A 144179-nucleotide genomic window follows, 5' to 3' on the forward strand; every position below is an offset into this window, starting at 1 on the left:
TGATTTTTGGGACACAACCTATTTACGTTGTTCCCAAACAGATGAACGGTTTGGATCATAAAAAACAGTGGGCCGTACCTACTTTTTTTAGACTTCACGTGTTTTCACGGCCACCCATCATATAAATTCTCAAACAAAACATTGCAGTGCCAATATCAGTAGCCTAAATTTATACAGAGTAATATATAGCCCCTTTTTCTTCCTTGGCCACAGGGGGGGCCAATATATAGTTTCCCTTAATAAAATGCATTAAATAATATAATTGAGAAAATTTCGGTTATCTTTGAGTTTCCTTCCATCCATACAACCTCCATGTTCCAACAAAGACATGGCATGTGCAATGACTGAAATACCCTTTTGTTTGCCCTTCATTAAGATAAAATTGCACGCTTGGTTTATAGAGAGCAGGGACAATGGAAATTTGCCCCCCCCCCCCCCCCCCCTGGGAAGATTAATCGTCTAAATCTTCTCTTTACTCTTTTTATCACCTTCTTTATAATCAGCTATTAATGGCTTTGCAAGAACCGTCAATGAATAAAACACATGTAAAATCACAAGAGTGCAAATATCAAAGATATCTTTCAGTCAATTTTGCTGTAATTGCTGCATCTGTTAATACTTATTAATAAATAAAGGGAAATGATTTATGCGCTCCAGTATTTTGATAAACATGTGCTCCACTTGTTTGTCGTGTAGTATTTAAAGGGATGTCAGAGGATATTACGGTTCTCAAAAAGCTCTTAAAACCCGTTAAAGACTACACGACAAACAAGTGAGCGCATGTTTATCAAAACATTGGAGCGCTGAAATCATTTCCTAAATAAATACTGTTTATGAATAAATAAATAAAATAAGGGGGGTTGATATTTGCACTACCATATTTTGATTATGGCGGTACTCACACTTATATGGGACTCTCACCTACAACCGGCCATCTGCGAAATGCCTTCTGAGATGGATGCTAGCAAATCCCTACTTTATTTAATTAGTTTTTCATAGTTTTTAGGATAACTACAATACTATCAACATCCATTAGAAAGGTCTAAAACATAGTGATTAGTGCCATTATCAAAATACGGTGTTGTAGATATCACTCTCCTAAATATCTCTGTGTTCAAGGACAGGTGACAGATTTATGCTATTATTTGAAAATTTAACTCTTTATGAAGGATAATTTTTGTGAGTTAAAATTATAGTTTTAAATTTTAGAATTTTAAGTGGTTGCTTTTTCATAATGGCACTACTCATTTTATTTTACACTTATTTAATTACTAATTAGCTTTTTCTGTCAGGCAAAAGTAAGCCATGAAATGACTTCACACATAATTGCCTAGCAAAATCCCCATGATGACACCTGCACAAGAAGACAATGAAGAGAGCTTGCTTCCCAACGATTGTCAAAAGGGAAATGATATCAGCACAACCACGTTTTAATAATTGCAGAGACAGCTTGCCTTGTCTTTTCTTTTTCAAAAGCTTTTTGAGAGCTTTATAGGAACTTAATAACCTTTCGAAAGCTCTTATAGAGTTTTTATACGGTGCCCGGCCAGCAGTCATTTTCAGTGTCGTCCTTTTGTGAGTTCTGTTTTGGAAGTCTACCGAAAGAGAGAAAACAGAATGAGTAGTGTGGTATTAAGGTAATGGTTTTAAATTTCGGTTTCGGTACCGGTTTCGGACCTCATAGAAACTGAAATTTCAACCGAAATTTTGAAATATTGGCCGAAATCAGATGAAATGTTAAAAATAATATTTTATCTCGAGTATGTGTCATTTCGGTTTCGGTCCGGAAATTTCAAATTTCGGTCGAAATTTAAAACGATAATTTTGGCTAGATCCATGGTTTCAAATTTTGATTTCGGAATGCGTTTCGGCCCTCAGCTCAACCGAAATTTCAAAATTTCGGCGAAATCAGAAACGATAAAAATCAATATTATATTTCATACCAAATTCCGATTGAAATTAATGAAATTTCGGCCATCAAAATTTCAGGAAAATATTAAAAAAATAAAATAATCGAGATTTTTGGTTGAACTCCAGACTAAATTTTGACCAGATTTTGGTTGAAATAGCTCCTTTGGATGCCGAGAAGAATTTGATTTGAATTTTTGACATCTGCAACCCATTTTGTGTTGTGATTTGGATCCGGATCAAATGTACTCCTCAAAGTCTCCCCTCCAAGTAGGAAGTGCCCCCTTCCCTCTTGTCTCCCTCAACATGAACTGGCAAATTTATTCATTTTATATTCAAAACTCAATTCCAAAAATCCAAATACAAAATATGAGGTATCGAAATGGGAGCTAACGTTTCGGGTATTACTAATTTGGATTTCGGGGTTGACTTAAATCTGAAATTTCGGTCCAAATTTAAAACCAAGGCTACTTACGTGGCGTCCCTGTTAGGGAAGGACGGGAGTAGTTAATGCCACGTGGTAGAAAGATGACTGGGTTATTTGCGTGGAAGCGTGTTTTCTGCCTCTCTCTCTCTCTGTTTTTTCTGTCCTTTCTTAGATGGGATTTGCCGGGATCAATGAATTAAATTAAGAAGACAAAATCTAAGCATCTGTGGCTGCTCTCACATGCAACAACTCAAAGCGTGAAATGCATTCTACGATGGTCCCTAGCAAATCCCAAAATCAGCCTTTCACGTGAATGGCTGAGATTAAAGAAAACGATCATAGTGGGATTATTCTCAGCCTTTCACAAAAAAGTAGAGGGACTCCCCCTTCTCTTTTTGGTATTTGACCATTTAAGACTGGCCGGGATGATATTACCAGCTCTCCTCGTCTTTGCCCAATTCGGGTTGAGGTGCAACTTGGGTCGGGTTGAGGACGCCAACCCTAACCCAACCCGAGATAGTATTCCCTCAACCCTAACCCTAACCCAATTGGAGCCTCAGGTTGAGGATGATCAACCCTAACCCAACCCGCCTCTAAATCCCTACCCATCTAACCCGAAATCGGGTCGGTTGAGTCGGGTTGGTTTGGGTTCACGCCAAACATAAAAATACAAAAACCAAGATAAAATTAGAGGAATGAGGCCGGGTCAAGGTTCAGGTTGGGTTGCGGGCCTCAACCCTAATCCGACCCGAAATCAAATCTTGTTAGCTTTTCCCAACTCTAACACAAGTTACCCAACCCAGCCCGAGGAAATGCCAACCAAAACATAGCCAAAATCAGGTTGAGCCCGACCCAAGTTGCACCCCTAATTTCAGTTCAGACCTCTCTCTCTCTCAAAAACAAAAGAGTGGTTCGTCAACCAGAAACCAGTGGGGCCATGTTGTTCGGGTGATACAAACCATTCATTTGATGGGCCATGACATAGATAGGGTGTGCCCAAAATATCATCTCCATTGGATCATCCTAACACTTTATTTGTGGATGTTTAAAATGGAGGGTTTTAAACATCCATTGAGATGATTTTTTAGGCACGCCCTATCTATGTCAGGGCCACAAAATGAATGTTTGGATCACTTAAGTAATGTCGTCCGACGGAAGAGAAAATTTGGACCCATATAGGGGTTCTATGTTAGAGAGAGGAGTAGGAACTTGCTCTCGGAATCAATCTTAATCTAGGGATCATCTCATCATCCTAGTTAGTGTGTGTGTGTGCGTGAGAGAGAGAGAGAGAGAGAGAGAGAGAGAGAGGGGGGGGGGGGGGGGGGGATGGCCTTATAGTCCGTACAAACCAAGCCAGAACGCACAAACTGTCCCCCTAAATTTCTATGCACATGATTTCCTCTGCCCTTGTCTTCTCTGCCTATGTTATCTGATGTTATCCGCGTGACTATGGCTTCAAGTTGGCGTACTTTGGCTCAATCTTGGGTAGACTACGTAGTGGTTGATTCAACTCATGGCTTAACTAATCCTATGCCTCCCTTAAATAAATTAAAAGAAAAAACCTAATGCTATGCCTAACCTTTGGTCAAGCCATGGTTAAGTTAAGGGTGAAAAGACACTTATACCCTACTTTTAGCCATTCAACTACATGACACCTAATCAAGTCCCACCTTCAACAATAAATAGACCCTCCCCCCTTTGTTTTGAAGAGATTCTAAAATCCCTTGAAAACTTCTTAGAAATAACTTAGAAAAATCCCAAACCCAACTTAAACTTAATCCATGATAATTAGTAACTTTGTAACATTTATTAGCAAGTTCTAAACATAATCAGCCTAATCTTTACTCTAAACAAACCTCCCAGCCTTTGTCAAGGTGAAGCACAGACAAGTTGGTATCGAGCTGAGACCGTCATTCTCCTCTCATTCCTCCCCTTGTTTCATTTTACCTTTCATTGATTCTAAGGCCGTGATTGGCCACCGTGAAAAATATTCCATGGAATATCTGTCGCGCCAGTTGTGAGAGGAGGGGTGAGGGATGGAGCGACATTAGGGATTGAGAGTGAGGGAAGCATGAAAAGCTCGAAAAAACCAGGAAAAAAAATCAAATTCTAAATAAGTATTTCCTTTTCACTAGATTTTGGTGATTTTTAATGTCATCTCTACTCTTGCCCAGTCTATTCTTCATTCTCACCCCCTCACACACGGTTGGACGCACAAATATTCCATGGAATAATTTTTCACGGTTGCTAAACAGGGCCTAAGCTACTCTATATGATAGCATCTCTCACTGGTTTTATAGTAGATTTGTGACAGTGGCCGTCATCAGATGCAAATGAAGAGCGCGAAGGTGGCTAACAAATCAATTAGGGGCCGTTTGGATACCGCGTATATTGTATTTGGATTTGGAATTGAGTTTTGGATACAAAATGAATAGATCCATAAGCTCATGTTGAGGGAGACAGAGAGGGAAAGGGGTACTTCCTAGTTGAGGGGAGAGGTTGAGGAGCAAAGAAGGTTAAGGAAACTGCCAGATCTTTGGATTTCCAATTACTTATTTCCACAGCATACATGGAAATCTGATTTTTTTTACTGTAAGTTGCTGATTTGGAAATCCAAGGATTTAATCCGGATCCAAATCACAACACAAAAAACGGCTGAAAATGTGAGAAATCCAAATCAAAATCTACTCTGCATCCAACGGGCTCTTAGAGTTGGATGTAGGTGTTCTATATTTTGCAAATTGTTATTTGCAATTGCAACTAGTTTACATCATGGGATTTGCTAGCCACCTTTGCCGAAATCCATTTCACGCCTCTACTTTAAATGTGATGACAGCCACCTATGTTGACTTTTTGGCAGATTTTGTCTTATTCATTGGCTGTCATCACATGCAAAGGAGGGGCGTGAAATGGCTTTCTGCTAATGTCACTTGCAAATCCTTACATCATATATGTAGGGAGTTACTTTTTTAAATTTTATTTGTTAGGAAATATGTCTTGTTTCATGGAAGCCAAAATAGGCAACCGACTTTCCTTAGGTTTTAGAGAAACCTAGGTAGGCACTGAGGCAAGTGCTCTGCTGCAACTGTAGCTGCCATAGAGAGATTTTTCTTGGGTTTTTTCTCATGGAGTTTTCTTTTGGGGTTTTCTCTCGAGTTACTTTCAATTAGAGTCTTGGTTGACAGAAACAGGGAAAGGGTTGCATTGTAATCCTTGTATATTGTTTTTTTCTCATAGTGGAAGATCATATTTCTCGCCTGTGGATGAGTAGATTCTAGATTCACGGTACTTTGTTCATGTATGCTCTATGAGAGAATATTTTGATACATTCCAAAAGACAAGGGTAGGTATTGTGTCCTTGGATAACAGGTCTACAGGCGACGTCACTAGAGTTGGAACGATGAAGATTAAGATATTCAACAGAGTAGTCCGTACTTTTGGTGGTATGGCATATGTCCCAAGGATACAGAAGAATCTAATGTCGCTTGGCCAGTTGGACTCCAAGGGTTGCAAGTAATCAACTGCAGGTAGAGCCAAGAAAATCACATGCAGCTGTATGGTTCCGATCAGATGAGAGAGTGGGGAATTATATCATTTAGTCGAAGATGCAATGACTATTGTATATAATATCTCGATGGCTAGTGGGAAAGAGGGTAATGGCATGCGCACGCTTAGGGTCTCTTTCGTAGTTTGTGTAGAGACACAAGTTGCAGACGTTGATGAGAAGGTGACAGTACCTACGTTGGGGAGGAATGATCGATATCCCTCTCTAGGGTTGACTAGGTGAGTCAACAAATTAGTAGCTACATATGTGCATTGGTTGTGTTGATCAAATAAAGAGGAATCGGAACTAGAATTATTCGATGGTGTATACCCGTTACTTCGGAAGGCATTGGTGGTTTGTGACAATACCAGACCGATGATAACATCAACAGATAATCTTCTAGTGGTTGGGAAACAAGTCAAGGTGGAGATTGTTAGGAAATATGTTTTGTTACCTTTTTTATGGAAGTCAAAATGGCGACCAACTATCCTTAGGCTTTAGAGAAACCTAGGTATAAAACCTATTCTCTTCAATGAGAAAGGTGTTGTGACATGTGGTCGGCTGCATGTGTAGCAGTTAGAGAGAGAGAGAGAGAGAGAGAGAGAGAGAATGGACTTTTCTCTTGGGGTTATCACTCGTGTTACTCTCAGGTACGGTAACCCGTCTTGGGTGAGAGAAGCAAGGAAAGGACTAGGAGTTTATGGGCTTGGGTTAATCAATTATAATCCTTGTATACTATTTTTCTCAAAGTGAAAGATCATTTTTCTTGCCCGTGGATGTAGACATTTACCTTTCATTGATTCTAAGGCCGTGATTGGCCACCGTGAAAAATATTCCATCATTTTTCTTGCCCGTGGATGTAGACATTTACCTTTCATTGATTCTAAGGCCGTGATTGGCCACCGTGAAAAATATTCCATGGAATATCTGTCGCGCCAGTTGTGAGAGGAGGGGTGAGAGATGGAGCGACATTAGGGATTGAGAGTGAGGGAAGCATGAAAAGCTCGAAAAAACTAGGAAAAAAAATCAAATTCTAAATAAGTATTTCCTTTTCACTAGATTTTGGAGATTTTTAATGTCATCTCTACTCTTGCCCAGTCTGTTCTTTCAATCTTCTTCATTCTCAGCCCCTCACACACGGTTGGACGCACAAATATTCCATGGAATAATTTTTCACGGTTGCTAAACAGGGCCTAAGCTACGCTACATGATAGCATCTCTCACTGGTTTTATAGTAGATTTGTGACAGTGGCTGTCGTCAGATGCAAATGAAGACCGCGAAGGTGGCTAACAAATCAATTAGGGGCCGTTTGGATACCTCGTATATTGTATTTGGATTTGGAATTGAATTTTGAATACAAAATGAATAGATCCAGAAGCTCATGTTGAGGGAGACAGAGAGGGAAAGGGGTACTTCCTAGTTGAGGGGAGAGGTTGAGGAGCAAAGAAGGTTAAGGAAACTGCCAGATCTTTGGATTTCCAATTACTTATTTCCACAGCATACATGGAAATCTGATTTTTTTTACTGTAAGTTGCTGATTTGGAAATCCAAGGATTTAATCCGGATCCAAATCACAACACAAAAAACGGCTGAAAATGTGAGAAATCCAAATCAAAATCTACTCTGCATCCAAACGGGCTCTTAGAGTTGGATGTAGGTGTTCTATATTTTGCAATTGCAACTAGTTTACATCATGGGATTTGCTAGCCACCTTTGCCGAAATCCATTTCACGCCTCTACTTTAAATGTGATGACAGCCACCTATGTTGACTTTTTGGCAGATTTTGTCTTATTCATTGCCTGTCATCACATGCAAAGGAGGGGCGTGAAATGGCTTTCTGCTAATGTCACTAGCAAATCCTTACATCATATATGTAGGGAGTTACTTTTTTAAATTTTATTTGTTAGGTCTTCTTCAAAAAAAAAAATTTATTTGTTAGGAAATATGTCTTGTTTCATGGAAGCCAAAATAGGCAACCGACTTTCCTTAGGTTTTAGAGAAACCTAGGTAGGCACTGAGGCAAGTGCTCTGCTGCAACTGTAGCTGCCATAGAGAGATTTTTCTTGGGTTTTTTCTCATGGAGTTTTCTCTTGGGGTTTTCTCTCGAGTTACTATCAATTAGAGTCTTGGTTGACAGAAACAAGGAAAGGGTTGCATTTTAATCCTTGTATATTGTTTTTTTTCTCATAGTGGAAGATGATCGTGTTTCTCGCCCGTGGATGGATAGATTCTAGATTCACGGTACTTTGTTCATGTATGCTCTATGAGATAATATTTTGATATATTCCAAGAGACAAGGGTAGGTGTTGTGTCCTTGGATAATAGGTCTACAGGTGACGTCACTGGAGTTGGAACGGTGAAGATTAAGATATTCAACAGAGTGGTCCGTACTTTGGGTGGTATGGCATATGTCCCAAGGATACGGAAGAATCTAATTTCGCTTGGCCAGTTGGACTCCAAGGGTTGCAAGTAATCAACTGCAGGTGGAGCCGAGAAAATCACATGCAGCTGTATAGTTTCCGATCAGATGAGAGAGTAGGGAATTATATCATTTAGTTGAAGATACAATGACTATTGTATATAATATCTCGATGGCTAGTGGGAAAGAGGGTAATGGCGTGCGCACGCTCAGGGTCTCTTTCGCAGTTTGTGTAGAGACAAAAGTTGCAGATGTTGGTGATAATGTGACAGTACCTACGTTGGGGAGGAAGGATCGATATCCCTCTCTAGGATTGACTAGGTGAGTCAACAAATTAGCAGCTACATATGTGCATTGGTTGTGTTGATCAAATAAAGAGGAATCGGAACTAGAATGATTCGATGGTGTATAGCCGTTACTTCGGAACATTGGTGGTTTGCGACAATAGCAGACCGATGATAACATCAATAGATTATCTTCTAGTGGTTGGGAAACAAGCCAAGGTGGAGATTGTTAGAAAATGTGTTTTGTTACATTTTTTATGGAAGTCAAAATAGCAACCAACTATCATTAGGCTTCTATTGGGGTTATCACTCGTGTTACTCTCAGGTACAGTGTCCGGTCTTGGGTGAGAGAAGTAAGGAAAGGACTACGAGTTTATGGGCTTGGGTTAATCCATTATAATCCTTGTATATTATTTTTCTCAAAGTGAAAGATCATTTTTTCTTGCCCGCGGATGTAGACATTTCCTAACCACGTAAAATCTCGATATTCATCTCACGGCTTGTGTTTGTTCCTACTTTTCAATTTACTTGTGCACGATTGGATTGGGTTTGCCCAGCGGACTTTTTCAACCATACTTTCTCAACCATTACTGGTTATTTTACTTTTTATGCCAAATTTGGCAACCATGGAAATTTTTTCCCATGGAATATTATTAGTTTAGCAGGTGGTGAGAGAGGGACTCTCCCACCGTCCTTGCCACTTCCTCACCACCGATTAAACTAATATTCCTTCAAAAAAAAAGTCGCCAAATAAGGCCTTAGGAATTGAAAATTAGGATTTAGAGTTTTTTATCTACTTAATGTTGTTAGCTTGCTCCGTTTGGTTGCCAGTAAATTTTTTATCCTAGGAGCTTTTTAATCCCAACAGTGAAGTCAACGGGATTTGTTAGGTTTTTTTTTTTTCCTACAATTCCTAAAATTCCCACAAAAATTTAGGGGTGTCATTACCAAATATGGGAAGGGAGGAGAGAGAGGGAAGAGAAAGAGAGAGGACATCATTCCCTAAGAAAGAAAAAAAGGGGGACAAGGAGACCATGTCATACTCATAAGCAATCATTACAAGAGTGGGATTAAAAAAATTCTAGTGCTAAAAGGCAACCAAACATGGGATGGGACGAAAATTTTACTAAAAACTTCCTAGGTTTTAAATTTTACTGGCAACCAAACAGACCTGACGCTAATAATATTCTTAGAATTTTGGTGTAACAGTTACATGCACGGAGATACACAGGCATACATAAATGCAATCATACCAGTTTTTTAATTTGTTTTTTAAACCAAAGGGTATTTATTAAACCCATTTTATTCACGAAACACATTTTTTAGTTTTCAGTTTTCTCGACTTTTTTCACCTTTTCATTAACCAGTATCATACAAAACTCGTATTTTTCCACTACGTTTTTTTACCCAGTTTTTTTTAACCTGTAGTCATTTTATCTTTCGTAAGGGATGTTTGTTTGTCACATGTAGGTCACCTCCTAACGTTCTACAAGCCAAAGGTTTTGATCCCTCGCTCATATGATCCCTCGTTCACACTTATCCCAACAGTGAATGTCTGCCTAGTGATTTTTCTTTTTCTTTATATTGGCATTTATTATTCCGAGGAGTGCCAAATAAGGGACAAGTTGTCCCCTAATAGACTAGGATAGTACCACCCCTTACATACAGTAGAATTAGCTTACAAATCAGCTATATGCTATCCATCCCCATTCCCCATTACATTACGCAATACCCTATACCCTAACTTGTATCCAATCCAAACAAAAAAGTGCCAAATAAGGGATTCGCAGCCACATTATGGCTCGCCCATAACTCTATTTTCAAAAGTAATTTCCCAATTTGAGTCTATAATTCTATTCTCTAGATTAAAAACATAGAGAAGAGTCTTCATCTTTTAAGGTGTCAGTGTATTAGCATTAAAAAAAAACATGAAAAGGTTCATGAGGGTATCGCACAACCTGAGCAGCCCTCTACATACACCATCTCCCATAGTTGTTTGAGTCATCCAACCCATTCATTCTATAGGTTATAGTTAGGATTATGGTTATGGTTATGGTTAGAATTATAGGTTATGGTTAGGGTTATGATTTGTGGAGGTTTAAAATGAATGGCTAGAAATTAGGCTCCTATAGACAGAATGGTTTGGATTATGGATGGAGATGGTTTGTTAGGAACACCCTATAGAATGAATGGGTAGGATGAGTCAAACAACATGGAGATGGTGTATTTATAGCGGCTTGCTCAGGCTGAGCTATAGCTCAAAAACTTCGCCCCCTTAAAAAAAATCAAAATATCAACTGCTTAATTAAATATGGAAAATAATAAGACAAGAAAGGCTGTTAGTAACATGGCTGACACATGCATTTCTTCCCTGGCATCTCGTTAAATTTTGAAGTTTCTTTAAAGACCATGCAATTCATTTTGAAGCCATTCAATCAAAATCAAAGCAAAAATCTTGTCACTTAAGTCTTATGAAACTGAAGTGCTTGTAAAATTTGAACAGCCTAAAAGGTTTTTGTCCAACCTTATAACAGCCGCAACTAAGCAACTTAATGACTTTAAGACAAAATTGTCATGGGAAGAGGGGGTCTTAGATCAGATTTACTCACTAGAATAATAGTAAAGCATGGAGAGCGAAAATTCTCACTTGAGAGGAATGAACCTGGATGAATGGGTGGCACCAATTCCAGGCCTCCCATGCTTAACGGGCTTGTAGGAGATGGAGAATTCAGCAAGATAATGGCCGATCATTTCGGGCTTGATCTCAACCGTGTTGAAGGTCTTGCCGTTGTAAACCCCAATGATGCTTCCGATCATTTCGGGGACTATGATCATGTTGCGAAGGTGAGTCCTTACTGGTTCGGGCTTTTCCCCAGGAGGAGCCTCTCGTTTCTGTTTCAAGCCAACCAAACAGTAAAATGCTGAGTAAATTTAATTCCATTTATCATCATTAATAAATGGATCGTTTGAAGGCTGTAAATAACGAAGCTCCTCTTTCAGAAGCAATATACCAAAATTCTATCGTGCAATATAGGAAGTGCTATTGTGTTACCAGAGCTATAGGGAATCTAATAAAAAAAGGAGTACAATCTGAAGTCAAACATCACTTTGTATGGGTATATAGTTCTAGTAATACAATTGAGAACAGACTCGGCATTATAATGTGAAGTTGATTTGAAAAATGTCATCACCCAGATAAAAGAAACATAATCCAGCTGAACCAAGCTACTGCCAGTAGCCCTATAATATTTAGTATTCTAAAAATTATGAAGCTCTAATATTAAATAAAACTTCCAGGAAGAGAGTTAGAACATAGTTTTCACTCGAGGAGAGGATATTTCCACCTTCATTTTTTCATATTTAAAGTAAACTTAACATAAAAAACCAGCATGCCAATCAAGGGTTGGGTTACACGAGCCTAGAGAAGAGGAGATAACGAGGACCTTGCATCCATGCCTACACTGCAACTGTTGAATGGTCTCCATCACCCACAGCCCTCAGTCTCAGCAAACAGCCTCACAACAAGACCCCGGTAATTTTGTATCTTAACCACCCAATACACCATCCACCCATGCCACAATGCACTCACGCAGAAAAGCACCAGGTGGCTGCTCATGGAATCCATAACCGCACCGCCATCTGAAAGAGGATGACCACAAAGAAGAATACGGCAACTATGTGAATCCAATGAAGAAAGTACTTTCACAAAAAAGTAGAAACCGAGCCAATCTCGATCTGCATTTGCATGAAAACAACTGTCGCAGATACAACGAAGAAAAGAGTCATGGATCTCTTTACTGGAACACACCCCACCCCCCCCCCCCCCCCCCCCTCTCTCCAAAGAACCTATTTCTACAAATCCAAGAATTACCCGCCTCCACAGAACCTATTTCCACAGATCCAGGACTTTACCCGTCTTTTCAAAGAACCTATTTCTACAAATCCACAGATTTACCGCATCTTAGAGGGAGAGGATGAACAAAATGAGGATAAGCAGCAGTTGCTGCTCTCTAAAATGTATGTATGGATTTCTCTTCCCACCTCTATAATAACCATCTGCTGCTCTCTAAAATTAATGAATAGATTTCTCTTCCCAACTCTATAAGAACCATCCAAAAAATCCATAGATTTACAGTGAAATCAGAAAAATGAGGCAAACAAATCAATAGGTGTGCGCACGTGTGTGTGTGTGTGTGTGTTTTAGAGAGAGATGTAGGCACATGTCCGTGATTCAAACGTGTAAAGATGTGGGTTGTACAATGGCGAATGAATGTGATTTGCGAAAAAGAAAAAAAGAACAATCAGAACTACCTTACTCTCCCTTCCCCTTCTTCAAAAATAAGCTAATTCATTACATAACGATCCACAAAAAGACAATTGGAAAGAAATTTCTTGCAAGAAAAAATCAAGTATGATGAGTGGCTTAGACAGCTATTTGACCAAAAGATGGTATTACTGGACTAGACCCAAGGATGTTGAAGTATCTTGGCCATTCAGATGAGAGTAACAGCATGGGTGTCCGCAGGAGGAGTCGTCATCTAAAGATCTCCATTTCCAGCATTGGAACCAGTTAGTGAGGATGTAGATAATCATTTCGTTGCAGCATATCAGGCTCAGAAGAAAGCACACTACATCAGCAACTAAACAGGACACGCACAGCCATGCGTTGTTTGCACAATGGATTCCCCTTATTCCTCTAAAACAACTGATGGTAGAAGAAGCATATAATGAAAATGATGAAAAGCTCATAATCTATTACAGGGGTTTCACCTCTGGAAAAGAACCCACTATTCTCAAAAAAAGGTCCAGTGATCATTTTCATTTGTCCAAAGAGGGAAGCAATATGATTCAATCCTAGTCAGTGAGACATAAATTCGCATTGTTGTAGAAGAGCCACAGAAATACAGGATACCCATCTCGCATGGATGGTGATGAAGAAGAGGGCGACAATGAAGAAGCTATGAGAAAGATGGCAAAGAAGAAGAATTGATCAAATCGCGGATGATGACCTTAGAAGCAGGAATCTTCCCTCGGGGTGCCACTTCAGACTCAGAACCTCGATTCAGGGCTTCTTAGGAAGGAGCTTCCAGGGAGCGCGGTCCCGAAGAGAGGGAAACGGTGCCCAACCCGCTCCTATTACTCCATCAGTAACCCCTTCACCAACTCACTTGCATTAAACTCCTCCAACTGGTCAAAGTACTTCATTGGAGCGAGGAAGGAGGCAAATCTTCAGAAGGAATGAGGAAAGGTCATGAAAATGAAGACGTTTAGAAATTACTACTTTTAATGTACTTAAATTTTAAAAGATTATATAAGAGTTAAAAATTACTATTTTTATGTACTTGAATTTTGAAAGACATATGATGAAAATATTACATTAATGCTCCCATGACGCTCCCAACCTTATACTCTTCTAGACCCCTGCGCTTCCCTTCCCCACCCCTGCACCCGCTTCGTGCTTCTATGGTTGTTATTATCAAAAGTTATTATCAAAGTCTGGTACGTGAAGAAGATGAATGGAAAACCGCATTCAAAATAAAAGATGAACTTTATGCACGGATTCAAGTGTCGGTTTGGTATGCCTTTCGATATTCATGGGTGCGGAAACATTTTGGTTTCGGTTTCAATGGAAATCCTCTGAATCTCAGAAACATATGGAAACCTATGCAAGTAATGGAAATTTAAGGAAAACTTAAGGAAGTGCTAGAATAATAGCAAATGCGCACTTAGAAATCATCATGTAAGCAAGACAACCATCCATAATGGTTTAACAGCAGTGAACACCTAGTGACGTGGCGTCACCATGTTTGGAACAATATAGTAAAGGCCGGCCCAGTGCACGAGGCTCCCGCCATTGCGAGGTCTGTTTCCGTGACTCGAACCTGTGACCACCAGGTCACAATGGAACAACCTTACTGTTCTGCACCAAGGCTTGCCCTCTTGGAACAATATAGTGCAATATGAAAATATGGTAGCATTGAAAAATAAAAGACGGCTATAATTTATAAAAACTGATAGATATTGGGCGATGATAAATATGCACCCGTGTAGGATAATTCGCACCCCTTTAAAAAAGGGTATGTGGCAGACTTCAACGCTTTTCAAAGTTTAAAAGGGGTGCTTATTATCCTACAGCGAGTGCAAATTTATAATTGCCCTAGCTATTTTGGTATCCATATTTGTATTACAGACAGTCCCCTATCTGATAGACATTCCCACCTGCAATATTTGTTTTGAGTAAAATGAAGAGGGTGTCATCATTATCAAAATATGGCAGTGATATTAATCCCCCTTATGGGTTAGGTTTTCTTTCCTCTCCCCAATGGTGTGAGGTGTGAAATGACGACACTTGCGATGGTGGGAAATCCAACCAAACGCAAAAAATGCAAAAATGTGAAGATAGGGACATACAAGAACAATTTATTAATACAAGGCAATGACCTTACAAGCATCAGTTGTCTTTGTTCTTTGAGGTATTTAATTTGATTTTTTTATTTTCAGTTGTCTTTGTTCTTTTAAAAAAAAAAGTGATGATCCCAGGCGCTGTGTAAAGCAAAGTTTTTTTGTTGTGTTTCGGTAGAAACGTGTACATGTTTGAGGAAACGTGAATGTTTCGAGCGACAGAGTACTCAAACGATTACATTAGAGTTTAGTGTCGGTGGAAGTGGAAACCATCACGTTTCGATGGAAACTTGAATCCATAGTTTTATGAATGAATTGGTTGTCATTTGACTTGTCTAACACATGTACTTTATGTGTTTGATGGGTCAAGTGCTCAAGCCATTCATTGGAAGGATAATGATGGTGCATTTCAATGACATACTAGTGTATAGTTGCTAACAAAGGGGCTCCTATGTTGCATGTACATGAAGCATTGAAAACATTACTAAAGAGATGTCCATGCCAATCTAAAGAAGTGTTGTATGCAGTTAGTCCAGAAGGCATCAAGGTTAACAAGGCACAAGCTATCCAGAACTGGCCTACACCTTCATGCATTGGTGATGCTAGCAACTTCCATCGTTTGGCAACATTCTATAGGTCGTTTAACCAACATTTCAGCACCATCATCACGACAATCACTAATTGTATGAAAAATGACAAATTTGAGCGGAGAAAAGAGGGCAAAGCTTTCCAAATAATCAAGAAAAATGTGCAAGGCCCTAGAGTATAGATTTCATGCTTTGATTAATTATTCGAAATGGAGTGTGATGCATCTGAAGTGTGTGTAGGGGTTGTACTAAGCTAAAAGGGGCAATGCGTATCATTTTTTAATGAGAATTTGAATGATTGAGGGAAGAACTATAACATCTATAATAAAGAATTTGTATGCCCTTGTCCTCATTATAAATAGGGCGTGCAAAATGAAGTGCACTTCGTAGAAAGACCACATTGATAGGCACTATGTCCATCAAAATTTTAGGATAAACCATCCCAAAGAATTGTGGGGAAGATAATTATTTCAAGAAGTGGCAAGGTGTGTGTCTTATAAATGATGGATTTCTTTTCAAGGGAAACCAATTGTCCATTCCCAATTGGTCAGTAAGGGAAGGGAACACTATGGAGGCAGATGGGAGCTTGGGAGGTCACTTTGGAAGTCACGGTATGATTTAGGACAACAAGGGAAAGAAAGGGAAACCCAAGAAAACTATAGAAAAATGCAGGAAATTTTCAAAATTTGCAAGAATTACATATCTGAAATTTTCTAACTACAATGGATTACTGAAAATTTATTGTGGAACTTGAAAATGAGGGGAAATAGGTAAATCTAAGAGAAACGAAGAAATTAATAGAAAGGAATAGATCGTAGTGTCTCACCACATCTAAATGCTATCGTGAATCGTGTCTCACTGTTTCAGATAAAAGGATAAATGAAAGATAGTATATAATAGACAGAAACACAAAACTAACATGGAGACAATATACCATTTCAAAAAAAAAAAATATTGACTATGATAACACAAAAGTGAAATGGGTAGAGGGATATAAAGATAACGTCTCATTAACCGTCTCGCCCAAGACACAAAGTTTTTCTCGTTCTTTTGGAGGAACTTGTGGAAGCAATTTGAAGCCCAACTTTAATATAGTAATTTTTTTAAGACATGAAGTGCCAAAACTACTACCTCATGGCACAAAGTTTTTCTCATTTCTTTTGGAAGAAATTGAGGAAGCAATTTGGAGCCTAACTTTAATATAGTAATGCTTACCATCGACAAACAGAGGGGGTGAACCAGAATTTTGGCAATCTTTTAAGAACCCATGTTGATGAGAAGCAAAAGCAATGTGACATAATTGTTCCACAAGCTGATTTTGTTTGCAGTTATTCAAAGAGTCTCACTGCCAAGAAGAGCCCATTTGAGATGTGCATGGAAGGACGAGCTGCACAAGCACTTGGATGTTGAAAACATCTTAAAGTTAAAAGACTTCTTTCCTTATTGAAGCACCATGAGGGAAGAAGATATATTGGTGGCATCCATGTATGGTTGAGGATATTGGTGACGAGGCTGAATTTTTTAAGTAAACTCAACTCAACTAAGCCTTTGTCCCAAACTAGTTGGAATCGGCTAATGAATCCTTTAGAAAAATTTCATGAAGAAGGTGAAAGGATCTACCTGGCTCAAATTGACTAAGTCTAATCTCAACACTAGTTGGGTTAGTCTACATGAATCATTTTCTTCCACTCTCTCCTATCCAAGGTCATGTTCTCTGTTATGTTCCTAGCCATCAAGTCTTTCCTCACTGTTTCTACTCAAGTTGTTTTCGGTCTGCCCCAACCTCTTTTTACTCCATCAACTTGTCATGAGTCACTTCTTCTCACTGGAGCATCCAAAGGCCTACGTCGGATATGCCCAAACCATCTTAAGCGGTGCTCTCATCTTCTACTCAATTGGTGCCACCCCCACATTTTTACAGATGTCATCATTTTTAATTCTATCTAACCTTGTATGGCCGCACATCCATCTAAGCACTCGCATCTCCGCTATACTCATCTTATGCACATGCTGCTTCTTTGCTGGCCCAACATTTTGAGCTATAAAGCATGGCTGGCCTCACAACTGCCTTATAAAACTTTCCCTTCAACTTATTAGGTATTTTACGATCAGACAGAACTCCTAAAGCATTCTTCCACTTCAACCAACCTGCTCTTATTCTGTGGTTAACATCATCTTCAATCTCTCCTTCCTTATGTAGGATTGAACCAAGATAGCGAAAGATATCCCTCTTAGGTACCTCCTATCCAGTCATATTTACTACATCCTCGCCCTGCTTCCTTACATAACTAAAGTTCCACTCCATATACTCTACCTTAGTCCTACTCAGTCTAAAACCTTTGGATTCCGAAGTAGTTCTTCATAACTCTAACTTAGCATTAACTCCTGCTTTGGTTTCGACAATTAATATTATGTCACACAACAGCACCTCATCCCGTAAGTTCATCCATAACTAGCGTAAAAAGATAAGGGCTTAGAGCTGATCCTTGGTGCAGCCCTATTGTAATTGGAAACTCACTAGACATGCCATCCGTAGTTCTGACCCTAGTTACTGCTCCATCGTACATATCCTTAATCACATCAACATATTTAGTAGGCACTTTTTTCATTTCAAGGACCCACCACATAACCTCCTGGGAACCCTATCATACGCTTTCTCCAAATCAATGAAAACCATATGGTCCTTTTTATTTTCTCTAAATATCTCCATTAACTGCCTAATCAAGAAGATAGCTTCCATAGTCGATCACCCAGGCATGAAACCAAACTGATTCTTTAACACCTTAGTCTCTTTTCATAGTCTATGCTCAATTACCCTCTCTCAAAGCTTCATGATGTGACTCATTAGCTTTTCTAAGTATAATGAGTGAGTGGAAACAAATTCGGCCAAGGCATGGCTTTCAATGGAAGAGATTTATATGGTTGACAAGCACATTAACTATGTCATCTTCGTGCAAATTACAGGCATTCCTTGCTCATTTTGAAGGGACAAATCATCAATATGGGAGCAAGATTGGCTTGAAGAAAGCTTATGATCATCAACTGAGATGCATTGACATGGGCTTTGATGATTAGTGGAGAGCGTAGGCCAGCTAGTGTGTTTAAACAGCATCGTTCTTTGTGCTGGTCAATGGGTAGCCAAAGGGCTTCTTTGGCAGTTTGTGCGCGCTTCACCAAGGGACCCTCCTACCCCTTCCTTTCCACTTTGAAGGCTAAGGCTCGTAGCCACCTAATAGCTAAGGCTTGAAGGGGAGGTTTATTAGAGTGTTTTAAGGTGAATTTTTCTAACCTTCAGCTCTCTCATCTGTCATATATGAATGATACACTTATTTTCAACAGGAGAAACTATATGGTGGCCGACTGTGCACCAACAAGGGCAGGAAGCCCAGCCTTGATATTTGATCCAACAGTGACATCCTAAAAAGTCAAAAAAAAAAAAGAGAGAGGGGGGGGGGGGGCTGTTGGATCAAATATCTAGGATGGGCTTCCTGCCCGTGTTGTTACACGGGCGGCCAACATGTAAAAGCTCTTTCAACAGAGCTTCAGAGATCTAAGCTCGCAATCTGATGGCGGTAATTTGTCATAGCAGCGAATGAATTTCAATAAATTCATGGTAATATGTGTGGGTTGAGCAGCAATCCATTGGCATATTTGCAACTGTCATTGTGTCTAGGGTGGATTATCTTCCTTCATCTTAGTCTTACCTCGACCACATTTCCTTGTGCTAAACAAATTAGCAAATCCCAAGACTTATTACTATTAGATGGGTTTTTTGTCTCCAAAACAATATCAACACATGTGATAGCGGATGCATCAAAGTATCTCATCTTCGTGCAAATTATAAGCATTCTTTGATGATTCTAAGGGGCAAATCATCAATAAGGGAATCAAGGCATCTTGTACAAGATTGACTTGGAGGAAGCTCATGATCAAGTCAATTGAGACTTCCCTGACCACTTGATGCATTGAATGAGCTTTGATGATTAGTAGACAGCATGGAGCCGCTAATGGGTTTTCCCAACACAGTTTTACGCTTGTCGATGGGTAACCGAAGGGCTTCTTTGGCAGTTCTCGTGGGTTTCAACAGGCCTCTATCCCCTTTACTTTTTACTTTGGCGGCAAAGGCTTTTGGCCACCTGATTGCTAAGGCTTGGAGGGGAGGTTTATTAGCGGTCATGAAGGTAGACTTTTCTAACTAACCTTCACATATCTCATCTGTCATATACTAATGATACCCTTATTTTCAACAGAGCTTCAAAGGTCCAACATGATTAAATTCATGGTTGTATGCGAGGGTCGAGCAGCAATCCATTGGCATATTTGCAACTATAATTGAGTGTAGGGTGGATGATCTTCCTTGAGTTCCTTCGTCTTAACTCAACCTCCGTCTTACCACAACCCTTGTCTGTGTCGTGGACGCCCTCGCAAGGCTTTGTAGGACCAGCCACATCAGAAAGAGAGAGAGAGTTCATGGGCTATATATGTGAATCCTCCTCCTCCCTATGTAGACGTGTTTTCAGCATCTCCAAGGCGTGGGCCTCGTGGAGTGGGTCGGGCACGGTTAGTGCTGCAGGAAAACAAAACCGGGGAGGTGGTAAAACCCAGAACTGGACAATATTTCCACAGTGGGTCGAGGCGTGACAAAATGGTATCAGAGCCGTACCTCCCGCAATATGGTGTGCCAGCGAGGATGTTGGGCCTTAAGGGGGTGGATTGTGAGATCCAACAATGGAAAGGGCGAAAAAGTTTCTAGGCTATATATGTGGATTACCCCTCCATGTGTAGACGCATTTTCAGCATCTCCAAGGGGCTGGGGGCCTGCGGAGTAGGTCGAGCACGATTAGTGTCACTGGAAAACAAATCTAGGGAGGGTGGGAAAACCCAGAACCGGACAATATTCACACAGTGGGGTCGGGGCGTGACAACCCGGTTGTCCAAGGATTTGAGAGGAAGTTGTTCGGGTTGGAAGAAGTGCATCCCTGCTTTGATCGGGAAGATCGCTTAAGTGAAGTCTACCTTGGCCAAATTTCTGATCCACTTCCTCTTGCATGTTCATTACCCCGCTAACATTATCCATAGGCTTGGTTCTCTTTAAAAGAATTTCCTTTGGAATGATGGGGAAGAGGCTTAAAAGTGCCCTAGTGGATTGGGACATGGTTTGAAGATATAAGAATGGGAGGTTTTGGGCATTTGAAACCTCATAGCCATGATCAACGCCTTGATGTGCAAGTGGCTTTAAATGTTTGGTGTTGAGTTTGAGCATATTTGGAGACTTGTCATTACAAGGAAGAACGGAATGGAGTGGTGTGGCTGGAAAATGTGTGACAAGATGAGCTCTTGGGTTTTGGAGCTTAGAGAGATATCTATAGGTGTTAGACTAAGCAGTGCTTCAAAATGTGGATGCAAGTCAAAATACAGCTAAAGCAAATCCTAATTGACTCGGCACGACGTGGTTGAGTACTTGATTGACACAGCTGAGTACTCTCAGCTGATTCATTCAGTCAAAGGAGTTTTGATTGACTTTATAGGGCAAAACGCGGGCTCAGATAAGAACGCCGCCGAGGTAAAAGGGAATCGACTCGAGGGAGTCCACGATGATGCAAAGGAGTTTTAAAACTATGGGACTAAGTTTGAAAAATGTAGCCAATTTAGGGGTAAGATCGATGACCCTGCTAGGTTTTTATTGGACCCTTGGTGCCACGATCGTCCCCTTAGAATTATCTACCCTTGACTCTTTTGAATGGTTGTGCCTAGAAATCAGTGGGCAGAGTTCTTATGTGTTTTGATCGATTTATAGGCAAAACATGGGCTCGGATAAGAACGCCGCCGAGGTAAAAGGGAATCGACTCGAGGGAGTCCACGATGATGCAAAAGAGTTTTAAACTATGGGACTAAGTTTGAAAAATGTAGCCAATTTAGGGGTAAGATCGGTGACCCTGCTAGGTTTTTATTGTACCCTTGGTGCAATGATCGTCCCATAAAAATTATCTGCCCTTCACTCTTCTGAATGGTTGTGCCTAGAAATCAATGGGCAGGGTTCTTATCTGGCCACATTAGGGGTGCAACTTGGGTCGGGCTCAACCCAAACCCAACGGGTTAAACCCGATTTTGGCTCGGGTTGGTTTGGCATGTCCTCGAGTTGGGTTGGGTTCCACCCGATTTAATTTCAGGTTGGGTTAGGGTTGCGGCCTTGGCAACCCGACCTCTGTCCTCTAATTTTAACATGATTTTCTTTGGGTTATTGTATTTTTCCGTTTGGCCCAAGGTGAACCAGAACTAACCCGGCTCAACCCAACCCAATTTCAAGTTAGATGGGTCGGGTTAGTGTTGAGGGATTTAGAGGAGGGTTGGGTTAGGGTTGACCATCCACAAACCAAGGTTCGGGTTATTAGCATTGAGGGAATGCTAGCACGGGTTGGCGGTTAGCGTTGGCCTCAACCTGATCCAACCCGGCTAGAGTTACACCTCTAGTGGCCATAGAGGATAGCGTCTCATGGATCATCAATTTTCGAATAAACTACTTCTGAACAAGAAATGGGCTTGGTGCCTGAGCCAATGGCAAGGTTGGATTCAACGAACATCTGGAGAGTCCGTTCGAATGGTTAGGTAAGGAAGCAGACTACATCAGGCTCCTTCTCATGAAGTTCTACTGCTGATTAGCCGCTAGAGCCAAAATACGGTCCCTTCATATAGGTTGTGATCCATCTTTAGGCAACCTTGGATGTCATGTTTTGTTGGGTTGAATGTTTTAGATAAAATCCTAACGTTGGATCATCTCATCCATTGGCAGAGGGTGATTGTGAACCATTGTTGGATATGCTATACGATGAGTCTATGGACCAACTGCTTGTTCATTGTTCAAATGCTAGGGCTATTTGGAGCTTCCATGTGTCCCTTTTTGGAGTTGGTTGGATTATAACAAGGTCGATGCTAATGTGATTATGTCTTGAAAACTTGCATCGTGGCCAGCTCGGATCAAGTTACCTTGGAACTTATGCCTTTCTGCTTCTTTATGGTTGAATTGGAAGGAAAGAAGAAGAAGGGTGCTCAAAGGCAAGGCCAAGACCCTAAGTGTAGTAACTCGCACTATTTTTAGCCTCATTGTCAGTGGGTTCATCTTCTACGTTCCTTTGAGGGTGTTACTATCAAAAAGCTTAAATGAGGGATTTTTTGAGATTGAATCACATCAGAGTCAGTTCCCCATGCAAGCACCTCCCACGATGTGAGTCGTTAAGTTGAACTTTGACGAGTCTACCCTCAAAAACCACAAGCTGATAGGTGTTGATAGTTTCTTTTGCGATCATGATGGGTTGCTTAAGCTTGCCTTCTCTAGGTCGATGGTACTTGAGTACTCCAATGAGGTGGATGTTTTGGCACTCATTTGGAGCATTAGATTCAAGTCAGTGTGCGCTTGAGACACTTAGATCCAGTGTTTAAAAACACAGATGTGACGCGGAACGCGGCTAAGAAAAATCCTTGTCGACTCGGCGCAGATGCGGCAAAGAATGCGGTTGACGTGGTCATAACTCGGGAGAGTCAAAGGGGTTTTTATTGACTCTTTAGGGCAAAACACGAAATGCGGATGTGGTGCAACGCGGAATGTGGCCAAGAAAAATCCTTGTCAACTCGGGTAGGTTCCTTGTCGTGTCAACGAATTTTTAAAACACTGCTTACATCATCGAAGGGATTATAGCAATGTGATCATGTCAATCCAAGCTATAAGGACGGATAATCACGACAAATCTCTGACTATCTCAAAAAAAACCTTTCATTGTATCGCTGGGGCAGTCATGTCATGCCTATCCTGCATGTTAGTAGATCAACAAATAGGGATGTTGAGTTACCAGCAAAAGATGGCGTCAATCATAGCTCTATTGTATCCTTTCTTGTATTATCTTTAGACACGGATGTGTAGTTTCGTTCCATGCTTTTGTCGAGTCCTCTTGACCATCTAGGTCTATGAACTGGTGCTTCTTTTTATGGGACCAAGCTTAAAATGACAAGCTCATCTATAGTGTTCACCAATAATGTTGAAAACGACGAGCAAATGGAAACATTAACTAACTCTAAACAGGCCCTAAACAAAAAAAGTTGTAAAAGATGCCCAAAAACTTCAAAGGAATAATTGTTAATATTGAGAAGCTGGATATTCATCAAAAGGGACAAAAAGATTAAAATTCCAAGTTCATTGTCCAAACAAACAAAGCTCAATCACATCAACTAATAAAAAGCAATATATTTATGAACAACCGGATGATAGTTCACGATGCTGCTCATTAAAGAAACCAAGACACGTGGACACCAAAAATGATAGGTTGCGAAGTAGTGTGTATGGAGGGGTAGCCTCCTACCATTTTTCTAGATTTATAATACTTGGTTTCATTTACCACCGCCCATTGTAGATTATATATAATACATGAATGATCAAAAAAGCCCATATTTTATAACAAATACAAATATTCCAACATCAAAAGAAATGGGCCTCTATTAGCTACAGCCACCTATGCAAATGAGATATCTTGGCCACTAGGCATAAGATATATCAAAACGATAACAAACCTTGTTAATTTTTTTATTTTAAAAGTAAACCTGCTTGGTAGCAATTAATACTTCCATTTGCTTCTATTTTTTGTCATGTTTGACGTTTACATCGAATTGGTTTCTTTGCTCGTAAAACTGGACAAAATTCTCATGGTCCTCGGCATAAATAATCCATTTCTAGCAAACAATATGAACTATTTGCTGTTTCATAAAAGCAAAAAAGTATATATACATGACAGGAAGACATTCAACAACCAACGCGAGTTTTATTTAAGATTGTCTTCATAGAGTAGCACTGCAAATATTAGTATAATCTAAACTTCTTAATTTCCTTTTGATCTTCATTCACGAGTTTCTTAAAAACCAAATGTCTCTGCTATTAGAGTATGGAAGCATCTTGCATAAATCCTTCACTTTATTAACCAATGAATTCACTAATGAGCTAAGGGGGTCGCATATGAAGCCTTGAAATCAAAGATATGCTTAGGAGAACCACATGGCCTATTATTCCCTTGACATCAAAGATATGTTTATCGAGATATTTTTCAAAATCACAAGATTATTTTGAGCTGTGTCATTTTATCAAAATGCCATGGTAAAATTGCAATACTATGAAAAAACAGATATTTGTGACTATGTTCTCAAATAGCCACCATAGTAGAACTCCTTAAATCGGTCAATCTTTTTTTATCCATTCCCAACATACCCAGTAGAAAGCCCAAGCAGAAGCCATCTGGCTCGGTGCTTTATTTATTACGAACCATGGTTTAAACCAAATCCCCTTTGTATTAAGTTGTTTATTGTGGCAATTTTGATAGGATAAATTAAGTGTTTGGCAGTTGCCTCTTGAGAAGAGATTGTCAAATCAGGTTCGGTGAATGTTTAATGTGGCTGAAATTTTGTGTTCTTGGAAACTACTTGTTGAAGTTTCTAACGAGATGGATGAAAAAATGGGAGGGAGAGAGAGACACACACACACACACAGAGAAAGAGATGGATAGCTTATGAGATAAAATAGGGAAGGGGCAATGAAAACCGGTGCATTGATAAGAAGATGTAATGAAAGATAAGAAGTGACAGCTAAAATATGGGGTGGGGGTTGAATAGTATAACGACGCGGATTTGGGGCAAATTTTTAGACATAAATTTTTATTTTTTTTTTGCCAAATCCCCAAACCCGAATCGCTACACTAAAAAGGGAAACAAGCTAACACACTACAAGAGGAACAAGATAAAACTCACCATATTAATTCCATGAGACTGAAAAATTCCAATCCAAAAATACTATTCTTGAAAATAAAATCACCTAGACACCTACCACTACGGGATGTGACGAATCGTCTTTCCCAACACTAATTCAAACTCTACGACTACACTTCCCAATCCCGTGGTGTTATTCTAGGTTTGTACATCTGTAAAGGCTCCTTCCTCATTTTCCTCAAAACCTCTAGAGGTATTGGGGTCAGCAAATGCTGAGCAAAATCATTTAGTGTGGCTTGCATAGTAAGAGTCCACGAAAAATACAAGTTGCATTATAACATCCCTTCAAAATCTTTGAAAAATAACATTTTAAAGTTACTGATTTTTCAAAAAATACATCAATTAAATTCCTTAAAATCGCTCACATAGCCCTAAATTCCTAAAATAGACTCCCTAATCTATTATTCTAAACCAAATTCTTAACAAAAATCATGAAAATCTTTCGTTAAAGACAATTAAAACCATCTTTCTTTTGTAAACATACCTACAAACCCTAGAAAATATTAAAAGATGACATTTAAGCACTTATTTGAGGCGAAGACTCAATTCGAAGAAAGCCCTATCTTTCTTTTCTTCTTTTCTTCTCTTTCCTTTCTTTCCTTCTCTCTCTCAGTTTGCGATAGCGTGCACAAGTAGGAAAGGAACCCACGAATTGGGTTTTTATAAAACCCTATGGTTTGTGTTTCCTATTCAAATTATAAAAAAATAGTAAGTTTCAAATTCTATTAGGTCTCTCTAATCTTATCTTATTAAATCTCATCTTATTAAATAAATTAAGTAGCCCCACTAACTATTTATAGTAAAAACGGACTTACTATTTATAGTAAGTGTCGACTTACTATTTGTAGTAAAATCACTTCCTATTTATAGTAAGTTCGGACTTACGATTTATAGTAAAAACGGACTTACCATTTCTAGTTAAAACCCCTTTCGGCCCCACCAAGGATCGGAAAAGTTAAGGATTGTATCTGAATCTTCGTTGTAGAACCTCCAGTTGAAAATCAACGGTTTAGATCTTTGATTGGAGGCTTTCGAACCATCAGATTCGCACTTGCTATAAATAGTAAGTCTATTTTTACTATAAATAGTACGCCAGAACTTACTATAAATGATAAGTCTGTTTTTATTATAAATAATAAGTTCAAACTTACTATACATAGTAAATCTGTTTTTACTATAAATAGTAAGTCTGAACTTATTATAAATAGTAAGTCCATTTTTACTATAAATAGTAAGTGTGACCACTTAATTTATTTAATTAGATAAGATTTAATAAAATAAGATTAGAGAAACCTAATAAAATTTGACACTTACCATTCCTTTTAGAATTAGAATAGGAAACACAAACCATAGGGTTTTATAAAAATCCAATTCATGGGTTCCCTTCACACTTGCGCACACTATCCCAAACCGAGAGAGAGAAAGACAGAAGGAAAGAAAGGAAAGAGAAGAAAATAAAGACAGGGACTTCTTCGAATTGAATCTTCGCCTCAAGTTAGTGCCTAAATTTCATCTTTTAATGTTTTTTAGGGTTTGTAGGTATGTTTACAAAAGAAATATGATTTTACTCGTCTTAAATGAACGATTTTCATAATTTTTGTTAGGATTTTGCTTTAGAACCCTAATCTATCGGATTATGGAGTCTATTTTAGGAATTTAGGGCTATGTGAGCGATTTTAAAGAATTTAATTGATGTATTTTGCGAAAAATCAGCACCCTTAAAAGGTTATTTTTCAAAGATTTTGAAGGGATTTGAACCAAAGATGATGTAATTGATTTTCCGTGATAAAGATAATAGATTAGCGTGTTGCAAGCGATTTTGGAAGGTTATTTCTCCAAAATCAGCATACAACAAGGTAATTTTTAATGAAACATATGTTAGGAGGTTTGTTTAGGTTAATTTTTGTGATCTAGGTTATATATGCAAACTAAGAGGGAGGTTTTTAAAGGACTTTTTGATAAAAATCAGCATGAATAAACGAATTTTATTGGTTGTTTTTATAAGAGGGCATCATGCGTATGTCCTATAGGTAGTAGAGGCTCGTTTTGTCGAAAAAGATTGTAGGTGAGTATTTGTTATAAGCCTAGAAGGGCTAAAAAAATATAAAAAATTGATTTCTTTAAAAGATTTAGAATATGGAATGATACTATGAATTTAGGTTAACCATGTCATGGTACAATCGTGTTTATGGTTTGAAGAAAATAATAGATAACCTAGATAACCTAGAAGATTCAATTGACACTTTGACATGTAATCCTTACAGATTCCTTTCCGATTAATACATATAGCCTCACGTCACATTCTACACTCAAACTATAAGGCAAGTGATAGCGACTTTCATACTAATGGCTTCCAAGAGTAGAGTTGTGATTATGATTGTATTTCATAAGATTTATCTTTTGCTTTTACGTTTTCTATTGACTGTTAGAAAATCGTTAGTAATCTCACTTTTAATAAATGGTTGAAGAAAATAATAGAGATTGTTAAAGACTAATCATGAAGGCAAATGAGATAAAAAAAAATTCACCAAAAAGAAAGAGAAGGTACATATAAAAAACATGATTGCATGCATGGTAATATTGAGAGGTCCAAAAAGAGACCCCCTTGAAGCCAACCTTGGGCATAGCGCCAAAAGCCACCCCAACTAAGAGCGTACGACCTTGGGCTGATGATGCATTCGGGCGGACCCGTATAGGGTGACCCAAAGAAAATCCTAGAAATGAGCACACCCATATGTGTGTGGAGGGTCCTTGATGGTCGGGAACCAACGGGTTGTATAAAGTACCAAGAAAAACCGATAGAAAAAAATAGGGTTGTGGAATGTCGTATGGTCCCGGGTAATTGAGCATATGAGGTTGCATCCTTCATTCTCATGCACATGCATCTTTTTTTACCATATTACTTCATGAAAGAAATAACTGTTTAGCATGTTTCTTATTTATTTTCACTTTTTATATTATTGTTGTTGCAATGACTAATCATAAGAAAACTGTTATAATGCGACTTGTATTTTTCGTGGACTCTTACTATGCGAGCCACTAAATTATTTTGCTTAGCGTTTGCTGACCCCAATACCTCTACACCTCCACAGGTTTCGAGGAAAACGGGGAAGGAGCCTTTGCAGATGAACAAACCTAGAACAACATCACGGGATTGGACAACTTAGTCGTAGAGTTTGAGTTAGTATTGGGAAAGACGATCCCGTCACATCCCGTAGTAGTAGGTGATTCTTTTATCTTCAAGAATTGTAGTTTTGGAATTTTTTTAGTCTCATGGAATTAATATGGTGAGTTTTATCTTGTTCCTCTTGTAGTGTGTCGGCTTTTTTCCCTTTTTAGTGTAGCGAATCGGGTTTCAGGATTTGGCAAAAAAATTTGTAGGTCCGTAGGATTAGTGACTAGCAAAGTAGAGAGATGTATAAAACTAGGCAAGGAGCACATATGATCGACGCTATAATTTGTGTATACCATGGGCACATGAATCAATTGTGTTGTAAGAACCACAAAATGAACTCACTTGCATCGGGGACGCCTGGTTCGACATGTGAGAGAGTTAGGTCGACAAATGTTAAGAAAGTTTGATGTGGGTTCCAAAGTGTAATTTAGTCCTCTTATGTAGAGTTGGATTTGTCAGATGTCATATCCAGTAGCTGGATATTGGTTTCTTTTTCAAACTTTGAGTGGTTAGTAGAGATAGGTTACTTGGTTGTCTCAACAGGGTTATTCTGTGAAGATTTTCTGAATAGACAGCAAACATTACACCTTTATTCTGTTGAGTATGGTGATTTAGAGTGGACGGTAGTGAGGGAAATGAATTGGATCTTTCTATTAGGGACTGGGAGTCATCCATCTCCTAGGTCCTCATACGTTGTAATTTCATGAGGGACTCCTGGTCCCTACTCTATGTAATTCTCGTATGATCTATCAATATACTTTGTCATCTTTCAAAAAAAAAAAGTAGAGACAGGTTACAGTCTTATTCTATTCATGGACATGTTATGAGATTAGAATTGAATCATGTAGTGGTTTTAATTCAATGGAATAAGATTGCTTAGTTTCTTATGGCTGAGTCCTCTCATATGAAAAAAAATAAAAAATCCTTGTGGTTTTCAATTGTTTTTATTTGTCATTTTCTCGTCGGACCCGATGCGGAATTTGGGTCGTTACAAAAAGAAATGTGTACATAAGAAGAAAAAGAAATCGGTGATCAAGAGCAAGGAAGGCATGATGAGATAAAGAACCGAGTGCGAGGTGAGGAGAACAAAAGGAGAGGGACCTAGGGCAAGCAGGCAAGAAAGAGAAAGATAAAAAGGAAGGAGAGAGAGAAAGGGAGAGAGAGAGAGAGAGAAGGAAGACAAAATAATCATCAATGGATTGAATTTTTTTGGCATCTTTTAGCAAATGGGTTATCAGTTTGAGAGAAGGAAGACAAAATAACAATCAATAAATTGATTTTTTTTTCATCTTTTAGCAAATGGGTTATCAGTTTGAGAATCTTGAGATCAATGATCTCAACTAGATAGTCAAAGAGGCCAAATGAAATGGGATGCAAAAAAATGAATATAGATAGTGGAAATGCCACCACCACATATATATATATATATATATATATATATATATATATATATATATATATATATAGAGAGAGAGAGAGAGAGAGAAAAGGGTTCCTAAGGGTGCCCTCATATAGCTTATATGAGGTGGCTCTTTAAAAACATAGGGGCCCCACATTGTTAGGATGATCCGAAGCATTCATTTGAAAGGCCACATCATAGATATGGTGTGTACAAAAAATCAGCTCCATTGGATCATCCTAACACCTCCAAAAGTAGGGGCAAAAATGGATAGACACATTTTGTCCACAAATCTGCCCATTTTTGCCCCCACTTTTGGAGGGGTTAGGATGATCCAATGGAGCTGATTTTTTGTACACACCCTATCTATGATGTGGCCTTTCAAATGAATGCTTCAGATCATCCTAACAATGTGGGGCCCCTATGTTTTTAAAGAGCCACCGCAGCTAAGCTTAGCTGAGGGCACCAGCAGGAACTGCAAGCTCATATATATATATATATATATATATATAGAGAGAGAGAGAGAGAGAGGAAACTGTTGGTGAGCTTAAGCTCACCAAACTTATGGTGAGCTAGCTTGCCCAATCACATGGGTCCCACATTTTGGGGAGTGATCCAAACCATTCATTTGCAAGGCCTTATCATAGATAGGGGGTGTACCAAAAATCAGCTTCATAGGATCATCCTACCCCTCCATAGGATCATCCTAACCCCTCTATATAGAGGAAACTGTTGGTGAGCTTAAGCTCACCAAACTTATGGTGAGCTAGCTTGCCCAATCACATGGGTCCCACATTTTGGGGAGTGATCCAAACCATTCATTTGCAAGGCCTTATCATAGATAGGGGGTGTACCAAAAATCAGCTCCATAGGATCATCCTAACCCCTCCATTTGTGGAGGACAAAAAATGGGGCAGATTTGTGTCTGTCCATTTTTGTCCTCCACAAATGGAGGGGTTAGGATGATCCTATGGAGGTGATTTTTGGTACACCCCCCATCTATGTAAGGGACTTTCAAATGAATGGTTTGGATCATCCTAACAAAGTGGGCCCCCATGTGATTGGGCAAGCTAGCTCACCAACAGTTTCCTCATATATATATATATATATGTGTGTGTGTGTGTGTGTGTGTGAGGAAATGAAGTATGTGCAGCTGCACAGATAAGATATTTGTGCATGGCTGCACAAACCATAGTGGGGGCCACATTTTTTGGGGGATCCAAAGCATTCATTTGGAAGGCCTTTCCCTGGTTAGGGTGTGTACCAAAAATCAGCCCAATAGGATCATCCTAACCCAATCAAAGTTGGAGGGGGAAATGGATAGACATTGTTTCTGCCCATTTTTTCCCTCCACAAATGGCAGGGTTAGGATGATACTAAAGGGCTGATTTTTGGTACACACCCTATCCATGGAAGAGCCTTCCAAATGAATGCTTTGGATCCCCCCAAAAATGTAGCCCCCGCTATGGTTTGTGCAGCCATGCACAGATAGCTTATCTGTGCAGCTGCACATACTTCATTTCCTATATATATATATATATGAGAGAACATTTCCTACACACTTGTGTAGGTAAGTTACCTACACACTACCTTAAAATACAGTGGGGCCCACATTGTTTGGGTGATCCAAACAATTCATTTGAATGATCCTCACATAGATAGGGTGTCCACAAAAAATCAGATCCATAGGATCATCCCAACCCTACGATTTGTGGAGCTAAAATGGACGTGTATAAACCTTCACAAATTAGTCCATTTTTTGCCTCCATAGTTTGAATGGTTAGGATGATCCTATGGATCTGATTTTTTGTGGACACCCTATCTATGTGAGGACCATTCAAATGAATTGTTTGGATCACCCAAACAATGTGGGCCCCACTGTATTTTAAGGTAGTGTGTAGGTAACTTACCTACACAAGTGTGTAGGAAATGTTCTCTCTCTCTCTCTCTCTCTCTCTCTCTCTCTCTCTCTATATATATATATATATATATATATATATATATATATATATATAGAGAGAGAGAGAGAATGGTTTCTACACACTAGTGTAGATAAGTTATCTACACACTAGCTTAAAATACAGTGGAGGGCATATTGTTTGAGTGATCCAAACCATTCATTTGATTGGCCATCACATAGATAGGGTGTCTGCAAAAAATCAGCTCCATAGAATCATCCCAACCCTACGATTTGTGGAGGTAAAATGGACGTGTATAAACACCTTCACAAATCTATCCATTTTTTGCCTCCACGGTTCGAAGGGTTAGGATGATCCTATGAAGCTGTTTTTTGGGGCACACCCTATCTATGTGAGGGCCCATCAAATGAATGTTTTGGATCAACCAAACAATGTGTGGGCCCCCACTTTATTTTAAGCTAGTGTGTAGCTAACTTATCTACACTAGTGTGTAGAAACTGTTCTCTCATATATATATATATATATATATATATATATATATATATATATATATATATATATCTGAAAAGTGTTCCTGCGCTCGAGCGAAGATAGCTTATATGTGCTCGAGTGCAAAAAAAAATCATGTGGGCCCACATTTTTGGGGTCATACAAAGCATTAATTTGGAAGGCCCTTTCATAGATAGGGTGTGTAACAAAATCAGATCCATAGGATCATCCTAGCCCATCCAAGTGGAGGTAAAATATGGACACTGTTTTCCACAAATCTGCCCATTTTTTCCCTCCACTTTTGGACGGGTTAGGATGATCTTATGGATCTGATTTTTTGTGGACACCCTATCTAGGTAAGGGCCCTCGCCGCTTTCCAAATCAATGCTTTGGATCATCCCAAATATGTGGGCCCACCCTATTTTTGCACTCGAGTGCAGATAAGCTAGCTTTGGATCATCCCAAATATGTGGGCCCACCCTATTTATTGCACTCAAGCACAAATAACCTTATCTGCACTCGAGCACAAGAACAGTAAGCCCTATATATAATAAAAATAAAAAAGAAAGACGCATCCAACACAGGGCCCAGAGAAAAAGTTAATTCACATTCCGTGAATAGAAATAATTGAATGTCTTGCTTAATTTCCGCAGAAATAAGAAATTAAGTCAACTTTTTTTATTACACGTGCCTTCAAAAGGTCAAACAAACATAGAAAATAAATAAAAAGGTAATATTATTGGTTGTGTTACATGGATTCGGATTCATGTTAGCCTGTTAGGGTTTTTATTAAGAGATGACAAGCTATGCTTTTATAAAAGAAAAGAAGAAAACGTGTCTAAAGGGAAAATATAAAGGATTCGAATTCTAAACGAGACAAGAGTGTGTCGGATTCAGTTGAAAAAACAGGATTCGTGTGGGACACAGCTACGGCAAGAATCCAATTGTGTCCCACACGAATCCATGTCCGAAACTCATGTCGAACCATGCAAACACATATTCGGCACAGGGGAGCAAAGAATCCATGCAGCACAGATTATAGGCCATTTTAAATAAAAAAATATTCAAAAAAATAATGAGTATGGAAGCTTCTACTGTGAGAACTACATGAGAAACTTGGACTAGATCCACCCAAATGACATCAACTTGATTGAGACCCTTCATGTAAGACCATCATACCTTACGTAGCACTTACCCTTCAAACTCATCTAGCTCCACTTAAATATCCCTATATAATTATCCCAAGGAAAAAATGAGCGAAGGCAGAATAAATGCAACAGTTTGTTAATCGAGGCACTTAGTCATCAAACTCCTCTAGTTATCTACACACTAATACACTTACAGTTACAATTTTGATGTGTGTTTTGATTTCAGTATGCATTTCGATATAGATTTAAACAGAAACATGGTGGTCGATTTGTGTTAGTTTCAATGAAAATTTAAAACTCGCGCATTAGGTGGAATAGTGGATTGTCCATTTCGTCTCCTTCTACGTTCCCTTGAGGCCCTGACAAGGTTCTTATAATAGTATTAGTAAATAGCTTTTTCATAAGAAAATAACAAAACAAGGAAAAATAAAAAAAAGTTTGACCAGTGGATCAATTTACAGCATTAACATATTAGTGTGCACATTGACCAAGACAAAAGAAAACTTCAGCCCTGATTATATAATGAGACTACAAGCCCAGTTCTGTAGGTCTTGCTAAAGTTATTAAACTTCAGTTCTATATATAACCTCAGAGTACACGTGACAATCTATCCTGCATAGAAATCTTACCCACCTCAGCACACAGTGGGTAACAAACAAGACACCTCCAGAAAACCTTAATCACATGCCTTTGAAAAGTAAACAGATAGAACGAAAAGGATATTCTTATAGCCTCTTGTAAATCTCAAAACCAGTGAAGAGGAGTCAGCATCCACCCTTTGGTAGCATAGAGATTCAAAATGAATGCAAATAAAAAAACACAAAATACAAACAAAAAAAAAACATTTTTAGCAATGAAAACATCCAACAGTTAACGCACTCACTGGGGCGCACGTACACACACACAGAAAACTAGAGGCGCACATACACACGCACACATTCACACAAACAATCACACAAATTCACATCCACACTCACGCAAACATTCACACAAACATGGAGACACAGAAAGACACACCCACAAGCACAAACACCACACACACTCATGCACGTGTGCACACAATCTGCCACACACTCGCACGCACGCACACACTCATCCAGTTTATTTTTGGGGTGTGTCGACTGTGTGTACGTGGGGTGTAGCTTACTAATGTCATTTTTTTCTGAATGATACATCTTATAAACCGATCCACCGAAACATGTAACAGATGAGTAATAAGGAAAATCAGCAGCAAGAAACCAATTTGGAAATCTAACTAAACAACAGTAACGAAAAAAATGAACAAAAATAAGACGAAGATGATGATAACAACGATAAAAAAAAATATGATCTCATTTACCGCTTTTCGCAGTTTCTTGATCAAAGCCATTGGCTTCCGCTTCAAACCTCGTTGAAACCTACAAAATTCAGGACCAAAGGTTAAATGAAAATGAAAAAAAGAAATCGAAACAAAATCCTAAAAGACAGAGAGCAAGAGAGAGAGAGAGAGAGAGAAACAGAGAGACAGAGAGGGAGAGAGAGAGAGGGAGACTGAGGATTAGGGTTTCTTACCTTCTGCGAGCACGAGCGGGAAAAAGTTTGACGAGCTCATCGGTAGACATGTCGAGGAGCGCATCGAGATCAACACCTCTGAAACTGAACTTCTTGAATGTTCTCCTCTTAGGTTGCCCGGTCGCAATGTCTGCATCGATCTCTGCCTGATAAGAGAAATTAAGAGCCTTAGAAAGAGATTAGATCGCATTAAAATGAGATGCAACGGGTTTTAGATCTGAATCGAACTCACCATGACTGCTAATTAAGAAACAGAAACCCTAATCCTTCCTTTTGAGATCTCGTTTCGGTGCCGGATGGGTGAAGGAATGGCAGGGAACTAGGGTTTGCGAAGTCGTGGAAACTATATATACTGTGAGAGGGATATTTATTCTACCCCTTTTTCTTCCTGGGCTACCCCAATCTGGTCTGTTTATAAGTTTATAACTCCTCTTGCACTACAGGAGTACAGGGTGTGGTCCAAGAAAGAAAATGATACGAATTTATCATTTAGGACTTTATATGGTGGACGGCCGTGCATGCACGTGTAGCCAAAAACAGTGGGGCCCATAATGTTTGGATGATCTAAACGGTTCGTTGGGCCCTTGTGTCGATAGTGTAAGGTGTGCCCATAGGATGATCCTAACCCTCCGATCAGTAGCCGTTTTCATACTGTGCCGTCCATTTTAAACCTCCACATACTGAAGGTTTAGAAACATCCTATGGAGAAGATTTTCTATCTACGTTAAGGCCCAACAAAATGAATGGTTTGGATCACCCAAACAATGTAAGCCATGTTGGTGGCCCTATTGTACGATCGTACACCATATAATCACCCTCAGAAATTATACAGTGCCCGGTCAGGCATGCTCGTGTAAAAGAGTGCCGCCCTCAAAATCCAACAGCAAACCTCCTAAAAAGATGAAAAGAGGGGCGGTTGTTGGCAAGCTATACTTTCGGTTTTCAATTTAAAAATTGAGTGCATCAAGGCTCTGTTCACTTCTTTTCCCTGTAAAGGAAAGAAAAGGATTTTGTTTTCCTTTCCTTTCCAGGTGACGTGGTAGAAGGAAAAAGAATCCAAGGAAACTGTCAAGGAAAATGTTTTGTTTTCCTTGGAAAGTCTCTTTCCGATATAATTAATCGGAAACCAAATCTCGAGTAACAGGGAAAAAGTCAATTTCCACATCATTTTCAGCTTTTAAATAAGAAATTCCACATTTGATAATATTTTTCCCTGGAAAAGAAGTGAAAACAGAAATTATGTCTTGTTAAGGTCTTGTCTGGGAAAAAAAAGGCTGTTTTCCAGGGAAAACAGCACCAGGGAAAAGAAAGTGAACAGAGCCTAAAGGTGATTTCAACTCTATTCCAAACTTCCTAACAAGGGAATTCCTTGATAAGTGACATTGCCTCCCAAAAAGTCTGCCCCTTATAAACAAAAGGGAAAGATGTTATTTTAAACATTAACTTAATGATCCCTTCGGATCTTGGGCAATGAAAACAAAGAAAAATTCGAGTTTAAACGAGATTGGTTTGATGTACCTTTCACCATGGCTTGTGCTTGAACGTGTATAATATGACAATCCCCGTAGCTTTTCCGAGCACGGCGAAAGGGAGAAACACCCCTTTGATCTTCTCTTACCTTGCACCCCAATAGGTCTATGGGAAACCTCTCAAAAGTGAACTCTCTCTCTCTCTCTCTCTCTCTCTCTCTCTCTCTCTCTCTCTCAATGAGTTCTAGTGTTGTGGTGTGTGGCAAGAGGGACCAAGGGTCTCTTTTATAGGCAAAAGCTCTCATAAAGCTTTTCCGAAAGTGCCCAAATTCGTTTGGCTGGCAATTAAACCCTAATTAGAAAGTGTAATTAGAGTCATCTTTCCCTTCCCAAAGGTTTCCAAATTCAAGGGATTTCCCTTTGACCATGAAATGTTTCTAAATATGCAAGGCCATACAACTTTAGTAACTCTAAACATGGCAATCCATGTTTTAGAGATTCCAAATCAAAGGAAACTTTTAAGTTTAGAAACCCTAAACTTTTAGTAACTTCCAACAAAAGAAGCCCCCTCAAGCATCCAAGCTCCTCCATCTTCCAAGCTCCAACCCCTTGTATGACATCTCCCTTGAAGATGATACTGAACATACCCTAGCACTATCAAACCCCTCTCTCGGTCTTTTGCCCAAATGGTTGCAACACCAACAACATCCAACCAAATAGTATTGTCCCAAAATCCTTTCAAAAAAGGCCAAATCATCATACAAAACAAAGCCGTCGGAGAAACTAATACTTCCCATTGAGGATGAATTCAATGTTGCTACCAACCTCCGGATTGACGAAAAATGCTTCATACCTTTTTGAATATTTGAAAGCTGTGATCAGGTCTCTCGTATTGGGGGTTTATTCTTTAGTTTATGAACTACTGCCTTGGGATAGTTCTCTGGGTTCTGAATCCTCAAGGTTTTTTATTAGGATGTAGCTTCACAGATGCATGAATGTAATTTTTGCAAAGGTTGCTTGGGCTTAGGGCGTACGAGGTCTCTTCATTTTCTTGAGGGGTTTTAAAACTACTTTATCAGAGTTTGAAGGGACATAGGTCTCTTCCTCGTATGTTTCTTCAAAATAAAAAGGTCTGTTTGATTGTCATCTTCTTGGAAATTTAAATCATCCTCTTCTTGAAAATCTATTTCATTTGGAAATTTGTTCTATCAATTTGATCTTCGAAATCATCATACTGATCTTGGAAATCTATTTCATAGTATTCATTTTCCATTATGTTGAAATATATTTATAATGCAAATTAATTTAGTATTCAGAGGATACCACAGTTGTAGAAGATGGCTGTTGTTGGATCAAATATCAAGGGTGTTGCCTGATCGGACACCATATTAAATCTCCTATTGGATCAAATATCAAGAGTGTTGCCAGATCGGATGCCATATTAAATCTCTAATTACCCTACTGTATGGTTATATGCCGGCTAGTGATATTCCCACTACTATGTTTTGATAGAGAGACAAACTCATGTTGTTTTTCATTATTTAACCTGCCATAAGAAAATATTACAATTCCCAAAAAGTTGTCGGTAACCAGTTAAAATGGAAATACAAGGTGAGTTTGTCTTGTTATAAAAAATGGAGTGCGGATATCAATAGCTTATATATAAGAGCCTATGTAAAATGTATGACTGTCAAAACATGGAGGGGAGAGAGAACAAAGGGAAGAAAATACAAAGAAACCAAACAACCCTCCCGATAAGGGAGAGAGAGAGAAAACACTAAAGAAATGTATCTCAAAGAGGAAGAAAATCAAAAGGCTCCAAACCTTCCTTGGAAATCCCAACCCTGGCTAGCCTACTGGCATCTCCATTGGCAGACCTCCTAACATATTAGAATCAAACAGAAGAGTCTCCCACCTGATCTTGAATCTCATTAGAGAATGGGGTAACATCTCCACGGAAAAAACATGGAACCCCTAAGCCAGCAAATAACATTCAAAGAGTCCCCTTCCACGACCACTTTGTCAATGATCCCTCTCTCCAATAGCTCGATGCCCAGATGTACTGCCCGCACCTCCTCCTTAGAGGAATTTGTGATTCCTATGGGTCACAAGAACGTCCATCTCACCAACCCTCTCGTCTCTTAGGACGCAACCAATTCTTATTGATCTTTGGTTTTCCAAGAAAGACCTGTAAAAGTTGAGATTTAAGAGGTACGTGGAAGGAGGCACCCATTCCTGCGAGATGATGGACCCCTGCTATATAAGCTTAAGCAAATATCCTCCCACCCATTTCATAGGTCGAAAGAATATACAAACTTAAAGCATGGTACAATCTTCACCCCATGAAATTGTTAAAGAGATTACTTTGAATAGAGGGAAAAAGGAGCTCTTGGCATGCCCTTCAAATATTCGAATGTTTCGCTCTTTCCAGAGAACCCAGATTGTTGCAAGCAAACATACGTTCCAAAGGATCTTTCCTTTTTTTATTTCCGTGGAACCGATGACCACTATTACAAGAGAACTATAAGCTATTGCATGAACACCCAAGACGTGTCAAATCTGCCCAATACACTACTCAACACCTCCCTAGCCAATTTGCAGTGCATAAACATATGATCAATTGTCCAATTTGAAGTGCATACACATATGATCAATTGTTTCCTCGTCCTTAGTATAGAGTGCGCAATGGTCAGTGATCAGCATATGTTGATTCCACAGGTGATCTACCATTTGAATTATGTCGAGGAATGCAGACCAGCCAAAAGCACAAACCTTGGGGGTGACTGGACGGTTCACACTCTAGCTACTCTAGATGGCTCAGTGTAGGACACAAGCTATTGATAGAATGATTTGACAGTGAATTCCCTGTAAGAGTTCCTGATCCAAACCATTTTATCCTTGCCAACCCGCTTAATGTAGCACCCTTCTAGCAGCTCCATGAATCCAACAATTGATGGTTGCTCTCTGTCAAAGAAGTTCCTTCTAAAGGCCGGCTTCCAATCCACTACTTTCCCTCTTCATTCGAAGTAGTCCTTCACTTAAGCCTTCTGATTTGTTGCCACTAAAAATGATCCGGAAAGAATTCCTTCAAGGGCAGCTGCACACACCACTTATTAATTCAGTCTCCTAAATATACTCTGGATCTAGCTCCTTCTTGAAACTTATTCCTAGGCCACAAAATATCTCTCCATACTATCACTCCAGTCTGTCTAAATCTATCCTCGGACTCCCAAGGATCAAGAGCAAAGTCATACTCACTTTCGATCACTTTGAACCAGAGATGCGAGTCCTCCTCCTCAAACCTCCATAGTCATTTACCTAGAAGGGCTTGGTTCAGTTCCTTCCCTTTATGGGTTTATAGACCTCCTCCCAACAAACCAAAAGAAATTTCCGCTTCTCATCGGACCCCGACACACACACATAAAAAGAAATAAGGGTGATGACTTTAGCATAAACATGTCTTGATACATGCACGCACCTGGCTTGTCTTTTAGTATTTAAAGAACTGTAAAAAGGTTATTATGAATCCCAAAAAGCACTTACAAGCCAATTAAATACTATATGACAAGCTAGGAGCATTTGTTATATTTGTTCCAACCTCTTGACTATGCTCACGGGACATTGGAAAAGCGGCAGGTTGATACATTTGCCACCATGACCTTTTATAAGGGCTATTCTTCCACCCCGAGAAACAAGGTCTCGCTTCCATATATCCAACCTCTCCTCTACTCTCTCAACTTTTGGGTCAAAATCCACCTTCTTAGGTCTTCCCACCCCACAAGTGCAGCCCTAGATAGGTTGAAGGTCTCACCCTAAGCCCGGACATGAACGGGTTTTTTATCCCAAGCAATGGTCTCTTAAAGGGGTCGTTCAGCAGAGAGAGATATATCCATGGAATGATAATGTTTGCCAATTTCTAGGTCGCACAAGGAGGGCAGAACCTTCTCTTACCTTCCTTATTTCTGGTGATCATTGGTTTCCTGGCCGCGCAAGGAGGAGGAAATAGAGAATAAACATTTTTATGGACAACAAGCTAGGACAAAAATTTTATGTGCAAGACCAATGAAAACGAATCATACAAATGCTCAATTTTTGAAACTATTGTTAAAAAAATCAATAATATTAAAACAAATACATAATGATATAAATACAATGAAATATATATATATATATATATATATATATATATATATATATATATATATAGAGAGAGAGAGAGAGAGAGAGAGAGAGAGGAAACTGTTGGTGAGCTAGCTTGCCCAATCACATGGGTCCCACATTTTGGGGAGTGATCCAAACCATTCATTTGCAAGGCCTTATCATAGATAGGGGGTGTACCATAAATCAGCTCCATAGGATCATCCTAACCCCTCCATTTGTGGAGGAAAAAATGGGGCAGATTTGTGTCTGTCCATTTTTGTCCTCCACAAATGGAGGGGTTAGGATGATCCTATGGAGGTGATTTTTGGTACACCCCCCATCTATGTAAGGGACTTTCAAATGAATGGTTTGGATCATCCTGACATAGTGGGCCCCCATGTGATTGGGCAAGCTAGCTCACCATAAGTTTGGTTAAGCTCACCAACAGTTTCCTCATATATATATATATATATATATATATATATATATATATAGAGAGAGAGAGAGAGAGAGAGAGAGAGAGAGAGAAAAGAGAAAAGAGAAGGTACTCCTTGGAGTAGATAACTTATCTACTCAACAGTTGGGGCCATATTGTTTGGGTGATCCAAAGCATTCATTTGATGGGCCCTCACATAGATAGGGTGTGCCCAAAAAATCAGCTCGATAGGATCATCCTAACCCTATCAACTGTGGAGGCAAAAATGGACGTGTATAAGCCTCCATAGTTCATAGGGTTAGGATGATCCTATCGAGCTGATTTTTTGGGCACACCCTATCTATGTGAGGGCCCATCAAATGAATGCTTTGGATCACCCAAACAATGTGGCCCCAACTGTTATTTTAAGGTAGGGAGTAGATAAGTTATCTACTCCAAGGAGTACCTTCTCTTTTCTTATATATATATATATGAGGAAAGTGAAGCTACACCGCCGGTGTAGCTAACTTAGCTACACCGCCGGCTTAAAATACAATGGGCCCACATTGTTTTGGTGATCCAAAGAATTCATTTGATTGGCCCTCACATAGATAGGGTGTCCACCAAAAATCAGCTCCATAGGATCATCCCAACCCTACGATTTGTGGAGGCAAAAATGAACGTGTAAAAACCTTCACAAATTTGTCCATTTTTGCCTCCACAGTTTGAAGGGTTGAGATGATCCTATGGAGCTGATTTTTGGTGGACACCCTATCTATGTGAGGGCCAATCAAATGAATGGTTTGGATCACCAAAACAATGTGGGCCCATTGTATTTTAAGCCGGCGGTGTAGCTAAGTTAGCTACACCGGCGGTGTAGCTTCACTTTCCTCTATATATATATATATATATATATATATATATATATAGAGAGAGAGAGAGAGAGAGAGAGAGAGAGTCTAAACTGAAGGGAGCCTTTGCAGAAAAGAGGTGAAAGGGCTCCCCCATTGGCTGCACATCACCATCATGTTTGACTTTTCAGTTGTTTTTAATGCATGATGGTGATGTGTAGCCAATAGGAGAGCCCTTTCACCTCTTTTTTGCAAGGGCTCCCTTCAGTCTAGAATTCCTCATATATATATATATATATATTTTTTTTTTTTAAATCAAATTGATACTAATCACATTTATATTTATTTACGATGAATCTCCAGCTCTTGTCGGCCTTTGAACTTTATTGAAGTAAATGGATGGAAGAATCCATGGACCGTGGCAGAGATAGAGGGCAAATCACTCATCATTCTATGATCCAACAAATATGCTGCTGTGGGGGAGGGGAACAACATAATTTTCAAGGGCATAAAACAGGATTACTGTTGCCTCGTGAAAAAACTTGCTCAATATGGCAGTGAATGGGCATTACCATTGAAGGCATTTAAAGGAGTGAGGGTCACAGATTTACACATATATGGCACTCAAGTTAAGCATTGATGTATATTTTAAGTAGGAGGCATTATTAGGATAAGGAAGGTGTGGTGCCATTAGGATTTTTTTGGTCAAATGAGTATGATGGGTCAAATGAATCGAGAGCATGGGGAATGAGACAGAAGATGAAGGTGCTTTCTCAGTTTATCACAGGGCTTATTGTTATAGAAGGTGACTCTTTCAATGCGATTAGATGGATGTGATATTGGTAAGGCTTTCCACCACAATTGGTAAGCATATATGGCAAGGCTTTCCACCACAATTGGTAAACATCTACGATGAAGCATTGGATGTTAGAAACCCGAATCGGTGATTGATCTTCTTAGAGGGAGTATAATTCTCTTGACCCACTTCGAGGGAAGGGCCGGTCCTTCTTTGTGCGAAAAAACACGCTTTATGGGATAAAATTCTTCTTCATTCCATTATGGAGAAACTAATAAGTGTTTATCTAAAACACTCGACATAAACATAGAAAGATCACTGATAAGAATATAAATAGCTAATTAAAGAGTAACCTAATATTGACTAGTATCCGAATCAATCATAGTTGCTTAATCTACCCTACTTGCCTAATCAAGTAATCCAATGATCATATATTAATTTATCCTAGAAGATCTGATATTCTAAATTCAATTTACTCCACACTAATGGGACCCATCTAGGCACGTAACATGGATCTAATAGTAGAGCACCAAGTGTGTTTTAGGTATGTCGGGGGAGATGCAAACTTGGAGGTGGACATCTTTGGCCATGTTCGTTTAGATTATGACAGATGATTGTGAGTCAAAAACCAATCACTGGACTCAAAATTACATTTAATTTCGAGTCCAATAATCAGTTTGGGACTAACAATTGGTTGTCACAAGCTATAACGAACTGAGCCTTAGTGTGGAGTGGTACTAATAGACCTCCTTGATTATTAGTGATTAATTCATAGTCGAGGATTAATCACGCTTATTTTGATATCATCTTTCGTGCTTATGAACATCTTACACAAGTTGTTTCATTCTTATCTTTTAATAAATTAACATGTTAATTAAAACAGACAATCAACTACATGCTCCAATGTGGGGTTGATTTCCCAAATATCATATTGACAGAGTAACAATAGTCTTACTCAATATAAAGATGCTCCATACTAGGATTATAAGCAAGAATTAGTCCAAATCATAGATCAACAAATCAAGTCATAGTACTATGTCATATTTTCAAGTAGGGACTCAACAATTGAGGTAATTGGATTTCCCTTTGATTCCCCTCTGATGCCTGCCAAATTTGAACTTGAACAAACTCTCTTATGATGGATCCTCTCTTATGAAGTGTGAAACAACCAGTTACTCCGGAAGCTTAGGCTGTTGGAGAAGGCATTAGGCGTTATTTAATATTTTATACTCTGACACGTGTGGCCCCACTTCACCATTGCATGTGGATTTCTTGACATTAAGGAGGTTTGAACTTGGGACCTTTGCTCTGATACCATGTGAAACAACCAGTTACTCCAAAAGCTTAAGCTGTTGGAGAAGGCGTCAGGCGTTATTTAATCTTTTATACTTTAACATGAAGGATCCTCTTCATTTATTAGAAATGGCAAAGCATGTTTAGAAAACTAGTTTGCAGGATGCCAACCTTCGTGTCCTCCATTTGGGCACATGGAAAACCATCTTCAATGGGCCACAAACCAAAACAAAAAAAATGATTGGACATTTCTATTTTCTAACATTTAAGGAGTAAGTGTCGATTGCTGGTTATAATCAATTTAAAAAACATTTGCAACCCACTAAATGGACTGTGCATCCGATGGAGCTCAACTCATTGGTTCCAAACATGTTGATCATATTATTATTATCTCCACCACCATAATCATCACCTGGGACAACCATGTTTTGATAATAGGTGCGAAGTAAACTTGTCCCATATGCTTTACTCTGCTGTCAAAGGTTACTAACAACTTTTTGGGAATTGTAACAGCTGGTTAGGCATATAGGACAAAGTGCGTTCGCACATTTTTATCAAAAACGTTTTGTGCCCATATCATTTCCCAATTATTTTTGTTGTTGTTAGTACTATTATTATTTTACGTCTCATGATCTAAGAAACCAATACGACTCTATACAATAGAAGGACTTTTTGGACGGTCGAATGAGTGATGTCCCTGCTTAGACCAAAAAAAAGTAGGCATCCCTACTAGTAATAAATAAATTGTTCACTTACAAGTGATGGTTCCAAGCTATTTCATTTTCGTAGAGATTGATTTCATAACATGCTACTTCCCACCACATAATCCATTTAATACAATGATTTTTATGGCGTGTTACGTTAGATGTTTCCTAAGTTTGGAGTTTCCTAAATTAGAGTTTCCTCTTTTTTGGGAATTCTAGAACAAGGGTTTCTAAGTTTTAGAGTTGCTAAATTGAGAGTGGCTTTGCATTCTAAGCAACCTTTTCTATTCTATGGGTTGAATCCTTAACTTTAGAAATGTTTGGTGAAGGAAAGTCACCTCAAATTTGTCTTTCTAATTTTAGTGTTCTATGGTAGCTTTTGCCTATATAAGGAGACCCTTGGTCCCTCTTTTCACCATCAAAAAAGTGAGAGCTCTTTCCTTGAGAGAATTCACATTGAAAGAGGCTTCCCATTAAGCCTAGTGGTGTGCGAGAAAAGAGAAGAGTCAAGGGGTGTCTCTAGGCCTTCATTGTGCTTAGAAAAGATTGAAAACTCGTTGGATTTCAAGCTTTAAAGTGGCGGTCATGGTGAAAGGTACATCACACCCATCTCGTTAAATTCAAGTTTTTCTTTGATTTTCACTGCCCAAGATCCAAAGGGATCATTAATTTAATGTTTAGAATAACAGGTTAAGCTAGAGCATGTAGTTAACACTTAACACTGCATACTTGACATGTGTGCATCCATCAAGACCAACTTGTGGACTTCGTCGTGGATGGGATTTGTGCTAAAAATCATGTTGATCTAACCATTACAAGTAGTAGTAATGAAATTTCGCCCACTGCGTTTTAGTTTTTTCCCACTTTCCCGTTTGCTCGAGCAAAGCATATTTGTTCGTAGCCCATTCACGTTCACAAAAGGAAAAACTATGCAGAATAATCTATCTTTTTGAAAAATATCTTTTTAAATCATAGTTATATTAGACTTACAGTACATCTGTATATATAAAAACAACCATGGTTAGTTATACCACAATATCAGAAAAATGATCTCTCTGCTCGATCTACTCTTTTTTTAGCTTCGAATCTTTTGAAGATGGAAACCCACAAACCCGAAGTAGTGGCTTCCTTCGAATGCTAGAAGGATATGGAGGATGGGAATGGATGTTTGCTCTCTAGTCACTAAGCCAAAATCGAATTCTAACAGTGTGATGCAAGGTAAATGCCCCTGGAAGCGTTGCTCGATGTGACAAGATCAAAACTTCAAGAATTATTGCTATGGTGCTGAGGCTATCATAGGTGAATTCGAAAATTCCAATTTTCAAGTGGTTGAGACTGTTTGGGTTGTGACAACACTGACTAGCACATACTAGAATCCAGCCAGACTAAAGGCAACTCTCAGTTTGGATTTTTAAAGGACAACATCAGTTGCTGTTCCTCAAGTATGAGGATTGAGCTACCAGTGGTTGAGATGGAGAATTTAAAAAACTAAACATTCTAGATGTCTTCAAAGTTCCATTAACAGACAATAGCTGAAATAGTTTTTAACTAGAAAATGTCTTCGAAATCTCAGAATATGTTCATACCTAAATGGAATGAGATCCAAAAGAATTCCTGGAGTTTGTTGATCCGATGGACAAATTCTGAATGTTTAAAAATGATAATAGAAGTAATTAGTCCCGTTCGTACTGATTTCCAGCAGTCTAAAACAGTTCTGGATATCTTGGTTGGGACAAAAGCTCACGCTCAGAAGGTCCTCTGAACTGAACCATTGCATTCTAGTTTATTCTCGTTTTCTCGATGCCAATACCATGTAATGTTCAATCATGAACGAACCAACTGAGGATGTGAAAGGCAGCAGATCTAAAATGATCAATATTCTAGTAAAAGGCGATGAACACAGTAGAATTTGTGTGGTTCGATGCAGAAATTTTCCATTGAATTACTATAGTCACATTCTACTCAAGTGATTGGTTTAGGATCGATAACAACATGTTGATTTGTTCTAATTCATACACATTTCAACAGACACTCAATATCAAGTCTGGTTTTAAAACACATGGAGATGAGATTGGAACTCTACGATTCAATGATGATTGTGCTCCATTTACCGTCCAGGAATGTAGAAAATACACGTAATTGGCTCGGAAATGGAGGTTTCTTAGAAAAGTCTAACCTCGGCTAAGGAGTCCAATCCAGAAACCCATAGTCAATCCCTGTTGATCCAAATCTTCCATCAATTACAACAATGATCTCTTCAGAACATCAGATCCGAACTTAGAATTCAACAGTTGACTTGCTAGTTCCATGTCCGAGTTGCATGAGTTTTTTTCCTTACCATATTATAGAGGATACGGTGAACTATTCAAGAGAATTCACGAAATCACTTACAACGTTGTTGGTGATAAAAAATTCAGGGCCAAACTTCATGAAATTCAATAAGGATAGTCACAAAATTGTCCAAATTCCTGAGACCACTCCAACATGAAACAGTCTTAGATCAACATCCACATGCCCAATGATGCTCAAATTTGAGCTTCTTGCTTGAATTTTCCAATATGAACGATAAGATCTTTGGCGAGGGGATGCCAAATCAGAGATACAAGAAAAATCCTAGCTACAAGGATTGACGGCTTGAAGTATGGAAGAAAGCTTGATCTACAAGCTCAAATCCACCACCTTGCACGAATTTCATGAGATGATCTTCTTCCCAGGGAATAGTTTCTCTCAAAAACTCCTCTAGATCTGAGATTTAGCTTTAAAATTCCTAGGGGAGTTCTCCTCTCTCTCTCTCTCTCTCTCTCTCTCTCTTACATGTGAAGAGTGAAATAGAGGTGGAAACTGTTGGGTATATGATATAAATCATGTATGTTCTAATATAAGCCCAATAAGATAATGGACCGATGTAGTGGGCCTACATGGGCTAGAGTCCATTAACCAGTCATTAACCCTATTGTATCTCTATATATATAAGGGCTGGAAGCAACAAACTTGGTATTCCAAATTAGATACCTTGGGTGTAATGCTTCAAGCAACCTCTTGCTTGACCTAATTACTCTAACAGAAACCAGAATCAAGAACACTGCATCTTTGATGGGTATCAAAATCCACCCAATATTTTGAGTATAAATCCGCTCCTCCAATATGAGTAAGTAGCGCGATCCAAATGACATAATTAGCAGAAACGAAATAGAATACTGATTCTAACTCACGATTCTGATGATCCAAAGACACCCTCTGTGGTTTATGAACTAGTGGAGAAGATCCCACGAGCAAGGACTGCAACAACAACTTTCCACATTAAAAATCAAGGTATTTTTAGAGATTTTTGGGTTAAATAGTTCTTAAATTTTGTTCTCAATTCAATGTGTTGGGCACTATTCATCTAGATCCTGTATTCTTGTTGTTTTCTTAGCTATCTTAGTCCAAATCTAGATCTTAAAAGTAAGTTCTAGATCAATAAAATTCAGATCTAAAAATTGGAGAAATCATTTGATCATATGCATCTATGTAGTTTTTTTCACAAATCAAATGATGAAATAAAATATCTCCCTTTTGTAGCATTATTTACATTTTTATTGAAATAAATCTAGATTTCCGTAGTGATTGTTATAGAATTTCTACTCGATGCATTTATCTTTAGAACCTGTCTATAAAAAAAAAAATCTACAACTAATAATTATGGGGGGGGGGGGGGGGGGGGGGACATTTAAAATGCGCATCATTTTGATATCGCGGCACAATTTAAGTGCTTAAAAGCAATAGTAATGAGATTTCATAGGCGGATCAAAATTCATCAGAGAATCTACTAAACCCAGTCCTCTTTGATTGATCCTAATCAGGACAACACATTTATTAATAACAATGACATGATCCATCAAATCATCTACTGCGAGAAATTCGCACATCGATTTATTGTATCACAAACAATCACAGCTATAAATGGCATGTGCAACTTCGATCGGCTTCCGACCATCCGTTACGTACTCATTTCTCCTCCGTTTTCGGCGATTCCAAAACCGACATCTTCACATACTAAAGTAGAATCAACCCAGATAAAATAAACTCATCAAACTCCAAAGCATTCTCTTACAGAACCTCAAAACTTCATTAAACTCACAATAAACCCTAATCCTGACCAATGTACCTTCAAAACAAAAGTTCTCCTAATATACAAAACCCCAAAGGGCGTGTAAATACTCATTCCAAAGCTAAACTCCTAAGCTTCAAAATAAAAAAAACCCCACTCAAATCCATTGACTATATCTCCAGTTATGCTCAAAGAAAGTGAGGTGAGAAGCACACCCAAAACCTCAAAAGAAGCTCCTCTCATTAGCTACCCATCCATTCCTTATTTAACCAAGACATTTTCACCGTTGATAACGACTGATCTAAAGGCCGAAATTCAAACTCAAACTGAGAGTAATCCGAGACAAAACCAAACTGACCAATCAGCGCTTAGCTTCTCCTTTCACCCCCCTCGTCCAGTGCGTATTTAAACAGACCCTCTTCTCTCTTATTTCCCAGCCCAAAATCTCTCCTCAAACCCTAATTTTCATTCTCTCTCTCCCTCTCCCTCTCCTTCCATGGCGGCCATCGAAGAAGCTCTGATTTCCGTCCATACTGTTTCCGATCCGGCACCGGCCGAGATCGCCGAAGAGAAGCCGGCGGCTAAAATGCCGAAATCGAGATCCAAAAAGCCTAAGACATCTCCTTCTCATCCTCCATACCTAGAGGTAAACAAATAGATCTGACTTTCTCTATGTGATTTGATTTTCTCATCCTGGTTTGATTTTTTTTTTTTTTTTTTTCATTTTGAAACCCTAAGATGATTACAGAGGCGATTGTGTTTCTGAAAGAGAGGACTGGATCGAGCCAATACGCCATTACTAAGTTCATTGAAGAAAAACACAAGGAAAAAGTCCCTTCCAATTTAAAGAAGCTTTTGCTCTCTCATCTGAAAAAGTCCGTTGCATCTGGAAAACTTGTAAAGATTAAAAGCTCCTTCAAGCTACCTGCTACAGCTCCACCAAAACCTGCCGCTAAGAGGCCGAAGCCTGTAGCCGCTAAGCCAAAGCCAGCTGCCAAGCCGAAGCCAGTTGCCAAGCCTAAAACTGTTGCTAAGCCGAAGCCGAAAGCTGCTGCGAAGCCGAAGGCAGTGGCTAAGCCGAAAGTTGTAGCCAAGCCGAAGGCTGTTGTGAAGCCGAAAGCTGTAGCCAAGCCGAAGCCAAAGGCTAGTAGTCCGGCTAAGGCTCCGAAGACTTCGACTCGGACTTCGCCGGGAAAGAGAGCTGCGGCTCCTAAGCCGGTGGTGGTTAAGAAGAGTGCTCCGGCGAAGAGTGTTAAGAAGCCGAAGAGTGTGAAGTCTCCGGCGAAGAAAGCTCCGGCAAAGAAAGCTCCGGCCAGGAAGGCTAAAGGTGGGAAGTGAGAATGTGGGGGTGTTGATGGAATGGTTGTTTCTGTAAATTTCTCAAATTTTAGGGGTATGGTTAGAAAAGATTTGTATCTTTTTTTTATTATTTTCTTTTTTTTTAGTGATATGAAACTTTTAGTTTTGTCCCTCCGGTTGTAACTCTTAAGAAGGTTTAGAAATATATCTTTCTTTTTTAGGTGCTGCCATTATCAAGTATTTGCGTATGTTAGCGTTTATAAATTGTTTGCAACTATCGTACGCTCTGTAAATATTGTATGGTGTGCGGGCGTAAATAAAGTTCAGTATTTTCCAAAAACATGTGTTTTAGAGTTTATTTGTTGCCATGTTGGTGATTTTATATGGAAAGCTCTACAAATGGGAGGGTTGGTCTTATCTGGAAATGATTTTTGGGGCAACCTATTTATGTTGTTGGCTAAGGAAAGAACTATGGTGTGGGGCCAAATCATTTACATAAGATTATCCTAACTCTTCTATTTACCCTGAAAAGCATTGCCATAAGATGATCCTAACCCTTTAATCTGTTGGCATTGTTCCAAACAACTACTCAATTGATGCCAGATGCATCAAAAGGATAGAGGGTATAGATGTCATTTTATAGAAGGTTTTTATTTGTTGGCATTTTTTGGAATAGAGTATTGTGTAATGTGATATTGTTCCCAACAGCCACTTAATTGTGTAGTCACATGGAGGGAAGAAGAGAGGTATTGATGTCATTTATACAGAAATAGAAGGTTTTCTTTTTAGGCATGTTTTTTCAAAAGACTACTTTTTCCTTTTTACTGGTTTTTATTTGTTTCCTGCTATTGTTCTTTTTTTTAAAATCCTCCCAGCAAAATCAGCCTTAAATCAGAAAATGGGCAAAAGTCAAGTTGAATCAGAGCAAAATATTAGATTAAAAATCTGAACAAGGTTGGTTTGATGGATCAAAATTAGTTTTTATTCTCTAATTTAATTTTTATGAATTTAACCTCATTTTTTGCCCGATTCAATTAAAATTTTGTTGATTCAAAGCATTTTGCATAAAGCAATTTGTGGGATCCATGGGGGCGTATGTATGTGAAACATAGATCGTTAATCTTAAAGGAGCCTTAGTGGATCAATGTAATGCAATCGGATACAGCGGAAGTGCGAAAATAAACCATAAGAAAAGGAAATCGTAGTCCTACAATAGCAAAATAGAGAGAAAAAGAAGAAAACTCCAATGCCTTTTCTCTTAATTCATTAATTTTATAATCAAAACAGAAGTGCCATTACATCTCATTAGGAGGGATTCTAAAAATAGAATCTCATACAAGCAAAAAGAAACATCTAAAGTTGGCACCTTCTTATTAAAGGCAATATAAATATAAAAAGTAAACTCAATCCTAAATGACCTTATTTAGCTATCCATGGAATGAACATATCCCTTATTTGGCCATACACAAAATAGAAATAAATCTATCCTAATTAGCATGCAGGAAAGTAGAAAGAAATTTGTCCTAATTGATATGCAGGATAATAGAAATAAATATGTCTCTCTATTGGCAGGCATGGTAATGGAAAGTCTCAAGGTTGTCTGCGGCCTAAGCTTCCTCCTTAGCGCTTTGGGGTGGGCCCACATCCTGTCCATGTCATCGATGATGGCATGGGCCTCATCATCCTCCCCAGGTTGGAAAAAATCCGACCTCGGATTTGCATCATCCGATGAGCTATCGCTGACGTACGGTACCAAGTGCTTCACATTGAATACGTCATGAGTCCGAATGTGACCGGGTAGTCGCAACCTGTAAGCATTGTCATTGATCCTTTCAATCACTTTGAGGGGCCCGATTTTTCTTGGACTCAGCCTGCCATGCTCTCCTGGTGGGAGCCGATCCTTGGTCAAGACCGCCCATACATAGTCACTAGGCTCGTAGATGACCATGTGCTTGTGTTGGTTGGTCTGTGCTTTATACTTCTGGCTCATCTCCTCTAGCTTGTCCCGCACCCGTTCATGCAACTCCTGTATTACCATGTCCTCGGCCTTATGATTTGGTCGACGCACCTGTGGTAGAGGTGCAAGATCCAATGTGCATCGTGGGTTGTAGCCGTAAAGCACCTCAAAAGGGCTCAATCCTGTGAACCGGTTCCTTGACCTGTTCAATGCAAACTCTGCTTGTGCTAGCACTTGAACCCACTTCCTGGGTGTGGATCCCGCAAGGCTCCTTAGCAGGTTTCCCAAACTCCTATGCACCACTTCCGCTTGCCCATTGGTTTGTGGATGATATGCACTACTAAAGTTGAGCTTTGTCCCCATCAATCTCCACAGACTCCTCCAAAAGTGACCCACAAACTTAGAATACCTGTCGGAAGTAATGGTCACCGGCACTCCGTGTAGCTTCACAATTTCTCTGACGAATAGACCGGCAATATTGGAAGGGTCCATCGTCTTTCTGCAGGAAATGAAACAGGCCATTTTGGTGAACATGTCGACGACGTCATAGATTTAATCACACGCCCTTTGGGTCCGTGGCAATCCCAATACTAAATCCATGGTAACGTCCGTCCAGGGGCCCTTAGGAACAGTGTAGAGGCCCGCATTAGTAGACACCCCTTTCGCCACCTGGAAAATGTGGCATCTGTCAATGAACTTCCAAATATCTTTCTTCATCTTCGGCCAATAATAAACCCCTGCAATCAATACAAATGTCTTGTCCAATCAATACAAATGTCTTGTCATGCCCAAAGTGGCCTTCATTATGCAGCTCTTGGACAATCTTCAGCCTCCAACTACAATCACGAACACAAGTCTTATTCTCCTTGAAGAGAAACCCGTCATGTAAGACAAAATCGGATAGCTGGCCTGTTTGCACCTCTTCCAAAATTCCACCAAAGAATGAATCTGTGACTAGCATGTCTTTGAAGGAATCAAAACCCACTACCTCGCCACGTAGTGTGACCAATAGAGATGCCTTCCTACTGGGGGCGTCTGCAACTTAGTTTTGCACCCCTGGTTTATGTCGTAACACAAATGTGAACTCCTGAAGATAACTGGCCCACTTGGCATGCCGAGAATTCAACTTCTGCTGATTGTTGAGATGTTTAAGGGCTTCATGATCCGAAAATAAGATGAATTCCCTGTGCACCAATGTCTCCAGTGCCTCAAAGTCTGTACCACGGCGTAGAACTCAATGTCATACGTAGAATAGTTGAGTTTCGCATCATTGACCTTCTCAGTGAAGTATTCCACGGGCCATCCGCCCTGCCTCAACACTGCTCCAACGCCAAGCTTTGATGCATCACAGTCCACCTCAAATGGCCTCTCAAAGTCGGGTAAGGCTAGTACAGGGGCAGCAGAGAGTCTAGCCTTAATCTCCATAAAGCTCCTTTCCGCCTCAGGGGTGAAGGTGACGTGGTTCTTAGCCTTCTTCATGCAGTCAGTGAATGGGGCCATGATTGCACTGAAGTTATGGATGAACCGCCTGTAGAAGGATGCAAGCCCATGGAAGCTACGGGCCTCGTGTAGGGTCCTTGGAATTGGCCAGTCAATCGCGGCTTGCACCTTAGACTGGTCAACAGAAACCCCATCGCCTGAAATAACATAGCCCAAGAATAACACCTGATGGCCATGAGTATGCACTTCTTCATGGTCGCAAATAACTTTTCCCTGCGAAGAGTAGACAGCACATCTCGCAAATGAAGCAAGTGAGTGTCAACGTTAGCACTGTATATAAGTATATCATCAAAATAAACTACCACACATTTTCTAATAAAAGGACGGAGAACTTGGTTCATGACTCTCATAAACGTGCTTGGAGCATTTAAGAGTCCAAACGGCATCACAAGCCACTTGTACAAGCCATCACGTGTTTTGAATGCCGTCATTCACTCATCCCCTGGTTGAATGCGGATATGATGGTAGCCCGACTTTAATTCAAGCTTGGAGAAGACTCGCTCACCTGCTAACAGGTCCAACATGTCATCCAACCGCGGTATAGGAAAGTGATATGTAACCGTGATCTTGTTGATGGCCCTACTATCGACGCACATCCTCCAGCTTCCGTCCTTCTTAGGAGTTAGTAAAGCTGGGACTGCGCAAGGACTCATGCTGTCTCTGATAAAACCGCTCTCTAGTAGCTCGTCCACTTGTCGTTGCAGCTCCTCATACTCCGTGGGGCTCATCCTGTAATGTGCTCGATTTGATAGGCTAGCGCCGGGTATCAAATCGATGCAATGCTGAATGTCTCTCATGGGTGGCAACTCGCGTGGCAGATCATCTGGGAAGACATCGGAAAACTCCTCAATCAAGGGTCTCACCAACTCCGGGATATCTCTGTTTTCCTCTCCCATCTTGTTCACCTATGCATATACAATGCCAGACTCCTCTACTGCACTAGTAAAAGCGAAGGACATGAGAAGATTGATACCCTCCCTGGGTTTTGGCTTGGGCTCAATGCTCCTGGATGGCAAGAGTATGGTCTTTACCCCATTGAAGATGAAGGAATAGGTATTCTTCTTCCCATCATGCACTATTGCACGGTCATACTGCCAAGGCTTTCCCAACAATAGGTGACAAGTGTCCATGTGGATAACATCGTTCCACGCTCGGTCCTTGTATCTGTTGCCTATGAAGAATTGCACTAGGCATCGTTGTGTGATAGCCACCTTGTTCCCTTTCTTTAGCCACGCCAACTTGTACTTGCTAGGGTGTTTCTGAGTCTTCAAACTTAGTTTGGTAACGGCCTCTTCAAATACCACATTCTCACATGAGCCACTATCAAGCACCATCTGACAAACCTTTCCTCCAATCGTGCAAGTGATGTGGAAGTTGTTCTTGCGGAGCCAGTCATCTCCAGACTCATCTCTTGGTGTCAAAAACAACTTTCTGGTAACAAGTGCCTCCCCAACATCGCCGTGTAATACATCCTCATCATTGTCATCACCACAAGAATCAAACACTGGTGGCACCAAGCAGTCAACAAGGTCCCAATATCATTAGCATATTCGGCTTCCTCAATGAGCAATTGTTTCCCATCTCGGTCACCTTTTCTGCATTCATTGGCCCGATGCCCTGTCTCACCACATTTGAAACAACGAGGCTCTGTCGCTCCTCCTTGGGTGGGATTTGCGGTTCGGAATGGTGGGACCGCCTGGGTTGGTTGTGGTGGAGTCGGTTTGTACGTCGGAACGCCCACTTATGGAATTCGGGTAGGAGGTCGAGTGGTGGTGGTTGGAATGATCCCTCCATACCGCCTGTTGTGTCCTGCATGTTTCTCCAAGATTACAGCCATTTGGTGTGCTTCTGAAACACTTCAACAATCGAACAGGTCTAGCGGATCATGCAAATCCTGCCTCAATTCTCCAATATATCTGGAAGCCAATTGCTCGTCCGATTCCGCCAAATCGTTATGGGCAATGAGTTGATGGAATTTCTCCGTATACTCATCTACCGAATCAGCCCCTTGTTCCAATTTCTGCAACTGTTTAAAAAGTAGACGAGTATAATTATAAGAAAGAAACTCTGACATCATCTTCTTCTTCAATTTCTCCCAGGCAACGATCTTCTCCTTACCCTGCCTACGCCTGGTCACTTTCACTTGCTGCCACCATGCAGCGGCTCTCCCACGAAGTCAGGTAATGATAAAAGGAATCACTTGATCCTTTGGAACCTCCTTGAACTCAAGTATCTCTTCAATGGTGAAAACCCACTCCATGAAATCTTCGGGTGTTAACCCTCCATGGAACTCGGGGATCTCAATCTTGAGACATGATTCCTAACGCCTGGAATCACCTCCAGTAGCCTCAGCCTTCGCTGGTTGCCGTGGAGGAAAACCTTGACGCTGGCTCACGGCGTTTACGTCAGATCCGTCATCTTTTGCTTGATAAGAAGCATGCATCGATCTCAACTGCTCCGTAAGTCCCTCCACTTGCCTCCTCAGCGCTAGGATCTTTTCTTGGGATTCTTCCATCGCATCATGGGTCGCCGCTCGAGCCATCCGCCTCCTTCTTGGTGCCATCGATGAATGTCTCGATCGTGGAACGCAAGCTCTGATACCAGATAATGCAATCCGATACAGCAGAAGTGTGAAAATAAACCACAAGAATAGGAAATCGTAGTCCTATGATAGCAAAATAGAGAGAAAAAGAAGAAACTCCAACAATGGATGTCTTCTCTCTTAATTCATTAATTTCATAATCAAAACAGAAGTGCCATTACATGTCTCATCCACCATTTTTTATAAATTAGGAGGGATTCTAAAAATGGAATCTCATCCAAGCAAAAAGAAACATCTAAAGTTGACACCTTCTAATTAAAGGCAACATAAATATAAAAAGTAAACTCAATCAGAAATGACCTTATTTAGCTATGCATGGAATTGACATATCCCTTATTTGGCCATACACAAAATAGAAATAAATCTATCCTGATTAGTATGCAGGAAAGTAGAAAGAAATCTGTCCTAATTGATATGCGGGAGAATGGAAATAAATCTGTCTCCATTGGCAGGTATGGAAATGAAAAGTCTCAAGGTTATCTGCCTTTGGATGAAAAGTCTCATTTATCCCATTAATGAGGCTTGATGAATCAGTGGCCTAGGATCATCCGATCAAGGAAATGGTTTTAAATTTCGACTATAATCCGAAATTTCAGATTTTGGTCAATACCAAAGTCGAAATCGGTAAGACCTGAAACCTTTATTTCATCTAGAAATAGTAGAGGCTCCTCTGTGTTTGATCGATCAGGGCCATAGTTGTATAACGGCTATAGCGGTAATAGTTTTCTTTCTACGTGAGCTGTTTGGTCGAGCTCATCTAATTCTCACCACCGCGTATCTAAGCTCTAATTCTCACCACCCCCTATCTAAGCTTATGACCTGCTACTAAAGGTGCTTATCCGATTGTGAGTAAAAAAATATATTTCGAAATTGTTCATAAAAATGACAAAATCTGATGAAAAGTCAGCCTGTGTGGCATTTTTCTTGTGCTTTTCTTTCCACGAAATTGCCTAGCAAATGGAGCATCTCAAAAGGGATTTCACAGACCGGCTGTTGCATGAGAGAGCAGCCAGCTCAGATGAATAATGAATAAGACAAAATTTGAAGACAAATTTGAGCCCATGTGGCTGCTCTCTTATGCAACATCAGGTCCGGAAATTCCCTCTATGATGGTCCCTAGGAAATCCCCAGTTTTAAATATTCCTAAGAAGACAATTACCAGAATGCTTCTCAGCAACCGATTGAAGTGCTGTCCCATTATCAAATCCAGGGCGTGAAGATATCAATCCCTAAATTTAGACCCAAAAAAGGGAAATGATATCAGCACTACCATGTTTTGATATTTCCGCTAAAGCATATTTTCTTTTAGTATTTAAAGAGCTGCCAAAATGTTATTATAGCTCCTAGAAAGCTCCCAGAAACAGATTAAAATAAGAAAATATGAGCTGAGACCGTGCAACTATTAACACAAGGTAGTGCTGATATCATTTCCCACCAAAAAAATCACAGTTCAGAGTCCCTGAAAGGAATTTGCTAGGGAATATCGCATAAGGCATTTTGGGGACCGGCTGTTGCATAAAAGAGCAGCCACATGGGCTTAAATTTTGTCTTATTCACAATTCATCTGATGTGGCAGCTCTCTCATGCAACAGCCGGTCCACGGAATGGTCCCTAGGCCCTAGCTAATCCCAAAAAACAGGGCCTTTATGCTCTGTTTGGTTGCTGGGTTTTTTTTGTTCCCAGGATTTATGTTGGTAAAGGTTTAGTGATCACATCAGCTTTTTTTTCCTGACATCAGCAAAATCTTGTCTTGAAAATTGTGTTCTCTCTTTCTCTCTCTACCCTCTCTCCACTCATCATAATATCTTTCTCTGATTAATGCTTGTCCCCTCTTTTGTCTCCTACCTTTACCCACATAAATCCCAGGAAAAAAAAACCCGGCATCCAAACAGAGCATTAGGGTTTACTACTATGTAAATATTTACCTTCGTCTTCACAGTTCAAATTGCTGTGGAGAGAAATAGCATGATAATGTATTGTGCAAGGAGAAGTTTTGCTTCTCAGATTCATCAAAAGGGTACGTTTTCTCCACCCTTATTTTCTCTTTCTACACTATCTGATTCTCAGATTATGCACGATGAGAAATCACATTCGGAAATCTGGAGCCCGACCCAGTTCGAAACTTTCGTGAAGAAGCAGTGTAAATCAACGGCTGGTATTAGTTTGAAAGATGCATTGGGTTTCTTCGATCGTTTGGTTTCAATCAAACCCTTCCCATCCATTTCGACTTTTAATCACCTGTTGGGGGCTCTTGCCAGAATGAAACATTATTCCACTGTTGTTTCTCTGTGTGGAAAGTTGAATTCGCTAGGAATGAATCCCGATAATTTTACACTCAGCATTTTAGTTAATTCTTATTGCTGTTTGAGTAGAGTAGACTTGGGTTTTGCTACTCTCGGTAGCATCCTGAAATGCGGTCATGAACCAGATGTTTTTACATTCACCACTCTGGTGGGCGGGCTTTGCAAGATGGGAGATACTGGTTCGGCAATTGGGTTGCTCAGAGAAATGGAGAACGGAAGATGTAAGCCTGACAAATTTGTGTATAGCTCGATAATTGCCGGTCTCTGCAAAGAGAGACTGATTAAAGAGGCCCTGAATTACTTTTCAGAAATGCATAGTAAGGGCGTTTCGCCGGATGTTTTCACATATAGTTCCTTGATTCATGGCCTTTGCAAGTCGGGCCGGTGGAGAGAAGCCATAGGGTTGTTCAATCAAATGGTGGGTCGAGATATTTCTCCGAATGTAGTAACCTTCAGTATACTAGTGAATGCACTTTGCAAACAAGGAATGGTCACACAAGCATATGGACTATTGAAAGTGATGATTCAGAGAGGCGAGAAGCCCGATATTATCACATACAATACATTGATCGATGGATGTTGCTTGCTGGGCCAAATGGATGATGCAATGAGCCTCTTTTCAGAGATGATTACTAAGGGCATTTCGCCGAATGTTATCTCTTATGGTTCTTTGATTCATGGCCTCTGCAATTCGGACATGTGGGAAGAAGCCATAGGGTTGTTCAATGAAATGGTGGGTCGAGATATTTCTCTGGATTTGAAAACCTTCACTATGCTAGTGAATGCACTTTGCAAGCTAGGCATGGCCACAGAAGCACATGGACTATTGGAAGTGATGATTCAGAGAGGCGAGAACCCCGACATTATCACATACAATACATTGATGGATGGATACTGCTTGGTGGGCCAAATGGACAAGGCAATGAGCCTCTTTTCAGAGATGATTACTAAGTAAACTCAATCCTAAATGACCTTATTTAGCTATCCATGGAATGAACATATCCCTTATTTTAGGGCTGCAACTCGAGCCGGGTTTTACCCGACCCGCATCGACCCGACCCGAAAATAGCCTGGGTCGGGTTCAGGTTTCATGGGTTTCGGGTCGAGCCGGGTTCAGCATTCAAAAGCCCGCATGAATCTCGGGTCGAGCCGGGTTTGAAGGGGCCCAACCCGACCCGAGTTACATAAGTTATAGTATGTACATTTTTTTCTATTGTTAGTTAAAAGTTAAAGGGATAATTACATTTACACCCCCTCTAGTTTCTGACACGTCTACTTCCACCCCTATAGTTTAAAACGTGACAAATACACCCTTGTAGTTTCAATTTGTTTAAGGTAGGCCCCCTCAACTGAAGGTTCATCCATAGATTGAAGGGTTAGGATGATCCGATGAAGCTGGTTTTTTGGGCACACCCTAACTATGTCAGGACCCGTCAAATGAACGCTTTGGATCATCCAAACAATGTGGGCCCACATTATTTGGATGATTTTTTGGTAGTGTTTGGATTCGGGTAGGGGCCCACATTATTTGGATGATCCAAAGCGTTCATTTGATGGGTCCTGACATAGATATGGTGTGCCCAAAAAATCAGCTCCATCGGATCATCCTAACCCTTCAATCTATGGACGAACCTTCAGCTGAGGGGGCAAACCTTAAACAAATTGAAACTGCAGGGGTGTATTTGTCACGTTTTAAACTATAGGGGTGGAAGTGGATGTGTCAGAAACTAGAGGGGGTGTAAATGTAATTATCCCAAAGTTAAAAGTGAAAACCCACGCACCCACTGTTACTGTATGTGAGTGAAATTTCTGCTTTTATGAGTTGTGTTGATTCAAGTGTTTGATTCAGCATTGTTTGATTGTAATTACAACATTGTTTGATTACAGCATTGTTTGATTCAAGTGTGATGTGAGTGTAATTACATCATTGTTTGATTCAAGTGTCATGTGAGTGTAATTTCTGCTTCTATGAGTTGAGTTGCCTTGACAAACAAGAATTTTCCTTAAAAATTTGCGTCAACGTGAAAAAACCCGACCCGACCCGAGATTTATCATGGGTAGGGCCGGGTTTGGGAATCGTGGGTTTTCTGAAAAAAAACCCGACCCGAGATATTTCTCGAGTAGGGTTGGGTTCTCCAAAACTCGACCCGCCCGACCCGAGTTGCAGCCCTACCTTATTTGGCCATACACGAAATAGAAATAAATCTATCCTAATTAGCATGCAGGAAAGTAGAAAAAATCTGTCCTAATTGATATGCAGGATAATAGAAATAAATATGTCTCTATTGGCAGGCATGGTAATGGAAAGTCTCAAGGTTGTCTGCGGCCTAAGCTTCCTCCTTAGCGCTTTGGGGTGGGCCCACATCCTGTCCATGTCATCGATGATGGCATGGGCCTCATCATCCTCCCCAGGTTGGAAAAAATCCGACCTCGGATTTGCATCATCCGATGAGCTATCGCTGACGTACGGTACCAAGTGCTTCACATTGAATACGTCATGAGTCCGAATGTGACCGGGTAGTCGCAACCTGTAAGCATTGTCATTGATCCTTTCAATCACTTTGAGGGGCCCAATTTTTCTTGGACTCAGCCTGCCATGCTCTCCTGGTGGGAGCCGATCCTTGGTCAAGACCGCCCATACATAGTCACTAGGCTCGTAGATGACCATGCGCTTGTGTTGGTTGGTCTGTGCTTTATACTTCTGGCTCATCTCCTCTAGCTTGTCCCGCACCCGTTCATGCAACTCCTGTAAGTTGGTTACCATGTCCTCGGCCTTATGATTTGGTCGACGCACCTGTGGTAGAGGTGTAAGATCCAATGCGCATCGTGGGTTGTAGCCGTAAAGCACCTCAAAAGGGCTCAATCCTGTGAACCGGTTCCTTGACCTGTTCAATGCAAACTCCGCTTGTGCTAGCACTTGAACCCACTTCCTGGGTGTGGATCCCGCAAGGCTCCTTAGCAGGTTTCCCAAACTCCTATGCACCACTTCCGCTTGCCCATCGGTTTTTGGATGATATGCACTACTAAAGTTGAGCTTTGTCCCCATCAATCTCCACAGACTCCTCCAAAAGTGACCCACAAACTTAGAATCCCTGTCGGAAGTAATGGTCACCGGCACTCCGTGTAGCTTCACAATTTCTCTGACGAATAGACCGGCAATATTGGAAGGGTCCATCGTCTTTTTGCAGGAAATGAAACGGGCCATTTTGGTGAACATGTCGACGACGTCATAGATTGAATCACACGCCCTTTGGGTCCGTGGCAATCCCAATACAAAATCCATGGTAACGTCCGTCCAGGGGCCCTTAGGAACAGTGTAGAGGCCCGCATTAGTAGACACCCCTTTCGCCACCTGGAAAATGTGGCATCTGTCAACGAACTTCCAAATATCTTTCTTCATCTTCGGCCAATAATAAGCCCCTGCAATCAATACAAATGTCTTGTCCAATCAATACAAGTGTCTTGTCACGCCCAAAGTGGCCTTCATTATGCAGCTCTTGGACAATCTTCAGCCTCCAACTACAATCATGAACACAAGTCTTATTCTCCTTGAAGAGAAACCCGTCATGTAAGACAAAATCGGACAGCTGGCCTGTTTGCACCTCTTCCAAAATTCCACCAAAGAATGAATCTGTGACTAGCATGTCTTTGAAGGAATCAAAACCCACTACCTCGCCACGTAGTGTGACCAATAGAGATGCCTTCCTACTGGGGGCGTCTGCAACTTAGTTTTGCACCCCTGGTTTATGTCGTAAAACAAATGTGAACTCCTGAAGATAACTGGCCCACTTGGCATGCCGAGAATTCAACTTCTACTGATTGTTGAGATGTTTAAGGGCTTCATGATCCGAAAATAAGATGAATTCCCTGTGCACCAATGTCTCCAGTGCCTCAAAGTCTGTACCACGGCGTAGAACTCAATGTCATACGTAGAATAGTTGAGTTTCGCATCATTGATCTTCTCAGTGAAGTATTCCACGGGCCGTCCTCCCTGCCTCAACACTGCTCCAACGCCAAGCTTGGATGCATCACAGTCCACCTCAAATGGCCTCTCAAAGTCGGGTAAGGCTAGTACAGGGGCAGCAGAGAGTCTAGCCTTAATCTCCATAAAGCTCCTTTCCGCCTTAGGGGTGAAGGTAAAGTGGTTCTTAGCCTTCTTCATGCAGTCAGTGAATGGGGCCATGATTGCACTGAAGTTATGGATGAACCGCCTGTAGAAGGATGCAAGCCCATGGAAGCTACGGGCCTTGTGTAGGGTCCTTGAAATTGGTCAGTCAATCACGGCTTGCACCTTAGACTGGTCAACAGAAACCCCATCACCTGAAATAACAGAGCCCAAGAATAACACCTGATCGGCCATGAGTATGCACTTCTTCATGGTCGCAAATAACTTTTCCCTGCGAAGAGTAGACAACACATCTCGCAAATGAAGCAAGTGAGTGTCAACATTAGCACTGTATATAAGTATATCATCAAAATGTTTACCACACATTTTCTAATAAAAGGACGGAGAACTTGATTCATGACTCTCATAAACATGCTTGGAGCATTTAAGAGTCCAAATGGCATCACAAGCCACTTGTACAAGCCATCACGTGTTTTGAATGCTGTGTTTCACTCGTCCCCTGGTCGAATGCGGATATGATGGTAGCCCGACTTTAATTCAAGCTTGGAGAAGACTTGCGCACCTGCTAACAGGTCCAACATGTCATCCAACCGCGGTATAGGAAAGTGATATTTAACCGTGATCTTGTTGATGGCCCTACTATCGACGCACATCCTCCAGCTTCCGTCCTTCTTAGGAGTTAGTAAAGCTGGAACTGCGCAAGGACTCATGCTGTCTCTGATAAAACTCCTCTCTAGTAGCTCGTCCACTTGTCGTTGCAGCTCCTCATACTCCGTGGGGCTCATCCTGTAATGTGCTCGATTTGATAGGCTAGCGCCGGGTATCAAATCGATGCAATGCTGAATGTCTCTCATGGGTGGCAACTCGCGTGGCAGATCATCTGGGAAGACATCGGAAAACTCCTCAATCAAGGGTCTCACCAACTCCGGGATATCTCTGTTTTCCTCTCCCATCTTGTTCACCAATGCATATACAATGCCAGACTCCTCTACTGCACTAGTAAAAGCGAAGGACATGAGAAGATTGATACCCTCCCTGGGTTTTGGCTTGGGCTCAATGCTCCTGGATGGCAAGAGTAATGTCTTTACCCCATTGAAGATGAAGGAATAGGTATTCTTTTTCCCATCATGCACTATTGGACGGTCATATTGCCAAGGCCTTCCCAACAATAGGTGACAAGTGTCCATGTGGATAACATCGTTCCACGCTCGGTCCTTGTATCTGTTGCCTATGAAGAATTGCACTAGGCATCGTTGTGTGATAGCCACCTTGTTCCCTTTCTTTAGCCACGCCAACTTGTACTTGCTAGGGTGTTTCTGAGTCTTCAAACTTAGTTTGGTAACGGCCTCTTCAAATACCACATTCTCACATGAGCCACTATCAAGCACCATATGACAAACCTTTCCTCCAATCGTGCAAGTGATGTGGAAGTTGTTCTTGCGGAGCCAGTCATCTCCAGACTCATCTCTTGGTGTCAAAAACAACTTTCTGGTAACAAGTGCCTCCCCAACATCGCCGTGTAATACATCCTCATCACTGTCATCACCACAAGAATCAAACACTGGTGGCACCGAGCAATCAAAACAGAAGTGCCATTACATGTCTCATCCACCATCTTTTATAAGTTAGGAGGGATTCTAAAAATGGAATCTCATCCAAGCAAAAAGAAACATCTAAAGTTGACACCTTCTAATTAAAGGCAACATAAATATAAAAATTAAACTCAATCAGAAATGACCTTATTTAGCTATGCATGGAATAGACATATCCCTTATTTGGCCATACACAAAATAGAAATAAATCTATCCTGATTAGTATGCAGGAAAGTAGAAAGAAATCTGTCCTAATTGATATGCGGGAGAATGGAAATAAATCTGTCTCCATTGGCAGGTATGGAAATGAAAAGTCTCAAGGTTATCTGCCTTTGCGCCTAAGCTTGCTCCTTAGTGCTTTGAGATGGGCCCACATCCTGTCAATGTCATCGATGAGGGCATGGGCCCCATCACAATGCCCTAGGATTTATCCCATTAATGAGGCTTGATGAATCAGTGGCCTAGGATCATCCGATCAAGGAAATGGTTTTAAATTTCGACTATAATCCGAAATTTCGGATTTTGGTCAATACCAAAGTCGAAATCGGTAAGACCTGAAACCTTTATTTCATCTAGAAATAGTAGAGGCTCCTCTGTGTTTGATCGATCAGGGCCATAGTTGTATAACAGCTATAGCGGTAATAGTTTTCTTTCTACGTGAGCTGTTTGGTCGAGCTCATCTAATTCTCACCACCGCGTATCTAAGCTCTAATTCTCACCACCTCCTATCTAAGCTTATGACCTGCTACTAAAGGTGCTTATCCGATTGTGAGTAAAAAAAAATATTTCGAAATTGTTCATAAAAATGACAATAACATTTCGTAGACGTAAGGCTCTTTAAGCGACAGAATTTGCTAGGCAATTTCACTTTAAGCTACAGGATTTGCGAGGCAATTTAGCGGAAAGCCATTTTGTAGCTAATTTTTGCATGAGAGAATTGCCACATCAGATGAATTAATGAACATGACAAAATCTGATGAAATGTCAGCCTGTGTGGCATTTTTCTTGTGCAAAAGTCAGCCGTGAAGTGGCTTTCCACGAAACTGCCTAGCAAATGGAGCATCTCAAAAGGGATTTCACAGACCGGCTGTTGCATGAGAGAGCAGCCAGCTCAGATGAATAATGAATAAGACAAAATTTGAGCCCATGTGGCTGCTCTCTTATTATGCAACATCAGGTCCGCAAATTGCCTCTCTGATGGTCCCCAGGAAATCCCCAGTTTTAAATATTCCTAAGAAGACAATTACCAGAATGCTTCTCAGCAACCGATTGAAGTGCTGTCCCATTATCAAATCCAGGGCGTGAAGATATCAATCCCTAAATTTAGACCAAAAAAAGGGAAATGATATCAGCACTACCATGTTTTGATATTTCCACTAAAGCATATTTTCTTTTAGTATTTAAAGAGCTGCCAAAATGTTATTATAGCTCCCAGAAAGCTCCCACAAACAGATTAAAATAAGAAAATATGAGCAGAGAGCGTGCAACTATTAACACAAGGTCGTGCTGATATCATTTCCCACCAAAAAAATCACAGTTCAGAGTCCCTGAAAGGAATTTGCTAGGGAATATCGCATAAGGCATTTTGGGGACCGGCTGTTGCATAAAAGAGCAGCCACATGGGCTTAAATTTTGTCTTATTCACAATTCATCTGAGGTGGCTGCTCTCTCATGCAACAGCCGGTCCACGGAATGGTCCCTAGGCCCTAGCTAATCCCTAAAAACAGGGCCTTTAGGGTTTACTACTATGTAAATATTTACCTTCGTCTTCACAGTTCAAATTGCTGTGGAGAGAAATAGCATGATAATGTATTGTGCAAGGAGAAGTTTTGCTTCTCAGATTCATCAAAAGGGTACGTTTTCTCCACCCTTATTTTCTCTTTCTACACTATCTGATTCTCAGATTATGCACGATGAGAAATCACATTCGGAAATCTGGAGCCCAACCCAGTTCGAAACTTTCGTGAAGAAGCAGTGTAAATCAACGGCTGGTATTAGTTTGAAGGATGCATTGGGTTTCTTTGATCGTTTGGTGGCCATCAAACCCTTCCCATCAATTTCAATTTTTAATCACCTGTTGGGGGCTCTTGCCAGAATGAAACATTATTCCACTGTTTTTTCTCTGTGTGGAAAGTTGAATTCGCTAGGAATGAATCCCGATATTTATACACTCAACATTTTAGTTAATTCTTATTGCTGTTTGAGTAGAGTAGACTTGGGTTTTGCTACTCTCGGTAGCATCCTGAAATGCGGTCATGAACCAGATGTTTTTACATTCACCACTCTGGTGGGCGGGCTTTGCAAGATGGGAGATACTGGTTCGGCAATTGGGTTGCTCAGAGAAATGGAGAACGGAAGATGTAAGCCTGACAAATTTGTGTATAGCTCGATAATTGCCAGTCTCTGCAAAGAGAGACTGATTAAAGAGGCCCTGAATTACTTTTCAGAAATGCATAGTAAGGGCGTTTCGCCGGATGTTTTCACATATAATTCCTTGATTCATGGCCTTTGCAATTCGGGCCGGTGGAGAGAAGCCATAGGGTTGTTCAATCAAATGGTGGGTCAAGATATTTCTCCGAATGTAATAACCTTCAATATACTAGTGAATGCACTTTGCAAACAAGGAATGGTCCCACAAGCATATGGACTATTGAAAGTGATGATTCAGAGAGGCGAGAAGCCCGATATTATCACATACGATACATTGATCAATGGATGTTGCTTGCTGGGCCAAATGGATGATGCAATGAGCCTCTTTTCAGAGATGATTACTAAGGGCATTTCGCCGGATGTTATCTCTTATGGTTCTTTGATTCATGGCCTCTGCAATTCGGACATGTGGGAAGAAGCCATAGGGTTGTTCAATGAAATGGTGGGTCGACATATTTCTCCGAATTTGATAACCTTCAATATGCTAGTGAATGCACTTTGCAAGCAAGGCATGGCCACAAAAGCACATGGACTATTGGAAGTGATGATTCAGAGTGGCGAGAACCCCGACATTATCACATACAATACATTGATGGATGGATACTGCTTGGTGGGCCAAATGGACAAGGCAATGAGCCTCTTTTCAGAGATGATTACTAAGGGCATTTCGCCGAATGTTATCTCTGATAGTTCTTTGATTCATGGCCTCTGCAATTCGGACATGTGGGAAGAAGCCATAGGGTTGTTCAATGAGATGGTGGGTCGAGATGTTTCTCCAAATGTGATAACCTTCAATATACTAGTGAATGCACTTTGCAACCAAGGCATGGCCATAAAAGCACATGGACTATTGGAAGTGATGATTCAGAGAGGCGAGAACCCCGACATTATCACATACAATACATTGATGGATGGATACTGCTTGGTGGGCCAAATGGACAAGGCAATGAGCCTCTTTTCAGAGATGATTACTAAGGGCATTTCGCCAAATGTTATCTCTTATAATTCTTTGATTCATGGCCTCTGCAATTCGGACATGTGGGAAGAAGCCCTAGGGTTGTTCAATGAAATGGCCGGTCGAGAGATTTCTCCAGATTTGATAACCTTCAACATACTAGTGAATGCTCTTTGCAAACAAGGAATGATCGCAAAAGCACATGAACTATTGGTAGTGATGATTCAAAGAGGCGAGAAGCCCGATATTATCACATACAGTACATTGATAGATGGATATTGCTTGGCAGACCAAATGGATGAGGCAATAAACATCTTTGATTTCATGGTGAACAATGGTCATGAGCCTAGTGCTGTTACCTATTTTTTGTTAATCAATGGCTATTGCAAGAGGTTTAGGATTGACGAGGCTACGCGACTCCTTGGAAAAATGCGTCACAAGGGATTAAAACCTACAATAGCTATTTATAACACTCTTATTGATGGACTGTGCAAAGTTGGGAGAGTTGTGGCTGCACGAAATCTCTTCAACGAGATGCAAAGGAATGGTAAAAGCTTAGATATCGCCACATACAAAGTATTTTTGGATGGATTGTGCAAAAATCAGTGTCTTGATGAGGCAATGAAGCTTTTTCACGCCCTGCAAAGCATTGGATTTGAACCTGATACCCAAATTTTCAACATCCTTATTGATGGGATGTGTAGATCTGGTAAAATTAAAGATGCAACAGATCTTTTTAATGCCATTCCAGCTAAAGGTTTGTTGCTTGATGTTAGGACATATAACAATATGATTAATGGTCTTTGTAAAGAGGGGATGTTTCAGGAAGCTAATGTACTGTTTTTGCAAATGGAAGAAAAGGGTTTCTCACCAGATGACTTCACGTTTAATATCATAGTGTGTGGGCTTCTTCGTAAAAATGAAACCCTTAAGGCAGTGCAGCTTCTCGGTGAAATGGTTAGGAGAGGCTTTGCAGCACATGACTGCACTTTATCCATGTTATTGGGTTTGGTCAAGTCAGGTGGCCAAGATCATGAAATTCTAGAATTGATTCGTAAGTTCATGCCAACAGGCAAAGGGAAAGGCGTTGTCTTGAATGAAGAGCCAATAGTAACCTCATTTTAAGCGATTATGGTGGTGCATCCTGTACTGTTATTCTTAAAGGATCATCTTAGATCCACTTGAATTCTCTGGAGCATGCAACAAATTGCAAATTACCTCTTATTTGGCATTGATGTTCTTGTATGCATTTCAACTCTTTCCTAAACCACTTAAGCCCAATCTTTCGGAGGAGGATTAGCATTTACCATAAAGTTTGAGGTACAAAGCCAATTGTGTAAAATCCTATTTATATTATCCTGACAATTCAAGATGGATGCCATAGCTGCATCCAAGTCTCACTTTTCTAACAATAGAATCCATATCTTAGACAAACTTCTGCTACACCCATGCCTTGTTTTCATCACATAGTTGATAGTTCATTGTCAATGATATATGCCATATTTTCTTTTCAAGATTTCATGTTGTAGATGCAGAAAAATGTTTTTTTTTTAAATTTCAAGTCAAGGAAAAATGCTTCTTTTGTCTAATTTAACTTCAAATTTGATGTCTCGCTGAACATTCAAATTATAAACCACCCATACAATCCAAACAGTGTCACGCCCCTAAACCCGAATCTTTCCGAGTCTTAGAGTACTGCTGCCATAGTTGATTAATTATGGTTGAATTATTAGTGGAGATCTAATTTCATTAAACTAACCATATAATTGATTTGGAGCGGAACTAAAAAGAAATACAACCATGAGTCTGATAAATAGTTTAGGCTTAAAACTCAAAAAAAAAAAAAAAAACATTTCTTCCTTTCTGTTCTTCGTAAAACACCGATTCCAAATGGAGATAAAAGTTCAAATGTACACTGCTTCACACTACAACTACAAAAATTGTTATAACTCTCTAGTCACTTTTCAGAAATATAACAACAGGAGCTATGCTCTGGCTCCCATGGTTACTTTGAGAAATTCCATAGTGATGAGGGTGACCTAAATCGCACGGGAAGTAACTGAACCACGATCTAGAAGTTTAAATTTTCACTTCAAAATATTATTTAATTCGGTATGAGAAATCATAATACAGAAGTCAATCTAGTGGAGTTAAAACGATTGTTCGATGAACAGATCGTATCATGAAATATCAAAGTCGGGATATTTATAAAATGAAACACATATTTAATTTAAAAAGGACTCGTAAAGCTTTTCAGAAATTCACGTAATTCTTGAGCGCACTTTTAGTTCAAGATGTCATCGACAAGATATGCTCCTGAAGGATTTCCATCCACAACCCTAACTCTAAAATGCAAGCTAAATCATGTTCATACCTCTTTTAATATTCTTCTGAAAGATTTCCATCACAAACCTAATTCTCAAATCAAAGCTAAACCATGTTTATACCTCATTTATGAAATGAGTTATATTTCTCAATCTTCTTTTTTCTCAAAAAATTTTCAAATAATTTTATATTTTGGTATTTTTTTGGAAGGATGTTTCAGCGATTTAGGTACTCTTTTTTGCACGCATTAAGTTCTTTTCTTCTGGTTTTCATTTGTGGGTTTATTTAATTGAAGCGACTGTGTTCTTTGGGTATGTAAGTTTTCTTTTCTGGTTTTATGGTTGGGGTTTATGATACCTAGCCAAACTAAAAACCGATTATTAATAAAAAGAAATGGTCCACTTCGAGGGGGAAACCAACCTCCAAATCTCCTATAGGAAGATGAAAAACAGATTTGCTTCTTATTCTTCAATCGTTTTAGTTACATGGCTTATGAAGAAAAGAAAAGACATAACAAGCGATGAATTTAACCTACCGAAAGAAAATATAATTCTTAAATGATAAGATTTCAATGAATTTACTCCTATCATGACTCTAACTCGTGCCTACATAATCGGCTAACTCTTCAATGATTTTAACAGTTTAACTCATCTCTACTAATCACCTATCACAATCTCGTAGCAAAGATACGCGCGTATCAGTTTAGTGGGTCAAATATAGCGTAAGAGGAGAGATTGAAAGGCAGGGAAGGTGATCAATTTGTTTGACGATAGTAGAAAAAGGGATTGCATATCGGAAACTCAATGGTTCCGATCTTTTGAATTGGTTTGACGAGAGTGGGGATAGGGATTGCGAGTCGGAAACTCTATGGTTCCGATCTTTTGGATGGGATGTTCCCTGCTTTTAGGCTCTGTTTGTTTTTTATTTTGAGTCCAAAGTTGATTATTTGATGTTAATATGGATGGTCACTGTATTTTCTCCATGGTTTCAATCTTTTGGATGGGGGATGTTCAATGTTTTTTCGCCTTGTTTCATTTTCGATTTTGAGTCCAAAACTGATCATCTGTTGCTAACATCTGATGGTTTATGTAATTTGGGCTGTAGAAGATCTAGAGGCCAATACAATGGATGATCCATAAAACAAATATGGAAGTTACCTCTCAAAGACACATATTTCTTATACAACAAGAGACTGAATAGCTTGGTGATCCTCTTACTTCAACTTTCCTCTTTACCTTCCTACATCTCGCCCAAAACAAATCTGGACACATTCTGGCTATTTTCTGTTGAAAATTTTGATAGGAGTCATATTCATGTTTCTTTCTAATGTTGTTGAGTAACACATAGGAGTTATATGTTATACCCAAAAAGCTGCTTCTCTTCATTGTTTTCACTTTTCTCACATTGGTCTGTTTAGGATGGAGAGAAAGACAAAAGGGTTTATTTTGTGGATTGAATTTGCTTATGTGCTAAAATAGTTTTTTACTTGGGAAAATTTAGTTATTGTCACTCATATCTATGCTGCCATTTTCCATGTCCTCTATTTCTCATTATGATCGATCCTTTGTATGATTGTTCTTCTTTTTGTTACTTTCTTGCTAACCAAGAGAATATATGAATATGAGCATGCAGGGGCTTCTAAGGACAGGAACCAACCGACTACAGCTCTTTGTCATTGTCAGAGATTTTCTCAGCATGGTGGATCAGGTTTCTGTTGATATAGCCAGGAATCAATAGAGGAAGAAGCCTTCAATAGTAACAATTGGGGCACAACCAACAACACCAGCAATATAGAGACTTCTGGTGAGATTTCCAAACTTGCAGGCACATTTTCCTATATATATATATATATATATATATATATATATATATAGAGAGAGAGAGAGAGAGAGAGAGAGAGAGAGAGAGAGAGAGAGAGAGAGAGAGAGAGAGAGAGAACGGTTTCTACACACAAGTGTAGATAAGTTATCTACACACTAGCTTAAAATACAGTGGAGGGCATATTGTTTGGGTGATCCAAACCATTCATTTGATTGGCCCTCACATAGATAGGGTGTCCACAAAAAATCAGCTCCATAGGATCATCACAACCCTACGATTTGTGGAGGTAAAATGGACGTGTATAAACCTTCACAAATCTGTCCATTTTTTGCCTCCACGGTTCGAAGGGTTAGGATGATCCTATGAAGCTGATTTTTTGGGCACACCCTATCTATGTGAGGGCCCATCAAATGAATGTTTTGGATCACCCAAACAATGTGGGTCCCCACTGTATTTTAAGCTAGTGTGTAGATAACTTATCTACACTCGTGTGTAGAAACCGTTTCCTCAGACATATATATATATATATATATATATAAATATATATTAATATATATGATGTCGTTTAAGTTTAGATGCTTCCGTTTCTTTGGATATTGTTTGTTTTCTTCGAATTTTGCAACAGATTTTATGTTTCTGTTACGAGATCGTTGTCTTTGGGAAATTCTGCTGTTAATGGATTTTTCTTCTGAAGGTGCAACATAGGATAGCAATAACATAAATAAGAAAATTTATTCCTAATATAAGATAGCAATAACATTGTTAGAAGAGATTGAGAGGAGAAGAAGTGAGTTAGGGAATCTCCCCCTCACTTATGTATTTATATAATAAGAGATGTACAAAAGACCAATACGCCCATAGGCATATACACACACCAACACTCCCCCTCAAGCTAGAATGTATATGTCAAACATTCCTAGCTTGTTACAATTATCACTTAATTTGGCTTTGTTCAACGGTTTGGTAAACATATCCGCTAATTGGTCAACCGATCTAGTAAATACGGTGCATATTTCACCCTTTTGAATCCGATGGCGGATGAAGTGGCAATCAACTTCGATATGTTTAGTTCTCTTATGAAAAACTAGATTTGTGGCAATGTGAATCGCAGCCTTGTTGTCACAATATAATTGTGAAGGAGATAATGGGGAGAAGCCAATTTCTGACAAGAGAGAGCAAAACCAAATGAGCTCTCCACCTGTGTGTGTCATAGCTCTATATTCTGCCTCTGCACTAGATTTGGAGATAACATCCTGTTTCTTACTCCGCCATGACGCAAGGTTACCTCCTACAAATGTGCAGTAACCTGTGGTAGATCTCCTATCAGCTGGAGACCCTGCCCAATTTGCATCTTTGTAACCTTCAATTTTATGATGTCCATGTTTCTTGAAGAACAACCCTCTACATGGAGCACTCTTCAAGTAACGAAGAATCTGAAGAACTGCTGCCCAATGTGAAGTACGAGGCGAACTCATATATTGGCTGACAGCACCAACAACGAAGGAGATATCTGGGTGCATGACAATAAGGTAGATAAGTTTACCAACCATCCTCCTGTATCTGCCTAGGTCATCTAACATATCCCCTTCTTCAGGTAGTAACCTCACATTTGGATCCATGGGAACGGAAGCCGGTTTCACCCCAAGAAAACCTGCCTACTCAAGTAAGTCTAAGACATATTTCCTCTGTGAGAGATAAATTCCCTTTGTCGAATATGCAACTTCAATACCCAAGAAGTATCTGAGACGGCCCAAATCTTTGGTAGAGAACTCATTTTGCAAGAATGTCTTCAATTTCTGGATCCCAACTGTATCGCTGCCAGTGATGATGATGTCATCGACATAAACTATCAAGAGAACAAACCCAACTTTAGATTGACAGCTGAAGACAGAGTGATCAACTGCACACTGCTTCATGCCAAAGCGCATAATGTCATCACTGAACCGTCTAAACCACGCTCTAGGAGACTGCTTGAGACCATAAATGGATTTCTTCAATCTACACACAGAGGCTGACATCTCCCCCTGAGCAACATACCCAGGAGGTTGCTCCATGTAAACTTCCTCTGTGAGCTCACCATGGAGAAATGCATTTTTGAAATCCAACTGATGCAGAGGCCAGCCCTGATTGACAGCAAGAGAGATGAGAACATGCACTGATGGAATTTTTGCTACAGGAGAAAAAGTCTCACAATAGTCCACCCCAAACGTCTGAGTGTACCCTTTGGCAGCCAAGCGTGCCTTAAGGCGCTCAACAGATCCATCAGGCAAATATTTGACCGTATATACTCAACGAAGTCTATACGGTCAGATAGTTAGCAGTCAGAATTGCATCACCCCAATACGACTTGGGAACTCGCATCTGGAATAGAAGAGTGCGAGCTCCATCCAATAATGATCGCATTTTCTGTTCGGCAATACTGTTCTGTTGAGATGTGTGAGCACATGAAGATTGGTGCAGGATACCACGAGTGGAAAGGAATTCCTCAAAACCATTTGATTTTGAGAAGTATTCCCTTGGATGAAGACATTTAAGAGTGCAATTAAATTGATTAGTAACTTCTGAATGAAAAGTATGAAAAATAGAGAACACTTCTGAAATAAATAAAGCCAACACATACGTGAGTAATCATCAATAGAAATGACAAAATAACGATGTCCAAACACAGAGGGTGTCCGCGAGGGACCCCACACATCGGAATGCACTAAATCAAAAGGGTGCAAGGCCCGACTAACAGGCCTAGATGAGAATGACACCCTATGATGTTTCCCAAGTTCACAGGCCTCGCACGAAAAAGGTTCAACAGAAGAAGGAACAATATATGTCCGCCGTAATAGATCAAGGCTGGGATGTCCAAGACGGCAGTGCCACTGATATGCGTCGCTGGAGCTGTGTAAAATCGTACGAGGAGGACTACAGTCCAGACGGTACAACCCATTAATCTCACGGCCCGAGCCAATCATCCTCTTAGTCAAGAGATCTTGAAATAAGCAATAAGAAGGATAAAATGAGACAGAGTAGATGAGATTTTTAGTAATCTGACTAATTGAGAGCAAACTAAAAGGGGACTTTGGCACACAGAGAACAAAGGATAATGTGAGACCAAGACGAGGAGAAGTATCACCTACACCAGAGATAGGAGTGGAACTCCCATCAGCAAGTGTGATGGACTGATTAACCAGGGGACGAAATGAACTCAGGGAAGAAGAAGTACCTGTCATGTGGTTGGAGGCTTCAGAATCAATGATCCAGGAGTTAGAGCTTGTAACGATCCGATTCCCGTGACCGGATCGCTACAAGCAAACACCTGTCAAGATACTCACAATAAATTTTTTTTTTTTAAACAAACCATCTATGAAACTTAAACAACTGCCATTCTTATTCCATACTAAAATGTTTCCTTACAATAACATCGATATTTCAATAACTTGTTCTACTAAATAAAATCAAATCTAGAAATTCTTAAATAAATCCGAGACGTCGACGAAGGTATCGTCATTTCGATTATTTCCCCCATCGCTCTACGCTCCTAAACGTCCTCGTGCGCAAACGCACCCTCATGGGCATCCTCAAATCCTGGGGAGGAAACAACGTCAGAGCAGATTGATAGTAACCTGGTAGGTATGATAGTTCAATCTAAACAGCAGATCAAGATCCATATTTATTTATCAATTCAAATAAACTGAACAAATACATTTCCAACATGATAATTTATAGAGATTTTCTAAACCAGAATAAGAGAAATCATTTTAATGAAATACAACTACTTGCAAATTTAAATGTAAGAGGATCATTTTTAAAGTGAACAATTTACTGAGAACTGAACGAGAATAATTAACTAACAACCAGAATAATTACAAATCCATTACGTTCTCATTATAACGATTTAATTTTTTTTACCCAGGGCACTCCAGCTCCCACTAGCTTGTTGCCCTTGCCAACACGGTCGATTCCGCGGGGACTTATTACGATAGATCATACCCCCTAGGGACTCTTGGTCTCCGTAGGATTCCGACATCAACTTGAAGTTGCGCGGTTCTCCCAAGTTGTATACCTTTGTTTACGGGGATAGCTCAATGGCTTCCCATCACCCTTTCCCATTTCTTCTTTGGGTATTTCTTAAGTGTACATACGGCTTCCACGTTATTACATATGATTAAAAAGAAATACAATTTAAAATGACTATTTTTATCAGAATTCAGAATCCATTTCAACATATAATATAAAAGACAAAATTTCATTTATTTATAGAATAACTTAGAAACAATGTAAATCAAATACTTCACCATTCTTGTTGGATACATTGAAAGCCATACGAGCAAAGTTAGGTATCACCTGCCTTGTAAAGACCTCGGATGTATATATTGGGACGGCCTCTAAGTGAGAGTGTGAGGGGAATCAGCCTGAAGATAAAATCATATCCACGTTCTTTTAAGTCGATGTAAAGAATTGATAAGGGGTTGAAAAGTCTCAACGCACACAAGGGTTTTGAATTGATGAAATAATTTAACTTTGTGTGAAAATTACCGCACACAAAGTTGCTGCCCTGTTTTGGCGTAAAAACACTCATTTTGAGGCGCTATACTGCTGTCCCATTTTTGATATGTAAAACATATAACAAAACCTCCACCAAAGATGAGCGCGCACGAGCGAAGTTCTTTTAATGAGTTATATATATATAGTAATGTGTGTGCGTGTGCCTATATATATATATAAATCATTTTAATATCTCTATATGCTTAATGCGCATGAGATTTGGAAAAGTATATTTTAATTAATGAACAACCTTCTGCGCATAAAAATCATTCAATATCCTATATGCGCATAGCATGTTAGACAAGATAGGAAATACAAAAAAAATCATTTAATGGCTTGTTTATATATCATTGGGGATCAAAAGAGAAATCAATATACTTTCTCTTTTTGGATGTTACAGTTGAGATTTAACGAAACCTATTGAAGTTATTTGTGTGTCCTTTATATGTATATTTCAGATGAGGTTGGGGAGAATACACACAAACACAAGGATTTCATATGATGGGGTACTTACTTGAATAGGTCGAAGGAGTTTAAGCCACAAGGTTGATTTACACCCTAACTTCCACTTCTCCCTTCTTCCTTTTTTTTTTTTTTTTGGTTTCTTTCTACTGTTGGTTTTTGCACCAACTAAGATATAGTATATATATATATATATATATATATATATATATATATATATATATATAAAGGATGATAGTAAGAAAGTGGGACGTGGGTTCTTTTGGGCTTGAGAGAGAGGGCATGGGTTGGACGTCCATAACTGTTGGGATTTGATGGGTTGTCAAATCCCAAAAATCTCATCTCTTAGTTGACTTTGCTACATTTTAGGAGATTTTAAATATTAAATAAATCCCCAACCCAAAAGATGCGTGCAATATCCCTTCAAAAGTGGCATTAAATTTCTAACTTCCTCATTTATCTCCTCCTCCCTTTATTTGTTGCTGATTTTATTACTTTTCTGATTTACTAGCCTTCCCTAATTACTTACATATAATTAGTAATTTCATAAAGAGGCCTCTTTTAATTTCAGTATACTATATATATACCCCAAATTTGAGGGTGGTCCCACCTTGCACGTTTTCCTATACAAGGAAAAAAAACGTGGGTTTCTTCCCTCCACTTTAAAATTCAAAAATTTTCCACCTTTTAAGTGCTATTTTCCACGGAAATTATTTTCTTCTTTTAATTAGAGAATTTAGATCTAACCTTCACTAGCCATAGATTCTAAGATCTACGGATCTAGGCAAATCGAAGGGAAAAGAGTGATTAAATTTTACGATCAAGGGTTGATCAACGATGGATCGTTGATCCCCACCCTTGAAATTTAGATCCATCGATCCAAAGCCTAAATCTTAGGGTTATTAAAGAAAAGTTAATCGCAGTCATTACAGAGCTAGTAAGAAAGGATGCAGGGGAGCTACCTGGCTGAGCAAAAGTCGCAGTCTGTGGGCAGCTGGTAGATCTGAGACGCTGTAACTCATCAAAGTCGGCACGAGACATAAAGGCCCCATCACCCTGTGGGCCAGTGCCGGGTGGAACGGAAGCAGAGGAGGTCTCAGAAGCATCCGGTGCAACAAGATGTGCAGTACAGCCAAAACGAGTCTCTGAGGAAGGACAGATTTCAGGGTACATAGCAGTCTCCATATAATGGCCGTCACGACGACAGTGCGAGCAATATGGGCGTGGGTGGCCGCCACTGCCTGCAGGAATATCACGGCCGCCACCACGATCACCGCGACCAAAGTCACGACCACGGCCACGGCCAAAGGTGCCTCCACCACGTGTAGCACGATCACCTACACCGTAGGCAGTAGTAGCACTAATATCGGCGGAAGGAGACGAAACAGAGTCACTCATAGTACACTGCTGGGCACGTAAGTAATCCTCCTGAAGAGAGGGCATCGTGCCAGACCCAAAAATTTGCTGACGAAGGTGCATGTACTGAGGGCCCAAAGTCTCAAGGAACTGAACGACACGTATCTGATCACGCTATTGAGCGGCCTCAGTCAAATCAGTGGTAAGAGGCATAAGAACATCTAACTGCTGGCAATGTGAAACAAACTGACTGTAGTAAGTCGAGAGAGGAGTGTCGCCGCGACGGAGATTCATCCACTTAGAATAGGTGGAGCAGATCCGAGATAGGTTGCCCTTCCCGGAGAAAGTAGTAGTAGTATGATCCCAAACGGGGCGAGAAGTGGGAGCTGAATCATGGTCCCGGCAATATCAGGAGACATACTCTGCCAGAGAAGGGTTCGAATAAGGGCATCGTCCTGTTCCCACTTCTCATAAGTGGGATAAGTAGGAGGGGGGTCACGACGAAGAATAGAGATCTTCCCCCTGGCAATCAGATATGTTTCCACAGCCACTTTCCAATTCATGTAATTGGATCCATCAAGCCGCACTGTGGTCATGGGAGGAATAGAGCCATCCATCGAAGAAGACGAGGGAATGTAGGATGAAGATGATGATGGGCGAGTCAGAGAAATAGTAGTCCCAGAGGGCTGTATGGGAGTGGGATCCTCAATGACTGGGCTATCCATAAGTAAATAGGCGAAGGTAGGAAATCGACAGACGAAAAAGTAATATGCCGGGAGGAAATAAAAAAAGAGAAGTCAATAAAGGAGATGGCAGCTCCTGAGGGAGACTAATGAGAAATAGGGCCTGAGAGAAACCCTTGATGTCATGAAGAAGAAACGTGATAGAGAGAAATGAGATAGGAGCCGCAGAGAATAAGAAGAAAGAGAATACCTTAGGAGTTTAAGCCATGGGAGGAGAGAGGGGAAAGAAAGATGACAAATCTAGGTCAAGAAAAAAGGGGGGGTTAGGGAATTCACAGTTGGTGGGGTGGGGTAGAGGGGACTTTCACGCGGGGGGGGGGGGGGGTGTGAGATTTCGGTATAGAAATGGTTTTTTTTTTTGGATATTGTAGCGGGTCCATTAGCGGGTTACTGTAGCGATTTACTGTAGCGGGTTACTGTAGCAGGGAATGGAGGGGTTAGGTGAAAGGGAAGAGGGGCAGTGGGAGGAGGAGGAGGAGGAGAAGGGAAGCGAAAGGAAGAGTGGGGGGGGGGGTGGGAGATGAGGGGTGGGAGAGAGAGAGTGAGAGGCGAGAGGGGTGTTAGGGTTAGGGTTAGGGATGGTGAAGATGGAGGTTTAGGTTGATGGAGAAGAGAGGATCAGAAACCCTAAGGCTCTGATACCATGTTAGAAGAGTTTGAGAGGAGAAGAAGTGAGTTAGGGCATCTCCCCCTCACTTATGTATTTATATAATAAGAGATGTACAAAAGACCAATATGCCCTTAGGCATATACACACACCAACAAACATAAATAAGGAAAGCATCTAAATAAGAAAATTTATTCCTAACACTTGTGTCGTCCGGATCAGATCTCATTAATAAACAATAAAGTGCAATATGGAACAGATTTTTTTTATATTTGAGCCTAATTGCCCTTTTTTTCTTCTCTGGCTCCAATAGATAATTGGAAGTCAATGTAGTGATTGGTGCTTTTTTTTGGAAACCCCATTTTCCTTGCCTAGTGAACTTGAAGATGAAATCAAGAGAATTTGAACAAATCAAACCATCTCGAACTAGTATGAAAAAGGAGGAAGATGAGGGCTTACATGTACTCGCTTTCTGCTTGAAGCAACTCCAAGCAACTCACCTTCTGCTTGCTGTGGCCTTCTACCCGTACGTTCTTTTTTACCCCACGGTCATCATGTTGACTGTAACAATTAATGATTATCGTTCACGGCTTCAATGTTTTAACTAGTTAAAGTGTGAATTATTAACTTAATTAACATGGTTATTATTAAGTTTGTAAACCTAAGTTGTATATTTCGTTTCGTTCACCATTTCGTTTTAGTCAGTGGAACAGAACAAAACGTTTCAATTGGTTTGGCTTTTCGTTTCGGAAATGGCCCTACGACGGGAGAAGTTTTTTTCATAGTTATTTTTTTTAAATCCAAAAAAGAAAAAAATTGCTAAAAAAATCTTAGAAACCTTTATATGGACCAGATGTAATAAAAACACATTTTATGACTTAAAACATTAAATTTATTGAAAAATATTAGTAAAAGAAAGAAAATTAATATCCCTGGATGGGTTTATATTAGGGTTTAGTTTCGTTTACATCGGGTTTTTCATGTTTGGAGCAATGTTAAATGGAACGCGGTTCGTTCCGGTACGAGGTACGGGAACGCGTACGCAATACGATGGTAGCCCGGTATGCGGTATGATGGGGGTAGGCTAAGTTGGGATGCTTTTTGGGGTTGCAGGTCGGTTTGGAGCTCTAATCCGGGTTGCTCTGGTGCTCCCTCTAGTTTAATGTTATGCCAAAAGATGCTAAAGCGTTGTTAGGCCGTATCATAAATATGATGGTCATGCATATCAAGTGGTGGCTGTTGACAGTTTTTGGGAAAGGTAATTACATTTGACAATTGTTTAAAAAAGAGATTAAAACTTATAGTGCAAATATTAGTTTTTGGGAAAGGTAATAACACTTGACATCTGCTTAAAAAAGAGGTTAAAACTTGTAGTGCAAATATGAGAAGGCTTGTGATCGGATTTTTTGTTTTTAAGTGGCTGCATGCCTTCCATGGTTTCCCTTTTCCCTCCTCTCCTATGCCATTTACCACCCCCTCTCTGCAAAAGCAAGGAAGTGGGGAAAGAGGTTTTACAAAATTTGTATTTCGACGGGCGATCTTCAGTGGAAGTTTCTGTCGGAACAACATATGTTTCATGTTAGTCTCTTTATCTCCTCTATTTCTTATTCTACTTTTTTTTATAGTCTCCAATGAGGTATGATATTAAAGTAGGAAAGGAGAGTTGTTTTTTTTTGTTCTCTTTCCCCTTCTTCCCTCTCTGTATAAATCTTTCCCTTTCCCGCGGGTCGCCCGGGTCACCATTTTTGGCGATCCGGGTCACAAACATCCCATGTTTGGGGGTGACGATCCCGGATTGCGGGTTGGAGGGTGGGAGGACGATCCTAATAACTATGGTTTGGGGAGGGAAAAAGATGGAAAGTACCCTTTCAAATGTCTATAAAGCGGTCAAAACAGCTAAAAATTATGGGTAAAATACTAAAAAATAAAAAAAGAGTCCTTAAGAGGTAAAACTATATTTTTTTCAAAAAAAAAAAAACGTGTTTCGGCCGAAACAAAGACGAAACAGACAAAATGGAACGGAACATGATGAAATGGAACGAAATACTGAGCAGAACAAAACATAATGTGTATTTGATCCGTTTTTCGGACCGGGATATTTTAATTTTTTATTCATTTTTGGTTTACATCTGGAAAAATAGAGAAAATAAAAAATTTAAAACATTTAACACTATAAAATTTAAGAATAATATTATTAAAAAATATTTTCGTGATATTTTTATGGTAAAAAATAAAATATGAAGATATCTTGATTTTTTTAAAAATCAAGATACAATTTCAGGATTGTTTCATTTTGTCAAAAAATCACAAAGTATTGCAATATATTTGAAAATGAAGGAGATATTCGTGATTATGCTTTTCAAGCTCCCTTTGAGCAGCATAACATGGTGGTTGCTCCTTTTTTTTTTTTTTTTTGGAATGGTAGCCTGGTGGTTGCTCATATAAACTTCTTCTAGAAATTTCCCATGTAAGAAAGTAATTTTTGATTTTTGGCTGATAAAGAGGCCACTTATGAAACAAAACTATTGAAATGAGGATCCTCACCGAGTTAAGGAAAGTAACAGAGTATAAAGTCCCAAAATAATCCACACCAAAGTCTTGGGTATAACCTTTGGCCACAAACCGAGCCTTCATGCGCTCCACAATACCATCAGGCTAATATTTAATGGTATACACTATACACCCAACGACACCCCACAACATGTTTCTCGGTAGGGAGAACCATTAATTGCACAATGTTATATTTATGAATGAATTTCATCTCCTCATCCGTGTTACCTTTCCAACCTGAATCCATCATAGCCTACGGATATGCCTTGTGAATAATAATAATAGAAGACAAGGACAAGGGCAAAGGAATAATATTCAAGAAATAGATGATGAAAGGATACAAAATCAGTAATAGGATTTTGAGTGTGTGACCAAATACCTTTACATAATGCAGTTGGAAGCTCAGCGGAAGGATCTGCAAGAGAGGTGATGATTTTGTAGCAGGCGGTGTCAGAGCTAGAGCTTGTGATGTCGGCGGTCTCTGGTGTTCTTCTTGGAGAGGCGTCTGCCTAGATAGATCGTTAGTTTTATGGGACCTTGTTGTTCTTTGACAATTATAACTTCAGTGACCACAGGAACATGGTCGGAATGGCATAAGTAGGAACAAACTTCGCCTAGAAAATCTTTTCAATGGGTGCTTAGAAAAACTGAAATTTAGGTTTAATCCATATGTGCATGTGACTTGAAAAACTCTCATTGGAGAAGGTACGAAATATTTCTTCCATCGATGTTTACACAAGCTATTTATTTAGAAGTGATGCCCAGGTACATGTTGATCAATTTGGATTTGTAATCATCAAATATAGGTGTTGGAGATCAACGCCCATTGCGTGTTTATTCTAGACGGGGTCGCACTCGTGGGCCCCCATAGGGATTTATTTATGTTATGGTTATTTATTGTTCTTAGGGATATTTTTGGGATTAGTTGGTATTATTAGGGTTATTTTAGCCTTTATTACTTTTAGGGTAGTTTAGTCTTTAAGGGGTTCTTAATTTAGCAAGTTTCTTTATTTGAGGATTGTTTATAGGCAAAGCTACAGCTCTTTGTTTAACTTTTGCATGAAATACAATTGAATTGAGTGAATTCTTCTTCCCCTCTTGTGTTCTACTTCTCTCCCCCAATTCTTCTCTTCTTCTTCGAAGTCGTCTTCTTTCTTCTTCTTCTAATTTCTTCTCCACGGCCTACATCAACTTGGTATCAAAGCCCACCCAATCTTCCCTAAAAATCAGATTGCAAGTTTTAAACCCCCCCCCCCCCCCAAAAAAAAAAAAAAGAAAAAAAAAAGGACCATGTGCTACCCCTCTTCGCCGGAGCTTCCAACCGCCGCCACCTTGCCGGAGTTTCCGCTGCAAATCTTCTTCTTCGGCACGATTGTGTCTCTCCGCCAGACCTAAGCCTCGTAGGAGTCCCCGAGCTTCCGCCTCTTCTCCCTCTTCGCTGCTAATTCCTTCTAGACGAAGGAATAGAAACCCTTTTGGGTTTCTGTTCGATTGAAAATAAATTAAGAAGAAGGATACTTCCCCCCTTTGTTTTATCTGGACACCCCCTTTCTTTAAGGTTATTAAATACCTTATATAATCAGATATAGTTAGCCCCCTTTATTACCCTAGACACCCCCCTCACTTAAGTTTTTAACTTAAGTTTACTTCACCCCCATTCTTTCGGTGGGCACCCCTTTCTATTAAAGTAAAAACCAGTTTCACCCCTTCTCTTTTTCCCCAAGCACCCCCAAGAAAAAAATAAAAATAAAACAGAAAAAAGAAAAAAAAGAGAAATAGAATTCTCTCTCTCTCTCTCCACTTTTCCATCCTTTCTCTCTCTAGTTTCTCTCTCCTTATTCGGGCTATTTTCGCTAGAAATTGGCCCACGACTTCAACACGAAAGTTGAAGTACTTGCTTAGTAGAGCACACACATATCAGTTTACGTAGCAGCCAGTGATTTTCAGCACAGTTTTAGGAGCAATTCAAGCCGTTGATCGTGTTCCATCATCCGATCATCATCTTCCTGACATCCAATCGATGATCTGCGACAGACAAGTTGTTAGGAAGACCACCAGGACTTCTTCGGCAATTAGTAGGCTACCAAGGTACGTATCTTCCTTATTGAATTCGTGATTCAATATTTATATTGGTAGTTACGTTGTTAAATTGCAAAAAAAAATCCCTATGGGGGCCCACGAGTGCGACCCTGTCTAGAATAAACGCGCAATGGGCGTTAATCTCCATCAAAGCTAAAGATCCGAGTTTTCCGTGCAAGTTCCTCAGCCAACCAAGCAGTAGACCCAACCATCAAACCCCAGCCGAGCCACCTGTTGAAGTCCGCGAATTGTTTGTGCAGAAACCACCGTTCAAATCATCTCTTCTAGCCGAACAACTCTCGGACAAATAATCACACCAACCTTTGCCTCCCGTTGTCCACATCGCACCCTTACTATAGAAGAGGAGCATGGTGATCCCTTCGAGGACCAAGACGACGATCAAGATGTAGAGCCTCTTGATCCTGTCGACTCGGCAGATGAAGATGACTTTGATGGCGCACATGATGGCACACGTGTTGGAGTAGTGCGTTGCATTTTGTCTACGCCTGCAACAAAAGATGATTGTCAGCGCACTAACATTTTTCACACTTATCTTGATTGCGGAGGCACAATGTGTAAATTCGTCATCGACGGTGGGAGTTCCATGGATGTAGTCTCCCAAGTGGTGTTTCTAAAATGAAACTCAAACCTGAACCACACCCGCAACCGTACAAAGTCGCTTGGGTTGATAAGACATCCTTACCCGTTTCACAGAGGTGTCTTGTCCCCATCAAAATGGGAGATTATTCAGATAAGATATGGTGTGATGTTCTCCCCATAGATGTTGCCCACGTCCTACTTGGCCGCCCTTGGATTTATGATATGGACGTAGTTCATTATGGGCAAGAAAATACCTATGTTTTTAAACGTCGTGGTAAAACAATTAAGTTGAAGCCTGCACAATCTACGGATAAAGTTAAGGGTTCCAAGCTTAATTCATCTTCAAAGCCAACCAAACCAAAGGGTCTTAATCTCCTGAATCGCAAAGAATTTGAAGGAGCCAGTCAAGAGACAAGCCATATATTGGCATTAGTAGATGAAGGAGCTCTTCAGCTCTCATCGGAGCAACCAGTTGACCTACGACTTGAGGTCAACCAGTTATTAGAGGAATTTAACGATGTGATTCCCGATGAGCTTCCTGTAGAATTACCACCCATGAGGGATGTTCAGCATGCGATTGACCTGATCCCAGGTTCTCAATTGCCTAACCTTCCACACTACCGCATGAATCCTCTTGAACGTGCTGAGTTACACCGGCAGGTCCAGGAATTACTGCAGCGGGGTGTGATCCGAGACAGTCTTAGCCCATGTACTATACTCACGTTGCTAACACCAAAGAAAGACGGTTCATGGAAAATGTGCGTTGACAATCGCGCTATAAATAAAATCACTATCAAGTACAGATTTCCAATACCCCGTCTTAAGGATATGTTAGATCTTTTAGCAGGGTCTCGTTGGTACAGTAAGATCGATTTACGAAGTGGATACCACTAGATACGAATTCGTTCAGGTGACGAATGGAAAACTAAACACCAGACGGCTTGTTCGAATGGTTAGTCATGCCCTTCGGGTTATCTAACGCTCCTAGCACATTCATGAGGGTAATGACTCAAATCTTACGTCCGTTTTTAGGCAAATTTGTGGTGGTATACTTTGACGATATTTTGATTTTTAGCCGATCAAAAGGAGTACATTTGGACCACCTTAGGCAAGTCCTTGAGATACTTCGCGAAGCCAAATTTTATGCCCATCTTAAGAAGCGCTTGTTTATGCAAACACAGGTGATATTCCTTAGTTTTATTGTCTTGGAAAAGGGTGTTTCTGCTGACCCTGAAAAAGTAAGAGCGATAAATGAGTGGCCGATTCCCAAGACACTTTCTGAGGTTCACAGTTTTCATGGATTTGTCACATTTTATCGCAGGTTTGTTAAGGGTTTCAGTACCCTTATGGCTCCCTTTAAGGAATGCATGAAGAAAGGAGAGTTCCGTTGGACCCCTGCAGCCACTCGAGCTTTCCATCATATCAAGCAGAAGATGATTGAGGCTCCTGTCCTAGTTCATCCTGACATTTCTAAAGTCTTTGAGGTCTCATGTGATGCGTCAGGAGTAGGGATAGGAGGTGTTTTAAGTCAAGAAGGACATCCTGCCGCCTATTTTAGCGAGAAACTTAATGGGGCTAAACAACGTTATTCCACATATGATAAAGAGTTATACGCTGTTATACGGGCATTGTTCTATTGGAGGTATTATCTTTTACCTCAGGAGTTTGTCTTATATTCTGACCACGAAGCGCTGAAATACCTTCATTCACAGAAGAAATTAAGTCAACGTCACGCAAGTAGATAGAATTTCTCCAAGAGTATACTTTTGTACTCAATCATCGGGCAGGAATTGAGAATAAAGTAGCCGATGCCTTAAGTCGTAAGGTTATGGTCTTACAGTCCATGAGTGTCAAAGTCATAGGTTTTGATAGACTGAAGGACGAATATCCTACGGGTCCTGATTTTGGCATCATCTTTCAAGATGTCCATGATGGTAACCGTCGGGAACATGTTGATTTCTTGATAAATGACGGTTATCTCTTTCGAGGTGCTAGGCTATGCATTCCCCACACTTCCCTTCGCGATTTCTTAGTTTGGGAAATGCATGCTGGAGGCCTAGCAGGACACTTTGGCCATGATAAGACAATCGCGTTAGTCGAGGACATATTTTATTGGCTATCTTTAAGGAAAGACGTAGCGCGAATTGTGTCACAGTGTCGCACATGTCAATTGAGAAAGGCTAAGAAACAGAATGCTGGATTATATACGCCTTTGCCTATTCCCCATTCTCCATGGCAAGATATTAGCATGGACTTTTTCCTTGGTCTGCCTCGGACAGCTCAAGGACATGATTCTTTCATGGTTGTGGTGGATCGTTTCTCCCAGATGGCACACTACATTCCGTGTAGCAAAACAACTAATGCCGTGCAAGTAGCTAAGCTGTTCTTTAAGGAAGTTGTCAAATTTCATGGGCTTCCTATTTCCATTGTGTCAGATCGAGATGTCAAGCTTGTTAGCTATTTTTGGCGAACACTTTGGAAACTTTTTGGCACACAGTTGAAGTTTTCCTCAGCATTTCATCCACAAAGTGATGGTCAAACAGAGTTAGTTAATCGTAGTTTAGGTGATTTGTTGCGTTGTTTAGTTGGAGATCGTCCTGGTACATGGGATTTGTTGTTACCAACTGCTGAGTTCGCGTACAATAGTTCCGTTAATAGTACCACTGGAAAGAGCCCATTTGAGAGTGTTCATGGCGTCAACCCTCGTCAACCTATTGATCTTATACCATTACCCCCTGATGCCCGTCCCTCTCAGTCAGCCGATTCTTTTGCCCTGCACATCCGTGACCTACATGCTGATATACGTCGTAGGATTGCTACAAGAATGTTGACTACAAACTAGCCGCTGATGTACATCGTAGGAACCTTGAATTTAATGAAGGCGACTATGTAATGGTTCGTGTTCGTCTTGAGCGATACCCTTGTCATTCTTTCAAAAAGTTGCATGCTCGAGCCATTGGACCTTTTCGTATCCTTCGTAAGTATGGCCCTAAATGCATATTTAATAGACTTACTTGCTGATATGAATCTTAGTCCTGTATTCAATATTGAAGATCTTATCACATATCGAGGTGCATTCGAGCCTCCTACTATGCCGATAGATGTTTCTTCAGATCGGACTGCCAGCTCCTCTGTTCTAGCACCAGTGCCACCACTTCCTTCAGACCAGATCGAGGCTATACTTGACGACCAGATTGTTTCCTCCCGCCATGGTGGTTTTCAGCGCTACTTTGTTCAGTGGCGTGATAGTCCTTCTTCAGATGCTACTTGGCTTACAGAGGACGAGCTTCTTCAGATGCTACTTGACTTACAGAGGACGAGCTTCTTCAGATGCTACTTGGCTTACAGAGGACGAGCTTCGCCATTTAGATCCTGACATCCTGGAGCAGTACCACTCTCTTCACTCTCTGGAGGAGAGTTCTTTTCAGCATGGGGAAATGATGGAGATCAACGCCCATTGCGCGTTTATTCTAGACGGGGTCGCACTCGTGGGCCCCCATAGGGATTTTTTATTTATTTATGTTATGGTTATTTTATTGTTCTTAGGGATATTTTTGGGATTAGTTGGTATTATTAGGGTTATTTTAGTCTTTATTACTTTTAGGGTAGTTTTGTCTTTAAGGGGTTCTTAATTTAACAAGTTTCTTTAGTTGAGGATTGTTAATTACCTATTTATAGGCAAAGCAACAGCTCTTTGTTTAACTTTTGCATGAAAGACAATTGAATTGAGTAAATTCTTCTTCCCCTCTTGTGTTGTTCTACTTCTCTCTCCCAATTCTTCTCTTCTTCTAAGTCTTCTTTTTTCTTCTTCTTCTTCTTCTAATTTCTTCCCCACAGCCTACATCAATAGGATTAATGATAGACTGTTGAACTCTTGCGATACCAAGAAGATAGGATAAATTTCTAGAAAATTTTATGCCCTGTAACAATGAAGTTAAGGATCGGTTAGGAAAGAAAATTAAAATTCTCAAATTTCACAGAGATGGTGAGTACACATCTCAGGAATTTAGTGAACATTTTGTGAAAAATTTGACATAATCCATGAAGCTGTTGCGCGCTATTTGTCAGGACAAAATTGAATAGTATAAAGAAAGAACATGACCTTGATAGACATGGTAAATGCCATGCTATGTATTCTTGGTTACCTTAGGATAGTGGAAGCTCCGATACCTTATTCAGAATGTCTGTAGCAGAAGCTTAGGTATAAGGGTTAAGGTTAAGGGCAAGGCGATGAGATTAGTTGACAGAAAATCGAAGGAAAAAGGGAGGAGAAACCAAGGAAAATGGAGGGAGAAGGGAGATGAAAAGGTTGAAAGGGTTGTTGAAATTGTTGAAAAAGCACGTGAAACTGTTGGAAACAAGAAAACATGACAAGAGAAGCAAGAGACAAGAAAACAAGACAGGAGAAGGGTTTTTGGATGGTTAGTTATAATAAGTAAACAAAGGGTTTCAAGAAGTGGGTTAGGTGTTGGTCGAAGATAACAAGGGGGCTTGGTTTTTAGGGAGCTATCTACGGTAGGAACTAGGGTGCAACTTGGGTCGGGTCGGGTTGAGCTTTTGCTAAAAAATAAATTGGAATCAACCTGAACCCGACCTGATTTTAAGGTAAAAGCTCAACCCGAATTCCCAAAATCGGCCTGAATTGCACCCTTAGTTGGAACAAAGGGAAATTCTAGAGGAGAATGTGGACCAGTTGGTTCGCCTGTATCTGTCTTGACTTTCCCTCAATAAATTAAGACTTTTGGTTAAATGAGGGAAACTTTCAATTTCATCGATTACCAAGATCCTCGTTGTTCTCACAATATGCTTAGCTTATGATCAATAAAGACAACGACTAATGGACAGTAAGTTCCTTGCTATAAATCGATACCTTTGGATTTAGGTTATCTCAGTATCTACCAAGTTGGTCTTCAACTCTTATTCATTGGGGGTTCACGACTAACAATTGGGTTGGCGCCGAAGGAGGGAAAGAAGGGTTTATGCTCTTAATTCCAGGGAGGTTGGCCGCCTGGGTTTGCGTTTGCAATGGGTACTGTTTTGCGGCTGCAATAACCAACAACAACAATGGCTGTTGGTCGTGGCCTGAGCAGGTGATGGGTTGCTGTTTGGCGCCCTAAAATAAGAGACTTCGACCAAGGTTTTAGGAATCTAGATTGAGGATGCTCACATGACAGCAAGAGACTTGTGTACACTAGAAATAAAGGACTGATCGTGGGGACGGTTAGTTTATGAAAATAGAAAAATCCCTGCATGAAACAGGTGAGATAAATACAGAAAAATCAGAGGTTTTCATGGAGAAAACTTTCACCTTCTTCCTAAAACAAAGGATAACAAGGAGACTTTTTTCCACCGACTCGAACGAAATTCATTCCATATTAAAAAAAATTCCAAATTTAGTTGCATGCTTTTATGGACCTTGAGTTGGATGTTTTCTACCGACTTAGTAGGAAACCAAAACTTACTAAAACTCGTCCAAAACATTCCTAAAATAACTCTCCTAAAACTACTAAAAGACATGCCTAAATACCTCAAAGTTTCCTTGTTAGATTGCTGCATGATGAGAGAGAGAGAGAGAGAGTTGAAGAGAGTTGAAGAGAGAAAGGAAGAGAGATAAAGAAGAGAATGGTGTGAAGGGAGAAGAGAAAAATTGCTTTCTCCCCCGCACAATTTCACTTTTGTATTAAAATAATACAAATGACCAATATGCCCTTAAGTGGCGTGAATACATTTAACACTCTCCTCAAGTTGGAATCTATATATCATATATTCGTAGCTTGATACAAGCATTCTTTAACTTAGCAAGCCCTAATGGTTTGGTGTATACATCTGCAAGCTGGTTTACTGATCGGGTAAACATGGTACATATTTCTCCTCTTTGAATTCTCTGAGGAATGAAGTGGCAATCCACTTCAATGTATTTGGTTCGTTTGCGGAAGGCCGAGTTGGTAGCGATATGAATGACAGATTTGTTGTCACAATACAGCTATGCTTGACCTAAAGGTGGAAAACCAATTTCTGATAGGAAAGATCGCAACCAAATCAGTTCTCCACTCGTATATGGCATAGCCTTGTATTCAGCGTCAACACTTGACTTAGACACAATATCTTGCTTGTTACTTCTCCAAGACACCATATTACCTCCAACAAGGGTACAGTAACCGATTGTGGACCTCCTATCTGCTTACCCCGCCCAGTCTGCATCAGTAAACTCATTTACTCTCTCATGGCCATTTTTCTTAAAACACAAGCCTTTCCCTGGTGTACCCTTCTAGTATTTGACAATATGAATCACTGCAACTCAATGGGATGAGCGAGTAGAACTTATAAACTGGCTAACTACCCCCACATCGAATGAGATATCAGGATGGGTAACTGTCAAATAAATCACTTTCCCATCCAACCTTCTATATTGACCTGGATCATACAACAGGTCTCCTTGATCTGGATGGAGCTTCACATTAGGATCCATAGGCATAGATGCTGGTTTTATCCTCATAGAACCTATCTCCTCCAGAATATCCAAAGTATATTTTCTCTGTGACAAAGAAAGACCATAACGAGAATGTGCTACCTCGATTCCAAGGAAGTACCTAAGAAGACCCAAGTCTTTTGTGGAAAATTCTCCTTCTAGGAAAATCTTTAATCTTTGTATATCATCTTTGTCATTTTATGTGATAACAATATCATTCACGTAAATGATCAAGAAGATATATCCAGCAGTGGACTGGTAGCTGAAAACAGAGTGATCAACAACGCACTGCTTCATGCCGAAGCGCTGAACTGCATCACTAAAATTTCCAAATCAAGCCTCAGAGATTGTTTCAGCTCATAAATTGCTTTCTTAAGGCGACAAACAGAGGAGCACATCTCCCCCCTGAGCAACATAACCAGGAGGTTGCTCCATATATACCTCCTCAGTGAGGTCGCCATGAAGGAATGCATTTTTAACATCCAGCTGATAAAGTGGCCAACCACAGTTAACAACGATAGTGATCAGAACTCGAACAAAAGGTATCTTGGCCACAAGTGAGAACATCTCCTGCTATTTCAAAATAAATGTCTGAGAATAACCTTTGGCCACTAGACGCGCTTTGAGAGGTTCAACGGTCCCATCTGGAAGATACTTAATAGTAAAGACCCATCGACACTCAACAACCTGTGCTCCATAGGGAAGAGGAACAATTTGTCACGTTTTATTAGAATGGAGGTCACCCATCTCGGCCTCCATGGCAGCCCGCCAACCATGATCAGCAAGAGCCTCTGAAACTGTCTTAGGCACAGAAAGAGTAGACACACTAGAGACAAAAGAACGAAAAAGGGTTAAAGATGCTCATAGGAAATAAACTGTGAAATAGGGTGTGCAGTAGTACGAGAGCGAGTGCGATAAGCAATAGGAGAATCAGATATAGTAGAGTACCTGATGGAGAATCATTCGACCGAGAAAGAAGACCACTGGGCGGAGATGATGGGTTGATAGTGGGAAGAACCTGATATGATCCACGTGTGTAGTCTTTCGGCTCAGAGATAGTGCCGTAGTCTCTGAAGTAATCGTCACTGGAGTATTTTCTCGGGCAGTCTCCACAGAGCTAGGTGGTAGCGAAAGTAGCAGACTGAGCATCTCAATAGGAGCTCTAGGAGGATCAGAAGAATATGGAGTATCCTCCAAGAAAGTGGCATCTGCAAAACAAAGGCTTTTCGCAGTCTAGGACAATAAAAATTGTATCCTTTTTTAATACGAGAGTAACCCAAAAAGATATATTTCCCAGCTCGAGGATCCTGTTTGTCAATTCCAGGAGCTAATTTGTGAACGAAACAGGTACAACCAAAGACACGAGGAATCAGGGCAAAGGGATCACCTAATGGATAGAGTGCAGAAAACATTGTCTGGCCTGACAAAACAGAAGAATGAAGACGGTTCCCTAAGAAGCAAGCCGTGAGGGCAGCCTCACCCCAATAAACCTTAGGTACACACATCTGGAACATGGGAGTGTGATTCATATCCAATAAGAGTATCGTATCTTCCTCTTAGCGATACCATTCTGCTGCGAAGTATAAGCACATGAAGAGTGATGGATGATGCCACACGAATCAAGAAATTGATGAAAACCATTACAGTTAGAGAAATATTCTTTGGCATTATCAATATGCAAACAAGAAATAGAACACTTAAAATGAATAGCAATTTCAAAGTAAAAACTACGAAATGGATTAAAAACTTTGGAATGATCTTTAAGTAGAAACAACCATGTAGCACATGAGAAATCATCCACAAATATAACAAATATCGAAAACCATATAAATAAAGAGACAGTACGTGAAGAGGACCCCATATGTATGAATGAATAAGTTCAAAACGTCGTGATGAACGACGACTACCCCGCGAAGGAAAAGACACTCGATGATGCTTTCCCAACTCACAGGACTCATAAGTAAACAACTCATTAGAACTAGTAATAAATGAAGATTTTCGAAGCTTTTCGATAGGAGGGTGGCCCAAACGACGGTGCCACTGATAGCCATCAACAGAAGTACGAAGAGTGACACCAGCATGTCCCGAATCAAGATAGTATAAGCCACCAATCTCACCGCCTAAACCAATCATCGTCCTAGTCTACAGATCCTGAAAAGTGCAATAAGAGGGACATAAAGAAATAGAATAGTTTAGAGTGTTTGTCAATTGACACACAGACAATAAACTAACAGGAAATGAAGGAACATAAAGAACAGAGGATAAAAAAAGATCATTGGAGATGGAGACTACACGGCCAGAAAGAAAATAAGACGAGTTACCTGGCTGGGTAAAAGTGGTAGTGGGCTACTTGCCTCTATCTTCTAGACGCACAAGTTCCTCATATTCAGCACTATTGACAAGCATTGAGTTTGTAGAGGCCAATGTAGCATGAGCAACAGGAACATGGAGGGGACCATCAGAAGCCGCAACAGAACCAGTAGTAGGGTAGTAGGGGCGAAACTCTGGATGTAAATCATAACAACAGTCAACATTGTGGCCATCCATACGACAATGGATACAATAGCGAGTCCCACGACCATGGCCCCCCCGAATCACGTCCACGACCCCCCCGAACCATGGCCAACACCATCACGGCCATGCCCAAATCTCCCCAAAACACTGCCACGATCTCCACCAGTAGAAGTAGCAAGTGCAGACCCATCAACACGCTGGTCAATGACCAGAGCAGCCTTCATATGCTGTACACAAGAAAAGTGTCAGCTAGAGACGGAAGAGAGCCAGAACCGACGATCTGCTGTCGCAGCTGAAGATAATCGAGGCTCAAGGAGTCAAGATAGTGAACAACATGCATGTTCTCCTAACGCTATGCAAGAACGACATGATCTACTGTGAACGGCTGAAGCAGGTCAAGCTGATGACAAAGGGCAACATAAGAACTGTAATGATCTGCTATGGGCATCTCCCCATGATGGAATCCCAACTAGTCAGAGAAGAGGTCACACACTCGTGTGACATTATCAGCTCCAGAGAACAAAGTTGCTGCATGGTCCCAGACTTCCTTACAGGAATCAAGATATATCATATTAGCAGCCACCTGGGGTTTTATACAATTCTACAGAAAAGATCGGATCATTGCATCCTCTTGTTCCCATCGCTCAGAGGAGGAATCTGTACTGGCTGTGGGGCACGCTCAAGAAAACGAACTTTACCCTGACCAAGAAGATATTAGATATGTGCGAATTGCCCTCCGCTAAGGAGGGTAATTTTCCCCCATCAAGTCTTATGTAGGTCATCTGGAGTGGGGCCTCCGACCTCCATGTGGGAATAGCTAGAAACTGTAGTAGAAGAAGGGTAAGATGAATCAACTGGATCCATAGCAACAACCAAGAATAGGCGGCAACCACAACAAGAATGCCGAGAACAACTAACAAGAAGTAACCTCCAATACATGAGAAGGCAACACTATCAACCCAATATCAATCCACGAACAAGAGGAATGTCATAAAACATTCGACAACTACCAACAACAACGAAGACCAATCACCAACCCGGGAAGACCATCACCGCCACCAATGCAGCAGCATAAAAGCAAATAGGGCACAACCAAGTCGCGAAGAACATCATCAAGCAACTAATAATCATCAATAGCTCCACAACCAACAACGCCAACAATAATCACTACCAGCTAAGAATCACTAAGAACCAACACCACCGCCAACAATCATCAACCAATCCACCACCGATAACAACCAACGACTAACAATCATCAACAAGCAATACCAAACGAAAATCCACAGATAAAGTCACCAACAATCACTTTCTCATACATCAAGGTGCGGTTTTGGGACAAACAAAGGGTCAAGAATACCAAACAAACATAGAAGAAAGAAAGGAGGACTACCGACCAACGTCCCGGAACCGATAACGGAATAAAAGAGAAGAAGAAACAAGTTTAGAACATAATGAAAGAGTGAATTAGGGACTAATTTGAGAAGAACTTGAGTCTACGAGGATTATTTCAATACAAAAAAGGAAGAAATCGTGTTGGAAGGATGGTCTAGGGCTCTATAGAAAAATTACATTTCTAGGGTTTGAGGTTACATAAAGCTAGGGTTTGAGGTTAGGGATGAAAGAAGGGAGTGAGGCAAGGGGAGAGAGGGGTGGTTAGGGTTAGGGTTAGGGTTAGAGGTGGAGATTTAGGGTTTTGGGGATGGTAGAGGGGATTTAGGTGTAGAGTTCCTCCAAATGGGATGTGGGTGGATTTGTAGGGAATAAGATTTGGGAAATAGGGTTTAGGGATTTGGGGTTGTAGATGGAGATTAAGGGTTAGGGTTCTATTGAAAAACCCCAAAAAAGGGGATTTGGGTGGAGAGTTCCTCCAAATGGGATGTGGATGGAGGCGTAGGGAATAGGATTTGGGAAATAGGGTTTAGGGATTTGGGGTTGTAGAGGGAGATTACGGGTTAGGGTTCTATTGAAAAACCCACAAAAAAGGAAATTTGGGCGGAGAGTTCCTCCAAATGGGATGCGGATAGAGGTGTAGGGAATAAGATTTGGCAAATAGGGTTTAGGGATTTGGGGTGTAGATGGAGATTAAGGGTTAGGGCCCCCCGAAAAAAAAAAAAAAAGGGTTTTGGGAAGGGTTAAGGGGAAAAATGAAAAGAGATGAGGAAGATGAAAACTAGATTTTTGGTACCTTTAAGGAGGGAGGAGGATCACTTCCACTTTTAGCTTTGATGTCATGTTAGATTGCTATATGAGAGAGAGAGAGAGAGAGAGAGAGAGAGAGAGAGAGAGAGAGAGAGAGAGAGAGAGATTGCATTCGTCCCTTCACGATTTCAATTATGTATTAAAATAATTCAATTGACCAATATGCCCTTAAGTGGCATGGACGGATTTAAAATTCCTAAAAACCGAAAGTCCTAAAATTTCTAAAACTTGGACGACCAAATAAGTTTTAAAATTCTTCCAACAAATTTCCAAAAAATAAAAAAGTAGCTTTATTAAATTTAAGTCTTTCAAGCTTTGGGATCAACATGGACTGTTGATCCGGTCGCTGTTCTGATCTATTGGTGATTTGGGGTGATCGGCCTATAGGTACTATGATCAGGGCAATATCTCCGGGTTGATCATTGATCCATGTAATCTGAAGCTTGATCCGATGGTCTGGCGGTTGATCTAAGGGTCTGAATTGATTTGATCATGTCTTTGAAGCACTCGACCTTTGATCTGCAAGATCTGATCAATTCGATCATGGATCTGGATCATATGGCCTTCAAACGACTGGAATGCACCTCCATAAAAAACCTTATGAAATATATAATATCAGAAAATGTAATTACAATTACCTTAAAGTGTAGGTGCTTGGCTAAAGGAGGATTAACAATTCTTAAGAGAACTTAGATAGGACCTATAACAAATGATTTTGCATTTTGCCATTATGTATTTTGTGCTGAAGCATGCAAGTATGTTCTAGAGCCTAACACAATTATTGAAATGAGAGAAGCTGAATTTTCTGAATCATTCGGAAAAAAAGAAGCTGAATTTTATGATTTTTTTCCTATTGAATTCAAGTTATGGCAGTTCTGTCCTTAAAAGGTGGTCTGATGTGCATTTAGTAGTCATGATGTTTCTAAGAAAAACTAGTACTTGTAAGGAGTAATTGAGCTAGGGAAGAGACTAACTTTGTTTTAGACTTTTTTTTACACACATTATAGATGGAGATCTTAATTTTTTTAAAGAAGCAATGCCATCTCCGGATGGGACTTTCTTAAAAGAAGTTTTGAATAGCGAAGTAAAGTCAATTATAAATAAATGGATCCACCTCTCAGTAGTAAATCTATAGGTTATAATAGATATTTCATAACAAGCATATAATAAATAGTTGTACTTTATATAGAAGATATTATCTAGATTAGTAGCTAAAGATTTTAAACATGAGGAATGCATAGATTTCTTCAATACCCAGTCACCTGTAACTACAATCAGCACAATTTGCATGTTAATTGTAATCTATGCAATTTCTAACTTGGAAATTCATTGAAATTTGCTTGAAACAACATTATTGAATGGTAAGCTGAATGAAAAAATTCATATGAAGATCCCAAAGGCTTCATTCAATGTTAAGAACATGGATTACGATCTTTATCATTCAATGTTAAGAACATGGATTGTCATCTCCCTATGGTCTAAAACAAGGACCCAAGCAATAACCTTAAATTTCCTAAGTATGATATCTTGACATGGACTCAACATTAATGAAGCAAATTAATGCAATATAATAGACTTTTTGGAAATATTGTTGAGATTATACATTTGTATGTTGATATGCTGATCATTGAATCTACGAACCAACTAAAGCTACGAAGAGATTTCAACATTAATATGAAGAAATTGAGAAAAGAGAATTGATTATTGGAATTGTAAGTCATAGCAACCTAGAGGAGATTCTTTTATCATAATCTTATTGGGTAGCGGTATATCTAAGAAAAAATAATCAATTTGATTGTGACCTATAACAACACTATCATTCGGCCAGCATCTCTATCCGTGTAGGGAGTGGGTTGTTCAGGTCGGGCACTTCCCCACTAAAACTATTGATTTTGCAAAAATAAAAGGAAAAGTTTATGTCAACTTGAGGAGTAAAAAAGAATTATATTCAATTTTATCTACCTAATGAGTTTCACTAGACCAAATTTAGCTAACATTGTAAACAAGCTAAGTAGTGTTGGAGATGAATTTGTATTTGTTGGAGATGAATCAATAGAAATCGGTTAGCTTCAAGGCACGAAATCGTTTTCCTTAAGACAGATTTCGTCCCCACCAGAAGTGTGCAAAGGGGATCCGCGAACTGCATCCAAGATACAATGAAGCCAATAGGTAATTCGTACTAATATCTGATGACGCTATGCACAAGCAAAGTCAAATCCGAAATGCCCGTAGAGAATAACAAGCCTTAGAGAAACAGTCTAATTACTGTTTCTGCAGTATAACAACAATTAGAGAAATAACAGTGAAAACAGTATGTAAAAAGGACTTTGGTGGGATAGAAAACAGTGTAAAAATGCATTGGAAGTTTTAGAATTGCATCAGAAATGGGTAGATTCGTTTCTGGCTGGGTTCTACCATTTTTATAGAGCCTCCGGTGGCTTTTCATTGTGAAAAGCACCTCTGTACAGTATTTTTCCAGTTCAGTTTGAACTCTGGTCGTTAGATCACGCCTATTTTCGATTCAACGATCCAGATCAATCCTAGAGTGACTGCTGGGATATTTAAAACCCCGTCCTTCCCTGTAACAATTAGATCACGACCGATCGCAAATCTACGGTTCGGATCGTACCCGATCACCTCTTGACCGTTGGGAAGTGACTCCTCACGATCCAGATCGCAACCGATTGATCCGACGGCCCAGATCTCACCTGACTAGGCACTAGCCGTTGGAGTGCACTAGGCCCGCTGGGCCAACCGTTGGGTCCGGACCAAAGGCCCAACCTGACCGAATGGACCGAACCACTCGGTCTATCCACTCGTCCGATCCAACCTGGTCTAGATCCAAGGGCTCGGATCAAATCCGGAAAAATTAAAGGCTCCAATCGCTCCTTGCTACGATGCGGCATGCAAAGTGCAAGTGCGCCTAAAAAAGCGCCAATAATGCGCCACTAGCGCCCTACAACACACTGACCACGCCGCACGCGCACGTGTGTGCGGACGGTGCAACGGTTCAACCCTAAGGCTAAGACCAATTGTGCAACTAAACAAGAGAAAAGAATGGGTAGACCGAGTCTCACGATCATATTTGCTTCTTGACAACTTATCTCCTTCGATACCTTCGCCTTCCCCTCACCCGAAATTTGATGGCTATTTTCACTCATAGTTACAGCATCTTCCTCCTTCCTTTTCTTCCTTCTCTTCCTTATCAACTTTAAATATTCTTGTAGTATCTCATCCCTGGTAGGAGAGTCAGCCGGTTTGCTTCTTTTTTTTCCGGTGTGTCGGCAACTGCCGAAAGGTCCTTCCAAAAATCGTCCAGCAATTGGTTGAAACGGTCTTTTAAAACCGGATGAATATGTTTCCCGTGTCTTTTCTGCCTATGATTGACTCCCCTTCGATGACCGGCACTTTTAAGTTTGAAAATTTTCCTCAGCCGGTGAAAAGGCTTAGGTTTACCTCCTTCTCTCCCCGTTATATGGTAACCATGTTGCATGGGATCCACCTGTCCATCATGCATCATACTCTGATTCTTTGATTACCATCCCTCGCCACCGTTTATGGATACTGTACCACGTGTCCACCCAGCCCTACTGCCGTTTCTAAGAAGCCGCCTCCTGTCCTCATCCCCTTTAAAACTTTGGATGCATGTCCCGGCAGTAGAGATGTTTCTACCGCGATTCTCATCTTCCTTGAAGCCTTGGACATATGTCTTATCTTCTCCCGTATTACTTCTGCTAAATGGCAGTTTACAAGCATCGAATTCCGCCACGTATCCCCATACCTGTCACCACCTTCTTTTTAGGCGTTATCCTCTGTACGTGATCCTCCATATATATTATGCCACGTCTCCCTTCGTACGGGCATCCTTTTATCGCCTTTGAGCTTTCTGCCATGACTCTTTTAATTTTGAAATTTGAATCAACGGCTTGATTCCGGTCATCCGCCATCATATTTTGATCAACAACTATTCCTTTTCCTTTTCTTTCCCATTCCTCATGCCATCTGTAATTCATGAGTCCATATTTACCGTCCGATTGCGTACCAATCAACGGTTGTTCAGTTCCTCATTTGGGTGTCAAAATGTGAACGTTCACCATTGATTCCGTCATCCGGCCATCTCTCTCTTTTCCGATCATTCTTCTCGAGCACCGATTTCTTCATCACCCTCTCCAACCCACTTCTATCAACGTCAAATGGGTAATGATTAAAGTCTTTCTGAACCGGCATAGCTCCTGATTTAAGTTCGTCCCCATATTCACCAACCATCCCGATTGAATACCACCACATCTCAACTTTCAGGCGAACATATGAGCGAAGAAATCTCCACTCTGGTGTGAAAACCTTAGCTGACGTATATTCCTTGAATTGATCGTTCTTTCCTTCCATTTTGGTTTCCATTACATCACCAAATAAACCACCCAAGGTTTCAACAATAGAGGACGCCCACGCTTGGAGTGGAATCCCGTAAAAATGGATCCAAATAGCTTTTGCTCCTGTTTGAAAGGCCGGATTCCAAGGACAAGGAGATATTAAGAAGTTCCCATAACCTTGAGCTCCCTTTTTAAAAACTGATACCGCCGGGGCTTCTGATTCATAGCCAAACAATACTTCTCTTGAACTTACAGAGAATGGTTTTGGTAACGAGGTTAGGTTCCAGAACCATTGACCCCATTTCCAAACTTCTTCTAATGACCATTCATCAGATTTCATTCTACCAATGAGACAAGACTTAAGGAGCTCCTTTCCTTCAGAGACTTCCTTCCCGGTTATCACAATGCTAGGAATTTCTCCCTCATCGCAAACTTCTATTGTTCCATTTTCAGGCCAAAATTGCTCCGCCGACTCGTCACTTCTTGCTTCCAACTTTGACCTTTGGTGTTCTGAATCTTTCTTTCCATTGCATTTTCGGCATCTTGCTCTCTGTCTAAAATTATGGTAACCGCACCTCTTACACAACTAGTCACTCGGAAGAAGAGTCGTTTGAGGTGTATTCTCATTTCCATTCCACCCTTCGTTACTCCATCACCTTCCCCGTGCCTCTGTGCCTACCTCATCACACTGTTGTCAGAATCCCGTTTCCCTCATCCACGCCGTTGTTGGAAACCCGTTATTGCTTCATGTTCTCCTTCCATTAAAGTTCATTAAGAGAAGGTAATTACAAAGAGAATGATTGACATTAACAGTTTAACTCATCCCTGATAACCGCCTATCACAATCTGGTAGCAATGATACGCGCATATCAGTTCATTGGGTCAAATAAAGAGCAAGAGGAGAGATTGAAAGGCGGGGAAGGTGATCAATTTGTTTGACGACAGTAGAAAAAGGGATTGCATATCAGAAACTCAATGGTTCCGATCTTTTGAATTGGTTTGACAGAGTGGGGAAAGGGATTGCGTGTCGGAAACTCTATGGTTTCGATCTTTTGGATGGGATGTTCCCGGATTTTAGGCTCTGTTTGATTTACCAGTGACGGTGACTTTCTAGGTTTCTGGATGAAGTAAGCTAAACTCCATCAAACTCCTCAATCAATATCAACAAACACCATGTCGTTCACCAGCTTATAAAGTAAACTTACTCGGGCTAATAAGGGCTAAGAGGGGCTAGCGCCATAAACGTCCTTATTAGTATAGTACTTGCTGCTTGCTACAAAACCCTTGAAACGCCATAAACGTAAGGGCTAATAGGGCAGAGCATCGTGCTCCTTACGTAAGAGGGTTCCTCTTAGCCCTTATTAGTACAATATGCTTCAAAACGTAAGCTTGCGCTCTCCTTACGTGAGAGGGGGCCTCTTAGCCCTCTAACGCGTTGCGTTGTCAGCTTTGCTACCGACGCTTTGTTCTGAAAGTGCTCTGCACCGACCCTTGCCGATTGCTGCCGATACTCCGGTGCGTTCTGCCAGCGATTACCTTGTGAAGCCCTGGCACTCGAGATCATCGATATGGCGTTCTGCAGCACAAAGGTTCTAAATGAGAAGCTTTTAGGTCTATCATGCCCTATCCCTACAAGATCTTTTTCTAATAAGAAGTGGAATACCCATTCCTAGTGCAGATCAACTTCAAGAAGAAATTGCGACATTTCCGGAAAAAGGTCTTGAGGATTTGGGTTTGACTTTACCTCCGCCACACACATGGCGGGGCCTTGCTTCACTTGTTTATGAAGGTTCACAAGAACCTGAATTTCTTAGCATAATATTGGCGGATTTGTACACGAACCCGTCAAGCCCATTTATTACAAAATATCTTTAGGTATTACTCCTTTGGGGGAATTCATAGAGAGCTGGAACGACAAATCTGTAGCGATATGCCGAAGCACTTCTCTTTTGACCGGTTGCATTTCTTTCTCGAAGATTCTTCATCAGCTCCTGGAATCGCAGCAAGACCTGAGATCTCAGAATGCCGTTAGCTATTCAATCTTCCTCGAATCCTTAACAGCTTTCTCAATTCAGGTATTGGAAACGATAGGTGTAAGAGACAAGGACCAAGCGATAGCGAAGTAAGGGCTCTATAATTATAGTTGGTGAAACCAGTAGCAAACCTCTAGTGCAACCAATTAGTTCTAATTCAGTGAACCTATGTGAAGCTAACCTATTTCTCTCTTATCTTTTGAATGACGGTAATTCAAAAGTCGAATATAGATAGGTATTTTCTTTCAATTACTCAACAAAAATTGGAAACTGAGTGGGTTGGGTAATTCCTCTAAGTAGGCCCCCCCTAATTCCTTCGTTCAAAGATGGGGGCGCTTTTTTTGGTATTAAAAAAAAACACTCGTTCAAATATAGAGTCAAGTGGTGAATTATCCAATTCGAAAAAACACTCATTCTAAATTTCAAACATAGGTAGAATTCCTTAGTCTGTCTAATATAGTATTCATTGAACCGGGTAATTCCAAAGAAGCGTAGTTGGACTAATTCTGACAGCTCATCTGTAATAATCCCACATCGGAACGGGTGGGAGGATTTGGGCTGTATATATGTGACGGCTTGGACTTACCATTGTGGACGCGTTTTGTGTGGGCTTTGGCCCCGCGAGAACAAAACCGGGTAAACCGGACAATATCCACAGGGGGTTGGGTCGTTACATCATCAGTAGCAGCTTAGTCAGCTCAGTAGTTCCTGAGCGACTCCCCTAATTACCGCGGCTACTATGTTAGACTGAGGCTACCTTGGCTACTATAGAAAGAAGCAGGCGAACATCCATCTATCTGAATGCTACTTTGGGTCTAAAGGCTTTCGTAGGAGTTCCAGATTTTCCAAATCTCAAAAGAAAGTCATTCCCTAATTCAAACAACCAGTAAGGTAATTCCGCAATTTGGAAGCCCTAATTCCATGAAACCCAAGTAGGCAAATCCCGAAATCTAACCTAACCATAGGGCAACACCTTCTTTCAATCCAAGCATGGGCTAATTCCTTACTAGAGTGTATTCAAAATGTCTAGTTAAGATCCGAAAATCCAAGAAGAGAAATGTTCAATATCTATTTCAATCTTGTGGCAATATCCTCTTCAAATCACATCAAGATGCACTTTGAAGGAGTAGGAAAGGCAACTCTGGGAATTCGGATTATGGTGGGGTCTTAAGAGATGCCAATGGTGCTGTCATGTGGAATTGAACTGGTCTCCTCTAGGGATCAAAGATGCAACCTGTGCAGAAGCAGAAACTCTCCTGCATGGCCATAGTTTTTCCTACATAATCGGCTAACTCTTCACTGACTTTAACAATTAAACTCATCCCTACTAATCGCCTATCACATTCTCGTAGCAAAGATACGCACATATAAGTTCATTGGGTCAAATAAAAAGCAAGAGGAGAGATTGAAAGGCGGGGAAGGTGATCAATTTGTTTGACGACAGTAGAAAAAGGGATTGCATATTGGAAACTCAATGGTTCCGATCTTTTGAATTGGTTTGACGAGAGTGGGGAAAGGGATTGCGTGTCGGAAACTCTATGGTTCCGATCTTTTGGATGGGATGTTCCCTGATTTTAGGCTCTATTTGTTTTCGATTTTGAGTCCAAAATTGTTTGATATTAATATGGATGGTTACTGTAATTTCTCCATGGTTTCAATCTTTTGGATGGGGGTTGTTCACTGTTTTTTGTCCTTTGTTCATTTTCGATTTGAGTCCAAAACTGATCATTTGTTGCTAATGTAATTTGGGCTGTGGGAGATCCAGAGGCCAATACAATGAATGATCAATAAAACAAATATGGAAGATACAGCTCGAAGACACATATTTCTTATATAACAAGAGACTGAATAGCTTGGTGAACCTTTTACTTCAAGTTTCCTCTTTACCTTCCCAGATCTTGCCCATAACAAATCTGGACACATTCTGGCTATTTTCTGTGGAAAATTTGGATAGCAGTCATATTCATGTTTCTTTCTAATGTTGTTGAGTAACACATAGGAGTTATATGTTATACCCAAAAAGCTGCTTCTCTTCATTGTTTTCACTTTTCTCACATTGGTCTGTTTAGGATGGATAGAAAGAAAAAAGGGTTTGTTTTGTGGAATTGAATTTGCTTATGTGCTAATATAATTTTTTACTTGGGAAAATTTAGTTATTGTCACTCATATCTATGCTGCCATTTTCCATGTCCTCTATTTCTCATTATGATCGATCCTTCGTATGATTGTTCTTCTCTTCGTTACTTACTTGCTAACCAAGAGAATATATGAATCGCAGGGGCTTCTAAAGACCGGAACCAACACACTACAGCTCTTTCTCATTGTTAGAGATTTTCTCAGCATGGTGGATCAGGTTTCTGTTGATATAGCCAGGAATCAACAGAGGAAGAAGCCCTTAATAGTAAGAATTGGGGCATAACCAACAACATCAGCAATAGAGAGACTTCTGGTGAGATTCCCAAACTTGCAGGCACATTTTCCTATGTATATTTTTTTTTGAAAGTTGACATATTTCATTAATTCTCAAAAAAGCATTCGGGACTAGAGGTCCCAACCTGCATTACAAGAGAGTAACATGAATATTGGCACAGGTATACCTGTAACAAATGAAGTATACACATAGAACAAAAAGTCAAGATTATCCCCTTCCTCCTTCCTCTATCCTATCTTTCTGATATTATCCATTTCATATTTAAAGATATTCATCCCACAAACTTTTTCCAAACCTCATTTCCTTGATTGGGTAATGATGAAGATTCCCAGACCAGAATGCCTCCATTTAGTGAAAGACCATAATCTCTCAAGCTAACATGAAACTACAACTTTTTTGCACAACTAGGATTTTGAATTACCATCGTAGAGAATGACCCTTTCAAGAATTCTTCCTAACCATTGCCCTACCTTCGACCTATGAGACTGAAACCATCATCACAATTTCCAGTCTTGGTACCGACTTCCGAGCTTCCTACAATCATTTTCTTCCCAACCTGTCTCTGTACAATTAAATAAGTCTGAAGCATTATGTCTAAATAGACTGAAATCAGAAGACCTAAGTACTACCCCAAAACTTGGAATTTCTCCTTAACTGAAATCTTTGGAAGACAATCCATAATTCCATACTCCCTAAAACATACATCTCTTCACCTCTCAAACTGTGTCCTTTAATCCTGTAATCCAACTTTTGGCTCAGCCTCTATAACTCTTTCTATTGTATCATCTACAGCTCTTGCTTGCATTGCCCGGAACATCTCTCTTGTCTTTCCTAGATTGTCCTGATAGGAGATCCCAAATACATCGCCCATTGCTAGGAAATCATCAAAGCCTTCCAATTCTGGGTGCCCAGATTCTTCCTCAGCATTCAATACCAAGACTCCCTTACCTTTATCTCATCTACCTGATTCACTAGGCTGCCCTAAATGACCCTGTTCTACCTCAGGGCTGCCTGGCCCGAATCCCTGCACATCTTCATCCAGGGTAGCGCGCTTAGATTCTAGATTTGCAATCGCCAGATGTTTCTCCTCTTCCCATAAATGCCTTCGCATTCGCCTATATATATATATGATGTCGTTTAAGTTTAGCTGCTTCAGTTTCTTTGGATATTGTTTGTTTTCTTTGAATTTTGCAACAGATTTTATGTTTCTGTTACGAGATCGTTGTCTGTGGGAAATTCTGCTGTTAATGGATTTTTCTTTTGAAGGTGCAACATAGGGTTCATCTTCTTAGTTTTGAGATTTTCATTGATTGCTAAATGGAAAAAATTATACAATTTTTTTCTCTGTAGGAAGGTTTCTTCCAGATGGATGATCTAAATGGGTGTGGTAGTTTTGTAGTTGTTGGATTTGTAATTGGTGCAACATCGGGTTCATCTTCTTAGTTTTGAGATTTTCATTGATTGCTAAATGGAAAAAATAATACAATTTTTTTCTCCGTAGGAAGGTTTCTTCCAGGTGGATGATCTAAATGGGTGTGGTAGGATTGTTCCTTGTAGTTGTTGGATTTGTAATTGCTAAGTGGTAGCTATGGGGAGATGATTTATACAGAAAGATATCTAGAATTCTTAAATCCAAACCTAGGATCCTTTATGTGGTAAACGAGCCTTGGGTTTGTTGCTTATTTGGATTAGTAAAAGGTCTTTGTGTGATGTCAGTTTTTAAGGAGACCAGCTTAGCAAAACTTGATGTAAGTAGATTTTAAAATAGCCCTTCAGATTCCGTAAGCGAAAGGGCACAGAACAAGAAGATGATCCAATGTCTCCTCCGCGTTCCATCACAAGACACACCAACTAGCACTTGGAAACCACGCCTCTTGAGTCGGTCCAAAGAACGTTGGCTAAAGAGCAAGCCGACAAGTTGGCAATGGAGGGGGTGGACAAGTAGGGTGTGGAGGTCATTTTCGCTCCTCAAGAAGAGGAGAGAGGGGATACAGAGGTCTAATGGGGCAACTGATGTCTGTCTTTAATTTGGAGGTGTTGTCATGGTCTTTATGGCTAAAGGATTGCAGATCTGGATAGGGATGGACAAGTAGGGTGTGGGGGTCATTTTCGCTCCTCAAGAAGAGGAGAGAGGGGATACAGAGGTCTAATGGGGCAAGTGACGTCTGTCTTTAATTTGGAGGTGTTGTCATGGCCTTTATGGCTAAAGGATTGCAGATCTGGATAGCTGTCTGGGAAGGACCATTAAGTATGGTTTTTGTGAGGGTGCTAAATATATGTAGGCACAACCTGGATTCAAGTGGGCTTCCTTTGACAGTCTTGGCTGTTTCGCTTGGTAAGATAAGGGTGCTGATCTGCTGTTGAAAAGAGTTGACATGTGGGCTGGAAGGGGTGAGCAGGGTGCTAATTTCAGTAGCAAAGAGGATCGGAGTCTCTACAGTGTATTTGAGACCTGAAGGAGCTGGGGTCTTACTGGGCATCACTCTTTTCTCTAGGTTAGGAGGGGGCTGTATACACCTATGGTAAATGGGCAGGATATAGAATTTTCTAGGTTGGGGACATGGTGTAACTGATGTACACAAATATGGGTTGGGAGCATAATTAGCAAAACTTCGTTTTAAAACGTGTTTTTATTGGTTCTCCGTTTTACAAGCCATTTAAAACTTTTACAGCAAAAGCTCTTTGTTTTTTATGAAAATGTTTGAAACAGTTTAAACGGATTAAACGTATTTTTTTTTTTGCCAACTTTCCAACTTTACGTGTCTAACGTAAATGCGTTTTTTCATGTTTCCATGTATTTGACTGTTTTTTACTACAGTTTTTGGACCAATACGCAGATAATATGCATATAATATGCATTTATCCTTGATGATATAATATGCAGATAATTATATTTGGCTTTAAAACCATGTGGATGTAAGATTAGGTGAAAATAATTTGTAGTGCTATCCAAAGAGGCCCTTGATCAGAGGAATAAAAAATTTGAGATTGTTTCAAGAATTTCTCAATTACTTGAAGAATTTTGTTGGTACAGTAGTAGCAAAATGCTGGCTTCACATACCATCAACTAACCAATGCATTCAAGACAAATTGGAATCATTTATGCTTTGAAGAGAAGTTTCAAACACATACAACTCAAGCTCTTGGAGATTTCTTCCACAGTGGAAGGATGAATGATACTGTTTTGCAATAGGGTTTAACTCTGATTAAGGGCTCATCTGATTTGTACTCCATTCAACATGAACATTTTTCTGGAATCTAGTAGGGAAAGAACTGTTGTGGATGACATTGCCTTCTTCAACCTTCTAAAAGTCTCTTCCACCACTGGATCCCATGTAAAGGTATCCTTGTGTTGGTGCACTGGTTTTAGTATAATTTATAACAAAATTGCATTAGTAGCTAGTTAGTCCAAGAAAACCCTAGGGTGACCTGAGTGTTTTTGGTGTAGGAATTCAACAATTCATCTATGAGGGTTCTGCTATCACTCCCTCAGAGAGAACTAAATATGAGTTTTTTATCAGAGAATTGCAAAATGAAATTATGTAGATATGGCTAAAAGATGTGGTTCATTAAGCTTAGAAAGGTGGATCATGCATTTGTTAATCCAAAAAGGGTTCTGAAAGCAGTATTTGGAATATCAGCCTTGTAAACATAGACTAGGTGATACTACGAGTGAAGGTCCAACTTAGAAAAATAGTGAGCACATGCAAGCCCATTGAGTAGGTCATCAACGACTGAAATAGGATATTTTTCACTAATAATTATACAAATCAGTGCTCCATAGTCAACACACATGCTCTTCATCCCATCATTTGGTCCTAGTCTTTTGAAAATACAAGGATAGGGTTGTACATTTGCAGGATCACTACCTAGAAGCAAAGGAATGTGATGATCATGAGAGGGTGGCCTTTTAGGCTTACTGATCACATTTATCAGTGAAATCAATAAGAAGTATGCCCATATTAATAAAGTTCACATAAGAAGATTCTAACCTCTCTAACCCTCTTAGCTGAACAGTGAGCAGTAAAAATTTCACCCTCCTTTCATAGAATTTGCTCCATTCCTAATTCATTGGAAGAAGGAAATTTCTTTATCTTGTTTGGATCGCAAGAAAAACATTTCCAAAGGTAAATTTTTCTTGGAAAAACCTTTCGTTTTCACAATTAGATGGAAATGATATGATTACAGTTAAATTAGAGGAATATTATCATAAATTGAAGGTCACTCGATAACTACATCTGGTTGGTTCAATTTATCTTTGCTCCAATATATAAAATTATGATTTTTTTGAAATATTTTTCCTTCCAAACTTTATCAGAAAATTTCTGCTATCGAGACTGGGCCACATGTACGCCAATCGGGTCTATGAATATTGTTAGCCATCACAAGTCTAGCCTGCTGGCCTTGATCCTAAATATGTCTTTAAGCCATTGATTTTTACACCTCAGTCTTGGAAATGAGGTCTCCGTTTGGCATCAAACTCGAACCCCTAGGTCGCCTTGTGATGCCCCATCCGATCAGATTTACTAATCACCAAGCACATATGCCACATGTGCTAGTTATGTTCATTTTCCTTCATCAAGATGAGAACATCTTTCGAGTGAAAAAAATCGAGACCTATTGGAGGCATGGTTTCAAATTTTGGTTTCGGAATGTGTTTCGGTCCTCACATAAACCGAAATTTCCAAGTTTCGGTCAAAATCCCACGAAATCAATTCAAAGGCTATTTCATCATGTAAAATTTAGGTAATTTCGGCTGAAATTTCAGGATAATATTAAATAATTATAAAAAATCCCGATTTTTTGGTGAAATCCCTAAAATTTTGGCCGAAATTTAAGGGGAAACGAAATTTCGCTCCAAATAAAGTAATGTTTTGGATCATACGGATTTCGATTCCAGTCTCCCCCGAAACCCGAAATTTCGGATTTAGATTGAAATTTAAATCCTTGATGAGGTCCCTCATTTTTCAGCCAATGGACACACCCTACGAGTACCATTCATCATCCTATAATTTTTTTATGACATAGGGTACCCGTAGGGGTGCAACTCAGGTAGGTCGGTCGGGTCTTGTTTTCGAAAAACCAACCCCACCCGAGAATTATCTCGGGTCTAGTTGGGTCTAATTTTTTACAAGAAAACCCGAGATTTGCAAACCCAACCCTACCCAAGATAGTTTCTTGGGTCGGATTTTCATTTCTTTAGTGTAGTATAGTGACTAATTTTAAAAACTGTAGGGAAAAAAACAAATCTTCACACCAAAAATCTCTAAATTTATGTCAACAAGTGCATAAATTTAAGGACACCATAGTTTCACATAATAGACATGATCACCTCAATGAAAACAATTGTATCGATATATTAGAAAATAATTTGCTATTTTGTTCAAGAGATATTTAAGAATGTCACAGTACACCCATATAAGTCAGGTCAGGTTTCGGGTTTTTTTTCTTTAAACCCGACCCTACCCAAGATTGTGTCAGGTTTTCTAAATTATAACCGACCCTACGCAAGACCCATGATTTCTAAACCAACCTATGTTATTTTCGGGTTGGGTCGATATGGGTTGGGTAAAACCCGACCCAAGTTGCAGCCCTAGTATCTATCCTCACCCCATTTTAGGGCAGGACTAACCCCCATGAATGCACAACCACGCTCTGTTTTGTCATCCTATTTTTTTAACCATATACAGGATTGAACGTTTCAATTTCCGTAGACACATATATTCAATTAAAATAGGATTCATATTCAAGCTTGAAATTTGAGAAATCCATCGGAACCAAACCGGCAGGCCCGTTCCGACACTAAAAAAGACCAGCATTCCCCATTTGGGTTTCGCGGTCTGGCCACACAAGACTGTATCATAAGGTTGGATCCTCAATCTGTTGGATGGCGATCTTCAGATTTTGTTGGAGGCTCGCCCTTGACGGTCCCAACACAAAATCATTCCATATGGACGCAGAGCAGCACATGAGGTTGGCACGTGGATAGAGTTCATCGATGGAGTCGGCGTTCGTGTTCAACATGCTCACTCTCCTTAACCAGTCAATCTCTTGAGTATCAACCAACATATTTTTATCTCCATCTTTCCATCCTATTAGCTTCACCCACATCCAAATCATATCAGTTTTGAGATTCTAAATAGAATCAAGGGATTTGCTAGCGTCCATCGCAAAAGGCATTTCACGGATGGCCTGTTGCATGTGAGAGCAGCCACCCAGGCTCACTTTTCAGCGGATTTTGTCTTCATTAACAGACCATCCGCGAAATGCCTTCTGCGATGTACGCTAGCAAATCCCTAGAATCAATGATCAATATCATGCAGAAGTTACATGAAGAGCCCATTCACAAGTGTATGTAGCAGTAAGGAAATGATATTTCCCCTCCCTTTTGTTTCTCTTTTCTTGAATATGACTTCATTTTTAGGAAAAATAACTTTAAACTAGTGAATTATGAACCGCCATGAATGATACAGTCTCATGCCCATTGTTTACTTAAGGACATCTATATTTTCAGTTTTTCAAAATATGAATGCGGGTTAAAACGTGGCCAAAGGAGACCCAATCGAATCGGCACGATGCGGCTGAGTATTGGGTTGACGCGGTCATAAATCGAGAGTCGAGGAGTTTTGATGGACTTTGTAGGTCAAAACATGAAATATGCGAAACAACTAATTACTCCAAAAGCTTAAGCTGTCCCTTCTTTTTTTAGCTTGGTCTTACACGTGGACTTTTAATATCAAGGAGTAGTGAATTTTGAAAACACCATGTGAAACAACCAATTACTCCAAAAGCTTAAGCTTTCATACTTCAACAAAGTAGGACAAGAATGTTGACAAGGCAAAAGGGAGTGTAGACTTGGGAGAGTCCGAGGGGAGGAAGTGTTGAAACTTTTTACCATCGACTTTTAATGTTAACTATTTATATTTGAAAAGGATTTTGTATGATATTTTAAATATTAACTACAGAATGAGTGAGTATATCAAGAAAGCCAATAGAAGTGAACCAAAGAAACCCAACTGTAACATAAAATTCTTAATCCTGACCCATGTTGACTGGTTCATATAGAGTCGCCCGTTCAGTACGGGCGGGCGTATTTGTTTCACTTCAATTCACCCCTGTTCTTCCTTGAGCCACCCACTTGTAGTTTAAAAAGAGTAGTCTTAACTCTTAAATACCCTAAAGAGGACTGGCCCGGAGAAGAAAAGGGAGCAAATATATCATTTCCCTAAAGGGGTTAATGAGGTGACTCCTCTCTCACGCAACAGACGTTCTGCAAAATGCCTTTTGTGATGGACCCTGCTAGTCCCTTCCCTAAAATATTAAGGGTCTAATGTATTAGTAGAGATGAGCCAACTAACCTTTGGAGGACCTTCCATGGCATTGGTGCAGTAGAGCCTAGCATTATCAACTAGTTGGCAATAACTAGGAAATGCATTTGCAAATCTCTTGTGGGACTCCAATTGTGACTTCACCCTAACAGCTCTACCCATTTGTATAGCGCGCCTGTAATTTCCAAAAATGCCCCTCTTAATATATCAAAATCACATTCAATGCCACTCACCTTGCAAATGACACACCACACATACCTGATCGCTCTAACAACTGCAAGATAAGCATCACAAACTACTCCAACCAACTCAATTCTATAAGGTTTTCTCTTCTTAACAGTTCCTCCTTGTTCTTGTTCTTCTTCTTCTTCTTCTATTTGTTCCCAATAGTTTTCTGTAACAGACCCGTCATTGGACACCTTGTATCCGACACCCATGCGGTAGCGATGGTGATGAACATTTCTTGCCATAGCGATGGTTTGCTCTACAAAGGGTTCCCAAGAGAGGGTTCCGTCCATGATCACGTCACGCCCTTCGTTAAGCGCCGTCACCAGGAGGGAAGATGCTGCGTCGGTTGATGATTGGTGCACCTGTCCACTGAACTACTTACTGAAGAACTTGCTTTGAACTAAAAATTAAGGATTATTATTCTTTTGTTTAGTGATGTTTTACCACCTTTTTTCTAGTATTTTCACCCATTTTGTTTGTATTGTCCTAAAAAAACTATATCTTTTAGGAAAATATGAACAAAATGAGTGAAAATGCTGGGAAACGGGTGGAAATATACTTTTCCTTTTATTATTTCCCATTATCAAAACCACATTTTAGGATTGGATAAAATCATTGGGATTAGTAATTTGATAGAGGAATGCTAGTTGAAGACATGTAACCTAAAAACGCAATATAGTTCCACACAATTTCTATTTTTTTGGGGTGAAAATGTTCAGAACACCAATGATTTTCCTCGTACAATTGTGGTGCATGTGCAGACCATGCATTTCGGATTATTACTTTTAACCTATATGGTAAATTACAAAGATGGAAATGCCTATCTAATTTTAGGGGAAAGATTGAGATAGGATAGTCCAATTGTGATTTTTCTTTCATTACACATTTACAAGTGAAATCATTGATGGGGGGAGAGGGTGTATGAAATTTTGGGTGGATGCCATTTTCAATAAATTTCATGTCAAATTCAGCATGATTCTGCATAAAATATGCCACACAAACCATGCAAAGTAAATATCCCGTCAAATCCCTTTTTATCGAAAGAAAAAAGGTTGTATCTAAACATCTTTGAAATGTTTATGAAAAAAAAATGTATAAAGGTTAAGAGATTAAAAAATAGAAAATGTATGTAATGATAAAGCATAGTATTTGAAATATGATTTAAGAAAAAGACAAAGGGCTTGTTTTAAAGTCTTATAAATAATAAAGACTCAACAACTACCACTCGAGCTAATTAGTCATTATCATTATACAGTTTTTAAAAGAATGATTATTTAAATGAGTTTGTTGGTATGCTGAATAAGTGAATATGACCTTATGACTAAACAAATGGTGCCTCAAATGATATCAGATCGTTGTTGAGTTTGATATTGCCACCCCTAATATTAGGGAATTCCAGTCTATTATGTCTAAATAACAACATTACCCTTTTGTTTAGAGAGAGAGAGAGAGAGAGAGAGAGAGAGAGAGAGAGTCCTATGTGGTGTGACGAGGTGAGACCCAACTTAGTACGTGACAGTTTAAAGGGCCTAGCCTAATGCACATTCAATGTCAGACCTGAGGCTTTTGGCATATTAGTTAGGTACTTAACATTTGGTATCAAAGTAGTTACCATGTCACTTGTTCAACGGAAGGGGTGACCTATGGAGAGGGCTGCATGGAAAAGAAAAGGGTACATTAAAAGTCACAGCAAAATAGGCTGTCACGGAAGGGGCAACTAGTGGAAAGCGCTACCTGGAAAAAAAGAAAGAAAGAAAGAAAAAGACTAGATTGAAAGCCGCCAAAGAGTGGGCCACCGTTGAGGACAACAAATGCAGAAGCATCGTGAAACATTACGGCCCTAAGTAGAGGCTTGCCTAGGTATGAAACTAGGTGAGAATTAGCCTTGTATGAGACAAGTTTAACGGGTCTGACTCATGAGCTCCATCAGCTTTGGGGCTTTTGGCATATTGGTTAGGTACCTAAGAGAGAGACCCTAATTGTAGGGGTGCCAGTATCAAGTTATCAACACACAGGAATTCAAAATAAAGTCAAAGCACAAAAAACCAGAAGATAGAAAGATAGATAGATGATAAGTTTGAAAGTAATATTTAATAGAAATCTACCAGCTCAGCGGTTTGGAGCATGTCATGGTGGTGGCCTCTTGAACTGCTGAGGGCTCTGTATATGACGTCCGTTTCTTTAAATGCATCTGCCTCCACCACCACCGCATTTCCAGCTGCCTCTGACCAAAACGATCTGCTTACGTTATATACACCCCTTATCAATTTCATGTTTTTGACTGTCAAGAAAAGACAAACATTTTCAAAGGGAGTGGAAATATCATTTTTCTTACTCCTCGAGAAGGAACTTAAGCACTGTGCTCTTTCCAGCTCCCATTCCACCACCCATGAGAAGAAGAACTGGGCTCCGCTCGCTGTGGGCCACCGGCACCATCACCTCTGTGCACTGAGAATCATCGTGGCGGCTCGAAGGGGACCAGATCGCCTTCATCTCCTCCACTAACGTATAGAATACTCTCGTCACCTTTAGATTCTTTGTCACCCTCTCAAATCTCTGTTTTCTAACACACTCAAAACAAATGTAAATAATTAAGTAATAATATGTTGCTTTATGACTGAGTTTTTATAAAGTAAAAAATAGAACAAAGCTTTAAAATGTAAGGTATTTAAATATCTATTGAGAAATTTAAAACTATAAAGTATTTAATAGCTAAAGAGAAATTTGCATGTATAATAATATATTTAGGGAAATGATATTGGTACTTTCATCTATTGAGAAATTTACATTTACAACATAAATTGTTATTATTAGAGGAATGCTAAACTAAAGGGCGGCCCTGCAAAAAACCTTACCACAAGGGCGCCCCATTCAACCCATGTCATCCAACATGATTTATCATTCCTTTATTATTGTATTTTTCAGTACTTACTGTTATTAATGCGGTAGGGTGACATGGATTAAGTGGGGTGCCCTTGCCGCTGGGTTTTTGCAAGGCTGCCCTTCAGTTTATCATTATTATTATTATTATTATTATTATTATTAGAGGGCTGCTAGCAAAACCATGCGCAAAAGACAAGGAAGTGAGCTCATACCCCCACGAAATGCAACAAAAAAAGCTGTGGAATTTACCAAATTGTCTCTGTGGTCAAATAAAGGAAATCCCATTGTGGAAGTGTTTTCCTTATTATTAAGGGCACGCTTGGCTGCGAGCAATTTGTTTTCATGTTTTCATGATAAATCAGGCATCTTCAATTGTACAGGCCTGATAATAAGGAAACCAAATCCCACAAACGGTTGTCTTCGTGATGAGAAGTTGCTAAAAATCGGAAACCAAAAACTCTCCTCAAAACCGGATTAACATTTTTCGGATTTTTATCAACTTCTCATCATGGGGACAGCCATTTTGGAAGTGTTTTCCTCATTATTAAGGGCACGCTTGGCTGCGAGGAATTTGTTTTCATGAAATCAGGCATCTTCAATTGTAAAGTCTCTAATAATCAGGAAACCAAATCCCAGAAACGGTTGTCTTCGTGATGAGAAGTTGCTAAAAATTGGAAAAAAAAAAACTCTGCTCAAAAGCAGATTAGCATTTTCCGGATTTTTATCAACTTCGACAGCCGTTTCTGGGATTTTATTTCATGATTTCCAGGGTCTTCTCACTTGAAGATGCTCGATTTATCATGAAAACAAATTCCTGGCAGCCAAACGTGCCCTAAATTGTTATTCAAGATAGTGGAAAATGATATCTGCGCCCACTTGTTTTAATAATGAAGCTTTTCGATCCATTTCACAATTTTATCCCGTGAAAGAAATGTTTAGTTTAAGAGATGAATGCTATTGTCAAACCAAGAGAGTGTCAATATCATGTACCAAACGGAACAACAGTATAAAATATGTAGAGATAGACATCAGTCTCCATCCAAATAAATAAACGATCCCATGTGCCGTAGAGTCCAAAGCAACCCCATGTAATATTCTAACATGTGGCCCACCGCCCCTTTTTTTTTTTTTTTTTTTTCAAATAAAATCGGAAAAGAATGCCGGGCCCTAACGTAGGGCCACCACTACATCATGATTGTTTAGGGTGAGACCATTTCCACCGACACTAGACCTGGCAAATGCGACCCGTGCCCGCGGGTCGACCCGACCCACCCGCAAATTTGCGGGCACGGGTCTGAGTTTTAGTGACCCGTCAAAACTAACCCGCGGGTGACCCAACCCGTAAAAACACGGGTCGGGTAGGGTGAACCCGTGGGCACCCACTTTTTTAAGGATGGTGATTTTGTTATGGTAATCTAGTTAGATGGCTTTTTTTTCTAATGCCAAGGATGGTGATTTTGTCATGCTAATCTATTTTTTAAGGATTTGATGCCTGAATAGGTTATGGCTAGCACCATAGGTTGATCCCAACCCTCCGATTTGAATGTTAGAGGGTTGATCACTTGATCCTAACCCTCTATAGATCGGAGGGTTAGGATCAACCTATTGAAATGATTTTTGGGGCAACACCTATTTAGCCTGTGGGCCATCTAATGGACGGTTTGGATCATCCCACGGTGCCGGCCATACCGCCCTCATCAAAATCCAGTGATAACATTTCCTAAAATAAGCAATTGTTTGAATTTGCGGGTGATCCGCGGGTTGACCCGACCCACCCGCGGGCCGCGCGGGTCACCTAAATTCTGACCTGCAAAAATGCGGGTCATTTCCTCACCCGACCCATGTGACCCGCACCCACATCACTCGCAGGTTGACCCAGCCCGACCCACCCGTTTGCCAGGTCTAACCGACACAAAAATTTTAAGATCTTTTCTTAGATTTTTAAATAGCTATAATATTTTAAGGGAAATGTTATCCACACTACTGTATTTTGATGAGGGCACTCCTCACATAATTAAAAGTACGGCCACCATAGGAGGATCCAAACCGTCCATTAGATGGGCCACAGCCTAAATAGGTTGTGTCCCAAAAATCATTTCCATAGGTTGATCCTAATCCTCCGATCTATAGAGGGTTAGGATCAACCCTCTAACATTCTGATCGGAGGGTTAGGATCAACCTATGGAAATGCTTTTTGGGGCACAACCTATTTAGGCTGTGGCCCATCTAATGGACGGTTTGGATCATCCTATGGTGCGGGCCATACCGTACTTTTAATAAAGTGAGGAGTGTCCTCATCAAAATCAGTAGTGCGGATAACATTTCCCTATTTTAATTGTGTAAGATATTTAATAGCTATAAAGAAGGTGTTAAATATATAAGATTTTAAATGACCTCAGGGCCACCTCCTCTAGTGTATTTATGACTACCATTACAGTCTATAAGGGTGGCCCGGGAATAAAACTTTGGGGATATATCATTCCCCTTCTTATAAAAATGGAGACACTCCATTTCCTCTTGGTCGAGTTCACAAGTAGTAAAACAAAAAGAATTCTAATTCAGGTTCATCAAACTTTGAAAAATGACCTTTATGCTAAAGAAATGAAATTTGCCTACCTTGTAGCGGCCATGACTATGTTTCTAAACTTGCTTTTGGGCTCCGCATCATCACTCAAAACCTGAAATAAAATTTCAAAATTTCAAAACAAAAATAAAAAATATAGAAAATTTATATGCTAGATGGCACGCCCAAAAATACAATGGGGGCCACATTTTGGATAATCCAAACCATTCATTTGTTGGCCCTGGCATAGATAGGGATTGTCTAGAAAATCTTCTCCGTAGGATGAACATAACCCTCCAATTTGTAGAGGTTTCAATATTGCGCCGTCCATTTTAAACTTCTACAAATCGGAAGGTTAGGATCATCCCATGGAGAAGATTTTCAGGTCATACACACCCTATCTATGTCAGGGCCCAAAAATTAATGAGGGCCCTAATGTTTTTTGGGCTGCACGTGAATGCTCGGCCGTCGGCCCGTCCAGCATATAATTTCTCTAAAAATACATATGTAAAGACAATAAAATAAAAATAAAAATAAAAACGATATTTAAATTTATTGTTGAGAAATTTACCTGACTGATCATTAGGGTGGCATGATTCCAGTGGAATGCAAAATAAGCAAGGAGGCATTTATCAAATTCTTCTATGAGTTGCACATACATAGATTCCGCATTTGGATAATTGGAGAAAAATGCAAATATATTATCTTCGCAACCCTTTGTTTTTTTAAGATAATCGGAAGCTAATTTGCACAGCTGGGGGCACTTGCTCGTATCTCCCAAACCCATTTGTCTAGCTGGAAAAAAAAAAAGATTATCTCAGCACTTAAACCAAAAAAAATAAGAAAATAAAATAAGGCCACTGCTATTGGCACTAACTTGTTTTGATAGTTACACTAACCCAAACAGTGGTTAGGGCTGCAATAGGGTCGGGTTTTTCAAAACCCTAGCCCAAACCTAGAACCCATTATCTCGGCCCTGACCTGCCCTGACCCTGAGTCAAGGCCGAAAAACCTCAACCCATTGCCCGCCCTACAGGGCTCAGTGCTGGCCCTGATTGGCAGGGCCGAGCTGGCCCTAATTGACCCTAGTGCAAATACCTGTTAAGAGTGCCAAAAATAAAGCAACCACTTATCATATAGAACAAAATGATCAATAAATAGAGAAAGGGAACAAAATAAGACTATGAATTCAACAACATGACGGGCAACAGAGACAATTACTAATAATAATCTAAAGAAACATCAATCCAAGATAATAGAAAAATTAGCAAAAGAAACATGTACAGATGGTTCAATTCTATAATAGAAAACTTAGGATCGGGCCAGGTCAGGGTACCCGAGGTATTAACCCAGAACCCGACCCGACCTGAGTCAGAGTCTAAAAAAATGAACCCTGACCTGCCCTCAGGGTTGGAAAATCCAACCCTGACCCTGTTCGGGCTCAGGGCTAACAGGGCCAAACTTGCACCCCTAACAGTGGTCATAGACTCATATGTTATTACAGTTCCCAAAAAGCTAAGAAGCCAATTAGAAAAGAAAAGACAAACTAGTTTTGTGCAATCATTAAAACATGGTAGTGCCAATATCAGCAGCCTAAAATAACTATATTGGCATTTTTTCTGATTTTTATATGATCCAAAAGGGACAGCGGGCCCACACGAATGGATGATCTGAACCATTAATTTTCATGCCCTGTTGTAGACTGCTCCAAAAATGAGAGCCATTGGAGCAAAATGAATGGTTCAGATCATTCATTCATGTGGGCTCACCTTACAAAAACTCTTTTTCCTTTTTTACTTTGACATTTTCTCGGCAGTTTTTAAGGGCAATGCTAAATTCGCACCCCCTGGAGTACGCATACGCACCCCTTATAACGTGATTTGACGTAAAAAAGCGTTAAATTTGAGCACTGTTCACGTCAAATCAGGGTATAAGCGGTGCGTATGCGAAAAAATTATAATATAAAAGCAAAGTTTAACTCCCCAGTGAGAAAAAAAAAATAATATTAAAACTTATTTAAAATCCATGAACCCCGATGAGAAAAAAAAAAAAAAAAAAACCCATGAGAAAACTTTCTTCTTAAATTTAACTAAACTACCATCAAAACCCATGAGAAAATTACATTCTGAAATCCCTTTTTTTTCTTATTACCATTGAAAAAAGCAGAAAAATTGAAGACTCGAGACAGGAATTGTGAAATATTATTGTTACTTAAATCGACTCCCCATGATTTTAAACTACCATTAAAACCCAATTCATGAACCAAATTCCTATTAAAAAAGAAGACAAGAAAAAAAAAAAAATTGCAAAATTGAGATGGGTTTGAGATGATTAATTTTTACCTACATAGCGAGGAAAGCTTTCGAGCTTATCGACACGGCCAGAGCCAGTCATGATCAATAACGGAACGGGATTTTTGTCTCTCATAATCCGTTTTCGACCGTGAAAATATATTGCCGATGCCGTTAGAAAACCCACTGAAGAGAAAGCCAAGATCCGAAGGAGATTGACTTTGCCTTGCCCATCTGAAGGAAGTCATAAAAATGGGGAAATATAAAATATTTGTAGGAAGGAGAAAGAAGAAAAAAAGGTAAAGGGAGTAGTGGAGCTTTTGGACGCACCTTTCTGCATCACTTTGGATCGGATAAAAGAAGTGGCTGTCGAATTCAGTGTGGAGGGTAAACGAAATGAAAGGAGATTAAAGAAAGAAATAGCTCACCTTTTTATATTTTAGGGGTCTGTCTCTGATCTAAGGGTGCAACTTGGGTCGGTTATACCCTATCTTGGCTCGGGTTGGGTTGGCATCTCCTCCGGTTGGGTTGAGTTTGGGTTATTTAGTTTTGGATCAGATAAAGGTTATTTAATTTTGGGTTGGGTTGGGTCCAGTCCAACCAGTCTGGGAGAAAGGCTTAGTTGAGTTGAGTTGAGTTGAGTTGAGTTGAGTTAGGCTTATTTAATTTTGGGTTGGGTTAGGCTTGAGGTCTTGTACCCGACTTTGGTCATCTAATTTTCTAGTATTATATTTTGGGATTTGCTAATCTCCATCACAAAAGGCTTTTCGCGACAGACCACAGACCAGCCACCTCCTGAATGTTGACGCTAGTAATTCTCTTATATATATATTTTTTTCTTTTTGACCTTAGGTTAATGCAACTCAACTTGACTCCATTTGGAAAAAAAATTGGTTTGATGAGTTGGGTTACGGTTGAGAGATTTAGTGACTGGTTGGGTTATGGTTGACAATCCTGGACTAGGGCTGAGGTTGGGTCGGATTAGGGTTGAGGGAATGGTATCTTGGGTTGGTCTAGGGTTGACCTTAACTCGATCCAACCTGACCCGAGTTGCACCCCTATCTGGATTTGAAGAAGGTAACTTTGAGGGCATCGTATTGATAAGTAGGCTCGTTTGGGCAAATCCTCATAGTAAGCCAATGTGTTAGTATTTTAATACTAAAAATAAAAAGAGTCTTTTGCTTTTTGGAAAGATTCGCTTTACTTTTGAAACTTCCCAACCAATATTTAAAGTTTTCAAATTGGTTTTCACCTTTATACTTTTCCCACTTAAAATTTTGAAGCCTTTGGAGTGTGCTCTCTTTTCACTTGTGAAATTTAGTCCAAGATGGGAAAGTGAGAGAGGTTTCTCCATCCATATAAGAGGGAGTGTTGAGACAAAGGCTTGGGCCTTTCAAGGACATTCAATTTGTTTGCCTTGGGAGTTTTACAAAGAACAACAAGAACAAATAAAAACACAAACACACGCGCGCGCCGAGCCGAGCCTTGTCGGGGCTTGTCCGTGTTGTTTTATTTTAAACGCGTTTTTCTCTTTAATAAAACCCAAAAGCCGTGCCTTTTCAAGTGGGACCTTTAAAACCCTTCTTAAAACGTTTTAAGAAAAACGGCTCTAATTTTGAAATAACGTTTTAAGAGTTGTAACTCTACGGGTTTTAAAGGGTGTGTACGTTTCTTAAAGGGTGTCTTTAACAGACACGTTTTGCTAATAAATTAGGATTTTTACCAACGTTTTTCACACACAATTCTCTCTGTCTTCTCTCTTACTGTTCTTAACAGAACTTCTCTCCCTTCTGTTGTTAACAGAACAATATATTCGCTTTCTGTATTTTCAACTATTTTGTTTTCTTCAATCTTCTATCTTAGTTGGGCAGTTAGAGTGTTCACCGTTTGGTTTAGATCTACCTGATCGTGCACTTCAGATAGATAGCGACGGTGCGTCGGGCTGTTGTATCCTGGGGGTGATTGCGTTCAGATCTGTTGCACCGGAGGCTTTTCCGCAGAGGCGCAAAATCATCTTAAAAAGAGTGACCTAGTCCATGCCTCATCTCGCCGCATCGAAAATGTTATACTAATCATCTATTATTTCTGTTTTTCACAGAAACCAGTAATCAAGTACGCCATATTATTTATATTTGGAGAAAAATTTCACAACAATTTTAAGCTGAATTTACGTTTCTGTTTTCCTCTTTCTAAAATATGGCATCCCATGATGAGCTTATGCAAGATTCTTCAAATCCGAACAAGCCTTTTTGATTCAGTGGTGCTAATTTTAAGAGATGGAAGAAGAAAATATTTTTCTATTTATCCACTAAAGTATCCCATGTTTTGGATGACCAAAGGCCTTGGAGATCAGAACTTGAACCCGTTAGGTCTGTTATGAAAAAGAATTGGAAATATTCTGATTTTCTTTGCTAAAATTTTATTCTCAATTGCCTCTCCGACGAACTATATGATTTTTATAGTGACTGTAAGGATTCCATTACCCATTGGGAAGCCTTGCAAAAGAAATATGATACGGAAGAGGCTGGGTCTAAGAAATATGCGGTTAGTAAGTATTTCAGATATTATATGGTGGATGAGAAGACAGTGATTTCTCAAACCCACGAGTTGCAAAAACTTGTTCATGACATTCTTGCAGAAGGAATGACTATAAGTGAACAATTTCAAGTTGCAGCCGTGATTGACAAATTACCCCCTTCTTGGAAAGAATTTAGAAATTTTCTTCTTCATAAAACTAAAGAACTATCGATGGAGGGTCTTCTTATTTATCTTCGGATCGAAGAAGAAAATCGAAACCAAGATAAGAAAGAAGGGAATACTGAAAATGTAACCAATGTGAATGCCATTTCTGTTGTTAATAATTAAAACCAGAAACCGCAAGTGAATCTGAAGCCCAAAAAGAAGTTGAAGAAAAACAACAGAACCCAAACCGAGGTACCTTCAAGCATCAGAACCGAAACACAACTTCTGGAAAGAATGACTATTCCAAAGTTGTGTGTTATATTTGTGGTCTCAAGGGTCATATTGCATGGATGTGTAGACGTAAGAAGAATGCGCCAATCCCTCAAGCCAACGAGACAGAAGAGCCACTTGTGGCTATGTTCACTGAAGTTAATATCGTTGGAGGATCTGAAGGGTGGTGGGTCGACACTGGTGCGTCCCGTCATGTGTGTTTTGACAGGAAGTGGTTCAAGACGTATGCTCCTGCAGATAATGAGAAGAAGGTGCTTCTAGGGGACTCGCATACTACAAAGGTACTCGGTGTTGGGGAAGTTGAGCTTTCCTTCACTTCAGGGCGGAAAGTGATGTTGAAGGATGTTCTTCATACTCCAGACATGAGGAAGAACTTAGTTTCTGGTTTTCTTCTTAACAAGGCTAGTTTTAAACAAACCATAGAGTCTGACTAGTATGTTGTAACCAAGTTTAGATCCTTTATTGGTAAAGGATATGCATGTGATGGAATGTTCAAACTGAATGTTGAAATAATGAATGAAAGTGATTCTTCTGTTTACATGCTCTCTTGTGTTTATTCATGGCATGCTAGGTTGTGTCATATAAACATAAAATGTGTACATAACATGAGTGTACTAGGTATGATTCCTAAAGTAGTATTAGAAGACTTTAAAAAATATGAAACATGTAGTAGGGCTAAAATTTCTAGAAAACCTGTCAAAAATGTTGAAAGGAATTCAGAACTTTTAGACTTAGTCCATAGTGACATATGTGAATTAGATGGTATCTTGACCCGTAGTGGTAAAAGATACTTTATAACATTTATAGATGATTTTTCTAAGTATACAATCATCTATTTAGTTAGACATAAGAGTGAAGCCTTAAAAATGTTTAACGAATACCTATTAGAGGTTGAAAACCAATTCAATAGAAAGATTAAGAGACTAAGAAGTGATGGAGGAGGTGAATATGAGTCATTAGAATTCACTGAATTTGTTAAGTCCTTAGGAATTATACATGAAACAACCTATCCTTACTCTCCTGCCTCAAATGGGATTGCAGAAAGAAAAAATAGAATATTAGTGGAACTTACGAATGCTTTACTCCTAAGTTCAGGAGCCCCCTTTAACTTATGGGGATAAGCAATTCTAACTTACTGCTATGTTCTTATTAGAATTCCTAATTATAAAACTAAAGTCTCACCTTTTGAATTATAGAAAAATAGGAAACCCAATGTGAGTTATTTTAGAGGGGCTGTTTAGCCTATATAAGGCTTCCTGATATTAAGAGACCCAAACTAGGAAGTAGAGCCATAGAGTGTGCTTTTATGGGGTACTCACTTATACGTAAGACATATAGATTTTTAGACATTAATAACAATGTAATAGTAGAGTCTGTGGATGCTGAATTCTTTGAAGATAAATTTCCTTTTAAATCTAGACATAGTGGGGGTACTGTGACTATTGGAGATAGTGGGGGTACACGTGGGATCGGATCCCGCGAGAGGGGCACAACGCGTGACCCACCTCTCTTGGTCTCTCGTACCCACACGAATGGCGTGGGCCATTTTTTATTATTGATTTAATTCATCTTTTTCATGAACTTGGGATCACTAAAGCAATCCGAATTTCACGCAAAAGAGAATGACAGAGTCGCCACCTAGATGAGAGATCTAGGACCCATAATTGATCAGAAATCTAGATTCGTTACCTGATTACGAGAATGGAAGGTATGTGGAGTTACCATCACAGGCACCATTCTTGCCCTATAATCCGGTCTTCAATTCCAAAAGTTAACTCTCTTGAATTTCTTTTAAATGGCTCATTTAACTCTATATTAATGTGCGAACTATATGACATGCATCCTAAGATCTAATTTCAATGCATTTCCTAATGTGTATCTTGATTTTCTTAATTCGTTTGGATTCAATCTATGTGAATGTTCTTCTAAAATTCTAATTTAAGGGAAATCCTATATATTTAGTTAAGAATTTATAAAAAAAATTAAGATACAAAACCCCACCATTTGTGGTGGGCCGACTCGTGCTCAGTATGCCATTCGAAGCATCCAAAGTTGCCTACGTATCCAAGCCCCACTAGAATAAGAGTCGATCGTAGTTCGGTGTCTAAACTAAGCTACATGCCTAAGACATCTAGGACACCAATCTAGACTGGAAGGACTATTTCAACAGTTTAAGAGAAATTATTTAGTTCAAGTTGAGTAGATTTTACTATCCTAGGACTTCTTCTGAGATGCTATATGGTCCTATCTAAGTGCAAGACATCCCTTAGACTAATGGAGGTGAACCTACATCCTAGGTAACTAGGCTTGTCCTATGGGAAAAATGGGTAATTAGTGTAACTAGATCTATGACTCAATTACTAATAATAGCAATCGGTCGTGATGAGGCTGAACTCCCTAATTCTAGGACACCCTAAAACCTAGGACACAACTTAACGTAAGTGTTCCTAATTTGTTCTAAAAGTTCCTACGAAGTGATACCATCATCCAACAGTTCCAAAAGCATGGATCAAATGATCTTATTTATTAAGTTAATGATTTTTAATTTTTCAAAGATTTTTGATTCCTGACATCTAAGGAATACTAATGGCTCTATTATTGGCAAGTTTCAGCTTCGAGTTGCATACATGGAAGGGAATCATGCTTTCTACCATTGCATAATTTAACACTTAAGTTATAGTATGTTATTGCCTGGCATATTTCTCAGGATTTCCGTGGACAGTGGACCTCGAAGCCTACAACATACTATAATTTAAATGCTTAAATTATTAAGGATTGATCGCAATTAAGATACGATTATGAACGCAATCTTGGCGATTAAACTATCATAGCATTGTAAATTTACAAAGAAAATCAATGATTCCTAAAGTTTCTGTTTCAATAGTTTAAAGATTGAATACATGATGTGGTATTAGAATTCTCTGAAATTTTTTATAACAAATTGAATTTATTTCGATTTTATTAATGATTTCAAAATTTTCAGTTCAAATTATAGATTTACACATCAACTTATAGCAACTCTATTTGGATTAAGCTGAAAATTTTATAGTAGCTTTCTCTTGACCAGAGAAGATTATTGTAAAATATTCATGGATTATAAATATGTTTTGCTATCAGTTTTACAATGTTGAAGAGTTCTGTCCAGATTAATGATTTACACAGTAACTCATAGCAAATCTAATCGAAATACGTTCAAATTTTTACACTAACTTGATCTTGACTAGAGAAGGTTTTTGTACAATTTTCATGAATTGTAAATGTGATTTACTTTCAATTTTTTATTTTAAAAGTATCTGTCCAGATTATGAGTTTTGAAATAAACACATAGTAAATCTAATCGAAACAAGATGAAAATTTTACAGTAGATTCCTCTGAACCAGAGAGGATTACTGTAAAAGTTTCATGAATTGTAAAGATGATTTACTATCAATGTTCGATTTTACAAGTCTCTGTCTAGATTATGAATTTATAAAGAAACACATAGTAAATCTAATCCAAATCAATCCAAACTTTGTGAACACATGCACTTACAACATTAAATCTCAATAAAATATATTAAATCTCAATAAAAATCATAAACAAGTATCTAACAGCAACCAAAAATCTTGAAAAATTCATAGGAGATTAGATCAACTCTTAGTTACTTCTCATCTAGATTTCATCTCTGGAAACTCTATATATCTTTCGAAAATTAGTTTTTGCCAAAAATATCCTTAGGATTAAATAATTTTTTAAACCCCTTAAATTAAATCCAAAATCCTTCCAAAGATTTGTACTGTTTCAAAACCTTAAAAGTCTGTTATGTTTAAATTTTCATTGATTTTTGATATGTTTTGACATCTTTTTAAATTCGATCTTGAGAATTTTACCCCTTTAAGGGTAAAGTTGAAAAGGTCAAATCGTGGTCGAAACGGAGTCAAAATTTCTGGAAATTTCAGATTTCTATGCTTTTTAATACGCAAAAGACTCAGAGATTGAAAAATTCAAGAAATTTCAAAGGTTTATTAATGTTGCGTTGTAAAGTGAATTTAACCCTCTTAATTTCAAAAATTAGATTTTAATATTAAAAAATAGATTTTCTAAGAAAAATTTTAGATTATGAAATAACCTAAACCTGATCTCATCTCCTCAAAATTTCACATGCAAACAATTTCATATTCATAGCTTTTCAAAGAAAATCACAAATTCAATCCTAACATGCTTCTAGTTTAAACTACATGAAAGAGGATTTTGGATATACGCTTTGACTTACCCTTTTAATCGCAAAAGAAACCCAAAAGAATCATAAACTAGCCTCTAATATGTTGAATGTATTGAATATGTGAAAGCACTTTGTGAAGAACCAAGTGGAAGAGATGAACACCAAAACAACAAAAGAGATAAATGAATTCCAATGAGGAAGAGTGAAAGGGATGAATTTTTTAGAGAAAGGCCAAAGGTTGTGCTTGCTTTGTTTTTATAGAAACAGTTAGGGTTAGATTGGATTTGAAAGTTTCCAATGTGAGGACTCCTACCTTTAGTTAGTTTCCAATTTGTGCTTTGACTTTCTCATTCTTTTATTTCCATATTGAACTTATTTCTAAACCTTACTTCTTGCAAGCTAAGCAATGCTAAATTACACAATGGAGATCCTTCAAGATCAATCTAGAAGCATTCTCACATAGGAAACTAGCTTTTATGAATGATTTTCGTCCAAAAAGGGTTGTCCGAAGTTTGAGCTCAAATGTTTACCTATTTAGAGGCTGATTCAGGAAAAGTCATAAACTAGAAAGTTGTAGATCTTTTTGAGACGTTCGAAACAAGTATGATAATAATTTTTTTGGACAAGAACGTAAAAAGTTATGGCCATTTTACTAACCTGACCATACTAGCCATTTCAAATTTTAGCTCTTCCTTTCTTTATTATTTTCTCAAAACAAATATGATGTCACCAACCACCTCATCCCATGTTGGACGTTTTTGCATGTGGCCTCCCCATGCGGGGAGCCCACTTTTGTGGCTGACCCACATGGGTAAGTTCACATGGACCCCCACCTTGTGGGTTTTAGCCCAATGGGCCTTATCACATGTATTTTGGTTTTTTTTTTTAATGAAAATTCAATAAAATCCTTTAAATTCAAAATTTTTATTGATGAACCCAACTCATATGACATTTATGGTGTACCCTCGACATATGATCGAATCATCTCCTTTAGAAGAAATAATTTTTCGGACCAAAATGCCCTTGTTTGACCATTACGCACCCAAAGGCGACTAAAATGACCTTAAATTGGATTGCCTCCAAAGGGGAAAGTTAAAAATAGAAAGTCTTCATGGTCAAACCTAAAAAACAGAAAATTTTTAAGTTTGCTTGTTTTGGTGGGTGATATCAAACAGGATCACTTGGAATCCCTGAAAATGCCCAAAATGCCCTTGACACACAAAAATTTCAAATCAAGAGAAACCCCTGAGAAATTCCAAATTTAGCAAGTTTTTTAAAATTCATGAAATGACTCGTGACTCATTAGACACACTCTAGAGATCAAATGAAACACATTGGAAATGACCAAATTACCCCCGAAGTGCAAAAATAGGCAAAAATGAGGGAAACCCTGAGAAACCCAAAAAATAACAGCTTTTCCTACTTGATTGGAAACTTGAATTCTCATCTTCCGGAGACTAATGGAACCCCATAGAGACCTTCGTGATTGCGAATAAACTTCAAAACACCTAAAATACAAGAATGTCTAACCTAATGCAGATGACTGACACAAACCAAACAAACCTTTCGCTACTTAAAGCGTAGCAAAATGGGGGTGTCTACAGTACCAAGCCTAGGATTGGGGCAAACCCCGAAGTAGAAATTGAACTTAGGAGAAGTAAAGGAGCTAAAATTGCTAAGGATTTTCGCTCTGATTTCTATGTCTTTAGTTTGGAGGGAGATCCTTCTTCTTTAGAGGAAGCCTCATCATCTTCAGATGCTAATGGTTTTGAGAGAAGCCATCAATGACGAGATAGAGTCATTGATGTCAAACCAGACTTGAAAACTAGTAGATTTACCACCAGGATTTAAGACCATAGGATGTAAATGGGTTCTTAGAAGAAAATTGAAACCAGATGGAACCATAGACAAATATAAAGCTAGGCTTTTGCTAAAGGCTTTAGGCAAAAAGAAAATATAGACTTCTTTGATACATACTCTCCAGTTACTAGGATTACATCTATTAGAGTTTTGATTGCAGTGGCTGCAATCCATAATCAGGTAATACATCAAATGGATGTAAAGACAACCTTTTTAAATGATAGTCTAGAAGATGAGATATATATGGACCAACCTAGTGGTTACATATCTCCAGGTCAAGAAAATAAAGTATGTAAGTTGATGAAGTCACTGTATGGACTTAAACAAGCACCAAAACAGTTGCATGAGAAATTTGACAATGTCATTATGTCAAATGGTTTCAAAATCAATGAAAGTGATAAATGTATATATTATAAGTATTTTGATACTCATTGTATTATTATTTGTTTATATGTAGATGATCTTTTAATTTTTGGTTCAAACTTAAAAGTGGTTAAAGAAACCAAAAATTTGTTAATGCAAAACTTTGACATGAAAGATCTAGGAGAAGGTAATGTAATTTTAGGGATTAAAATTACAAGAACTGATAGTGGTATATCTTTAGATCAGTCTCATTATATAGAAAAGATACTTAAAAAGTATAAATACTTTGATTGTAATCCTGTATGTACTCCTTTTGATCCTAGTATTAGACTATATTCTAATGAAGGTGAAAGTGTTAATAAAAAAGAGTATGCTAGTATTATTGGTAGTTTAAGGTATGCTACAGACTGTACCAAACCTGATATAGCATATGCAGTAGGTATATTATGTAGATATACTAGTAATCCTAATATAGAACACTGAATGCTATATCAAGAGTCATGAGATATCTTAAATGAACCATTAATAATGGGATTCACTACCACAGATTTCCTGCTGTCTTAGAGGGTTTCAGTGATGCCGATTGGAATACTTTGTCAAAAGATTCCAAGGCTACCACTGGTTATGTTTTTACTATTGGTAGTGGTGCAGTTTCTTCGAGATCCAAGAAACAGACTATCATTGCTCAGTCCACTATGGAATCTGAGCTGATTGCTCTAACCTCTGCGTGTGAAGAGGCTAGTTGGTTAAGAAACTTTTTATCTGATATACCCATTTGGGAAAGACCTGTTCCTGCTGTTTTGATTCATTGTGACAGTACAACTGCTATTGGAAGAGTACATAATAAGTACTATAGTGGAAATTCGCGACAGATACGACAAAAGCAAAGTACTGTGAGAGAGTTGATCTCTAATGGATCGGTCACCATTGACTTTGTGAGATCTGGTGATAATTTGGCAGATCCCTTAACTAAGGCCTTGTAAAGGGAGAAAATCTGTAATACATCGAGGAGGATGGGAGTAAAGCCCATTTGTAAATAGTTACCTATGATGGATACCCAACCTAACGACTGGAGATCTTAAGAACTAGGTTTTCAATGAAAAAAATGGGTTATAGTGTAATTAGTGGACGATCATGCTGATTTCGAGTTTATCTCAATGTCCATCCCTATGGTGTAACCCAAGCATGATATCCTGAAGCGTTTGTAAGGTTGAGTTATTACTCTTAATGAGATCTATAGCTTGTATTAGTAGGATGTCTAGGCTACAGGAGCATCCTTGATAGACTCACCTACATGTTAGCGCGGAAGTGGGTCGCTTCCAAAAGAGAAGAGGGCTTATTCTCTTATGCTTACATGAAAACTGGGATGTAGCACATGGCCATAATGTGCGAGCTTTTTGGAACCAATTGAACATTTTAGTATCATGTGTGTGGTGCACGTCTCTCTGTACCCAAGGATTGTAATTCAAGACATAGTCACTATCAATTCCTTACATTTAGAATACACTTACACTAAGTAAATGTTCAAGACATATTCACCTTTATTATACGTGATACTTTGCTGATTGCTCAGCGTTAAGTTTTACTAGTAATTTTTCTATTAAAATAAGTGGGGGATTGTTAGTATTTTAATACTAAAAATAAAAAGAGTCTTTTGCTTTTAGAAAAGATTCCCTTTACTTTTGAAACTTCCCACCTAAAATTTGAAGTTTTCAAATTGGTTTTCACCTTTGTACTTTTCCTACTTAAAATTTTGAAGCCTTTGGAGTGTGCTCTCTTTTCACTTGTGAAATTTAGTCCAAGATGGGAAAGTGAGAGAGGTTTCTCCATCCATATAAGAGGGAGTGTTGAGACAAAGGCTTGGGCCTTTCAAGGGCATTCAATTTGTTTGCCTTGGGAGTTTTACAAAGAACAACAAGAACAAATAAAAAAAAACACACACACGCGCGCGCGCTGAGCCGAGCAGTGCTGTGCCGTGCCGTGTTGGGTCCGGGCGTGGGCGCGGGTGCGCGTGCGTGTAGGTTGGGTTGGGTTGGGTTTTCCTTAAACGAGATTAATTTTTAAACACCAAGAGTTGTGTCTCTTTGTTTTATTTTAAACGTGTTTTTCTCTTTAATAAAACCCAAAAGCCGTGCCTTTTCAAGTGTGACCGTTAAAGCCCTTCTTAAAACGTTTTAAGAAAAAAGGCTCTAATTTTGAAATAACGTTTTAAGAGTTGTAACTCTACGAGTTTTAAAGGGTGTGTACATTTCTTAAAGGGTGTCTTTAACAGACACGTTTTGCTTATAAATTAGGATTTTTACCAATGTTTTTCACACACAATTCTCTCTGTCTTCTCTCTTACTGTTTTACCAATGTTCACCATTTGGTTTAGATCTACCTGATCGTGCACTTCAGATAGATAGCGATGGTGTATCGGACTGTTGTATCCTGGGGGTGATTGCGTTCGGATCTGTTGCACCGGAGGCTTTTCCCCAGAGGCACAAAATCACCTTAAAGAGCACAGTGACCTAGTTCGTGCCGCATCTCACCGTATCGAAAAGGTTATACTAATCATCTATTCTTTCTGTTTTTCACAGAAACCAGTAATCAGGTATGCCATATTATTTATATTTGGAGGAAAATTTCACAACACAATGTGGGTTCCCCTTTGATTGATAAGAATCGTCAATTTGATAGGGTTTGATTTGACCTCCTATGACCCTAAAATCACGCCTATATTAATTATTAGCCCATCTTAGCAGTATTTTTTCCGAGATTTTATAAGGTGCCCGATCAGGCACATACACTAGCTGGGCATCCACCCTTGATATTTGATCAAACAGCACCCCACTTTTTCAACTTTCTAAGGGGCTGTTGTTGGATCAAATATCAAGGGCAGATGCCTCGCTAGTGTACGTGCGGGAGAGGACACCTTATCATTTCTCATTTTTTGTAAGGGAAATGATGTCCACACTCTCTGTTTTGATACTGGCACTCCATTTTGTTTTTAACGACTTTCTGATTGGCTATTTAGAGCATATTGGGAATTGTAAAATTGTTCAAAAGCATATTAGAAAAGTGAAAAGTGAAGATTGGAGTGCTATTATTGAAAAGGTGGGGCGGGGATATCAATTCTTTTTTTGTAATTGAACTCTACTTATAGTCTTTTATTGTCCGTGCAATGTTAACACCCATGACCCATCTAGGAAAATCCTTAAAGTGGGTCCCATATTTTGTTGATCTGAACTGACCATTTGATAGCCCGTGCGTTAAATCTTTTTTTTTGGTAGGTAAGCTCGAATTGAACATCCAACCTCTTGGTTGGAGGAACAATGCCTCTTACCAACCCCTCCATGTGTTGAATCTCTCTGAGTGGGAAAAGTGAGATTTGAGCGGTAGTAGCTGAGCAGAGCAAATGATAGAGTTGGTGAACAAAGGAAAAATCAAATCTCTGTTAGAAAAATTGAACCGTGCCTTCTATCGGGTTGCACTAAAACATCATATCTCTGTCAGAAAAATTGAACCGTTCCAGTTCATGTTTTCATTTTTCATGTGTGTAATCATTGGAAAAGTAAAAAAAATCTGGAAAACGTTTTTCCTTTAAGGGCCGTTTGGATATGCGGATTTTAGAATCCAGGTTTTAGTTTGAAAACAGTATAAAAGAGGGTTCATGATCAAGCTGTTGTATGCTGTCCACACAACGTTTCTTGGATTTTAAGTAAAAATTCCAGGTTTTAGAAATCTCTCCCACATCCTGAGATTTCTAAAACCTGGAAACATGGGATGATCTGCTGCTCTCTTGCTGTTGGAAAGAAGGATGCGAAAAGGCTGGTCTCTTTCTTCTCTCGTCTCCCATCTATAATTTTGAAGAAAACGAGGATTCTAAAATCCGCGTCTCCAAACGGTCCCTTTACAAAACTTTCCGAGATTCCCTTCTCGCCTCCCATCTTATCATCCTGTTAAAGGTTAATTAAATTCTCCTCAAAATAGAGCATAATCTTATCATCCATTACTGTACTTTTGTTGTTTGAGTTGTGGTTCCCACCTTTGATTGATTTGAACCCTCCAACTTTCCTTAGACCTATGATCTATCTACTAGGAGAAAAGTACAGAACGTGGGCATTTATTGCAACATAGTACGAAACGTGGTGAAACATGCATAATTCTTCAAAAAACTGGTGGAAAAAGATCCCAATGCCCTTCCCGACATATTCAAAGCCCAAATAGCCTCCTCGTATTTGGTGCAAAGTGGTACACCTCAATCATTCTATTTGCAGCCCCATTTTCATTATTTTAGTATTTCTTAATGAGAAAATGGGGGTGTATTTAATGCATTTCTCATTCCCCGTTAATGCATGGGACGCTTACGGAATTGCACAAGTAATCCTCGCTTCCTCTACACGCTTATCTCTATATACATCAAATAAAGGGGATTGCGCTGGCGTTTTCAAATAGACACTGCTGTTATCACGTATAAACGGTGTTTCCCTTATGTAAAGCGCACGCAAATTTTAAAGTTTGTCTAGAACGTTGCCGGTATTCGGTTTGTGTATTAACTCCTTTAGGTCAAGCCATTGGGTACGCTGCCGGAATCTTGAGTACGCCTCCAGAATATCAAATATACCACCTGAATTTCTAGGTTCAAACATATGTTCAAACATATCAAGTACGCCGCCAAAATATCAAATATGCTACCGGAATTTCTAGGTTCAAACACATATTCAAACATATCAACTATGCCGTCAGAATATAGAGTACGCCACCGGAGTCTCGAGTACGCAGCCGGAATATCAAATACGCCGTCGGAATTTCTTGGTTCAAACACATGTTCAAACATATCAAATACGTAGCCGGAATATAGAGTACGCCGCCGGAATATCGAGTTGTGGGACCCGATCCCGCGAGGGAGGCGCGAACCTCCTCCTCTCTTAGTCTCTCGTACCCACGCGAATGACATGTGCCTTTTTATTATTAATATAAGCCATATTTTCTGTGAACTTAGGATCACTAAAGCAATCCGAATTTCATATAAAAGAGAATAATCAGAGTCGCCACCTAGGTAAGAGACCTAGAACCCATAAGTGACACTGCAATGATCTGCGGTCCCAGATTCGCTACCTGATTACGAGAATGAAAAATATGGGGAATTACCACCACATGCACCATTCTTGCTCGATAATCCAGTTTTCAATTCCAAAGGTTAACTCTCTTGAATTTCTTTTAAAAGGCTCATTTAAACTCTCTTAATGTGATCTATGTGACATGCATCCTAAAATCTAACTTCAATGTGGTTCCTAGATGTGTCTTTTGATTTTTATAAATTGGTTTGATTTGATCTATGTGAGAGTTCTCCTAAATTCTAATTTTGGGAAAAATCCTATGTGATTTAATCAATTTAATTTAGGGTTTGACAATGATAAAGAAATAAACAAAATAAAACCCTAAAAACCCTACTGAAATGTGTAGGGCTGAGTCATGCAAGGAATGCCATCCAAACATCCAAGCTGCCTACGTACCCAAGCCTCACTGGGATCAGAGTGGACGTAGTTCGGTGGTCTAAATTAAGCTACATGCCTAAGACATCTAGGACACCGATCTAGACTTGATGGACTGTTTCAACAGTTTAAAAGATATTATTTAGTTCAAGTTGAAGATTGTATTATCCTAGGACTTTATTTAAGACGCTATATGATTCTATCTAAGTGCAAAATGATCCCTAGACTAATGCAGGTGGGCCCTGCATCATAGGTTAACTAGGCATGTCCTAAAGGAAAAATGGATTATCCAGTAAAACCTAATATAAGGGTCAGTTGCTAAAAATAGCAACCGGCCGTGATGAGGCTGGACTCCTAACTCTAGGACTCCTACAAGGTGGGACCATAATCCAACAGTTCCAAAATCAACTTGAACTTGGGTTGCCTAACCCAAATTCATTAAGTGAATGATTTTCAGTTTTTTTTAAGGGTTCTTAACATCTAAGACCTAAGGCTCTATGGGTTGACCAATCTCATGCTTGGGTTGCATTCAGGGAAGAGAATTGTGTTCTCCACCGTTAAACAATTTCGCATAAAAGTTATAATACATTGTTGCCTGGCATATTCTTAGGATTTCCGTGGACAACGACCTCGGAGCCAAAAACATATTATAATTGAGATGCTAAACTATCCAGGGCTGATCGCAAAAAGTAAACAATCATAAATTCAACGCTTGCATTCAAACTAACCTAGAATAGCAAGTTTACAAAGGAAGTATTAGATTTTTAGGGTTTCTGTTTAAGTGTCTTAAGGATTGAATACATACTGGAAAATTAGAGTATTCTGAAAATTTTCATGACATTTTGAAATATATTGAATTTTTAAGTGATTTTATCAAAGTTAGACCAAATTAGTGATTTTACAAAGCATCCTATAGTTATTTAAATTTTATATTTCAGAAACTCAAGGATATGATGTATTCTAAAAATTATGATTCTCTGGAATTTTTTATGATTTTAAGAATTAAATTCGATTTTTAATGATTTTTTCAAAATTAGTTCAGGTTGGTGACTTTACAAAGCAACACATATCAAACGGATTCCAAATCGATCCTAAATTTTACAGTAACATGATAGTCATGATATAAGCATATTTTAAAAAATTTATCAATTTTTATTACGATTTGCTTCCTATTCCAAATCCATCAATAACTGGCTATTTTGAAAGAATTAATTATATTTATATTTACTGTAATCCTAAAATCATGAAACAATCAAGGTAGACTACATATAAATCATAATATTTTTCTCCAAATTTCAGAACTGAAAAATCGATATATCTTCAGAAACTCAATTTTTATGGAAAAGATCAATGATTTTCTTGAAATTCTAAGCCGTTTTATCATAAAAAATTCAAAATCCGTATCAAAACTTCATGAAAATTAATGTTTTTTTCATAACATACCACTAATATGTATTACTGGTTTGAAGAGAAATTTAAAAAAAGATATTAGTTTTAATATAAAAAAACAATTACCGCATGCAAAACGAAGCTTTGAATATTAAACAATGAAAGAAATATTTTTTCCAAAATTTTATTTCACAAAAAATTCTAAATATGTTTAAACTCATGATCTGAAAATTTCGCTAGTTTTTGAATCCGTTTGATATTTATTAAAATCTAATCAATTTTAAAATAATTTAAAATAGGGTCAAATAAATTCAAAAAATCTCAAAATTTCTTGAGTGATCTTAAAATATGAAAACACGACTGGAAACAAAATTTCATTCCGTTTTGACTTGTTTTGATAGATATTTGATTTTATTTGTTTAAAAAATACCCCTTTTTCGGGTTACCGTTCGAAAAATAAAACCAAAATTAAAACGAGTCAAACGCGACTGGAAATTTTGTTTTCCAGAGGTTTTTGAACATATTTTAATCTCAAAAAATATTAGTTTTGAAAAAACTCCGTGATTTGAATTACTTACTTTGAAAATCAAATTTAAAACCACACCTAGAGAAAATAAAAAGAAAATTGATTTTTAATGAAGGAAGATTAATTTTCCAGCAAGAATCTGGAATTTAAAATATTATGATCCATATTCCATCATACTAAAAATTCAATTAAAAATACATCCATATGCATCATGTATGAAAGAAAACCCAAAATTCTAACCTAATATATTTTCCTAGCTCCTATATTACAAAGAGGGTGAATGCTAACCGTTGATCTCACTCCTTGTCTCTAGGGTGTGTATATCTGAAATATAAACTTTGACACACCCTTATAAACGCAATAGAAAACCCCAAAGATTAATCGAATATACTCCAATATGATGTATGTAGAAGAATATGCGAAGAAATCCAATGGCACTTTGTGTATAACAAAGTATGGAAGATGATCAAGAACCCCACAAAAAGTGGGTCGTTTTTCCAAGGGGAGGAGAAGAGTGGGACGCTCCCCATCTTGGGTTTGGTGTGTTGTTTATATAAAAAATTAAGAGTTTGAATTGAATAAGAAGTTTCCTTTATGAGGACTCCATATTTAGCAAGTTTCCAATATTTTTCTCTTTCTTTCTTTCCTCTACTTTCTAAAATAGAGTTGTTTTATAATTAGGATTCATTGCTAAGCAAGAATTCCATTCTAATTATACCAAAAGAGATCTTTCAAGATTATTCTAGAAGCTTTCACATATGGGAAACACACCCTTTAATGAAATATTCCGGTCCAAAAAGGACTGTCCAACGTTTGAGCTCATTTGTGACTTATTTAGAGGCAGAATTAGAAAAAGTTGTAAACTATAAACTTGTATCCCTTTGAAAGACCTTTCCAATGCATATTTACACTTTAAATTTGGCCAATCGGTTGAAGAGTTATGACAATTTTAGTGGGCTGGAATTCCCATCCAAATGGCACTGCCTGATTTTAACGCTCTTTTTTACTTGTTTCGTGGAATAATCACGAGAAGTTAAAACTAGAAAGTTATAGCGCTTCTCGAGACGTTTCCAACAAGTACAGTTCTGAATTTTTCAGACGAGTGGTTAAAAAGTTATGGCCGTTTTAGCAATCTGACCATATTAGCCATTTTCTCTTTCTCATCTTTTATGAAATCCAACCCATTTCAAAGAATAATTCAAAATTTATAATGGTGGGTCCACACCATGTGATGCACATGGTGGGTCCTACACATATGGCCTAACCTCATTCACCCATTGGAAAAATCATTTTTGCCCAAATGACCTCGTTTGATCAACACATATAAAAAAGTGACCAAAATGCCCTCAAACCGAATTGCCCTTGAAGGAGAAAGTTAAAAATAGAAAGTCTTCATGGTCAAACTTCTAAAATAGAAAGTTTTTAAGTTGGCTCCTTTTAGTGGGTGATATCAAACAAGATCACTTGCAATCCCCTGAAAATGCCCAAAATGCCATCAACACATAAAATTTTCAAAACAAGTAAAACCCCTGAAAAATTCTAAATTTGGCAGGTTTTCCAAAATTAATGAAATTACTCATGATTTATCAGACACATCCCGGGGGTCAAATGAGACACATTGGAAATGACCAAAATACCCCTGTGATGCGAAAATTGATGAACATAGGGAAAAACATGTGAAATTCTAAAAATAGCAGGTTTTCTTACTTGATTGGAAACTTGAATTCTCTTCTTCCAGAGACTAATGGAACCCCCTAGAGACATTCAGGATGTCGAATCAACACTAAAACACCTAGAATGAGGTGAAATTTACCCTAAAATGCAAGAATGCCTAACCTAATGCAGATGACTGACATAGACCAAACAAACATTTCGCTTTTTAAAGCATAGCAAAATGGGGGTGGCTACTCAAGTACGATGCCAAAATCTCTGCGTTCAAATACATGTTCAAGCATATCGAGGATGTAAAGAGATGGAGCGCAAACGACAGCGGTGGAAGCAACTGTTTTTATGTGGCTCTTGGTTTAAAACTTTTAGTAACTCTATCGATAAAATAAGAAGACGCTAACGTTCCATGATAGTATGTCCACGTGTCGGGGATCCAACCGTCTCTGCTTATAGGTGATAGCCAAGATTTAAACGAACCCAAGGGTCTCTGGGTTCAAACACATTTTCAAACCAAACCAAACCCGGGGTGAAGAAAGATGCCACCGTTCCATAAAAAATTTTCTCCACGTGTCAAGGATCCATCCGTCTCTGGTTATTTCTGATGGCCAAGATCCAAACGAACCTCAAGATTTTTTCGGCTCAAATACATGTTCAAACAAACCAAAAGGAGAGCCTCGTAGGGCTGGCAACGGGGCGGGTCGGGGCCGGATGTTGGGGTCCCCGACCCCTTCCCCACTGCGGGGAATTTCCCCCCTCCCCACCCCTCCCCACTGAGGGGATGGTGGGGAATCCCCCTCCTCTCCCCGTGGGGAATATCTAATCCCCATCCCCTCCCTTTCCCCACCCCGCATCCTTTGGGGACAAAATCCCCGCCCCGCCTCGACCCAACATCAACCCCTCTTTAGTCACTGATAAACTACTTGTAACACCCGGCCCCACCAAGGATCGGAAAAGTTAATGATTTTATCTAATCTTGGTCGTAGATCCCCGATCGAAGATCAACAGTTTAGATCGTCGATTGGAGCATTCCAGACTGTCGGGTTTGAACTTACTATAACTAGTAAGTCCATTTTTACTATTAATAGTAAAATACGTTTATACTATAAATAGTAAATCCCGTTTCTATTGTAAATAGTAAATTCGTTTTTACTATAAATAGTAAGTGGGCCACATGTTGACTCAATTTAAATTTTCTCTTTTGATTAACTTAAATAAAAGATAATTAAGAGACTTAAATAGAATGGACACTTACTATCCTTTTAGAGTTAGAATAGGAAACAAAAACAATGAGGTTTTATAAAAACCCAATTCGTAGGTTTCCTTCCCACTTGCGCATGCTATCCTAAACCCAGAGAGAGAGAGAGAGAGAGAGGGAGAGAGAAGAGATTTTGGTTTACAAATAGGCTTTCCTTTCCAAGTAAGTGATCCAAACCTTAATTTTGATGAATTTAGGGATGCATCCCATGTTTTATTTTGAATTAGATAATCTAATTAGGGTTTTGTGATTTTAATTCTCTTTAAAAATCAAGAAGATTGTTTTTACAATTCCTTTTCGAAATCTAATACCCTAATTTGATTTCTATGTAATTATCCATGCATAAAGTGCAGATTTTTATGTATTTTCGAACAAAATAAAGTGCTAATTTTTCTTATTTTTCGCACTAAATTAGTGTAGTTTTTTTCAGTATTTTATACGAATATAGTTGCTGATTTATAGTTTTTATAAACAATGTATGTTGCTGATTTTTACAGTCTTACGTCCCTAATTAGTTGCTGATTTTCACTGTTTTATATTCCTAAATCGGTGCCGATTTTGAGTATTTATGCACATAAATAGGTGCTGATTTTCAGTCTTTAGGGAATAAGTGCAGATTTTCATAGTTTTTAGTGCATGATTAAATGCTGATTTTTGTAGTTTTATTTCGTGATTAGTCGTAGATTTTTATAGTTATTAGGGCTGATTTAGTTGCTGATTTTCAGAGTATTTTGATGAAAAAATATATATTTTAGGGTGTGAAAAGTATGATTTTTGGGATCACAAAGACTGTAGTTGAACAAATAAATAAAAATACATATCATAAGACAATAATAGGTGTATGTTAAATAACTTTAACATAAAACCGAAAGAAGAAATTGACACCAAGCTAATTATTAAATTTGGACCTCAGGATCCTCATCTTCAGATCAGCGTGTCAGGACTCCGTGCGATCACCTAGACTTCAATATCAAGGCAAGTGATGACTAACTTTTATAATATTAGTTTCAATTTTGATTTCTGTGATTATATTTCTGTTTCCTATGATTATTCGCATTCTTTCTGCACCTATGTCATTGAATTAACTGATTATCCCAACAGAATTTCTGTGGTAGGACTTTTTATTTTAGGCCATAATCTATAAACACGATGTTTTGTTTATTATTAATATTATGCCTCGTACTATAGTACGGGAAGGCCATAGAGCTACGTGTAGCCACTTACCGACGGGTTTGTGATGATTTCCACCGTGTATATACTTATGAGGAGATAGATATGACCCATATACCTCGTCGAGATGACATGATACTTCCCGTAGTTTACCTGTCTCTATATGTACTCCGTATGATTAAGGCTCTCTTATATAATTCCATGATTTGCTATCTTTAGTATATTCCCTTGACATTCTCACATGCTCATTGATATTCTTTATCCTTAGCAATAAATCTTATAATCGTTATTGCTTTTCCTTATCACATGTGAATGCCATGAGAAACATCTTTCTAATGCAGATTTTCATTCTTGTCACTTTTATTATCCAAGCCAGTCACATGAGCTTGTTGTTTGACTTAGATTATTTTTCAGACTTTGTAGGTGAGGAAAGTGAAGGAGCCTTTGTCGATGAACTAGTCTAGGTGGCACTTAGGATGGGAGAGAGCACTCATAGGATTTCTTTTGGGATTGAGATAAACCATGTAATTGACATTCTGTTAATGGAATATAATTGTTTAGTTGTTGTTTCCCTTTTGGGGGTAGCGATTCAAATTTTGGGATTTTGAAAAAAAAATCATGTCTAAAAATTTGCCCCAAATCCGGGTCGTTACACTACTACTGGGTATTTAGAAAAGAACTCCACGTTGCCTGCTTAACATGGGAAGATGGATTGTATATTGTATTTATAGGTACATTAGATGTGAGGGATATTACATTCTCAATTAATATCCTCACGTACAACTTGTAAAGGAAATATGTGTAATACATTTTAGAAAGAATCTTAAAGGAATAAAGGAAGAGTAATTAGTGTTGTTTACTATGGGCATATTTGCCAATTGAAGAGATCTTGGGATCTCATGATTTATGGCAGACATTGGGAGAGAGGACTTGGCTGCCATTTTGATGCTCCTTTCCATGTGTAGAGATAGCCTTATTTCCATATGCAGATTCCTTGCCATGTGGTGAGACAGCCAACTTACCATCTTTTACTCTATGGCTAAGGTAAGATGCCCTAACCAAATTTGTCTGAGGCAAGTTGTCTTCAACGGTAGAAGACTTGCCATTTATTTCACTAACACCCTCCTTCAAACACACCGGAGGTTTAGCGAGGGTGAGTTTGTCTTGTAACCATAGGTACCTCTTAGACGAAAGTCCTTTTGTGAACGCATCGGCTAGTTGGTGTTCAATTTTAACAAATTGAACAGACAAGGCTCCATGAGTAGCACGCTCCCTTACAAAGTGATAGTCCACTTCAATATGTTTTGTACAGGCATGAAGAATAGGGTTTGCAGCCAGGTAAGTGGCACTAACATTATCACAACGTAGAAGAGGTGGAGACCGAAGAAAGATGCCCAAATCACAGAGTAAGAATTGGAGCCAACATAAATCGGCCGTGGTGACTGCAAGAGCTCAGTATTCCGCTTTAGCACTAGAACGAGAAGTTGTTGGTTGTTTCCGAGAACACCATGTTATAAGATTTGGACAAAACAAGATGCAACTACCGGTCGTAGATCGACGATCATCAGGAAATCCTGTCCAATCGGCATCCGAATAAGCAACAAGGGAGGGGGTCGTGATAGGATGAAAGTTAAGTCCAAGGCCAAGAGAACCCTTGAGATAGCGAAGAATGCGCTTGACAGCCTCGTAGTGAACAACAGTAGGAGAGTGCATAAATTGACAAACTTAGTTGACCGCATACGAAATATCAGGACGTGTCATGGTGAGATATTGAAGAGCACCAACTATGCTGCGATAGAATGTCGGGTCAGTGAGACGAGTGCCCTGAGTGCGAGACATCTTGGAGCCAGGAGAGACAGGTGTAGTGAGCGGCTTTGCCCCAAGTATGGAGGCCCGATCGAGAAGATCAAGTGTATACTTGGTTTGTGTAAGAAGGATTGAAGTGGGTGTGCGGATAACTTCCATGCCGAGGAAATAGCTAAGAGCACCAAGATTCTTCATGTCGAAGTGTCGAGAGAGATATGTGATCAAGGAACGGATACCAACTAGATCAGTGCTGGTGACAATTGTATCATCTACATATAAAAGTAACAACGCATACCCAGATGAGATAAACCGCTCAAAAAAAGAGGTGTCAGATGAACAACATCGAAAGCCATGCTCGAGAAGTACAGAGCTGAAGCAATCTGCTTGAGACCATAGATGGCCTTTTGAACTCGACAAACATGAGGAGGCTGATTTGGATCAATAAAACCCGGGGGCTGGGCCATGAAGACTTCTTCCATTAGATTCCTGTGAAGAAAGGCGTGACGCACATCCAACTGTTGAAGCGGCCATTGAAAAGTACATGTAAGTGACAAAACCATGCGAATGGTTGGAGCTTTGACTACAGGGCTGAAGGTTTCATCAAAGTCGAGCCCAGGCTGCTGGTGAAAACCCTTGGCAACTAGTCTTGCTTTGTGCCGTTCAATGGAGCCATATGCACGCCTTTTGGTTTTATAAACCCACTTACACCCAACAACATTGAGAGCCATTGAAAGGGGAACAAGATGCCAGGTGTGGTTACGTATCAGAGCATTAAATTCATCCACCATGGCTTGATGCCAATGTGAGGATTTGGAGGCCTCTGTATACGTGGTCAGGTCCGTTGAAGTGGATGGTACAGGAGGGTGCTGTAGCATGACGGGATGGGGTGCTTGGTGGAGACAAGAGCTTTGGGTTTCCGGATTCCATCTTTAAGTCCGGTAATCATAGGATGTGTAGGATGAGTGGAAACCATGGGTAAGGATGGAATAGGAGGAGGGGATGTCGAATCTTCTAAGGGAGGAGATTGGTTAGGAGATGTATGTATGGGTGAAGTATGGGAAGGGGAGACAGAAGAGCGAATAGGTAGAGGAGCTGCTGAGGGGTACGAAGATGATGTGGAAAATGAAGGAAGACCATGAAGGATAACTGGAGGAGAACTGTTAGGAATCGAAGTGGAGGAAGGTGGGATAGAGGGAAAAAGATGTTATCAAAGAGAACATGGCGAGAAATGAATAGACGTCCGGTGAGGGGTCGAGGCACTTATATCCTTTGTGATTGGCACTGTAACCGATAAAGACACATTGACGGGTATGATAGTCAAGCTTATGCTGGTTGTAGGGAACCAGATAAGGGTAACATGCACACCCAAAAGTGCGAAGGTGAGTATAAGTGGGCGGGCTGCCAAAGAGAACCTCAAATGGTGATAGACCAAGGCCGTGATGCCAAACATCACCAGTAGCACGAACACTAACGAAGGCATGAGGAGACAAGGCAGTGACGATTGGGTAAAGCCCTCCTTCACTCGG

At 39.5% G+C, this 144179-nt stretch overlaps 5 protein-coding genes and 1 pseudogene across 8 annotated transcripts; 3 read left to right on the forward strand and 3 right to left on the reverse strand.

Annotated features, from left to right (window-relative positions):
- Positions 1-11019: 11019 nt before the first annotated feature.
- Positions 11020-35445, reverse strand: LOC143887160 (small ribosomal subunit protein uS19-like). Its single transcript, XM_077391267.1, has 4 exons — positions 35288-35445; positions 35056-35201; positions 34844-34901; positions 11020-11476 (listed from the first exon to the last, which is right to left on the reverse strand). The coding sequence occupies exons 1-4, from the start codon at positions 35288-35290 to the stop codon at positions 11228-11230; spliced, it is 456 nt and encodes a 151-aa protein (XP_077247382.1). The 5' UTR covers positions 35291-35445; the 3' UTR covers positions 11020-11227.
- Positions 35446-49227: 13782 nt separating this feature from the next.
- LOC143887789 (uncharacterized) lies at positions 49228-50342 on the forward strand. The gene is made up of 2 exons (XM_077391962.1): positions 49228-49459; positions 49552-50342. The coding sequence occupies exons 1-2, from the start codon at positions 49310-49312 to the stop codon at positions 50149-50151; spliced, it is 750 nt and encodes a 249-aa protein (XP_077248077.1). The 5' UTR covers positions 49228-49309; the 3' UTR covers positions 50152-50342.
- A 7800-nt stretch (positions 50343-58142) lies between these two features.
- Positions 58143-59429, forward strand: LOC143888695 (uncharacterized). The gene has a single exon (XM_077393125.1). The coding sequence runs from the start codon at positions 58143-58145 to the stop codon at positions 59427-59429; it is 1287 nt and encodes a 428-aa protein (XP_077249240.1).
- Positions 59430-65847: 6418 nt separating this feature from the next.
- Positions 65848-104801, forward strand: LOC143887790 (uncharacterized). Of its 3 annotated transcripts, XM_077391965.1 has the most exons (4): positions 65848-68897; positions 71007-71106; positions 71535-71705; positions 104520-104801. In XM_077391965.1, exon 1 carries the CDS (start codon positions 65994-65996, stop codon positions 68700-68702), a length of 2709 nt encoding a protein of 902 aa, XP_077248080.1. In that variant the 5' UTR covers positions 65848-65993; the 3' UTR covers positions 68703-68897; positions 71007-71106; positions 71535-71705; positions 104520-104801. The 3 variants fall into 3 exon arrangements, with proteins under 3 accessions (XP_077248080.1, XP_077248081.1, XP_077248078.1); XM_077391966.1 differs by lacking the exon at positions 71007-71106 and having other exon boundaries at positions 71512-71705; XM_077391963.1 differs by lacking the exon at positions 71007-71106.
- Positions 72611-73342, reverse strand: LOC143888696 (secreted RxLR effector protein 161 pseudogene; annotated as a pseudogene).
- A 5563-nt stretch (positions 104802-110364) lies between the features above and the next one.
- Positions 110365-120452, reverse strand: LOC143887791 (calmodulin calcium-dependent NAD kinase-like). Of its 2 annotated transcripts, none has more exons than XM_077391967.1 (9): positions 120296-120452; positions 120017-120199; positions 118246-118469; positions 117728-117789; positions 114564-114791; positions 114334-114466; positions 112259-112590; positions 112031-112175; positions 110365-110771 (listed from the first exon to the last, which is right to left on the reverse strand). In XM_077391967.1, the coding sequence occupies exons 1-9, from the start codon at positions 120303-120305 to the stop codon at positions 110532-110534; spliced, it is 1557 nt and encodes a 518-aa protein (XP_077248082.1). In that variant the 5' UTR covers positions 120306-120452; the 3' UTR covers positions 110365-110531. The 2 variants fall into 2 exon arrangements, with proteins under 2 accessions (XP_077248082.1, XP_077248083.1); XM_077391968.1 differs by lacking the exon at positions 120296-120452 and adding an exon at positions 118552-118772 and having other exon boundaries at positions 120017-120138.
- Between the last annotated feature and the right edge of the window lie 23727 nt (positions 120453-144179).

The sequence above is a fragment of the Tasmannia lanceolata genome, unplaced genomic scaffold, assembly GCF_043159265.1.
Source record: "Tasmannia lanceolata isolate RefF3 unplaced genomic scaffold, GAP_Taslan_0.1 ptg000012l, whole genome shotgun sequence".
NCBI classification, from domain to species: domain Eukaryota; kingdom Viridiplantae; phylum Streptophyta; class Magnoliopsida; order Canellales; family Winteraceae; genus Tasmannia; species Tasmannia lanceolata.

What these genes read in the sequence shown, in the direction of transcription:
- LOC143887160 (XM_077391267.1), bottom strand. An exon ending in CCCGCTCGTGCTCGCAGAAG is followed by an intron (nt 34,902 to 35,055) that starts GTAAGAAACCCT and finishes TGAATTTTGTAG; the next exon opens with GTTTCAACGAGGTTTGAAGC. An exon ending in TCAAGAAACTGCGAAAAGCG is followed by an intron (nt 11,477 to 34,843) that starts GTAAATGAGATC and finishes GGCTTGAAACAG; the next exon opens with AAACGAGAGGCTCCTCCTGG.
- LOC143887789 (XM_077391962.1), top strand. Translation starts at nt 49,310, where the DNA reads ATGGCGGCCATCGAAGAAGCTCTGATTTCCGTCCATACTGTTTCCGAT. An exon ending in CTCATCCTCCATACCTAGAG is followed by an intron (nt 49,460 to 49,551) that starts GTAAACAAATAG and finishes TGAAACCCTAAG; the next exon opens with ATGATTACAGAGGCGATTGT.
- LOC143888695 (XM_077393125.1), top strand. Translation starts at nt 58,143, where the DNA reads ATGTATTGTGCAAGGAGAAGTTTTGCTTCTCAGATTCATCAAAAGGGT.
- LOC143887790 (XM_077391965.1), top strand. Translation starts at nt 65,994, where the DNA reads ATGATAATGTATTGTGCAAGGAGAAGTTTTGCTTCTCAGATTCATCAA.
- LOC143887791 (XM_077391967.1), bottom strand. An exon ending in ATAGTCATGGCCGCTACAAG is followed by an intron (nt 114,792 to 117,727) that starts GTAGGCAAATTT and finishes TGAGTGTGTTAG; the next exon opens with AAAACAGAGATTTGAGAGGG. An exon ending in GCAGTTGTTAGAGCGATCAG is followed by an intron (nt 112,176 to 112,258) that starts GTATGTGTGGTG and finishes TGGAAATTACAG; the next exon opens with GCGCGCTATACAAATGGGTA.